At 39.4% G+C, this 121,896-nt stretch overlaps 1 long non-coding RNA gene across 1 annotated transcript; it reads right to left on the bottom strand.

Annotated features, from left to right (window-relative positions):
• Nucleotides 1–1,320: 1,320 nt before the first annotated feature.
• LOC130158832 (uncharacterized) lies at nucleotides 1,321–101,464 on the bottom strand. Its single transcript, XR_008825500.1, has 3 exons — nucleotides 101,404–101,464; nucleotides 76,128–76,186; nucleotides 1,321–1,399 (listed from the first exon to the last, which is right to left on the bottom strand). It is a non-coding gene; the product is annotated as an uncharacterized LOC130158832 (long non-coding RNA).
• Between the last annotated feature and the right edge of the window lie 20,432 nt (nucleotides 101,465–121,896).

The raw sequence follows: 121,896 nt of genomic DNA, 5'->3' as shown, positions 1-121,896 counted from the left end.
GGGGTTGGTACTGAGACTGGCACCGTTTAACAGCTTTGTCAATGACATGGGCAGTAGGATCAAGTGCACACTCAGTGAATTTGCTGACGACACTGAGCTGTGTGGTGCAGTCGACACACCAGAGGGAAGGGCTGCCACCCAGAGGGACCTTGCAGGCTTGAGAGCTGGGCCCGCGCAAACCTCATGAAGTTCAAGAAGGCCAAGTACGAGGTCCTGCACCTGGGTTGGAGCAATCCCAAGCACAAATACAGGCTGGGCGGAGAAAAGATTAAGAGCCACCCTGAGGAGAAGGACTTGCAGGTGTTGGATGAAAAACTCAACAGAACCGGCAATGTGTGTTTGCAGCCCAGAAAGCCAACTGTACCCAGGGCTGCATCAAAAGAAGCATGGCCAGCGGGTCCAGGGAGGTGATTCTCCGCCTCTACTCCACTCTGATGAGACACCACCTGGAGTCCTGTGTTCAGCTTTGCAGCCCCCAACACAAGAAGGATGTGGACATGTTGGAGCAATTGCAGAGGAGGGCCACAAAGATGATCGGAGGGCTGGAACACCTCTCCTGTAAAGACAGGCTGAGAAAGTTGGGGTTGTTCAGCCTGGAGAAAGGAAGACTTCAGGAAGACCTTATAGCAGCCTTCCAGTACCTAAAGGGGCCTACTAGACTATTACGGTTACCAGAAAATGGCAAATTGGTCCAAGTACTTCAAAATCATGCAGTGGTATCAGAAAGAATCCATTTCATTAAAAATTTCTAACACAACAGCTATTTTGAGCTGTTCCTCCAGAGAAAACTATGACAGCAATTTCTCCAAGTAAAACATTTCCACTAAAATAATGATTCTGATTGCTATGAAATAACTGATTTTTTCCTACTGTTTTTACCAATTTTATTAATGAGAAGTTGATAGGAGGTGAAAAAAAACCAACATAAACCCCCTCATTTAATATGGAGATTGGCAATAAATAATCATTCAAGAAAAAGATTAATTAGCTATGGACCAACACAAAACCCACATTGTACATAATGCCTAACAAAACTGAACCTCAAACTTGTATTTATTGTCAGAGGAAGAAGATGATATATGAATTTCACTTGATTTTAGAAAAAGTAAAACAATAGCTTTTAGGATTCTCTTTTTAGGCATGAATTCAGAGAAAAGCAATATTTACATATATGCACCTCACAGATAACAGGATATATTTTAGCTAATTTTTTAGAAAAGTTCCAATGTCTGAGTGGTTAGGCGTTTTTGTTTTAATTTTTGTTGATAGAAATAAAAAATTCACACCGAACATAATTAGCTATGTCTTACTTACTGAGAACTATGGAAACATCTGTTTTACTCCTGAACTCCACAATCCAGCAGCGCTCCAAGATTACCACTTCAGAGGCTTCAGAATTCTGTGAAACATAAAGATGACAAAACATTAAGATTTGGAACCTGACTGGGAAGTCCTTCTGTTTGGCTGTTCACAGCCAGCACAACATGTAGATATAAAGACAACAAAGCATAACAGTGACTAGGCAGATGGATATAGGCATTCTTTAATTACTGATCTGTGTCATCCTACTTCAAGTCAATGAGCTATATAATAGGAATAAACTGTTAGAAAAGACCACACAGGAAACTAAGAAAAAAAGGAACTCGGTAGCTGGATTTCCTCCACACTGTAGATATCCAGAAGTTTAGGTGCCACCTCACTCTTAAGCAAATCAGGCAAGCCCAGTTTATTTCAACTTCCATACCTAGTAATATAGCTGAATCAAATGTCAGATTCTATTCAAAGAGTAGAGTACCTTCAAGTGAACAAAATAACGTGCAATTGTAGAGTAGGCATTTCTTTTCCATTTTTATTTAAAAGGGATTACTTTATCATGACTTGAAACTCTGAATGTTGTCTCTGGCTATGCCATTTGAATGACATTAAGTGATATGCACTATTGCAGAGTGCAATATGATAAGAATTAGCGCTATCATTTTTTGTGAATGCTCTGCAGAGAAGATGCAGACTCCTCTCCCAGTTTAGTAAGTGTGACTCATTTTTCAGAAGAGTGAAACTATCAATCACTCCCTCAGAATTAATCTTTTTTCCCCTAATACTTTTATTATCTGATTTTCATCCCTAACATCTGGTAACGAATAACCCTTAGAGCACACACCCATACACTTCCTCATTGCAGGTTCCCAACATAAATCTCACAGAGCTCGTTCTCTACTTGAGTGAGATTCTGCAGGGATTAATGTAAAATCTTATTTTAACATTCCTTCCTCAGGTACTTTTTTTATACCAAGTGACCTTAAAGATGAAATTTTTTCATATTGTAGACTAATTCTACCAAAAGCCTGAACTTTACTTCCACGTATTTGATACTTAATGAATTACTTCATAAAATGGCTTACATTCATAACACCTGATTAATATACACAAGTCTTCTTTGTCCACTCTTTCTCTGCATTTATACTATTACTTGGCCTGCCAGAATCAAACTCAAAACTTCTTGCCAAGAGTTTCACATTCATTTTTAAATGAATAGTTCGATCCTGCATTTTCTCTCAAAAAGACCCTTTACTTACCCAGTAATACCATTGTCTTTCATGAGCAAAAAAAAGTGAACATTTAATACAGTAAGACTGGTGAATAACAAACAGGTAATATTCCAGAAAGTCCGTGATTTCCTTGAGAAAGCCTGTATTTATTCCCTCCCTCTCACCTTCTACCACTTAATAAATGAACACTCCAAACCCAGTTATCAAAGCACAAGTCAGTATCTAAAGGTGAAAAAAGTTAAAATAAAACAGAGGAGTGGGGTGTGTGTGTGTGTGTGTGAAAAGCACATGATGTTATATTGAAATACGCCAGAATTCAAGACAGGGGTTTTGATGAACAAAGAAAAAGCAATCAGATTTATCTAGAAACTACTTGTACATTGAATTCTTAGAAATATTTTTCAGGCTGGGCTGGGCTAAAAGGGATGTATTGTCCTGTAGACTGAAAAACAGCTGATTGTATTAAAAAAAAAAAAAAAAAAAAGGCAAAAAGGAAGAAAGTAGTGAAATAGTGCAATTGGTTTGGGGAGAAATACGAATGCTACGTTAGGAACTTTTTTATTTATAGAATCCAGCAAGTCAAGCATACATAGTAACCCAGAGGCAATTCTCAGGTGCTATCAAGTGAGGCATTCTTTGAGGTTCTACAAGGGAAAGTAAAATACAAGAAGTCTTTACGAGCAATAGCTGAAGTCAGCTTGGGAAAATTGGCAATAACAGTTCAAAAAAACCAAATAACAGACTAATCAGGAAAAGCTCTGCACTGCAATGATGCTGATAACTATTTTGATTCTTTAGATTTTGAAGCAAGACATCAACACCATATAGTCTCCCAGATAACCCTGACTTGAAAAGTGGATAATGCAGCCCAACTCCTTCGAGAGCTGGCAATCTTTCAGAAAAAGTATGACCAAAAGAAGGCATTTATTTCAAAAGTTAACAAAGATCTGATACAATTTAACACTCAGCTGTGACTACATGAAAGAATCCTGTCCAGTCTCTGTTCAAAAAAATAGTCAATCATCTCTAACAATTCTTCCCTTTTTCATCTCTACAAAAAACGGTTCCTCTGATGATAGTGATGCCCCATAGACGAAACATGCAAGCATGACAACTCCCTAGAATTAACGTTTCCTCCAAAACATGTATCTGTAGTAAGTGGAAGCCTGTCAGTATATGAAGAAAAGCAACATGGCTTTCAAACCAGCCAGGTATTTGGAAAGGCCAGGAATGAACAATCACAGCTTCTATGTAGTTTGCTACAGTTGCCAAGACTTTAAAGCCTTGATATTTGGATTTCTACATGAAAGGCATACGTATAACACAGATAGCAAGTGGTTAGCAAAAGAATAACTATCAAATAATTAACAGGAATTTGTATTAGTAAGTTTTGTCTCACAATGCAATTGATGTACAACAGTAACTGCAAACATAAGAGAGAACAGCTCAGAGTATTTCAAGCTTTCTGCATTCTAAGACAGCAGATGCTGCAGCACAAGAGTCTCTTTAGAGACAAGTTACTCTACTCCCTATACCAGCAGAAGCTGGAATGAAAGAGTGTTGCAACTTCAAATGAATCTGAACATGTTTTCAAACACACAATAAAGTACAGCGATCAGAGGGTAGGCATTTACTTTTTCTGTATGTGAGAGAGAACAAGGTAAATACAAATAAAAGATGAAAGACCATAAGGCTTCTGGAGAAGAAAGTACATGTTGCTGCACAAAATCTCAAATATCCTGACACAAAAGTGAAGAAAAAGACCTTCAGAATTACTATTACTGCAGACTTTTCATCATTTAGATAGCTATGCACTCTATCATACAAAAAGCTAGCAAGAAAATTATTTACAAATGAAATGACAAAATTGTAATCAAGGGAACCATTATGCGTATGATAGAGATCAAAAATTTCTAAGTGCATAATACGAGCTTATTTAGACTAGCTATTATTTTCTTTTTATAGGTTTGATTTTAATAAAAGGGTAACTTCTAATAATCTGGTATTTATGCACAGCAAATACAACCAAAATCAGATCTGTAGTAATGTGTTACAGTCCAACATATTGGCTTTTTTCTTCCTACCACTGGTAATTTTGGGTAAGTTTTATAAAAAAGTTACTGGATCAATCCAAATGCCAAGCAGCAACTAGGCCTTGAACTGTTACACCTTTCTTGAAATACTGACAAAGTCTACAGGCACCCCACAACCCCCCAAGATCAGGAAATTGTTTCAAAACGCTGATTTGAGGAGGAAATGAAATTCTTCATAAATCTAACTTAAATATCCTAGTAAAACTGCTGAAGTAGTAGAGTCCCCAAAACCTAGAACTAGCAGAATCCCTTTCACTTCACTTTGTCAAATGACTGGCCAAGCCTTGCCATCAGTATGCCGTTGTAAATCCAAAGTACTACTGTACTACTAAATCCATGACTCTCTACTGTAACTCTCACAAGTTTCAAATGAAAGTAGTGAAGACAACCCTGTTTCTGTGGAGTTCATGCCTAAAACTGAAGTAAGAGATAGGCATACCAAAATACACGAGCAAGTGTTTTCTAACCGTATATTCATACCTACATAACTATACACAACTCCTTTTAATGTAAAGGAGTTCACTATGATATTAAACTGGCAACCATCATTCAGGTAACTAGCTCCAGATTCACGAGCAATCTGAAGCACACATTGCATAGAGAAGTTTTCTGATAGAGTAAAACATAACATTTTTGCAGTTAGAAAGCATAAAAACCAAAACCACGTTCTACAGCAGTGTGGGAAGCACACAGTACTTGAAGTTACATTGCTGCATTTTTCAGTTGTTTCTATCTACACCAAATTTGTAACTTACATTGTAACTGGAATTTACTAGTAAATTTGTAACTAGTTAGCTGTATCAAGTTGAGGACTAAACTGACAGTTAAAATTAGAAGTGACACTCCAAGCAATTCCTCGTTGTTAAAAAATAAGTAGAAAAGTAAAGCCATAGCATTGCAGGGGAAAGAAAAAAAACCCCAACCAAAAAAACCAAACCACTCCAACCCCTATAGAAAGTAAGAACTCTTCAAGTAACACATTATAAAATGCGCCCACAGTCAACGAGGGACATGGGGGAGGGTGAGGGGTGAGGTGGTGGAGGATGTGTGAATTTCACGGTTTGATTTTTTTAAAAGCTTATTTTTACAAACTTAAAACAATTCAATTGAAAGCCTTATAGAGTAGAGATGCTACATACACCCATCTACTTACCATGCTTTTCAAAACAGTTATTTTCTGCCTGCATTTATAAGTAATCCTATGATAAAAATAAGTTGAAGACAGAAATTTTATGCAAAAATAACAAAACAACTAAAACTGACAAAATTATAGTTACACAGAATTAACACAAAAGACTATGCTAGGGAACAAAAAATATTAAAATAACTTCAAAAGGCAAATGATTATATTGGTGTCGGTTCTTGCTTGCTATTAAAAAAAAAGATACTCGCAATAGAGGAGTTTGCCTGAAAGGACTGCTAGCAGCAGGTAAAGTTTATCACATTATTTTGAACCCATATCATCTCACCCCCAAATTGCAAAGTTAGCACTGTCCACCACTTATCAGAAGATGTATCTAATACCTTAGAAACCTTACAGGAAAAGTTGGTGACTGAGGAAAACCAAAAGACCATTGTATTGCACACCTACAAGGCTGCTTTCAGTGACACACAGGCTAAGAGTCTAACTTGCAAGAATGGAAAGCAAAGTGAAGTGCCTGCTCCTCATTAGTGACTCCTCCATAGTTCCACCACATACCTACATCCTGACTGTTTAAACCTGGCCCAGAAAAACCTCAGTGTCCTCAGACTCCTACTGAAGGCTGGCTTTCCAGGAGGAGAACCAGAAGGCAGTGAACAGGCATGATGATATGGCCACTATCTTGGCATGCCTACAGTGCGACCAAAGGTCTGCAGCCCATAATGGCATTAACAACAGGCTTGTGTTAACTGAGCTAGCTGTGGCACCAATAGCAGCAGCAAAGTCCTGTGAGCATTAAACATGGCACAAGCTGTACAACTTGCCTATAATCCTGATTTTTTACAACTTCACCAGTACTGGCAAATGACTTAGACTGAGACTTGCTCAATCATGTATGCATGTGCTCAGGTTGTGCTTTTGACTATACTAGAAACATTACCACCTATGTTTGGTGTTTCAGTGTTAGCACAGGTAAGATTCATCACTCCACAGGTAAAGCATAGTTTTATATATATATGTGAACAGGAAAAAATTGCCACAATTTGTCAGGGTAATTTCATTTACAAGCAGAAATACATTGAAATAAATCTAAGAATGTTAACTTTTCTACAGCAATGCATCCATTACTAAATAGAGCAAAATACACTGTTCTAATTTAGAGGTATTAAAAGATGACTAGTTAACATAGGCAAGCATATAATTTGCAGAATTAAAAATGCCCCTTTAAATGTTAGCAAGCAGTATTCAACAATCTAAAACCTCCTTTAATATTATGTATTCTTCTGCCATATTAATATTCCCACACTGTGTCTATTAAGTAACACAAAGCCTACAACCCAAGCCCTGTGATAAGGAAAAAATATGCTTCCTGGGCACCTGATGAGGTGCTTCAATTATTCAAGACAGGCTGTAACCTGGTAGTTCATTGCAATCACCTTTACAAACTGGCAGCTCACTGAAAGACACTCAAATAATCCTTTTCAAAAAATGCTCTACCCACTGTGATTAATCCATCATGCAGTGTTATCAGATACCAACTTCAAGCAGACAATATAATACCACTAATCTGCATTCACTCTGGAAAATGTTGATTTACGTCACCGAACAAGTCCTACAGAACAGACAAATACTTTTAATAGACTGTTCCCTTCAAAAATGTGAATACCTCCTATTATTATATATTTTTATATATAGCAATTTTCTTTTCAGTTTCAGAATGCATTAGTAGTAATAATAATAATGTATAAATACACATTCTCTTAAGTCACACCCCACATTCACTTGGTTTATTATCCACCAGCATAATTAAAAAATGAAAATTAAATGCTTTCTACATTCTACACATAGCTTGAAACAATCTCAAACAACCCTTCCTGCCTAAAAAGTTAATTATATACAGTTCAGATATGAATGAGTTAAGTTTTTCAAAGTTATATTACGGTGAAAGGCTCCAGTGCTGTATCACCACACATACCTTGGAAAATATGCTTTCCTAAAAAAATTCTCCCCTTTTGTTCTACAGTTTTTGGCTGTCATTTAAAACACGTGTTATTAACCTCTGGCCCAGTTCCAAACATATTACCTATTTACCTCAAAAATAGCTTAGAAAAAGAATTGGTAACTGTATTTTTAAACTAGGTATGACAGCTTATAGGATCATTTAGATTGGAAAAGACCTTTGAGATCACCAAGTCCAGCTGTTAACCCAGGACTGCCAAGTCCACCATGAAACCACATTGCCCCCAACTGCTACATTTACCTGTCTTTTAAACACCTGCAGGGATGGTGACTCAACCACTTCCCTGGACAGCCTGTTCCAATGTTTGACAACCCTGTCAGGGAAGACATTTTTCCTTAATATCCAGTCTAAACCTCCACTGGTACAATTTAAGCTGTTTCCTCTTGTCCTGTTGCTTGTTACTTGGGAGAGAGACCGACCCCCACCCGCCTACAGCCTCCTGTCAGGCAGTCGCAGAGAGCGATAAGCCCCCCCAGGCTCCTTTTCTCCAGGCTAAACACCCCGGCTCCCTCAGCCGCCCCTCACAACACTTGTGCCCCAGCCCCTTCCCCAGCCCCGCTGCCCGTCTCTGGACACGCTCCAGCCCCTCAGTGTCCCTCCTGCAGCGAGGGCCCCAAACCTGAACACAGGATTCCAGGGGTGGCCTCACCAGTGCCCCGTGCAGGGGGACGGTCACTGCCCTGGTCCCGCTGGCCACACTGCTTCTGATATGAGCCAGGTTGTCATTGGCCTCCTTGGCCACCTGGGCACTGTGCTGGCTCATGTTCAGCCGGCTGTTGACCAGCACCCCCAGGACCTTTTCCAGGAAGCAGCTTCCCAGCCACTCTGCCCCAAGCCCATAGCATTGCATAGGGTTGTTGTGACTCACACGCAGGACTCAAGTGCACTGAGCCTTGTTGAACCTCATGCAATTGGCCCTGGCTGATGGATCCAGCCTGTCCAGACCCCTCTGCAGAGCCTTCCTGCCCTCAAGCAGATCAACACTCCTCCACAGCTTAGTGTCACATGCAAACTTACTGAGGATGCACTCAATCTCCTCATCCAATTCATTGATAAAGATATTAAACAGGACTGTCCCCAATAAAATGCCCTGGGGAACACCACTTGTGACCAGCAACCACCTGGATTTAAGTCCATTCACCACAGCTCTTTAGACCCAGACATCCAGACAAATTTTTATCCAGCACTCTTTTTACTGCCAGAATGCTGCAGGAAATTGTGACAAAGGCTTTACAAAAGTCCTGGTAAACAACATGCACGGCCTTTCCCTTATCCACTAAGTGGGGTACCTTGTCGTAGGAGGAAATCACCTAGTAGTCCTGTAAATGCTGCATATGATGGCGCTCAGGATGACCTGCTCCATAGCCTTCCCCAGCACCAAGGTCAGGCTGACCGGCCTGTAGCTCACTGGATCCTCCTTCCAGCCTTTCTTGTAGATGGCCACCACACTTGCTAACTTCCAGTCAACTGGGACCTCCCCGGTTAGCCAGGATTGCTGGTAAGTGATTGAAAGTGCCTCGGTGAGCACTTCTGCCAGCTCCCCCAGTACCCTTAGGTGGATCCATGTGCTTATCTAAGTGGTATAGCAGGTCACTGATCATTTTCCCCTTGGATTATGGGAGCTTCATTCTGCTCCCTGCCCTGGTCTCCCCTTCAAGAGGCTGGGTACTCATGGAACAACTGGTCTTACTGTTAAAGACTGAAGTTAAGAAGGCATTAACAAACCTTGGCCTTTTCCTTATCCTTTGTCACTATGTTTCCCCCCCTTCCCCCCCCCCTCCAATAAAGGATGAAGATTCTCCTTAGCCCGTCTGTTGTTGCTAATGTATTTGTAGAAACATTTTTTATTGTCTTTCATGGCAGTAGCCAGATTGCATTGTAATTGGACTTTGGCCCTTCTAATTTTCTCCCTGCATAACCTCATGACACCCTTATAGTCATCCTGAGTTGCCGGCCCCTTCTTCCAAAGGTCACTAACTCTCCTTTTTTCCCTGAGTTCCAGCCAAAGCTCTCTGTTCGGCCAGGGTGCTGCTCTTCACGGCTGGCTTGTCCTTTGGCACATGGGGACCGCCTGCTCCTGCGCCTTTAAGATTTCCTTCCGGAAGAGCGCCCAGCCTTCCTGGACTCCTTCGCCCTTCACAGCTGCTTCCCGAGGGACTCTGTCAGCCAGGCTCCTAAACAGGCCCAAAGTCTGTCCTCTGGAAAGCCAAGCTTAATTATGACTCTTAACAGTTTCAGCAGTACCAGGGAAGTAAGCAAGTCTGAACACAAAAATATTACTTCTACAAGTGCTGCGTGTTTGTAAAATGCATTGTCTTTGGATGTTTAATGGTAGACAATGAAGAATGTTTCTTTCAGCTGGTAAGAATTCTACCAATGTTTTACCAATTTATTGCAAGTCTCAGAACATCTGTCATAGGTTTCCGTAAGTCTCAGTTACTGTTCTAAGTTACTAAGTTACTGTTCTACAGTTACTAAGACTCAGTTCCTGGAATCACGATATCACCACCTTTCCAAAGATCTTTCTGTTGCTTTTTAAAAGATGCACATGATTTTTAAGCCAGACTCCTAATTTTTCAGGGTCATAGCTTCTTAAATCTTGAGGTGGCTACACCACCCTTGTGAAAGTGAGACAATCAAAATTTCCTTGCTGAAGTTAAGTCACAAGACCTTACATCTCTCCCATTTAAAAAAAAAAATAAATAAAAGGTTCAGATTAAACAACAGATCATATAAATTACCCCTTTCCCTTCAGGAAGCCCAAGGAGTGAGAATTATAGGAAGACCACCAGCCACTCCTTGGGGACAAATTCTCTGCCAAGTTCATTGTGCCTCATTGATGCAGGGAGGTAAATGTACCTCTGCAGGGTAGGATATAGACTGCAGAAAGATTTCAGAAGATTGCAATTTTATTTTCTGCTAGAGGTAGAAAAAGAGATTTCACTGCTGTGTTTGAGAAAAGAAATGGTTTACTGGTTTTGGTACAGTTGACTAACAACAGATGAGTTTCTCTTGATACTCAGGATGTGTAAAATAAGTTTATTAGTAGCCACCACGTTATGATTTCTTTTTAAGTATTTCCAGTTGTGAGTAAGCTATTAAAATAAATAAATAAATAAATGGCTGTATTCATTACACTCCCCACATGAGAACAAAAGCCTCACCTGAATGGTTAACTAGCTTTATTTGGTCATTTCTATTCAGTACCAATTTCAGTCCAAACAATATTGTGCTGGTGAGACCCAGTTAAAAGGAACATCATATTTAATGCTAGGACAATTCTGGCTATTCAACTTTAACAGGCGAGAAAGTACAAAACCAGAAGCATTTCAAGCATCAGTAGCGAAGCCCAAATTGATCTCAATGGAAATGGGACACATATAAATGTTACTCCTCTGGCAAACTCTGCTGAGCAAGATTTTACCAGCTCTGATTGTCACAGGATTGCAGAACCAGGGTATGAAAATTACTGCACTCTATTGCTATGATATTCCCCTTGTATTGATAAAAACAAATTTAACAGAGGACTCCCAGAATGAGGGCACCAGGGAACCACTGGAATGGGAAAGTCCTGCTTGCAAGGGAGGTGGAGGGAAGACCGCTGTCATAAATATGAGTATATTTCAGTGTACAAGTAAGAAGGAAGTGGACAAAACCCCAAGAGCTGAATAGACAACTGGAAACAACGGTTCCCTGACACAGGATCTGAACATGGGCTGCACAGCCCCTGCAATAAAGGTGAGAAACAAACACATTTTCTGGGTTGCACTGAGTCCCATGTTATTAAATCCATGCTGCAATTAATCGAGCTACAGCAGTGTCCAAAAAAAAAAAAAACCAAAACAAAAAAAACCCAACCACAACACCCTCCTACAAGCAGAAGTGGTTGCTGTTAGCAATTCCCAAAATATGTCAGGCATGGAAGAGTGACAGGGTTCATGAGTAAGGAAGAGAGCAGCGAAAACAGTGCGCGCTGGGTATAATACCTTTAGCTGAGTACAAAACGTTTAGTCTACAACTGTAACAACTTCCTCAACAGCCTAGCAGTTCCAGGTAAATTAAGGTAGCATAAGGTCTTCATGTTTGTGAAACTGCTTACTGAAAACCTACATGATGCTTGCTACTAAACCATTATCGGGGAGGGGACAGAGTCACACCACGTGTCTGACCAATACATCCTGACCCGAAGAAATTCAGAAATCGCAGGGCACGATGATCCCTTTCCACTCTCTTGGGACACATGATTTTCAGCTAAAGGAAACCCTGCACAATGCTCCATGCAAGTTTATGAAAGGGACATTTTGGACACCGTGAGTTCTGAAGATCACGGTTTCCTTTAAATAAGCTAGTTTGTTTTCCTCACAGATTTGAAATCATATTGCAGTTCAGATGTTTAATTCTGATTGAATTCCAAAACAAGGTACCTATTTGTCAGAAAGTGTTTGAACAAGAGATGATCCAAATGGAAAGACAAAATGAAGAAAAAAGAAACTGAGAAGGGGAAATATGTATGTGGAGTATTTTCATTTGGTAACTTATACCCCTGGATTGTAAAGCAATCATCCTTCAATTGCCATAATTTAATTAATTTCCCTAATTAACTAAAGAAAGCAGTTCCTTGAGGTTTTACTACCTGCTCTTTATTCTAATTTGGGTCACATGAATGGTAGACATGCAATGAACTCCATCCAAACTTTCTTACCTCTGTGTTACTTGACTGCTCTTATGTAACAGGAACCTTAAATAAGAACACTTCCGCATAATTCACATTTCAACATATAGACCAAGACTGTTTCTTCTGCCGGTCTCTGACCGATGGTCAAAATATATCAACTGAAAAAAACAATCTAGCTATCTAGAACTTTAAGGCAACATAACATTACAAGTGGCTCAAGCTATGAGCAGCTCTGATGAATGCTCTGTACTTTTCGATAACGTATTACCAATGCACAGAAACACAGTGTTGAATAGAGCAATCATCAACAGCTTTGTATCTCTGTTATTGAAGACAAGTACAAGATTATCATTTTCTTCCACAATGATTCTCCCCATCGGAAAGCCAATTTGCAAACACCCAATCAAAACGATTGGATATAGCCTAATACTTTGCTTATAAACCGTTACAGTTGGCTCCACATTTGGCTGAAGTTCTTCACAGAATGACTGAGGCTGGAAGGGAACACTGGAGGACGCCTGGTCCAACCACCCTGCTCAAGCAGGGCCACCTACAGCCAGCTGCTGAGGACCATGTCCAAACAGCTTTTGAATATCTCCAAGGAGAGAGACTCCACAGCCTCTCTGGGCAACCTGTGCCAGGGCTCCATTACCCATACAGTGAAAAAGTGTTTTCTGATATTCAGAGGGAACTCGCTGTGTTCCAGTGCTTAGGCCCTGCCTTTGGTCCTGACACCAGGCACCACTGAAAGAGCCTGGGTTGGTCTCCTTTGCACTCTCCCCTCAAGTATTTATACACATTAAGATCCCTCCTGCGCCTTTCTCTTTTCCAGGCTGAAGTGTCCCACCTCATTCAGCCTTTCCTCATGTGAAGGATGCTCTAAAACCTTAATCTTTGTGGCCCTTTGTTGGACTCTATGCACTACGTCCCCGTCTCTTGTATTGAGAAGCCCAGCAGTGGACATCAAGCCCAGAACTGGACTTTTCTTATATTGTAACTATTCCATAGTTTAAATTATTTCATGTCTATTATGATTGTAGTGTACTTTATGAAGTAGCTTTCAGTACTGCAAATGATTGACCTGTCAGCAGTGCTGTACATAGTTTCTCTACCTCCTTTGGTTTGTTTTTTTTTTTTTTTTAAGATAGGACACTTAACATTTCAGAATACAGTAAACTGGAATTGCAGTAAAACAGTATTCTTACCAGCATAGTATGATATCACCATTTAACAGCTAAGTCAGTACTCTGAGTTAACACCCTCTTTACTACTATATTGACTATAACAGAGCTACCAACTACTAAGAGACCCCTCAAAACCCCATCACCTCTAGATTTCAGTGTCAAGATGACCTGACCACAGATTTGCCCCCAGACAGATCACAGTAATCCTGTGAATTCTGGTACATCTGACCCACACATACTTGACCTAAACCACATATGCAGTATTTCCAAGAGAACACCTGTATCAGACCAAAGACCCATTATTCTGCCTACAAGTGCCATAAATAAGTGCCCACAGAAAAGGAAAAGCAGGGTAACCACATGCAGTACTCTCTGATCCCCCAGCTGTTTTCACATCAGGCTTTTTTCCTCAGATGCCTGTTCCGTTCACTCTTAATGAGGCTCCTGCTTCTTGAGAGCACCTAGTATTTTTCAAATACATACCTACTTCTAGCATCTACAGCATCTTATGGCAAGCAACTCAGTATTTCCACTACCTGTTCCATGAAAAAACACCTTCTTTTGTTCGTTTGTAATCCAGTTCCTCCTGGCTTCATTTTAGTATCCGGAGCTGTTACACTGGAAGCAGCAATGAACCATTAATCCCTATCCGCTCCTTCAAGCTGATCCCGATTTTGCAGATTACTATCAGAGACCACCTTAGTCATCATCTCTTCTCCAGGCTGAAGAGTTTTACCACCTTCATTTCTTGTCCTGATGACTTTAACAGCCCTTTCTCTGAAACTTTCCCAGCTCCTTTATATCCTGTAAGATGAGGGGAACTGAACTCCATGGTGGATCTTCACAGAGTTCTGTTTGTTCTCTCCTTTTCCCAACTCCTAACATTCAGTTTACTTTTTAACCACAACTGATAATCCACATGATCTTTTCATGCAACTGTCACTCTCTACAGACCTCACTCAGGGGAACAGGTGTGTATGTGCGTGGGAGGAATAAGTGCAAAGCCCACTGTTTCAATGGAAAACGATTATTATTTTTCTTCACATGTGTAATTTCACATTTATCCATGTTGAATTTTATCTGCCACTCTATCACCTAATGATTTAATATCTGCAGTCATTCTACAATTACTCATACTTGACCCCCACATCTTAACCATTCAGTAAGTTATTATCAGACATTGTCGCCTCACTGCAAGAATTCCAACCTCTGAACCGAGAACCAAGTAACGCAAGCCTTTTAATTCTTTTTAAGCTTATTCATTTAAACTTCCTCACTCCTCCTCCAAGCATTTGTTAGTCCTCTCCTCTCTTTTTTGCAGCTAAAGGAATGGCAGCCTTCCAGATCACTCCCAGGATCAGAGGGGCGTAACAAGGTATGCCAGAGTACGGCTCTGCCCTTAACCTGCCCTGGTATCCATGCCAGGATGGGGCACGTCTGTGTTCTTTGTAAAGGCAGCAAAATTAGGCCCTTGGTATTCTGTATGTTTGTCTGCTGTATGTTTGAGGAAAAACAAAACAAAAGCGAAACACTCAAACTACATAAAAACCCAGCCCTGTTACAGCCATGGAAAGAGAGATAAGGGCTTGGTTGGGTTTTTTTCCATCTCAGCAAAACTTTTCTTCTCATATTCCCTTCCAACCAATAAATCAGATATGAAAGACAGGGTGAGCAATTCATGTGTGGGTGCCTAGAGAAAGTCACCTAGGTTATAAGCTCTCAGTTTATAAAGCTTACCTCATACTCTGAAATGAGCAATACCTACTAAACCTCATCAATTTTAGTTTAAAGAAAGAAAAACACCTCCCTTCCCTGCTGACTGACCACATGATTTCAGACATGGTACTGACTTTCTGATCTTCAGGCTTACATCTCAGGAACTCTCTCAGTAAACAGGACCCAGTAAAGTATTCATGTGACAAATTCTAGAAGTTAGATGCTTGGGAATTAGAAGACAAACATTGTAAGCTGCAAGAATAATTTTTAGCCAGCTAAATACCAAAGGCAATGGTGGCCTCTCACAAATATTAAGTTTGTCCCACTTTATTCTCGAAAAGCAAATTTTGTATGTTGATCTCAAAAAACCAAATACCTCAAAAAAACCCCACAACTGTTTCTTGCTTTACTAGAATATCATGTATTCCTATTTTAGAATATGTGTAAGAACATTAACTAAGCGTGAAGAAACTTTTACAAAGAAGGACATTCATGCAGGCAACTGCAGAAGGACACTTCTCATAAAACAGCTGCTTCATCTTTAATCTCTCAGGCCATCCTCAATGGAAACCTACACACCGCTTCTCAAATATGAGCTTTGGAACAGAGGGTGCAGTTTTGCAGGCAACTCAACTGGCATACCAGCTAGAACTCATAACTCTGCTAGATACCAAATACATCTAATGGGCCATAAAATAAAAATTATGGGCTCAGTATGATCTCTCCCTCCACAGCCAACTCCTCGCATTCCACCAGCTATAAACTGTCTGTCTCTGCCCCTCAGGAGGGAACTGCTTTCTCATCTCTTCCTTCCAGCAAGAACACCCTGTCTATTTTACTCCCGCCTCCCCTCCCAGGAGCTACATTTCCATTCTGAGATGGTAAAATTGATCTCCATTTTCAGTATTTAACTGAACTCTGAGCACTGATCTCCATCTTCAGTTTAGCTTTGAATACCAATGTTTTGATTTCAGACCTTAACAAAGGCATTTGTGATCAAGAGCTTGTCACTTCTCAGCTGTGCCACTTCATCTAATAAACTCCAGAGACTGCAAGTACTGATCTTGATTGTGTTCTCGCACCATCACTGATACACCACCACTACCATTCTTCAAGGTAACATGCACAAAAAGAAAATGGGAGTAACGAGCCCACAGAAAGAAGTTTTAGGAAAGGTATTTTTAACAGTTAGGAAAGAAAGATCAATAAGCAAGTACATGTGAGGAAGAAGGCTAACTACTTGTTTGAGCAGGCACACCATAGCGTTTTTAAATTCAATCTAAATTCAGTGACGACATACAGTGCAAATAAAGTTTTCAAAGATACCTATCAAAGAGTAGCACTGGGGTTGCTAACCTATTTACCGGAATTTCTTTTCTTTTCTTTAAGTGATGATTACTCATTACATTAAAGCAAACTTTTATCTGTACTTAGACCTATCCACGTTCTCTCTGCAAATACAATCTTTTCTTTCTACACTTTACAAAAAATCAAAGTATATTTAAAAAGAAAGCCACAAAATTCAGCTCCTGCCCACAACAGCGAACTCCAGCTATGCAATCACTATTTGAAGTCAAAAGCATGAAGAACAAAATAGTCCACCTGCAGAAACTACTATTACTCTTCCAGATTCTCAAATATTTAAGTACACTCAAACTAGAAGCAAAAAATTAATAGAGGCATTATAAGGTTAGTTTATTCAAATGCAATTATCCAGAAACCCTCTGTTGATTACCACATCAACAGCCCTCCTAAATATTTCTTTAATTATATCTAAATACTATTTCAATACATTTTATGTGCCTCAATATAGCAAAGAAACTGGGGTCTACAATATACCACGTGCTGGTTATAAATAGCAAGCATACGATTGGTAAAATTAATGGTATGTGACAAGCTCTAACATGCCTGAAAAGAAATAGCCTTCACAGAATCATAATAAAAATATTCAAACCACTGATTCAACACACAGGTATTCATAAACTTAAACTAAATTACCACTTCCATCTTCTTAAAGCATTCTGATTTAAACATGGAGGCTTTGTTCAAAATGACGTACTAATTAAAGTAATTCAGGTTTTTATAGTCATCGGGAAAAAACAGCTAAACGATTAGTGCTTTTACTTCCAACAGACACACTTAAGTTTGTGGTGTTATAAATGATTTCATTACAAGGTTGTGAAGCAGTTTGAACAGAAAGTTATTTAGTAGTACATTTATAGTGACACAAACAGAGTTAAGTTTCAAGTTGCAAAGTACTATTGCATTTCCTAAACTAACCTTACATGCAGAGTTAGCTTTACCGGAAATCATAGTGACTCCTACAAAAGAAAACCTGCATTTTTTATTTTTTTTAAAAAAAAAGCACCACACAAAAACCCACCACAACCACACTAACAAAAAACCCCACCCAGCAAAAAACCAAACAAAAAGCTCACACACCACTTAGTGAAAGTAAACCAAATTTAGAAAAAAATAATATTTTAAATAGTAAAAAAAAAAAAGAGAGATCCTCCAGAAAATCCAATAGATCAGCTAGTTCAACTCAGAGTTGTCCACATGTTCACACAGAAATTTATCAACTTAAATTCCAGGCTAGAATTCTGAAAGTGTCATTTCTTATGTTCAGAAGGTTCCTTTAAAGTTTATAACGACGATTTTAAAAACACTTTACAGAAAAGAAAAGAAGAAAAAAGAAAAAAGTAGATATATGTTCATACTTGTGTACACTAAGCAGATGTTGGACAATCAATCTGGTCATTTTTACTTCAAATATTAATAATTTAGAATAGTCAGTCCTGCACGTAAGTGGAAACACAGCATCAGTCTCCTCTCTAATCTGTTTTCATCACTCTGTTTAAAGGCCATTTTTACTGAAAACTCTTAAAAAACGTAGTTGATGGAGGTGGAAGATCTTCTGCAGTAAAATATATGAAAAAAAAAACCAAACAGGAAAGGATTCATGAAAGTAAAAGCTAACACATAGACTCAAAAGACAAAGAAATGCTTGCTTTTTGGAAGCAGATGTGACTTTTTAGAAGGTCTCATTAAATTTGTGTTGATTCCTTCAGTATATTATACCTGTCAATATGTTCACTTTTACTTTTTACTACAATTTCCTTAATTTCTTTCTGGCATTACCTTTGATTTTATTTTAAATAAACTTCTACAAAAGCAATTCTAGCTTGCTGTATCCCCATGAAAACCACCAAGGAAAACAAAAATGAAGTCCCCAGGAAAACTGTGGTTGAAAACGCTTGTAAATATGCACAAAGAATACAACACTGATATATTTAATGCATGTGAAAGGACAAATATAGGTGGCTAAAGAGTTCCTACAAAGAAACTACAGAAATCACTTTCATTTTTACATCTGAAAATTTGAACCTGGCTACAAAACACAAACTGAACTATTGCAAGAACCCTATCCTAATTTGTAGTAAAAGTTTTAAATCTGTCACACATTTGCTAAGTAATGCTCTGCAACCTCGTTTGGAGAGACAAATTCTAGCAGACTTTACAGCAGATCATCCTCAAGGAAAACTTAGCTTTATGTGCAATATACTGTTACACAGTCTCAGAAGTCTGTGCATTTGAATAGTCCAAATAAGAGACCACAGTTTGCTCTACAAAACTATATATAAACAGAAATACTCATTGTAAATTCAATGACATATTATGCAGAATCAGATTAAACTTACCTCACCACAAATGAGAATTGTTTTCAAGACTAATCACGAATGCATTTGTTTCTTGGTAAAAAGAAACAAAGCAACTATTTTGACATTGTAATATTTGTTGGAGTTTTGAAAGTTGTTGGTTCATATTGCACTTACTTGTCTCTACATAAAATATTCTAAAAGCTCACTAGCAACCAACAGTGATTTTACTGCATGCTCACTGAGCAAGTATAGCGTATAACCACCTTTATCTTGCCCTTCTGCATTTTCCTTCTTCTTTGGTCATAAAAAGACAGTTTCAAGTTTCAGAAAAAATTATTTCAAATACTCAATTACAGATAACAGTAATTAACTTTCCCCAAAGTATGTTCAGAACAAAATTAAAATGCATTCATTGCTGTTATTAAAGGAAAGGTGCAGCTGAAAGCACTGGATTAAAGATGATAAAGCTGTACAGTGTTTTGGAAATGTCAATGTTTACTGCAACATAACAGCCTAGAAACACTTTTCAGACACAAGTCTGACCTTCATCTGTCAGTTCATTCTGACTTGAAGCTGTAATTACTGGTCTCAGAAAAAGGAGAAAAAAACAATGCCTAGATGTCAGTTTTAGCACTTACCTCAAACAGCAAATCAAAAACTTTCTTGTATGTTATAAATACCTAAGTGCAATTTCAGCCACAGTGCTCCCCCAAAAAAGAAGCCCACGCACCCTGCAAAAGCCACAATACAACACTTTTTTCCTTACATTGAAATAAGCAGTAATACCATTTCAAAAAGTTGCTTCCAAACTATGTATAGCTTTCAAATGCATGCAAACACAAGGAAGTATGTCCACAAAACACTACAACTACACATGTTCACATGCAAAGTAGAGACACTTAGCAAACAGCAAAGTGACACATTCTCAATGTAAAATAAGTTTAATGTTGTTTTCCATGTTTCCACTTACTGGCTTTACTTTTCATCTAGACCAAAATAGAAAAGTGTTTTCCTCCCAAAAACAAACTTTTACAAAGGGTTCTCTCATTTAACAGCCTCATCACTGTGGTGGCATTTAACCACCCTCAAAAGCCATTTATTACTTCATATACCATCTCTCTGTAACTGCTGTGCCTTAAACACTCAGTGAAGTATTAGATATTCCTCAGTAAACTGATCAAAATGGCATAGCATCGGGTACAATAGAGTAACAGAACATTAAAGAATTAGCACAATATACGTAGTTGCACAGAAACCCTGCAAAACTATTTACAACATTGACTTCAGTACACAATATGTCCATCACATTACTACCAATTTAAATGTCGAAGCAGCGAACAGTGACTTTTCAAAGTATTACAGAAGATGTAAGTTTATCATACTAAGACACTGTAATCATATTTTACCAGCTGAACATATAAAACAGTATATACATCATTAAAGAAACCATTTTGTTTTGTCATGTGCACCCCAGGTACATTTCAGGGCATAATGAGCTTGCAGACAGCCTGGTAAAATAATACAGCAGCTATGTTACTGCCCATGCGTTTTCAGTTCTCTCGGTCAAACACCACTGAATCCCCACCAACTAAGACTCAGAGATTAATGTTCTCATGTCTGTACTGTCTGGGGATCAAAGGAATATGATGCCCAACTGTGGTCTGATATTCCTCCTTGGAACTCTGAGTGGGAATACAATCTATATCCTTCTCTTTTGGAATTAAAAAAAAAAAATAGTGTATTTTCTCCCTTTGCTGAAACCTTACAGATCTCTTGCAAATTCCTGTCTTGGGGGAAGCTGGCAACTACCAGCTCTCTCTTTACTCACTGAGCACATTAGCTCTGGAGCTCCGTTTCCATAAATCTTCCCAGGCCACAGGTCCTGGCCCCTCTGCCACCTGCACCTTTCCAGAATTTGGGGAAAAAGGGTGGATAAGGCTGAGCAACACTGACTTCGCCAACGAAGTCCTCAATTCAATGGACTCTGTAGGAAGTAACGAGTTTGACTAAGCTAATTCTTGTCCTTGTCACATTGCTGTGGACTCGAATCCAAGCTAAACCCTCCAGAAGTTTGATAACCATATTTGACATTCAGTAAAAACTTCTAAAAATAAAAAAGGAGTTATCTCGTGTTACTAAATAACACTAATTCTGTTCAGATGCTCTCACCTCTGACAGTCTTCTTCCTGCATGCATCTTGTTATTAGCACTTATCACCTGTAACAAGCAAAAGACTTGATAATCACACGAGTCCTGCTCTGGTCAAACACACAGCAAGTACAAGTCAACGTACCAGTGTTGCAGAAAAATAAGGTGATATGACCATGCAACCAAACTAAGTTTTGACAACCTCAACATACAAGACCCGCAGACAATGATCCTGGGCATAGATGTTCATGAAGAGACCAGGAGGAGGGGAAGGTATGGACATAAAAGCACTAAGGGGAAAGCTCAGTAAAGTATTTTAAGAGCTGAGCACTGGTGCTGTGGCTGACAATCGTATTTGCAGTCGGGGGCAGAGAGAGGGAAGGAGTGTCTGCACATGCCTGTTCACCATTACCCACATCAGCCCGTGTACTTCAAAAAAAAAAAAAACAAAAAAAACCAAAAACCTTCAAGCCAGTAAACATGAAACAATATATAAAAATGGAAAATTATCAAGCAACATGGGATCACGAAACATTTTAACTGCTTACACTTTTACTTTTCACAATCTGAATTAATGACTACTAAATATGTACCTTAAGAGTAATAAAAGAATCCCATGTGAAGAACTAAATTATACAGATTACTTAAAAGATCTGGCTCTAGGGTGTCATTTCCAGAGACAATTAAGCACTTCTGAAGGGCTTTTTTGTTTCATTTTTCTAAAAATATCAATAAACCAAAGAAGAGAAACCAGATTTAGGACTATAAGCATTTTTAAGCCTGTAGCTGTAATTATTCTGTTCTAAGGATCCAATATAACTGCAGTAATTTCTGAGAAAAAAAAAAAATGAAATTAGGCTTTTTCTACCTAATCTTCCTCACTATTGCCAGGGATATGCATGATCAGTCTTTGTTAATTCTTTACCACAGAACATCTCTTGAGAAAAGTTTCTCACACATGCAAGAAGTCGTCAAGTAAAGGAGAAACAGCCTTCCAGAACATCTTATTCCATACAATATATTAAAGATGAGAACTACAGCTAACATTTAACCTCTTTTGCTGCTTTCAAACTGACACACATCAAGCATTTTCTTAAACACAGCTAGAGTTTAATCCAGGCAAGTGGCTAGGAATAGTAACCAGCAGTATCATAAGTTTACACACACACAAAAATAAAACTAAACTTCCAAGGATGACTCTTTTATGTTCTTTTGCCATTAAGAACAGTGTTGGTATCCCAACATTGAAAAAGAACCAGAAAAACCACCAGAACCATGTGTGGTTTATAAGGAACATACATATCTTGAATGTGTTTTGTTGGGGGGGGGTTTATTATTATTTTTAATCATGGTGCTTGAAACTGGGTATTTGTTTTTAGGAGAAAATGCCATATTTCTGTGCTCAAAGCTGATGCATTCTCTTCATCACAGCTGTTGAGCTCTTCTTTCAGGGCACAGACGCCCTACAACAACAGCAGAAAAGACAAAGTACTGCCAGACAAGAACTTTTCCTATTAAGACATCTCTCATTTTCCACAACTAATAATCGCCTATGTAAATAAATTTTTCAATCGTCATGTTTATGTAATGGACTGTAATTTTTTTTAATTGGGCTCTCCAAAACAATAATTTTAGATATGTGTTGCTAGTTTAAGATATTTATTATTTGGTTTAAGATATGTTTAAGGTATGTTTTGCTAGTACTCCCTGGGTATGCCATAATAATAATAACTTGGGATTAATTTGAGGTAATTATGTTTCTTGTGCCAATTTCAAGTTTCTTGCATCAGTTTGTGATGCAATTACAACAACTTGTGATTGAATTAAACTCTGTATTTTGATTCTACCTCACTTTTTTAATATGGGGGGTGTGGGTGTGATTTTTTTATTTTGGTTTTGATTTTTTTATTATTATTTAATTAAAGGGAATGAATAAAACAACATATTTGATTTTTGGGGATTTTGGTTTTGCTATCACAGTGTAGCACCCTGCAAAAGAGCTTCACATAGCTGGTTTATCTTCAGGCACTACCATCCATCATGTCTTTAGACCTTAAAACAGCTGAACTCTGTCAGAGACAATGGTAAAGGCCAACTTGAGTCCAGAATGACAATGATGTTAACAGCTTTCTTTGCATGACTGGACCTTTCAGCCACACATTCTCACATTAACTGATTACCTATCTCACACTTTAACTCAAGGTTGCCAGAAAAGTCTAACAAATGCTATAAATAACTATTTCTACAGACACAAATCACTAACATCAAGTAATGTTAATGCAGTAATATACTAGTTTATGAAGATATAAGGACTAGATTCAAGGTTCCACTGTCTTGCTCTATTTAATTTCCTGTTTGCATTTTCATCTTCTGAAAAGCATACTACATTAGTGAGGGAATATATTGAAACTCTAATTATCGGCAAATTGGTTTTCTCAGCAAGCACACTGTATTAGACAGAAATATGGAAGGGTTCTCCGCCCCCCCCCCCCCCCCCCCCCCCCCCGGCACTGGCACACTAGGGACTGTATGGTAACACAAAGGCACATGGACACAGGAGTACATAAAGCACAGTGGACACAGGAGTACATAAAGCACAGTGGAGAGACCAAGAATTCTCCCACATATTTACAACTCCTATCACAGTTTCAGTTGCTATGCTCTGCTGAAGGAGATGCAATAAAAGCCACAGGAAAGGAAATACATAAGAGAACAAGTTTGCTCTGTGCCGGTCCTTCCCAGCACCTCCCACAAGCAGAGAGGTTGTGGCGTCCTCCTCTCCCTGGGCTGCTACAAAATGCAGGCTGACCTGCAGTAACCAGAAAGCAGCAGAAATCCCGACGGTTCATGTATTCCCCTGCAACTACCTGTTGCTACTTAGTAACAGCCTAGCTTACTATCAAAGCCACCTTCATTTGAGCCTGAAAAACTTCCAAAGCACCAAGCTGGAAAAATGCCCCCAAACCCCACACATTCATTCATACAATATTTAACGTGGGGTCCCTTCATTAAACCACAGATAACAGTTACCTAAGTACTTGCCCCATCTGGCCTTGATGTAAAGTGTCTAACCCAGAATGTAAATGTTACCATCTTGCCATTTGTGAAGGCATCAAAATCACTTGAAAAGTTACCTTAACTGATAGTTCAGTGGATGTTGTGAATGCAATTTCCACACGCAGCTCATCATGAAAACACCCACACACACACATTTTCAATTTTAAATGAAAACATTTCTTACGCAAGTGTAAGAGAGTGAAGGCTGGAGACAGCTGGTTTACCTCTGAGCTGCTTTCGGAGATTTTTGTTTTGAACTGATGAATAATGCAGGCAACAGACTCTTTGGACACAGCTGAAGAATCTCTCATGACAGGCAACCACAATATAATTGCAAGAGTAACCACAAAAGCCACAGCAACTTCACAGCGTGGTGCTAAAACATCATAACTGTGTAACATCAAGAGGAAAACCCTGCCTCCACCTCTGCAAGGACAGCGGGAGTAGCAGCAGCACCATCCTGCCAGGCATCGCCGGCCACGGGTTGCACAGCCTACGCTCAGCAGACAGCACCATCTCGAGCAGCAGCGTCCGAGCAGTGATGGCAGAGCACAGCCAGGGGTGAGTTGGTAATAGGGCATGGCAAAGTCCAAGTACAAACAGCCCCACAGAAGATGCACATTTATGGACATGTCCTAACACAAATGAAAGTGCACATGCTCCAGATCCTCAGCCGAAGTCTTACGTGAGAAGGAACAAACTCCCTCCAGCACCTCACAATAACTTTGTGCTACTAGCTCCACTTCTGAGGAAAAAGTACATGGAGCCGCACCCTTACAGGCAGATGAGGGCAGAAAACACACCATGGGACAAACTGTCTCAGTGCCTTCCCCAAGTTGGGGTCGTTTTTCACAAAGCTCTGGAGCAGCACAGCAGCATTGCAGACAGCTGAATCTAACAAGAATGTGTATGTGTTGTTGTTTTCTATTACACCTACTAGCCAGCATGCCAGCACTAAACACCTGCAATCCTCCCCAGTTTAAATAACCTATGTATTCTAAGTTTCCCCGGTTTTCATTGCAGTGACAGGACTTTGCACCACGACTGAAGACAGGCTGTCACACCCAAGCAACTGCAGACAGCTGTGCTGGACTCCTTCCAGCTGCTCCCTTGGCTCTGCACAAATGCCATTGCTGATAAACCCTCCTGAGAGCGGTGCCAAACACTATTTAAACTTCAAGAGGTCATTCATTACTAATTTGTTGGGTGTACCAGAATTTCAGCCTTTAACTGAAGCTATGCTGACCTACATAAGCTCCACATTTTGACATAATTAAGTTACTTGATACATGGCATATTATGTTTTTATTTTGCCAGGAAAAACTGGTGTTTTACAGAGTAATTGTGAATTGTGAAATTACTTTTCTTCAGTACATGAACAGAAAAAAAACCTGTGCCCAATACACAAGACTTAAATTACTAAAATTATCATCACTGTCATGACTAGAACTAAAATGGTTTTGCTAGTTTGCAAAAGTAATAAAAAGATAGTGTCACTGAAAAATTATTTATTATAGGTAACTATAGTACAAGAAAGTGGTAAGAAAACAATTGTGTATTATCACCTTCTTTAAATTTTATATACCAATAAAAAGCTGTTATGAACAAAAAATCTGAATCAAGGATGCATGATAAAATTTCTGCTGTTAAGCAATTATCAAAGACCAACTATGTAAAAAATGTGAAAAGATTAAGTAAAAGGTCCCTTTTGGTATTTCCAGTCTGGGTTAAACAACCTGATACGACTTGGCAAATATAAAGCCCTGTCATATTGAGAACACTCTGCTTCTGCATCACTGGGTACAAACTCATTTAGGCTCCCTCCATTCTAGGTGTTAATTTTGACCCAGTTCTGGCCTCATTAAATACAAATCTCTGAACACCTTTTTTTTTTTTTTTTTTTTTTTGGGGGGGGGGGGGGGTAGGGGAGAATCTCACACGTAAAACCAAATAAGCTCCATCTAGTTTTCAGATTAGTCAAATATCAGCCACGCTACATTTCAATACAGCAAGGTGACAGATGAACATTTCTAGGATAAGTCTCTTGTTCCCACTCCTGCCCCTTTCTGTTTGCCAAATGGGCTGCAGCAGGAAGCAAAGGCTGTAAAGGCCAACATCCAACCTGTAGGAGATGTTTCCGTTGTGCGGTAACAGTTGAACGCATATCCAGGAGCGACAGCCCTCAAGGATCTGGAGGTTAAACTCAGGCAATTTCCCAGATCAGCCCAGCCTAAACTCTGGCCAGTTTGAAAATGCCTCCATAAAAGCTCATACCGGACAGATCGTTTTCTCTGTCAGGCTGACTTCAGACTTAGCAGCAAGTACACAGTCTGAGGTCCTGATCCCCAAATTGCATGGATCAGAAACATAGCCTTAGCGCACAGACAGTCCTCCAACTCATACACTCCTCCTTCCCACACACAGAAGATGGGGTGATAAAGGAAAGAGCTTTTCTGGGACTTTAAAAACACATTACAAAGTCCACCAGCTTTGCTGCAGCTAAGCAGCAAATTGTGCTGGTTTAGCTTCTACTGAATTATTCTCAGTGAAAACTATTACACAGGGAACTATTTTTTTCATTAAAGGCCAACATTTCTTCCAACATGGAACATGGATCATCAAATGAGGAAAATGCTTCGGTCTTCACAAGAGCCCTCTGAACTACACAAAACTGGGTACAGAGAGCAAGAGGGACAATATCTAGTATGTTATGCTTACAGAAAAAATATTCTATTAAAACAGGTAAGATGCAAAAAAACAGAACTCGAGCTACAGCACATAAAAGTTCTGTGAAGCATAAACACTTGCGCACACACACACTCTTCACAATAATGCAGATTTGTTTCTCCACTTGTTGGCCAACTTTCTGAAAGCGGTAACAACCCCTGAAGCCTTCATTTTCTAAGCTGTTCATTTTTCTACCAAGTAATTTTTGCTTTTCTTTTATTAGTTATTTTACTACAGTACCAAAACCACCCACTACATAACTCTTCCGGGGCTTATACCTGCAAGAGTGCCAAAACTCCTAGCTTTATCTGACAGCATCCAGAGCAGTCCAGGACCATTTTAAAGAAAAAAAAAAAAAAAACAAAACCAAAAAAACCCCACACCAATCCCGCCCCCCCTACATACAAACAAAACCCACATCACACACAAAAACTCACACCCAGCCCAAAAAGCAACACATACACACAACATACAAATACAGAAAAACACAGTTAAATTGTAATTAACACTACCAGCAGCAAGTTTGGTTATTATGCAACCTATTCTGTATTACATGGTCTATTTTCACATTTCATTTCTTCAAAGATCCCACTATTAAATGTCTAAAAGAAGCCCTAGCATGACCTACAGGCTCTTGAACTAGGGGAATCAAAGATCTATTTGGAATGAGGAATTTTGGAGCAGCCAGCCACAAAATCCAAGGTATTTAGGGTGAAGGAAGCAACGTAGCTGGGCCAGTCTGTCTACCATCCATATGCAGGTGTGTCACAGTAGTTTTTCTGTCTTCCCAAATAGCAGTCTCCTCCCCCTGTACTGCCATCTTCCCTGCCACACACTCCTTGTGATTGTTCTGTATGTGCTCTATAAGGCTCTCCATAAGCAGTATCAAGTATTAGCCTGAAGATCACTGATCCAGCCAGACATCAATGCAAATAGTTTTCTGCTCACTTAGTGAACCGAATCAATTCAAGAACCACCAGAAAAAACACAGCGATGGGCACAGAAACATACGCTAAGACCAAGGGAGAATCCAAGGACCATAACGACTCGCCTTTAACAGCAACAGGTTGTGGATCCACTCACCTACACTGCACAGCTCCACCCACAGGTTTAAGCCACTAGTTCAAAAGACCTGAGGATAACTCAAATGAGTATTATTTCAAGCTTACTATAGGGTTAGGGGAAAAAAAAAATTCTTATATTCCCCATTGGTATGTTAATGGTTTTATCACGTGTCTTAGAAATGTCTTTATTTTAAAATGAGCACACAAGTTCAGGAACACGGTTTTTCAGCACAGAAGAAACATGAAGTGGATTCCTTAATGAAAAGGACTGCACAGACACAAAGCATACAGGATTCTCCATTCAATCCCTATCACAGCTTTAATTCTTAATTTTCTGGCTTCTTTCCCAATAAAATTTCAAATTGACATTCCAGTAAAATGTGTATTTTCTACTTAGATACGGTAAGCTTTAAAACTACATATTTCAAGTTCAGTAAAGATCAAAATATCCCATTAAAAGATCACTATCAATTAACTAATGCCCTTGAAGTAGTTTGAGCAAACTTTTCTGAGCAAACAAAATTCTCAAAATAAAAATAAAGATAAAAATAAAAAAGAGAGAGAGAGACAAATAAACAAACCAGAAGCCCGTTAACAGACATAAACCCTTGACCAACACCTTGTGCTCCTGGCTGGAATAACCTCTACCAGTATTCCACCACAGCTGCCAGCAGTTTCTGAATACACAATGCAGTCACAGCTGTTTCAGTGACATTTGAGGCCCTGCAAAAAAAAGTACTTCTTAATCCTGCTGGCTGTGAGATGTCGTCATAAATCCAAATAACATCTGCCTCACTGCTAGCTGAACAGATATACAGTTTCATTTTGGTGCAAGGTAATGTGAGCTTACAATCTGCTTCTGGCTTCACCTGTTTTTCTTCAGGAAAAAATCACCATATTAACATTACAAGTTGCCAAAACATTTGCATAAAACAACAATTAACTTTAAGAGAACACACATGCCAATGCTAAACTTGACAATTATACAGTTCCACCACATTGCAGTGGTAAGACATTGATTGAGACATGAAAAGAGACACATATGATTAAAAAATAAAGATCACAGGGCATTCTTAGTAGTAGGACTAAAACCCAGACAGTACATTCAAATGCTACCTACAGTGGTGAAGCACTTAACTGGTTTTTATGATAACTTAAAAATAAATTTCCATGCAATATTTAGAATGACAATTCTCCAAATCCTGCAAGGCTAACTCTGTTTTACTCCTGTTTAGGAATTCCCCAAAACATAGAAACCAAATTTCTTTAATTTTTATAGGGAAAAAAAACCAAAACAAACACAACACATTTCATTTAATCTTTAGATAGCAGAATAAAACCAGTATCTTCAAATGAAAAAAATCTACAATGCTTTGAATGGTGTAATCAACAGCAAGCACTCAAATCCAAGCTCAGTCTGAAAGAAGGCACTGGTAACTATAACCTCATTACAATTTAGAGATTGCCTTCAGGAACTGTGCCCACGCAACTGATGATGTCCAAAAAAGAAGAGGCAGATTAACAGAGTAGAATTGCAGAGCCCTTACCCAAACCAATACAGAAATAATTCAGGTTATCCTATTATTTCATAAGGACAGTTATTGAGATTATGAACAACCTTTTCTAGAATCTAAGGTGCTAAGCAGATGCTCCGAGTGAATTATTTAAGCAGCAAGGCTCCGCTTTACCAGATAACCAGTTAGAGATGCTGGCTAATTTGCACAATACCTAAAGGTTTTTTTCTTAAATACTTGACAACTTGAGCCCTTGAGACAGCAATCACTACAAGCAATATAATCATCACGGTTCAGGTTAGGTAAGTAGGTAAGTGACAGCAGCATTTCAGCACAGCAACTGCTATAATGATGTTTCAGACCTCATTCAAACAACTACTCACTGGATGTGAAAACACAGCTATGTGTTAGACACTGACTGAAAACACAGAGAGAGATCTCTAAATATTTTCAACTAAGTTCTTTTTCATGTGGTACCTCCCACCTAACAAGCATGCTGCTATAGTGCAGCAAATGCGTAGTATCAACCAGCTGCAAGCTCATCAAGCACTTCTCATCTTCCACAAATCAGCTTCCATAAAGTCATCAAATCTGAGACTGCTAAGGTTTCAGCCATACAGACTTACCAGCAATCTTTCACCCAATTAGCTCAGAGACATTACAGGTCTACATTCCCTTAGTATCCCCTAAAACCTCATTAATTTTTCCATCTAGACTAACACCTGCCTCCCCCTCTGCCTAAGAAAGCTTTATCAACAAAATTAAATACTTTCACTGTTAACTAAGGATGAGATAAATCAAAAAGTTCTTCTGCTTGTTCAAAAATCAGAGCATCAAAAAAACCCAACGACCAATCACACAGTCTCACAAGCTGTTTTCCGTTACTTCATTAATTGAGATTGAGCATGTATCCTTCAACCCTATTATTAAATTCTGTCAGATTAGTCCTTAAAAAAAAAAAACAAGTCACAGGAACAACACAAAGTAACTATTCCAAGTAAAACAGATACAATAGCTAAGCCTGCTTTGCCTCCTGCTAACATCCTCAGCAGCCTTATCAGCTCTGCATCACCGAGTGTTTTGTCTTCTTACCAATTTCTCTGTATGTCCTACCACCTGATGTATGTTGATGACTAACTACTTTCCACTATTCCACTTCTACTTTTTTTAAAAGTGATACAATTACTTTACTATATGACTATTGTGAACTTTTTTAAGTAGACATAATACTCTATTCCCTTGATGATGTGTAATGTAAAGATACTGAATTGCCTGGCACATTTTCAGACTTAGGAGTCAAAGATCAAAAAGAATGACAGCTGTTAACTTCCTTTTTAAATACGCTTTTATAAAAGGTGAGAAATTCAGAATGAAGTCACTTAGTCTGAGGCTAAGATATAAGCTTCAGAAAGACCTATGCCATATACCAAAAAAAAGAAAGAAATCCAACTACAGAAATCCAGATCTGGTTCTTTTTAATTATTATTTTGATAGGTTCACAAGTGGGGGAAATTTCCATGTATAACTCAAGCTCACAGCTGAAAGCAATATTTAGAAAAACAGAACCTCTTTCTAGAATTCAAAAAGTAAGATTTATTTTTCAAATCCAGTTGGTACTTTCAAAAAATTAGTAAACTTTTCTCAGTTTCCTGACACAAGGGCTATTCAACCCAAAGCCAGAAGACCTAATCCTCCCCCAAACTGGGCTGTCTTTTTCCCGTAAGAGGAAGTCTCTTCTATCTCTACAAGCCACTATGGTTTCCACATAATCTACTGACATTTAGGCTGAGAATATGATTATTACTTGCAAATAATGCACAGTTCAAAACAATTCATAGAGCACAGCTATAAAAAGAGCACTCCAAAATACAGAATATTTGAACAAGATAAGACAACGGTAGCTCACAACAAGCGCACAGGAAAGCAAAACTGAACGAACCACAGGCATCTCATTAATTTGCAAATTTTGTTTAGCTTCACTGTGGATATTGTCATCCTCCTCAGGCAGGAAACTGTGCAAAGCTATGGACACTTCTAGTTCTGAATGAGAAGCACGTGCATGACAGTTCACCTTACTTGTGATAAGCAAACAGGGAGAAAAAAGAACAAACAACACTGCTGCTTTTCTTTCTTATACCTGATCTCAGGCTTTCAAATTACTGAAACTGATACCTGTGTGAATTATAGCAAAGAAACAGCTTACACGTCTAATAAAAAGAGAGAAAATCCTTTCCCAGTTTCAGTGTGACCTCAGCCTACATGAAGCATATGGAACCTGATGGTAATACTACTAACAAATCACCACTGAAAGTGGGCCTGAAAAAACAAGTAACTATGACCTACTTTTGTTAATAATTACCTAATGTTTCCCAATGTCCCAGCTTAACAACTCAATAAGATACTTTTGTGCTCAGTACAGTATCAACTGAGAGGCTTCTCTAAAGTATATCCTATAATCCTGAGCAAAACATGTGAAGCCAGCCAATCTGGTTTCTATCTTCCAGGAAGCATGAAGTTTCTCAGCTGAACATGATAATTTGGAAAAAAAGAATAAACGTGGCCGCATTCTGCAATTCAAAATTAAGAAGTCAATCCTAAAACAAACTGGCTGTAAAAACCGAAACCTTCAGACACTCAGTCCTTAGGTCTGCTCTGCCTGTTAGTCCTTCCTGAAGGTTTAGCCAACTTTGTTCATGGTTTTATGTTACAACACTCCACCTTCCAAGACAGAACTTGAGTTTTTCCTCTTCAGAGACATAACTGATGAAAAGTAGTCAAGACGCAAACAATTAACAAATTTTAACTGTAATAAAGAGGAATAGGTAAGTATATGCATTTATCTACAACACAAAGAAGCTAGCTTTGTGTCTTACCAGTAACAGATCTAGTTAGCTCATAATACTACCTTAACTCTTGAGATTTTTCCTTTTGCTGCCTGCTTCATCAGATAAAATGGTGTTTACATTGCTTGGGCATCATAACTTTAAATCCACTATAGCTCTCCTGCCTGCAAAAACTGGTACGAAAGACTGTTAATCTACTGGTGTAAAATATTTCCAGATCCTCCTTTCAATCAAAACACCATGAAAGACCCTAATAGTACTTTTTAGGTTTGAGGAGGGTTGTAGAAGAAATGTTAAACTAGTTTTATGTAACATAATACACAGTTTTCTGTGATACCTAGTCAAACCTTCTCATCTTGCAGGAGAATGAGACAATGAATAGAACAGACATCAAAAGAATAGTTTTGAGAAACTTGCAATCTCTAGATAGACTGACAATTCAGAGACGCTGTACTGATCTAGGACTATACTGAACCGCAGTCACGGATTAACATATGAAATATTAAAGATTTAATCCAACAAAATAGCTAGCAAATCCATCTTAAAAGCATATCAAAATCACGAATTCCTTATGCAAGCAACTATTAATGCACACACCACACCCCCCCAATTAATTCACATTCAACTTGAACAGGAAAACAAGTGACACACACACACACACATTAAAAGTACTGTTCTAGGGCTTTTTTCCTGAAACAGGCTGTGGATGCCCACCTGAAGTAGGTGAACTGTGAAACTATCTTGTTGCTCATCTTAAAAACAAATTAAAAAACCCAACAAAGAAAGAAAAATCTTAAGTAACTTAAGATGGTGGTGTTTTGTTACTAAAAATTGTCATTTTTTCACCATCAGCCAAGGAAGTTCAGGATACCGTGGATAGGAAGTCCCTGAAGAGTCAAACGCTGTGAACTTTAAACTAATCCTGCCACTACCCTGCTATGACACTGTGGCTACCAAGCTTCCTACATAGTTTGAGAAGATGAATGTTACTACTGCCCTCCACTAAAGCAGTTAAGGTTTTTCTGCTACTGTGGACATACTGCAGGGAGACGACACCTTCCTTAGTTCTGCAACCAAAAGAAATTTCAGAACTGCACCACCACCACCATTATCACATTTGGGGATTTGCCACGAGGAATCATACCACTTAGAGAAGCAATTTCAACCTGAAATGTAGGTTACAGGGGAGGCTCTACTGAGCTCTGCTCCTCAGTGGAACCCCGCCTGCTATCGGTCCCCCTGGGCTGAGGCAGGAAGGTTATTCCCTTGCACAGAGGGCAGAAACCCAGGCAATCCAATTCCACCCAAGTTGCTGTATGAGTGCTACAGCTACTTTGTAAAGTCTTGCCTAAATTCTCTGTTATACATGCAGTGCTGGGTCACAGATTTGCTAAGCAGATGACTGCTGTTTGCATATGAAGATACAGGCTTAGAAGCTGTTAATATTCTGTTGGCACCATTTGTAAAAAGAGTTGGAAAAGGTAACACACAAAATACTCCCAAGAATGACACATTGTGCTCACACACAAACAGCCCTTTCTGCCACTCTGGTCCCCCAAAATACCATTGCTCTTAATAAAGAAAAACAGCTTTGTGTCCACAGTATTAACAGTGACATCACATTTCACTATTTTTACTGCATCACACCTCTGCCTCCCTTTACTTTCCTCCATTAGCAACACCTGATTTGTAAATTTCTTTATCATTTCAGGTTAAAAATCTCATCTTTGCAGATAAGCTTACCTTGGGATGCAAAGATAATAATGGACTTGCAAAGCTTTCAGCCCCAAAGTGAAGAAAGTTTGATGGAACTTACAGAAATACTTATTTCATTCATACTCATAAGAAAGCTAATACAGAATACTAGCAGGAGCTCTACTGCCCTTGTAAGAACAAGGCTGAGAACCAAAGCTCAGTGGAAATTTAAGGGATAAGATACATATACCAGAAATATAATTAAATCCAGCTTGAACACATGTAGAAAAACACATCTGAAAGTTAAGTGCCCAAAATGTGAGTGTACTTGGTAAGAACTATTGCTTAAAGATCATGAATGATGACAGAAATTCAAATACAAGTATTAAACATACTGTTTAATTAAGCTGAATGATTTGTGACAGGTAAGGGAGACATTTAGCACCCTTTGGGGTTCTAACAACAGTATAAGTTTCCTTTCTTGCCCTTTAAAACAGTTCTCTGCCCTGGAGAAAACATTTTTAACCATTCATAAAATATTCAGGTTTATTCATTTTACTGCTCTCCTCCTACTGTTAAACAGGATCTTTTCACTTCATCTCTCTCTTCTCCTGGTCCAAAATATACTGTTCTTTCCTTCAAGGGGTACATGTTTTCTCTCAAAAGATCATCAGCTCATCAGAGCCCAGATGGGAATTACCTTGAAAGTCATCACAACTTTCAAGAAGACAACAATAAAGGAGAAGTAAATAGTACATCCATGAGTGAACTGTAGATGATTATCCACTGACTCACAGAACTATGTAAGTCTTTTCAGACAGAAAAGCCAAATTCAAACAATATGAAAGAGAAGTTCCAATCTTTCTGAAGTGTTTGAACTTTACGACCAGGTATTTACTTTAGGGAAAATAATCCATCTGGTCTTGTAATTATAGTCAAGTATTTTACATTGAATTATTATAGAAAGCATACAGAAAAATCTGAAAAGTACATCTAAAATATCCTTGAGCTATTTAACTAGTTTTTCCAGCCTTTTTTTATAGTCTTTTAAGTTATATTAAGAATATATTCTCCATCTTATATGACAAATATAAGCTACTCTTTAAAGATCCTCTTTTCATCTTAAAAAAACCAAAAGAAGTGATAAGTACTCAAAATTTAGTGACATTGGACTATATGAGCCTCCACATTCATCAGAGTATTATTAAATATTTATCGCCACACCAAGCAAATTTCCTTTCCTTTTCTGAAGACATAATTGAAAAATCAGCTCTAAGTTCTAGGTAAGCAGGCTTCCCCTCCTTCCCTTCACAAGTGGAAAATAATCAGACCCACTGAAATATACAGCACGACACTTTGGAAAAAAATCCAATGGAAGGTAAAGTACTTGTGCTAAAACATGCTTGGCACACATACAAAAGAATCCAATGATTAAGAACAAGAAACTAAAAGGGAAAGAACATATTTGACTGGAAGACTCAAGTTTTTTAATTCTCTCTTAGTTAAAAATAAATAAATCATAATCTGCATGCGAAGTACTAACTGATGAAAAGAATTGTTCCAGCAGCAGGTACAGTTCACTATACGGTTCCAAAAAGCTTCGAACTCCTAGCGCCACGCCACTGCTGTCAGATTGTAATACAAGAGCCGGCTTTGCAACAGCAACAACAAAGCAGAAAACCTTTGAAATCTATAAATACTAAAGAGGTGTGACTGCAGATAAATGAGCCACCTTGAAATCTTCTTCACTTTTTTTAGGATGGCAACATCTCGCTCCTGGCCCTAGGTCTTGATTTCACTAGACTGAAATGATACCCATTAAAAAGCTTCAAAAGCTACTTTGAGAAACAAGCCTAAAAAGAGAAATAACCATTTTGAACTTTCAAGTCTTCTTCCCAGATGCCTCTAACTCTGGAAAAGCTGCATGCCTGCTTCCCTACTTAAATGCATTGGCTGGACTCCCACACAACTCTGCTGCAGTTAACAAAAATAGGAAATCAAACCTTCATTTTTCATCACTTTCATGAAGGCTGCATTCAGAGAGACAAGAAAAAGGGAATTAAAAATAAGAAAATCAGTTTCAACACTTCCGTAATGATTTGTTCCAAAACATGTATTTAGACTACATTTGCTTGAGAATATAAATTACTTTTTTTGAGCATTAAAAGTTGCATTTATACAGTTATATTGCTTATAAACTCAATGATGAAATGATAAAGAGCGCCTACTTGGCCTAATTTTACACTGACACTGAGCTTCAAAAACTCTTTAAAAATAAAAATAAAAAATCCAAGGAGGGTGCATTAAGGAGCACAGAACCTTAAGATATACTTGAGAAATGCCTTCCTCAACCTAGCCAGGTTTTTCAGACCAGTATATTGTATACAAACATCTGTGGATCAAGTACAGCCCTTGCAATTCTTCAGTGGCTCAGGAATTACAGCAAGAGTGAATTCAATTTCAGAGTTCACATTTTGGAATAAGTTACAATCTGTACATTCAGTAGAATCACTGTTACAACACAGGCTGCTATCTTGTTATAAAAATTCTTCTAGAATGGAGATAGAAAGACAAGATAATCTTATAATACCATTAGCTATTCTACACTGCACAATACATAAAACAATTTTCTTCCTTTTATAACTTCAGTTGAAATAAAAGCATAGGTATTAACAGAGCCCCTTCTTGCCAATAAAGTTTTCTAGCAGACTTGCGTGAAAGTCACTAAGCGCTAAAAACTAAGCCAGTAAAGTTTTTTAAGGCTATGTATGCCACTTATCAAAAAAAGCTACTCCACCTCACTAAGATGCCTGTAATATATATCCCTTCTTACAGGGTTACTGTCACCCCGTCTGGCAAGACACGAGCACAATGTTTTCATCTTTCCAGCTATGTAATGGTGAGGGAGCCAATATGAATCCACCAAATTTGACAGTATCAGTATCAAATGAAGGCCATTTTGCTGCTTTGTGTTTTCCACATACCGTATCCGATTTGTCCCTGTACGGTCACAAGCAGCCAGTGTAAAGCAGGCCCACGGACCCTCTGCTGCCTTTTCCTAGAGAAAGTTGCGATGTCTGGCTTTACCCATCAAGACAAAAAATCATTATCCAATTAAATTTACACAGAGCCATTAAATACAGAATACCTTCATTTTCCTCACATAGTCACATTAAAAAAAAATATCTCCAACATTAAAACAGGAAAATAAGTGGTTTCTTAGAATTATCAAAAACTGATAGAAAGAGGAAATAAAACAGTTGAAAAAGTTGACTTGACATAAGATTTCTGTCTCTATGTCAACTAACTCTAGAAGAAAAAGCACACACACACAAAGAAAGGTTGTTATACAGGAAGTCTCTCTGTTCTTCATAAAGCCCTGCATTTTAAATCATATTCATGAACAGGAGGCAAGCCATAATTCCTCTAGAGGTCTGAAGAGCAGTTCTGGCAAGATTTACATAATTTAGGCTCCCTTTGGCTATGACTTCACATCTAAATAGAACATTTCAGAAATGCGACAATACAGCACAGTACAAGCTGGCACCATAATAAAGCTAACAACTTCCACTGGTTGAACAGATGAATCTGAGCAATCAACAAGCTTCAGGGAAGGCTTTTTGTTGGGGGGACGGGGGCTGTTGTTGGTTGTTGTTCTTAAAGAAATTTTAATTAAGTCACTACCATAAGGTTTCAAAACCAGGTTTGCACTAATACATAATTTTCCAGTAGGGGTTGTTTACTGGAAGTCTTAAAATGGATCTGAAATCCTCAAGCCTCATTATAAACTGTAGCCAAATCTAAAAGGCTATTGTATTGACTTGCCTTAAAAGAAAGTTTCCATTTCTGAAATCTAAGCTGAAATCCTGATAAAAGAATTAGAGCAACCCTACCTCATGCATGCAGTTTTTAGTCTCCATACTGTCTCATCTCCTGTATCCAATTCTGAATGGCACACGGGGGTCCGCTTTTCATTCCCAGAGCCAACAACCAAAAACCAAACCACAGAGCAGCAACAAAGTATAAAACACACTTATTCCTTGCAATAATTCTGTCATCCAAGCAAACAGCAGCAATGAAGAGAAGACATTTCATAGGCCTCAATGAAGTCAAATAGTAGGTGGCAAAAAATTATCCACACATAGACAGCTCCAGCTTTTCATCCTTCTATGTCACTACAAGCAGCACCACCAAAACCTTCACTAACCACTAATATTTCACCAGCATGACCAGTCACCAGCAGATCAGACGTATCACAGATGTAAACTGTGGTATCTCAGATTAATCACAGAAGGCAATTGCTAACGTTAGCCGATTCAAAACGTCTGTAAATTCCAAAGATTCATCTTAGCTTTGAAACCTTCCCCAGAATTGAGAAAGGTGACCAAGAAGTAACTCTATGTTACATTTAGTGTAGACTTACCACTTTATCAACAAAACAGATATGCAGTTCACCAAGCTGTATGTAGATATGTAGGGTTTGCATACTCTTAACCCAAAAGGTGCAATAGTATACGAAGCCAAGACACCAAATTACAAAAATACAGGTAAACGTGTTGAAAATTTGAAGCTTACAGCATGTCACTTGTTTTGACACAATTTTATGTCACGCTTTCCAAAAAGATAAAGAGGGGAAATAAGAAACTCAGCCTGCTTTCTAGTAGGCATTATTTTCATTTAATGTTGGGAATCTATTCCCACTGTTTTGCATGAGAATACCCTACATTACATCACAGTCCAAATACTTGTGTTTTGGGGGATTTTTATTAATAAAATCAACGAATGCAGCTCTGACGTACTATTTTGGTTTTTCTGAATAATTTCTCCTTAAAGATGTCTCACATTCATTCACATATACAACAGTATTTCAGTACTTTTCAACAAGAATGGCTTAACTTGGCTCCTAAACAGCTGGCCAACCCTGCCACACGGAGGCAACAACCACTTCATTCACCTCATTACAAGAATTCTAAATTCATGCAGTTGCAAATTCTATGGTCATTTTACCTTCACTAATCATGTTACAGTCAACAAAAAACCTACAACCCATTAATGAAGGGTTAATAGCAAAATTAAGAACTGCAAGTTAAGCATTTCAATTTTAATACCCAAGCAAATAAATACAACAAGAAGCGGATTTGTTTCATTTAAATATTTTAAAACTGATGCAGCTTAAAGGACATACTACTTGAATGTGGGCTGTTGCCGACAGTGCAGAGGAATCTGCAATCAAAGCTGAATCAACAGCTTCAGAAAAACGATTTCCAAAGCATGCATTGATACTATACATACTGCATTTCAAAAGCCATCACGGTACTCATTCACACTCAACATAATTCAGCTTCTGCCTTTGTGGAAGTTGAGGGCAGATAAGCAGAATGCTAGTTACTGCCAAATGAACAGGTTATTGACCAGTATTGCCTTTTGTGAATCAGCAAGGTCCCTGTGTACCATTTCACAGTGAACTTGAGGTTACGTAGCAACGGAAAAGACTCATTTCTCTCACAGCCTCTGCAACTGCTTCTAATGATTTAATCTCACACTTGATTAGCTCATGCAAAGTCTGTCTTAGGAACTGCCTGGTGACAGAGCAAAGCAGAGCAAGACCTGGTCTAAATCGATGGCCACAATTTCTTGCCAAGCTTCTGCTTTGCATTAGCTCACCATCTCTGGTAAGTCCAAGAAAATTACTGTACTAGCTATACCTACACTGTTGGTGGAGCACGGATTCAAGTACATGTCTGACACCCCAAAATTCAAACTTTCCATATTCGTGTGGCAGCACAGTCAAGCTTTTTCTCCCCTGCCACATTCTGTTCTGGAGCTTCCTCTAAATCTACACTTCAGTCTATTTGGAATCCCAACCGACTGAAGCCAGGTGATTTGCACAAAATGGAGCAGACACACAGATGGGCTAAATCAACAGTTGCCTCTGCCAACAGAAACCTTGCTTAGAGTTTTTTAAGACTCTAACTGAAGGGTTTGATCTTCAAAACTAGAGCCCCAGGAGAACAAAAGGACTTGAAATAGTAGTTTCACTGTAGTCAGAAACCTGAAATGCATTCAACCAGTAACATCCCTAAAACCACTCATGATACAAAAAAGCTACAAGCAATTTGGCATCATTCCACAATTAAATAATTTAAATTACTTATCTCTTTTGGAATATCATATTCCTACTGTGTTTAATGAATGAAATTTCTCAGAAGCAGTGACTGCCTGTCTTTTAAAGCTCTCAGACAGCTGAAGCTCTTCTTTCTAGTCATCTATTTTGTAACTTTGATCTGGGAAATAAAAACCGTAACATAAATGTAGCTCTACAGACTACAGAAATGTTCTTAAGTAAATTTCAGTCATTTGGCATGTGGTGTTGAAGAGCTTGGGGCAGGGAGGGGGGTTAATAGTTTTTTAGTAACAGGAAAGTTGACATTATCGAGTACTTTATGTTTTGCTCTCTTCTGTATAGCAATTCTAATTTTCATCTGCTATTTCATTTCCACTATAATTTTCAAGTGTTGCACAAAATGGCGTTACAGAAAAGCTGAAATTGCCAATATCATTGTCTGGCATCAACATACTGTTTAGATCATAGGAAGTCACATATACATTCCCAAAAGCAATACTTAAGATACACTGGACAACTACATTTTTATTTAGCCAAGAGGTTGAAAACAAAGACTTTCAGTAAGCAACCCCATATACTAACTGACTTGAAAATTACCATGTGCTACACTGATTTTAAAACAAATAACGCAATTTAAAATAATAACTACAATGAAAAGACCACAGTCTGTGACAACAATCTAATGCATCACTGGTGTTTAAATCGTACTAGAGACCCTTGAGTATGATCAGAAAAGTCTCAATGATTCCTGGCCCCAGCAGCAAGCCACATATATACTGTTCAAGACTCAACCTGTTTCAAGTCTCTAACTCAGATGCACAGTAGATACACATCAGAAAGTTAAAACATTAATTAAATACAGTTTCTTCTTGAGAGAAGCCTCAGTGTCCCAAACTATTTTTCAGGGCTCAACAAGGTAAGTTAGAAATCCTCTACTTCTGTTTCTCTTGATGTTAAACATGGTTTTGTGAACAACATTGAAAGCATCATCTAGTTTGTTCTTTTCAGCCTAAGACGATCAGTGGGATACATATGTAAAGTGACATCCATCCAAAGTTAACAGGACAGTTTCACCACTTACCGCTACGATAAATATATCAGAACTTTTGAAGATAACAAGGAAGCTATCAAAGCTTCTTTGTTCTGGAGTTAGTTTTTTGAACTCTCCACTAACAAAGGTCAAAACACAGTATTTTATAAAAAGGGAATCCTTTCTTTAAAATAGAAGCACACACTTAAACTGCAAGAAATTAACCATTTCTGAAAGAAAATCTCTTGTGAAGAACTGTGAATTGCACAGGTGAGAACACTTCTCTGGCCCAGGTCAGAAAAATTAAACAGACTTACTGTAATGGTTCCCATTTGGGAAGCCTACCAAAGACAAGAGGGAAAACACTATTTTGGGACTGCATACAGTGAAAAAGTATTTTCATATTCACAGAAGTTATACAAAATAAACTGAAGCTAATTTATTTCACTCAGACTCCCCTTCAGGCCCAGTGCTGCTGAATGCAATAAAACTACCTTTTAAATTTCCCTTCTATACAGAGGAGAAAATAGAAAAAAAAATACAAAAAAAACCCCAAACCCCAAAACACACCTCACTTCCATCTACTCTCCTGAAACAGGCTGTCTTCCAGCCATGCCCACCCCTCCCTCTTCTGGAGACAGTCTTTGCTCATGAGGTACCAACTCTGCATATGCTGAAAGAACATCACCCTTGTCTTCAAATTGTTGCTCTTAGATATATAAACCTGAATTTTGAACTAATTGCTTTGATCAATTTGATTAAAGTTTCCATTTGCTAGCTCCAAGAACCAACCCTATCCTAAATGATAAAACTCAATAAAAAAAGTCCCATATGAATTTTGAAAATGATTCTACAAGAGAACATTATAAATATACACTATTTAAAGACAGCCTGCGGAGTCTGCACCCCTGGGCAAATTACTGACACTAATTAGGAGAAGCTCCAAGTTCTCCACCTAACAAGCAACACACAAACAAAGCCACCCAGGGTGATGACACTGGTAGGGAAGAACCTTACAGAATGGGCCAGTGTGTGTAATCTTACAGCAAAAATTAAGGACATCTTCCAGCTGCAGACTCCGAGACAGACAGTGTGGTGACAGAATGTGATTCCTCCCACTTGCTCTGCTCAGTCTAACTCCAGATCTGCTCAGACAGCTGTTTCCCAATCTTCCAGCTTGGACGAAGTCTTTTTCAAAGCTCACAGCCCCACATACTATGTTTACATGGAAAATTGAGGAAAAAAAATTTTCAAAAGTTACAGTTTTGGATTTTAGAAAGTTCTCAGTTGATGAATGCAAGATTGTCAAATGCAAGGCAGATCAGCAGTTTGCCCTTGAAAGCAGAACTTGTGATGTAATTTAAGATAAAACAAAAGTTTGCACTATCTTAAAGGAGAAACCCCTATATTCTTCTCTGTCCTGAACTTGCAACAAAGTGCAGTTCATACCACTGATAAACAAGTAATTTTGAAACATGGCATTTTTTCTACTAGAATATAGTTTTCATTCCATTCAAATTATTTATTCTCTCACTTTAGCAGAGGCGTAATTAGAGAAATAGAAGAAAGGGATATTTGCAGGTTTTTGAGGACTTAATTAAAAACATCAAGTACATAGCAGACAGCAAAATCATTCATAATTACTGCATATACTGGTGACTTGGTTGGGATGTATCACAAAAATTAGGGCTACCACGTATTTTCATTACATTTAGAATTATTAGTCTTACTTATCCACAAAAGGAAGAGGAGGGGCACAGCTAGCTGAGTGCCACAGGGAGGGGGGTGGGGGTGGGGAGGAAAGGACTGCTATTACATTGGGGCACACATTCAGCACATTCAGGCAGAAGTCTTTTCAGTGCACCAGGTTTTGCTGGTTTATTATTAAATCTGAAAGAAATGGCCCTGGGATCAGCAACTCATTTCTATGTGCCAGTGTATTATTTGATTTGTATATATAGATTTCCAGGGGTGATCTCCCAGCTATTGTCAAGGCCATTAGAAACCATCTTTCCTCACTACAGTGTAGGTTTATTAGCATAGCAATATTCTTATGAACACAGACAGCCAAATCATGTGGAGAGCCGATTCCTAACACTAGCTATATTATTTCTATTATCCCTTTACAAAGAAAAAAAATATCTTAATGCATCCTAGCTAAATCTGCAACTACTGGGACTGCTCTCCCTTTTTTTTTTTTTTTTTTTATAATGTAGCCATCCATTTTTCACATGCAAAGCACACAGATGTAATTATATATATTATACAAAAAAAACCTTTTGAAATGTCGTGAAGTAAACAGGCCTGCTTGCACATTGAGAACTTCACCATAATGAATGAAAGCAGACCATCCCTCTTTTAATATTCTGGTGTTATCTGAAAGTTTAGAGAATAATTCCCCCAAGAACAGATTGGCATACCCAACCTGTGCCTGGGATGCTGCTACCTGTGCAATTTTTTCCATTTCCATCTGGTAATTTTTACAATCTCCCTTTCATTCTAAAAGAGATTGCCTCCAGAAGAAGAAAGGGAAACAAAAAAAAAGAAAGAAAACAATAATGTCTGAAGGTAAAGTTTACAAGGCTTGAAAATAACCAAACTACTATAAAATTCTTGGCTAATACTTTTCCATTTTACAGTCCAGTGAACATTACAGAAAACATACACGTACACACACGTATTTGCAGAATCCTTAACCACCTCTCCTCAATTCTTCCTACAGCGCTCACAAACAGGCCGATTCTTCACTCGACACATATTCTTCTCTTCTGTTTACCTACTCTACTGTAAGGAAAAGGATATGACTCTGAAAAAATACAGAACCCCATCATCACATACTTGCATTTTAAAACAAAACTCATTATCTTCACTGAAGTCATAGAAGTTACTTTGATACCGTACCTGTATAGCACAGAAAGTATTCGGGCATAGAGGAACACTAGGAACAATATACTTCCCATCCATCAGCTCTGTATAGCAGAGAGCTGATAGCATCTTCTTGATCTGAGCCTACGCAGCTCCACAGAGAGTTAAACATTGCTATATAAAACAGGTCAGAGGGCTGGTGGGAGACATACCCAAGTAAAGCCCTACCCCGACATAAATCACTCCTTCGCTCCCAAGTATATCACCTCATTTACCTGGACTAGGAAAGGCTGATACAGCGGGTTGTTTTATGAGAAGTGAACTTCTTTATAGCCAGAAGAATTCTCTGTAGTGCAAGGGAAACACTGCTGCTGTGATACAGCTAGAAACCAAATGTCCTCGATCAGAAGGCAAAGGACAATCCCACAATGGTCAGGGTTGGGTGGCACCTCTGGAGACCTCCCAGCCCAACCCCTGCCAAAGCAGGGTCACCCAGAGCGGGCTGCACGGGATCACGTCCAGGCGGGTTCTGAGTGTCTCCAGAGAAGGAGACCCCCCGGCCCCTCTGGGCAGCCTGCCCCAGTGCTCTGCCACCCTCACGGTGAAGAAGTTCTTCCTCACGTTCAGAGGGAGCTGCCTGTGCCTCAGCGTGTGCCCGTTGCCCCTCGCCCTGTCGCTGGGCACCGCTGAAAGAGCCTGGCCCCGTCCTCCTGCCGCTGGCCCTGAAGATGTCTGCAGCCATCGATCAGAGCCCTCTCAGCCCTCCCTTCCCCAGGCTGAGCAGCCGCGGGTGTCCCAGCCTGCCCTCCCCCGGGAGGTGCCCAGGCCCCTCACCCCCTGCGCAGCCCCCGCCGGGCCCTCCCCAGCAGCTCCCTGTCTCTGGAACTGGGGAGCCCAGCGCTGGGCACAGCACTCCCGGGGCGGCCTCCCGAGGGCCGAGCCGAGGGGCAGGATCCCCTCCCTGCGCCTGCTGGCCACGCTCCTCCTCACGCCCCCCAGGGCGCCACCGGCCTCCTGGGCCACCGGGGCTGGCTGCCGGCCCAGGGGCAGCTGCTGTGCCCCGGCACTGCCCGGCCCTTCCCCGCAGAGCTGCCTCCCCGCAGGCAGCCCCCAGCCCCTGCTGGTGCGTGGGGCTGTGCCCCCCCAGGGCAGGGCCTGGCACCGGCCTCTGCTGGGCTCCATCAGGTCCCTCCTGCCCAGCTCTCCAGCCTGCCCAGCTCTCGCTGGATGGCAGCGCAGCCTCTGGGGCATCAAGTAAGGACTATTATTTCAGGAAATGAATAATGACTTTAACCACATTCAGCGCTGGTATTCATCATAACCCAAAGCATTTATATATTTTGTTTCGATAAATACATCAGTTTAGAGGGGGAAATATTGATGTTAAAATGTACACTTAGCAGCATAAATTTGACAATTTCAGTTAACTGTCAGTACTAAGGAGAAAGAGGCAGGATAACTATTAGGGTTAAAGAAATTAATTTGCCAGTAAATTATGAGAGTGCACCAAGAAATACGGCAAACTAAAAATGCTTTAAAAAAAAAAAAATCACTGTCAAAAAATCAGTCAATTACAAATGACAGATTTTTTTAAAAAACTGTCTCTAAGCAGCACTTGCCATCATCATTCAGAAGCCTCAGCAGAACACAGAACCCCCTATTCACAATGCCCTGAAAAGGGCGATGGCTGCGGTTTATCTGCACAGCACCTGAAGGAACATGCAAACAACAAACTAAAAATTTCATACTGGGATGTAAAAACGCTCACAGCTTGTAGCACATACTAACATCCTTGACCTTAGCCAGATTATATTAAGCCCTTTTATGAACTTGGAGTAAAGAAGAAAAGAAATAGTAAATTAGTTTATAGAATATGTTTGGAAAATAGTAAAATACTGGCTGGCGTAGGATTCAACACGTGCGGGACTAGCATGCTTTTCAACCATTCCCGCAAGATTACATGCTCGATCACAGTTCTGTCACTCAGACAGAAAATAGTAAGTGGGGAACTCTGTGACATTTCTCACATATCTAAAGAGAAGAACAGAAACAACTGCACGCTATGCATTGTGCACCATATATTGCTCGCCTGTAGCAATAATTTTGGAAGTTTGAACATGCGGCTTGTGATGCATTCTCAAGTGTTTGCCACTGCTTTCGTCGTATCATGTCCTTTTTGGTATACACACGCATGCACTTGCATACATACACACATAAATTCAAATACCTAACTTGAAAAAGCAACACATTGAGATGCCACATTTATTTTCTCAGGCAACTATTTAGCACATAGAGTGAAAGCAGACTGCTGCATGCTTACAGAACCTCATCGGCTAGCTGATCTATGGAAAATAATCTCAGATCACTTAGAGCAAAGATAACGGTTCTCTCTCTAATGTAATCAGCGTGCTGCTTAGAGCACAAATTTACTGCAGTAGTTGCAGCAGAACCGACAAACCTCATCCAGAGTCGTATATAGCCAAATCACCATTTCAAAATAAAACAAAGATTTCTCACAACAAAATGACCGAGTTCTGAGAAGACTGTCCAAATTACTTTTTGCAGATTTTGGGGATGTTATACACTGATTTTTCCATTTCTAAAATATAGTTACCATGAAGATTAAACTTGAGATTCATTTATATTAAGCATGAGATGTAGACCTAAGACATGGCTTAATCAGATATCTAGAGATTTTCCATGTTTTCAATCTCTACATCCTGCTTCTTTGCAGATGTACAGCTCTGTGCAATGGGGCAGAGGGGAACAATACCACAGGCTAATGACAGGGTAGGCCTAGAGCAATTCTTTGGGGTTATGAAATTAGAAGGTACACACAGCAGAACAGAAACTGTGTGAAATTGTAAGGTTGGTTTGACTTGCTCGTGATACTAAGGATACCACAAATGATAATAAAAGTAATGAAAATTATAATAGAAAAGCTATTTTTTTTATATTCCCACTTCTGTGCTGCACAAAACAGCTGTATACCAAACCTTGAGACTATTAGCTCAAAAAGTGCTCAAAGAAAACAAATTAACAACCTCACTTATCCCCACCACCACAAGCCTAATTAAAGTTCTTTCTCCTCTCTTGTACAACTGCCCAAATTAGAAACATGTGTAAATGACAAATTTCAAAGAGGAGAGATGGGGAAATTGTCAACAGAGTAGGAACTGAAATGATTAAGAGAGAAAGCTGATACACTTTCCTGTCAGTCTCTGAAGACTTTACATATTACAGTTACAACATCAGTGGCCCTTGCCTATTATGCCAGAGCCTCATGTGGCATTAACGGATGCAGATCTGCTGGCTGAAATCAAACTGAACTAATTTAAAACCAGTCAAGGTTCAGCTGCTTTTTTGTCCACTGACACTTTCTGAGCATTTAAACCTTTTGGATGATGGTGCTTAAAACAAGACAGAGAGCATCATTCTATTACTGCTAAGAGTACAAAATAGCAAAACTAAAAAAAAAAACCACCTAAACTAATGAAGCTCAAGATATTAGAAAATTTTTTTGGAACCCATAGCAAAAGAAAGAAATCCATTTATTAAAAATACTATCACTACTAAAAGTGTCACCTGAGCAAGCAATTTGCAGCTGGCATAGCAGCTGACCTTCAATAAAAACCCTAGCTGTCATATCAATGTATTTGCGCAAAATCTGCTTTTCAATACAACTGTACAAAACACCGCTGGCAATGCAGGAGGCGACCTTTTGCTTTAATCTTTCACTATTATTTTTCTATATAGAATATGCTACATCCAAATCTTTTTTTTCCCTGTGTTCATAAACAGCAGCATGTTTTGTTTATTAGGTTTTCCTCCCAATCTTCATATTCGTTCACATCCATACGTATATAAACTACATACTAATTAATAAAGCTTGTTTTATTTATCAGTAACAAATTTATGTATAACAAACCTAATTATTCATGGTCATATTCACCAAGTAAGAATTTGGCTTCCTACAGAAGATTCCCAAATTACTTTGTACATCAAATTAGACGACAAAACCAAAAACAAGTACAGTTGAAGAGACCTAAAGCTATGAAATTATTATTGAAAGCAGTTGCCAAATCTTTCCGTATTGCAAACAACTAATACTTCTGTCCTAGATGGATCAAAGACAAAATACAGAAAGTGGCTTTCAAAAAACAACAAAAAAATCCCCACTCATGAACAGAAGGGGAAGTTGGGTAACAGATGGCAACAGCATTTCTTCATTCATTAAATTTGTACACAATTCCTAATAACAGAATTGGTGGAGGAAATGGTTTTGGTTTTCCTGGAGTTTCTTCTGCAACATTTAGCTCATCTGGTGAAGTTGCAGCGTGTTACCTTCCTAGCCATCCCTGGCTATATACTATCTTCCAGTTCCCAAAACAGATCAAATTTATGACTTTGATTCATGTTTTCGTAAGCAGTTGTAGGGGGGGTTGTAACCAATTTATTATTTTGACAGGTATTTACATGACAGCTGATTTGTATCATGATATTTCTAATGCTTAGCTGGAAAGAAAAACTTATTTACTGTATTTCTTTCAAAGAGTACTGAAAAAGAGAACTGATCAAGACAAGAAAACTCATGCTTCAGCAGAGGCATAAACCCTGGAGGGAACAAGTTAGTCTCAGGGTAATCTTTGAAAAAAAAGGGCAACATGGAGCCTTCACGTAACTAAAAGTTTGCTATTCCATAAGCTTCCTGCTTTAGGGAAACAGCACCAGGCTCCAGAGCAAGGACGGGCAAGGGCAGGTCTTCCAGAAACACTGGGGTGGGCTGAAGGCAGCCTCCCACCTGCCCCACACACACTCAACCCTGCCCCAGCCCAGGGGAACCTGGGGCAACCAGAGCACAACGCAACTCACGGGATGACCCCAAAGCAAACGTTTGCCTTTCTCCCAGACAGCAAAAGCCAAACGATACTCCTGCATTGCCTGTTTGGCTTAGTCTTCGTTCAAAAAGACCATTTAAGTAACACTTCTCCCACTGTAAATTACAGGACTAAGATGGGCAAGTCTGGTACTACATACATCTTTAAATTTTTGGTTCACGGAGACAGCAAGGGTTGGGGGGAAGAAAAGAAAAATCCCACATTTTCTCTCTGCAGTCCTTGCCTTCTGTTCATAAACAAATCATAATCATACCCTTCTTCTATGATTTTCAGCCAGCCTTCACACAAGTAAAACAAATTAGCACAACAGAGGACAAATATAATGCAATTACATTTATACTGCAGAAGACTTCAGCACCTTGAATTTTGTGGCACATATGAGCAGAATTTTAATACATGCTGTGTTACAATGCTGTGATTTGTTTTGATATAGCAATAGCTTTAAATTTTTGAACAATTTTCCTTCATTGAAAATTAAATTTAGGAGCCCACTAAATTTAATGTCCATCAGCTTTTCAGTTATTATTGAGAACACAGATTTAACTCCATACCCTGTATTTAAACTGAAGGGAACTCAAGAGCTTACTGTCAGTAATTCAACACAAGTCACAGCAAGTTTTAGCAGTAAGGTCACTGTCAACAAACATGGAATTACATGCGACAAATTCTCATTCTTTTAGCAGCAAGAAAAACTGCAGTAGTCTTGCAGCTGTAGCCCAATATATCTTCAATGCCAAATATTAAGAAATGCTCTACTTAGAGGTGAAAATTGGATGGCATTATAAGATAGGCTACTGATTTAGCTGGTTTACTGAAAAATAATTAGGCTCAAAAGGTTAAACGGGTGTTAAATTGGGAGCAGATTGTTAAAATTTGATTTAAGAGGCACCGTATCTCTTATTGCATGGTGAATGATAAGTGGGTGTTGAAGTCATTCAACCTCTTGAACAATGAGTCTTCAGTAGATGGAAAAAGCAATCAGTTTATTAACTGAACCATTTTAATGTTTTCTGTCCTTACAACATCCTAACACAGTTAAAATATTCCCCACATAAAGTAAATAATTTACCTTGATAATGTGGCAAAGAATTAGATTGTTATATTAGTTACTAGTCTTTCTACCTTGATTAATAGCGAGGCATAATTTTTATAGCATACGATAGTAACAGTCATAAAGTAATGTCAAGTCTAATGGCTTCTTAAAAATTGCAACACAATATTGATATGCCTAGTAACATTGAAGTTACGTAGCATCTGAAACATGGATTGCATGAAAAATAAGAAAAAACATCAGTAAAAAATGAAAAAAGAAGATAGCCAATACAGAAAAGGATGTTGGGGTGAAAGTACAGAAACTTGTCAGAACAGGAGGACAAAAAAGAGCTATTGCAAAAAATAAAACTCAGAGGCAGATGGAGAACTGGGGATTTCACACAAAACTGGAAGAACACAGAACCTCTCTCAAGAAACAGGGATAGAAAATCAACCCAGAGATAAAAAGAATTAAAATGGAAGCAACAGAGCTGACTATACTGAACTACTTCAAGTCACAGATGAGGCAACTAGATTAAAAGAACAGCTGAAACAGGTAACTTCCCTGCAACAACTTGACAAGAATGAAGCTGAAGAAAGGGGCCTCCTACCCTTCCAGGATAGAAAAATCCAGTTTGAACCATTCAGGAAACAAACCACCCTGGCACGTGAAAAAAAGAAACATCAGTCCAACACTGCATATATGGCCACATGCTTCATGTGCTTACCACACGGAACACACACTCCCTTAGCAGCTCTTCAGGCTTAGCACCTTAGACACAATATAAAATATCAGCCAGAAATTTAAAATATATATTTTTTAATGAACAGGCAATACAAATTAATGCTACAATGAGGAAACAGTACAGCAGCCGTTGCTCTAAATATCCGATTATCAAATTCTGGGCAGCGGTATCAAACTGCTGCAGAGACTGTGACCCATTTGCTGAAGCAGACCCAATTCAACAGCAATTTCTGCAGTTCCTTAAGAACAAAAGGTCACTCACTTCTCCTGAGAAAAGTCAGCATGCAGAGGGCAACACTATTACAAGAGACAGCAGGCTGCCCTGCTACCAGTGAGGAAAAAGAACCACAGAAGGTAAAGCGTATTCTGTACATTTTGAAGAAGTACCCCTTAAAACATAATTCCATGTATATTCAAATTCTTAATCAGCAAGGAAAGAATCCATATAAAAGGATTTAAATATTTTCTTTTATATTCATCACCTTTAAAGTTGCTGTTTTTCTAGGTGCCTTTCTTCACTGAACACCTTACTGATCCTCTTACATTAACCAACATTATTCCATTCATGTTCCTACCCATAAAACAAAATATTTTCTAAGATTCCCAACAGTCATGACTGTTGGAGTGTAATTTATCCCGTTGGGGAATCAGCCACTGAAGGAGCACTTTCTCATCAATTGCTTCTACTGTGGCAGATACTGTCTCTGTACCATCCTATGAAAAACATGGAAGAGGGATGAATATCAGCATTCGGTTACTGGTAAACAAACCTATTCTGTCATTTAGTTTTCAGTCAGTTGCAACAGCAACGTACACATAGCACAGCTGAGTCTATTAGTAAGAAGGAAGAACAAGAAGAACAAAGCAATTTCAACATTTGAAAAGGCTTAGTCCAGTTCCTACCTTCCTGAGGTCTGCAAAGCACATACCAAAACCTGCTACAGAACAGTATTACATTCCTGTCCTGTGGCAATCCTTATTTAACCCACAACCAATATCTGTGCAGAAACAAGTATCTGAAACACTACTTATGTTAGTATTGTTGTAACCATCACAATTACGCAGTTCTAAGGTATCTATGATCTATTTTACATTTGTTCCTTCTGAAAGGTGATTGCCTACCTTGCTATTGACAGACTGCAATGAAAGATCTTTTTTCAAACTTGTGAGATAAAGTAGGATTTTCAGTGCTTTTATAAATGTTTTCCCCACCAAAAAAACCCACCACCTCCCAAAAAAACCCCAAAACCCAAACAAACAAAAAAAACCCAAACCACACACCACAGAATTTACTGGTAATATCATTAATAAGCCTAAAAACCTGTCCTGAGAATTTTCATGAATAGTCCTTTGAGATGATACTAATCTATCCAGCCAGAGTTACCAGATTCCTAGCTTCAGACACAAAAAAAAAAATAAATGTATTTTTAATAGTTTCAATATTTATGTTCTTCTTGGCTTATTTTGATTAGCCATCTTTCTCATTTATCCTTGATACACTTAATGTAATAAAGCACACTAAATTTTATCCTTCTGTTCAGTACGTTTTTAATCTTTATAAATATATGCAGCACATACATTATTTTCCATTTTCCACTGCATTATAATTTAGTCTTAACCCTCAAAAAAAAAATCAATTATTTTATCATTTTTATGATATTTGAAAACAAGTGTATTAATGATGTGTGAAACTGTCTTTCATCCAGCTAGTTCATTCTGTAGCTTTAATACGTTTTGTACTATTTGGACATTTTTCTCACTGGAGAGGATATTTAATATAATTAGTTTGCATAAAGTGTGTGCACAACTTATCTAAGAAATCAATGTAACACTTACACAGCAATGTTGAGTTTAAATCTAAATGATCTCATCTCAAATGTTTCATATACTAAGGGCATAACCCTAAAAACCACAAGCCCACAGTACTCTCAGTGAAATCAAAATGAACAACATATGGGAACAGTTTGGAGAGCCTTATACTTTTATCCACCTCTAAGTTATTGTAACCTCTATTATTACCAGCAGAAAAACACAAAATTACACACAAAGTGTAAGCTGATATATTGCTGACATCAAGTTATTAAAGAAAAAACAACGTATTTTCTTTGGTATAGAATTTTAACTAATAAAGCATGGGGGACTGTAATACAAAACCTTCATCTTAAGTAAGACTACAAGCAAACATGCCTGCACATTAATATACATCTCAACCACAAATTCTAACGTCACCAGAAAGAACACTAGACAGTCTGAAGAACGTAATCTCTAACAACATGAAGGAATGTTATTTTTGGCACCACGCACTATTCCAAATAAAGTTCATGGGTTACATTTGCTGAACTTGGTTATCATTCAGCTCTGTAATCTGAAAGAATGACAGTAGCATGCACTATTCCTTTTAAAATTTTCAAAGAAAAAAGGTATATTGACACTGATTGCAAGATAAAGATGCCTCAATTATGCCTTTGGAGAACTTTGCTGAAACACAAACATTTGCTCAATGGAAAGTTAAACAGAACTAAACTTGGAAAATTCAAAGTTTGTTTAACCTACATTAAACTTTAGATGAGAATATAATACACTCTTTTGTATAATACAGCCTACCAAGACAGTCGGTATTACAGAATTCCAAATATACGCTAATTCCTTAAATAAGGAATTTTAAAAAGCATATGCTTTTTTTAAAAAAAGGTAAGTCTCGTGTGAAGTGTACCAAAGGATACTTTTAGAAATAGCGTTCAGTTACTACAGAAAAATTCCTTTTATTTATACCTCTGGACTTTTGAATCTCACTCCACCTACTTTCAGCATCTAAGGATTAAGGGTTATACCAATTACACAGAAGTTTCAAAATCCTGTTCTCAGCCAGCTTTTAGAGGCATCCTGACCAACAGAGTAATAAAAATCTCAAATACTGATTATTGAATTGGAAGTGCATGTCATGGGGACAATTGAATTAGAGGGGCATTTCATGGGGGAAGTGTCACAAGTAAAGGGGCACCCTTAACTAGACCTGTCAGACTAACCTCAGTTCCTGGTAAAATTATGGAGAATATACTGGCTACTTACTGTTGAAAGGTATTTAAAAGAAAAATGCAATTACCAGGCACAGTCAACATGGGTTCACAAAGAGAAAGTCCTGTTCAACTAATCTGATATCTTTCAATGGTAAGGGCACCCAGCCAGTGGATGGAGGGAAGGCATTGAATGTCGGTTTTTTCGATTTTAGTAAGGCTTTTGATACCGTCCCTCACATCATCTTTCTGGGCAAGTTGTCCAGTGTGGGATGAGCAGGTTCATGGTGCTCCAGGTAAAGAACTGGCTGAAGGGCAGAGCTCAAGGGGGTTTAAGTGAGTGGGATTACATCTGGTTGGTGACTGATCAGCAGTGGAGTTCCTCAGGGTTCGATTCTTCGGCCAGTTCAGTCCAACATATTTATCAAGGATCTGGATGCAGGAGTTGAATGCACCATGAGCGAGCCTGCTGATGCTAACCAAGCTGGGAGGTGCTGCTGACTCTCCTGAGGGCGAAGAGTTCTAGATAGATTGGAACATTGCGCTATGATCAATGGGATGAAATTTAACAAGCCTATATGACAGATTCTGCACCTAAGGACAGAGTAATGCAGGGCACAAATATAAATTGGGAGAGGAGTGGCTGGCAAGCAGAAATGGATCTGGGGGGTGCTGGCTGACAACAGGCTCAGGATGAGTCACCAATGTGCCCTGGCAGCCAAGAGGGCAAACCACATCCTTGGGGGGCATCAAACCCAGTATAACCAGCCTGTCAAAAAAGGTGATTATCCCACCATATTCAGCATTGCTACAGTCTCACCTTGAGTACTGTGTGCAGTTCTAGGACCCACAATTTAAGAAGAATGTAAATGTGCCTGAATGATTCCAGAGGGCAACAAAACTGGTGAAAGGGCTGGAAGGAATGTCCTATGAGGAGCAGCCTTTGGGTTTGTGTAGTTTGGAGAAGAGGAGGCTGAAGGGTGATCTACTTGCTCTCTACAGCTTTCTGAGGAGGAGAAATGGAGAGGGAGGTGTTGATCTCTTCTCCCTGATATACAGTGATAGAACACACGGGAATGGTTCAAAGCTGCACCAGGGGAGGTTTAAACTGGACGTTAGGAAGCATTTCTTTACAGAGAGGGTGGTCAAACACTGGAACAGGCTTCCTAGAGTGGCAGTCGATGCCCCATGCCTGTCAGTGTTTATGAGGCATTTGGACAAAGCCCTTAATAACATGCTGTGACTTTTGGTCAGCCGTGAAGTGGTCAGGCTGTTGGACTAGGTGATCATTGCAGGTCATTCCAAGTGAGATAGTCTATTCTGGTTGTGTCATAACAGAGTAATATGAGTAATATTAGTTAGTGGTAATATTTTAAAACAATTAATACATTATATCCATCTTTTCTTTTTTTACGTTTCTCTGTGCATCTTTGCACAATTACAAACTGATATTCAGCATCAGTGCAGAGTTAAGGTACTAAAATATTGCAGAATGAGCACTGCTGTCCTTCAGGTGAAATTAAAAATCGCAATCTCTTATGATCAGCTCGTTACTCTAAAGACATCAGCATTCATACAGCATTTCCACATGAAAGATGACCAGGTCTGCAACCACTTATCTGATGCACAAAGCTCTTCTCAAAAATTCAGTAATTGTCACCACCAAAGCCAGCTGTATATAGTATCAACATCACCCTTTGCCCTGGGTGACATCATTTAGACTTCCTTTGGTTTTACCCTCTTTTTAAAAAATAATAAAATGGAAGAATCCAGATGCCAATGATCTCACCACAATGGGAAATCATGTAGAACTGTTGAGAGAACAGTCTCAACCTTCCTTCCAATCTCTCATTTGTGTGTACCTAGATGCACACAAACACAGAGTGAAACAGCCATCACACTGCTCACTTTTTACACTGGCATGTTGAGGCAGTTGGGAATTGTTAGAAAGCAGATCACCTTCATGTCTTTCTATAAGTACAAGCGTGTTAGGCTACACTTAGCAGAGCTAATCACAATTAAGGCTTTGTTACAACCTGCTGATCTGGGGAAAGCAAAATACCTCATAAAGACAGTCTGGTAAGTTCTAGCTACAGTTCATGGCTTCCATGGGTCTTGAAAGGTGGCCTGGCTTAAGGCCACCAGTATCTATGGCATTCAGATCTCACAGTCCAAAAAGCAGGCAGTAATGTGGAAAAAGCTGCCCAGAGAAGACAAAAAAAAAAAAACAAGGCAGAAAAACCTCCACAAAACACAAACTGCAAAACACACACACCCTCACCACAAACACCACCTACACACACCCCGAAATCCTTCCAGAAAAGAAAAAAAACTATGCACTTTTTTTCTTCTGTTACCAGTTAATAAAAAATTCTGTGTTTACTTCACTCTAAAATTCTACTCCATCCCCATTTGTAAATGTTTGCTTACTTACTGGACTAGAAAGTGTTCCCATTCCAGCATGGGAGAAAGAAAAAAAAAAAAGAAAAAACCTTACCTCCTTAATTTCAGTCTTTTTTTTTATATTTGAAATGGAAAAGGTCATTCACAACACAAAATACTGGGGATATATTAATGCAAGGGAATGAATCAAAATCGGAACATCTGACTCTGAACATTTCTAAAGTTAAATATATTATAAACCACTGCCAAAAAGTAACATTTTTTCCCTTGACATTATTCTCCAATTCATACTTAAGTATGTCTTTTATAATTCTGAAAAGCATAACAGCCAGCAATACATCAAAATGAAAGCTGCAGTTTCAGATACTCCATTTCCCCGTTTTACAAGCCACAATAATATTACTTAATAGGCAAGAGCTGGCTTCCTTCAATAGCCTTCTATTCACTTTGGATAGGAAAATATATATTCCTGCACAAGTAGAACATTTTAATATTTACAGGTTTGGAACTTCTGCATGACTGGAAAGAAAAGAGAAGGAACCAGAAGTGTTTTAGAAGAATACTTTGTCAAGGAGATATTTGACACTATTCCATATGTCACTGGTTGTTCTCAGGACAAAAAAAAAACCAACAAAAAACCTAACAAATAACACACAAACAAACCAACCAACCACCTGCTTTTTCGAAAAACATAAATACTTAGAGATTCCCCTTGAGGGAAACTTTAAGCAATAAGCAAAGATCACATACAAGACTCAATACTAGCCTTTTTTTTTTTTTCCTCCTTAGCTGCAAAGCTCTAAACCTTGCTTCCAGCTTTAACAGAATATGTTCCTGTCTTCCAACAGGCATAGTTTTAATATATCTTAAAAGTGGATGGTGTATTTTTTTTTTTAGCTTTCCCATGAAAATGGGAATAGACGTAGAAAAATTTAGAGATATTAAGCTGCCATCAGCAAGATTCCATCATTCCACCAAAAGGGTATTTTGCTATTATTGGCAAGTTTCAGTGTGTGTCTTCAGGACTGCCCTAGAAGACAGCAGTCACAATTTAGGTAGTGTCTAGCACCAGGAAAGAACTTTACAACATTCTTTCAGGTATGGGAACTTCTTGCTGACAAGAAGCAAGGAGGGCTCAGGCAGGAAAAACAACCTTAAAGGGGTGAAAAGCAGAATTCAGTGCAAAACTGCCTTGTCTTTAGTGGCTTCTTCCACTCAAGTGAGGCAGGGAGACAATGGAGGAGACACATGAGGCAATAAACCCATTATAGCAGGATCACCTGGAACAATACTGATTCATAGTAAGCAGGGAGAAATGAAGACCAGAAAGCATCTACTAGAAGATCACGGAAGCACAGTTCACTTTTCCTTCATCAGAATTTCTAGAATACATAAGCTCACGTCTGTTGGTAACTTACTGTACCTGGTAATGTTTATATACAAATCATATTGTTTTCTTCACAAGAGGCAAGACCTTACTTTCTGGTTATATTTTTTCTACATAGTGAGCAGGGAAGATTTTTTTTTTACTGTACAACTACAAATGTCTGGTTTAGGAATACAGCTGAACAGTGAAATGATCACTATAAAGATTCTCTCCGCTTTGAGCCTTACACTCAAAAATAAGCACCTTCCAAAAGGAAGATGGTGAATAAGGCATATAACCAAAAAACAGAGTAAGCAATTTTTTTAAAAAAAAATAAAAGTAACAAATTAATTACAGTTTCACCTCATCCTCAATCTATCTACTTCGTATTAATTAAAACATGTACTCAAAAACTCTATTGAAAAAGAATTAGAAGAATATTCCTCCACTTAATAGAAAAGTATGTATACAATTACTGTAGAATGGGGGTGAAAACTTTCACATTAGCTTGTATGTATGCAAAGAAGATTTGGATTCCCTATTTTTTAAGTGACAGCTAAAGAAACCACTCTGAAGAATATTCCCAGATTATTTCGAGTTTTGGAAGATGACAAAATTGCATTAGCAGGTCAGACACATATCCAACTTATTTCCAACACCAAGCAGAAAGAAACTGAAGACATTTCTCTCTTATCAGCAGTCTGAACTAATTTTTCAAATGCAACAATAGTGACGTGGAGTCTAAAAGCATAGATGGTTCGCAGATTTAGACAGAAGATATTTATATATGCTATGGATTTGGCATGTGGGGAAGCACAGACAAATTCAGAGGTTCCATGAACGAAATAAAAAATAAAAGGCAAACAGAGCATTCCTGTCCATGGCACTTTTGTTCCTGGTCTCATGCTGCTTAAAGAATAAAACTACCAATATGGCAAGAAATACAATACACCAGTGGACCAGAATGGCAACAGGTGCAAATAAAATGCACCTTTATGGGATAAACGCCCAGTTTGGGTGCTCACTGCCATGTCCAGAAAGCTTTACTCAACTGCATGGATCAAATGCAGCCAGACCATATAAAACATGAGTTGTGGAAAACCAGCTCTGCACATGTTATAGAGGTATTACATGCAAGCTTTCTAAAGCTTAACATTCTGTCAATGTATGTAATAGTCTACAGCAAGCAAACAGGTTGGTAGCTACCTGTATCATCACATCAAGGGAAATTATTTCAGGTGAAATACAAAGCTCTTGTGTCTGTCTTGGAGAAACACATGTTTCAATCTAAAGCAGATTTTAGATGTTTTCTTGTGCCATTTCTGGCACTGCTAGTTAATCAATAGGTTTTGTTAAAGTTTTTGGAATAAATAAAACAGGTATGCATTCCTTTTATTAACAGTATGCACAAATAATGTCTCAATGAGTTTTTTCCCCCAGTTTTTCTCTGTTAGGACTGAAAAATCTTTCTTCTTTTATTCTAGAAAATAAAATATTAGTGGTAAAAATGGTAGTACATTTATCTGAACAGTTTGCAAAAAAAAAGTCAACGGATAAGTATTGTTTTTTTAAAACAACGGAAGAGTAGTAGCTCAACTTTAATTTTAAGTAGAATTAGTTACAGTGAAGCAGTTTATGAGTGTGCAAAGTGTGAATGAGCATCAGGCTGAAACTCAAAGGGAAGTCTTTTATATCAGGAAACAGCAATAAACTGTTGCCCAGACTGAATCAAAGACTACCAGGTAAATCCATGAGCTCTGGCTGCAGCCATGGGAGTCTAGGCCATGAAGGGAACCTGCCAAAAACAACTAGCAAATTAGAGCACAACTATGCATGAAGATTTTTGCTCTACCACTTGTCACCATGAACACTAAAATAAAGAAGTTGTAAATAAAAACAAACAGTAACACTGACTGCCCCTCCCAAAAAAACAAACAAAACAAACAAAAACAACCCCAAAACCAAACAAACCAAAACCAGCAAAGCCCTGCATCTCTGCAGATTCCCAGAGATAGAAATCTGTCACAGATGCTTTTCTCTCCTCCCCCAACTTCCGTTTCCAGAAGTCATAGAAACCTATACTGACATAACTCGTGTTAGAGTAGAGAGGGCAGAGGACTGGGTTCCATACCACCAAAGGAAGAGAAATTCTGAACTTTCTCTTCCAGGTCTTGTATTTCTGAGCCTGGGACACTATTTGGGTATTTCTTGTCATTTCAAGATGATCAATTTTAAAATCAGTAGGATTTTGCCAATCAAAATCCTATATCCACTATTTGGGTGGGGTGGATAAAGAAATAAACCTGAAAAAAACCCAAAATTGAAAAACAAGCAAAAGCTTTACACTTTATTAGGAAGCTGAAATAAGGGGAGAAACTGTATTTTCTTCCTGGTTTAAAATCTGCCAGATAGAACTTAGCATATTTATTTCTTTTGCCTTTCCTTAGAATAATCCTTCTTTCTCTGCAGAGAAGAGTATAACGAAAATCATTTCTATTTCAGAACCAAGCAACATGTCAAATAAAAACAAAAGAAATTCTTAAAGATTGCTTCTCTTTAGGCCACAGACCGCATAACTTTTCTAGCAGAGGCTATCAAGCTTTGTTATAAAGGTCAAACTGCAGTGGTATTTAGACCCTCTGATTATTATTAATAGCCTATGACCTAGCCCACAGCGCCTTTTCTATAAACATAGAATAACAGGTTGGAAGGGATCCCAAGGACCACCTGGTCCAACCCTTCTTGGCAAAAGCACAGTCTAGACAAGATGACCCAGTACCCTGTCCAGCTGAATCCTAAGTCTCCAATGTTGGGGAATCCTCCACTTCCCTGGGAAGATTATTTTAATGGCTGATCGTTCTTATTATGAAAAATTTTCTTCTTGTGTCCAGTCAGAAACTCCCCAAGAGTAACTTGTACTCATTACCCGTCATCTTTTCCACGTGACTCTTTGTAAAAAAGAGGAGCCTCCACCTTCATAGTAGATGTCCTTTAAATACTGGAACATGGTGATAAGGTCTCCACTTCGCTGCCTTTTCTCAAGGCTGAACATGTAATATAACAGCCTTGCACAGCATTCACTCAGTGCCACACAGAACTCATCTATGCGGCCGTGCAGATGGAGGGCTCAGCTGGATTCCCACTAAGAGCCCACAAGCTTGCCCAGGACCCTGGGTGAACATCTGGTAGCTGAAGACCAGGCTGCTACCGCTATGCTGCCACCATGTCAAGCCAGTCGGCTATAATGATGTTCACACAAGACAAATGTATACACCTTTGGATTGCAGCATGGATAAAGTATCACATTTTTTCACGCTTTTGACACATAGAAACATAGAATCATTTAGGTTGGAATAGACCTGCAAGATCAAGTCCAACTGTCAACCTAGTATTAACAAGTCCACCACTAAACCACGTCCCTAAATACCACATCTACGCACCTTTTAAATACCTCCAGGGATGGTGACTCAACCACTTCCCTGAGCAGCCTATTCAATGCTTGATAACCCCTCTGGTGAAAAAATTTTTCCTAATATCTAATCTAAGCCTCCCCTGGTACAACTTGAGGCCATTTCCTCTTGTCCTATTCGTTCCCACCTGCAATTCTCCCCACTCTAGATTAAATAATTATTTGAAATGCTGGATAAAGTTTTTTAGTGTTAGTGCATATAAAAACATACTCTTCTTCCTTCAATTCACATCTTTTTGAACAGGCTAAACACCTAGGTTTTAATAGGGGCTGTTCAAGCAGTAATTATTTTTTCACCACAGGAATTCTGTTTCTGGCCTAGTTTCTCGGCACAGTTCTCAACACTAAAATTACTTCAAAACATTAATATTGTGACTTACAAAACAGAGTTGATTTTTTTTTTCCATATTCAAGTTAACTGAAACTGTGAGAAGGAAGTGCAGCACAGCTTGTTTCAACCAGCACCAGAGAAAATTCTTGGATTCTGCCTTTTTAACACAATCATATTGTGATCACTGGTGACTGCAAAAAGAAAGATTCCAAGACAAAACATAACAAGCACCAACACCTTAAAACCATTTTTAAAAGGTAAGATGGGTCTTTAAAGTGTTCAATAAAATTTGCAGGATGGATTAGAAGACTAACCTCCATGTATGTCCACACCATGAATCAGAAAAGAATGACTGGCATTAACAAAAAAAAGGGCAACACAATAAGAAACTCAGGAAACACGGAAGTACCTCCCATGAACCGACAAGAGTTGCCATGTTCATTAAAGAGAAATGCAGAGGAAGTCAGAAATATTCTAAACAATAACTTGGCTTCTGGTAGCTGCCATGTGTCATGCATTCCAGACATAAGCCCTAACTCCTTAAAGTCTGTATAAAATTTCCCAAAAGAAGAAAACAACAGGGTCAATACATATAAAAAGAGGAAGGACACATCCAGAAAAATCTATACCACCCTAATGCTTCTTCCTCCCCATTTTATTGTGTCTCTTCAGCTTTCCTCACTTTAAAAAAAAAGAGAAAAAATTGCATTTCCTCACTGCTGTATATACCTAAAAGTTAATCAACTTGATAATAAACTTATAGGTTGCTCAAGATGGCCATACGTGGCTATTACAATAATATTGAGCGGAGCAGAATTTATCAAAGTTTTGATAAAACCCAGACCAAGTAACACTGATTACTTACCAGACCAGTGATAAAAAAAAAAAAAAGTGTTGCTCCTCAAACACTGAGAATCTCATCAGTAAAACTGATCACACACTGTATTTATTTCTCTAGAACCTATTCTAAAACGCAAAACATGTTGGCCTCTTACTGAATCCCATGAAGCCCTCTGACTACATTGACATTAATCCTCAAAATGTCCCATTAGAGTTTAGGTCTGTTTATTTAACCTTTCTATGTATCTAGGAGATAACCATTAAATCAAAGACTATGTCAGATAAAAGCAGTTCTACCTACTGATTTTGAAATGGTGGTGTGTTCCTGGCTATTTTGGGAAGGGGGGGATGGGGCACGTGGATTTCTGTATTTCTTTTTAAAGAAGAAATAATTAATTCTTTTCTCCTTCCACCTCACCTTTGTAGAACATCAACAAGCCACCATCATCAAAATAACTCCCACACAAAAGGAGACCAAGTGAACAGCTGCAGATTCTTCGTAATCGCTAGTAAATCTGCTCAACAAAGCAGTAGTGCTGCATCCTATAATCCCCACTCTAATGAAATCAAACCACCTGGAACTGGTAGGGCATAGGAGCTTGTCACTCAGGTACCATGCTGCAGTAGTATCTGCAATGCACTTAACAGAAATAGAATTAATTGTCATCCTCTCAAAAGTTGATCCATTAACACTACCGTGTTAGGCTGTGATAAAAAGGAGACATGATTGGTAATGCTGAGGCTTAGCTTCTCTCATGGGAATATTTCCGAATGTTCTTAAATTAGGAAAGCTTTTATACCCTTCTGAAACAGTACATAGATTACCATTTTTGTTTCACAAGCTTTTGTGTTCCACATTTGTTCAATTCTTTATAAATATTGCTCTAAAGGAAAGGTCAATGGCAAAAGTCTACAGATACATTCAATATCAAGCAGACTTTCCAAATAGCCAAGTTGAGCCAACGTCTAAGAAATTGAGTAAGCCTAGAGCAAACTAAAGGCCAGGTGCACGTGATTAAAAACACAAAACAAAACACACAAAAATACACCACCAAAAAAACCACCAAGGTGTTAACTCCCAATATAAATCCCAGCTAACAAAAAAAAATTAAGAATAGAAAAAACACCACCCACCCACAACACCACACAACCAAACTCTCCCAAACCTACAAGTATTTTTAATGTATTAGATCTGCTATTGTTTCCTCTTTTCTACGAAAGGAAATGGAGTATGTAGTATTTCAGCTACGGACTGTTTTCCCCACCTTTCACGTCTTCCTAACTTTTTTTAGGTAGCTACAACAAAGCTTTAAGTATCAAGTGCAATTTTTTTATTGATCCAGGTAACATTTCCAGTTTAAAAAAGTGTTTCACTTACCCTAAAAAACTAATGTTAGGTTAATATCCTGACCAATCCTTGCCTTTAAGTAGTATTACCAATCTTCTACAAGCAGGTATATAATACTAGATTTCAAATCTTTCTATTGAAGAACTCCTCTGCAATGAACAAATCAGTAGAAATGATGATACAGAATAAAATAAGAGAAAGTTACAAAAATAAAATATTAGTAATAGGAAGGTAAATAGTTGACAGGTTTTGTAGAAGTCACGCGTCACAAACATTTTAGAGTTACCAGAAGCATTGGTATAGCATACATTAACTTGGGGGGGAAAAAGTTTTACGAGGTCCTTCACCCATTGCTTGGGGCGGGGGGGGGCAGGGAGGAATCACACTGTAAATTCATAAAGGGCAAATGTCTTGCATTAATAGATGCCCAGGAACAAGGATGAGTATAGTGAGGTGGTAACACTTGCTAATGACAAAAGACTCAAACCTAAAACCGAAGGCAAAGCTATAGGCTTTCAATACCCCCACCAACGAAGTGATAAAACATCAAATAAAATTCCATGCTGATAAGTGCAAACTGTGCACATTTAGCAAAACACATAGCCACTTTTATAACATTGGACTTAAAATTAGCTATCATTACTCAGCAAATAAGTTCTGGCAGCACTATGGAGAATTCAGAGAATTGAGCTCAGTTCTCAGGGTTAGTCAGGAAAAAAAAAAAGGAATAGTAAATTGTAATGCTTAGTGAAGATACTGAAGGAGGAGGTACCATTTTGTCCTTAACAGTCATTAGTAGCTGCTGACAAACAAAATGTGAGGCTAGAATAGCACTAGTCTTTCTTATAAATCAGAGGCAATCGACTTATTTAGGGAAAAAGAAACTCATTAAATCTCAGAGTGAGAGATGGGTATAAAAAACCCAGCGTTTTTCTCCTTGGCACAGCCAGAAGCCTGTGGAAGCATGGCCACCCTTCACTGCTATCTAGCTGACCTCCTCCTTCCCAGCCCTTCCCACCACTGTCCTAAAAACACCTTCTGGGCTCAGTGTGACCGCGACCTTGTCCCCACCGGGCTCACTCCCAAACTGGTAACAAGGGGGCACACAGAAGTCACCCCTCATCCCTACCACAACCAACTCACGGCACCTGGGTTACAGTTAGGCCCTCAAGAGGAGGAAAACCTTCCCTCCCTGAAGCGCTTCTCAGTAGCCATGGCACGTCCTCCTAAGCCAACCCCAGCTCAGAAGGGCAGAAAGGACGTGTGCAGAACAAAACAACCCTTGATGCTTTGCTTCCCAAAGGGGCAGAGAGTACAGCATACATCAGGCTGCTCTCAAATTTGAGACCCACTGTAGTAGCAAGCACTAAGGGTGGGGGGAAAAGAAAGAAAAAGGGAAAAAAAAAAAAAAAAGACAAACCAACACACTATTTAGGATCACACAGGATGCAATTTCAAGAGCAGCACCCCGATGTATGCATAGACACGCTCAGCTCCTCTCCTCCCTTCTGCGAAATACAGCCTTCACTAATGAGCATATGGTGGGGCAAGCACAGACTAGCCAGACAATCTTCTTCGATGGTACAGGGAGCTCTACCTACAAATTCCTTGGGCTGGCTGACATAAATCACTTTGCAGCTGCAAGATGACTCTAGCTGTACGTACACTCCTCTGGCTTCCCTTCTTCTCTTATCATACTGCTCATAAAAGCCTAAACCGAGGTTAGACAGCAGCACCTGGCTTCAAAAACCTACTTCAGGCCAAAAATAAAAGCAAGTTCTGCCCTCGGTGTATTATTTCAGTAGAGTATTTTTTCTTAGGATTAGTTAACGTTAGCATAAGTTGTTCATTTGGCTGGTAACCTAAAACTATTATCTGAAGAGATTGCTGCTGCCATCTACCGACAACTTCCATTACAAACAAAACATAAAGCGACTTTTAACAGGTTATTTCTAAAACGAGACCAACCGATTGAATAAAAAAGCCCAGCATGCACAAACTGGCAGCCAGGCGACATTATCTATCCAACAGGATAATGAAGCATGAATAATACATCATATGAGGCACAGACCCCTCTCAGCGAAGGAAGAGTTTAGCAGCAGTATCCTGACAAAATTATTTACTGCCTCGTACAGGACAATAATGCAACCCATTGTTTTCTGGAGTAAGGGGTTTTTGTTTGTTTTTTTAAATAAAAGGAGGGGGGTTCTTTCAACTACTACTCACATAACGCTAAAGAAATGTAGGTGTACTACTTCAAAGATCAACCTTTTAACTGTCTTTCGCATTGTCTTTTAGGAGTAATATCTCAGCTCAAATTAACATAATCAATAGTGTCAGCTCCGTGCTTGATTTTAAACAGTTTTTCTCTTCCTAAGGGGTTCTTCACTGGAACGTGCTGTGAAGTGAAACAGTCTCATAGGCCCAGCAGTTCTTCCAGCTATAGTTGATATCGACTTCAAAACATAAACCAAAACATTTCCATGATTCCCTTCAGCGCAGATTCACAGAATGCAGCAGGAGTTGTCTCATTGTAGCATATTAATCCACTAGTTATTAGTCTTCCCCTCTCCCTAGGTTTCTTTCACACACTAAGAGCTGATACCCAGTGAGACAACTGCCAAGTAATTGCAGTCTGCTCAGCCAGAGACCGCTGCTACATATTGTCCACTTAGCACCTGTACGCAGAGTTGCAAAGCCTTTCTCGTTTCCAATGTAACTATCAGGTCTTCTCCAAAACCAGACAACTGTACAATTCATCAATAAAAACCGTGGCTGTATCACAAAATTTGTTACCCAAGTCTCCCAAAATAGCTATGGAAGCTAACAGAGTCCTGATCTTGCAAAACTTACCTCAAATAGTGAATGTCTGCTCAGCCCCAGGACTCTCTGCAGCCATGCGTGAAGCTGCTCAACAGAAACATCTGCCAGACCCCGCACTCTTTGAGAGCCACCACAGGGCTCACTGCAGCACCAAACAGAGCAAGAGCCAGTGAACCCAGACAGAACCACATTTTGTTCAACGCTGTTATCTATACAATTACCTATTCTGAACAAGACTGGTGCTTGATTACTGCCAATTATGTAATTTTAACATATACAATTCCATATATTATGCAATTATAACACACCAATTGCTGCAGGAATAGTGGACAACACAGCTATAAAAAAACCCCCACACCACCTAGCTAATTACATTAGATAACACAAATTCAGTGGCTCTCTCAGATTAAGTGTTTATATACATCACTAGAGCATTTATAAATGCAGACCAAGCACCACAGGACCCTACAATATTATCCTCCGTATAGATACAGAACATAGACATTCAACCACAAGAAAGCTGGAGACTTTATACATCACAGACATGCTAGCCCATGTCAGCCTACACAAGCCAATGACCATCAAAAATATAGGATTATCATTGCGAACTTCTTGTAAACATCATAGCAAAGAAGATTTGTAAAGGCAGAACTTTTATTATTTGCGAAGGTGATTAGTTTACACTTTTTACCATCTTCCTTGTTGGTTTCACAGACCTGTGAAAGCAGGCACTGCGTGCTAGACACAGCTCAAGAGTCAGAAGAATTTTAAATCAAGAACAGGTAGGGTATTGGAGCCTGGGGAAAATCTTCAAGCTGAAAACAAAGAGCTTACCAAAGGAAGGACATAACAGTCAGATGCAAGGGACAGAGTAACACTATTAAAAAAAAAAAAAAAAAAACCACAAAAAACAAATGACAAAACCCTAGGAAAGTTATTTTTGCAAGAGCTCTCATGGATATAATCAAATTTCATCTTTCTCAAGATCAGGAGAAGGGTATTTCAGTAAATGAAAATGCAAAATAAGATTATCCCAGTCCAGAGTTTTAGGTGATAGAGAGATAGAAACAGTGGTCTATCTTAAAACGGATCTGCAAAACAGACACAGCCAGAACATTAATACTTTGAAACACATTCCTGTTGAAAGCAATCCTAAAAATGGTATGAGTAGCAGGAAGAGAAGTGATGTTTGCTTCAGCCATCAAAAGCTATGGGAGGAAGAACTTGACAGGAAAGATTAAGCAGCTGTTTGATTCCTGCTGAAATTGAATTTATGGCTAAATGCACAGGAAGAGGTCTCTGAAAGGCAAGATGAAAGTGTAGTTTGGACAAACAGGTATTGAGGCAGATCTATATGCAATTCTGTACTGAAGAATACACAGGTTTAAGTTACAATTTTCTTACATATGCTTCAACTCTAGGTACAGCACATTACGAAACCCCAAAAAGAATAAAGTTGAAGGAAGAAGTTAAGAATGACCAGGAAAAAATGGAGACACAGTCAGAGGGTGAGCTAGCATTGGAAGTGGCAGACAGTTGCATGAACAGGAGAGATCCTTCTTAGCTCTTGTTTGGAAGAGGTTATTCAAGACATTAGTAAAAGCCTGTTCCGTAGAGCACAAGGGATAACAACAGGACCAGGGAGGATACTGGGATGGAAATGCAATGGGTGACACTGTAAACAGAGTAGTAATAGACTTCAGGTATCAAAGACAGTCATGGGCACAAGTGGGAAGCAGCAGGTCAAGGACAGGCACACACAAAAAAAGGAAGGATTAAAGTATGCTTATGCCATGAAAAATCTACAGGAAAGGCAGACATCATGGAACAAGTTAAGCAAGAGATGAAAGCAGACACAGAAGAAAACCGGGAGACAGAATGGAATTACCAAAGCAAGCACAGGTTATAAAAAAAGTCTGCCTCTGACAGCAGTAGAAGGGAAGGGAGGACTTCATTATCTCCAGAGCAAGTTAGTAACATCTGGAGGCAGGAAGGAGAAGCAGCAAGATAAGCAAGGGAATCAAAGATGGCAAAAAGGCAGTAGGGCTTGCCAGGATCCTGTCAAGCTGGAAAGAGCGAGCTACAAAGTCTTTCAGTTCATAGTAAAAATACGAGCAAATAATTATTCTCATTACTTGATGGTCATAAATTGCATTTTCAGGTACTGTTGGAAAGTAGACTGCAACAATGGTCAGCACATATACCTCAGTGGTACTGCACAGACTCTCGGTAACAGAAGCGCAGCGTGCCCCTGCTACCCCATGGCATTCTGGTGTCGCTGGGCTTGCAGTGGTCTGCAGGACTTCTCAAATATACATGGCTGGGTCAACACTACAACAGCTTTGGAGGAACAGCTACTAAGGAAACCAAGGGTTATGTTTGCCTTCTTACTGTTCTGCCCCAGCTATTCCAGACAACTTTGCACTCCCCACATTATCTCTTCATGAGCAGCACGAAGACACCAGCTTCCTTCCTCCTGCCACCACACTGGCATGATGTATGTACCTCATGCTTAGTAGGGGTCTACAGCTAGAGTTTACAGCATTCAGCTAGCATAGATTTCTCTGCATAGCATTCTTCCAAACCAAAATGGCTAAAAACATCAAGAAATCTTGAAAAAATCTACTATTTAAATTAAGGCATGCAAAAAAATAAACATTATAAAATGCCTTTACAGTATAACAGATGGGGCAACACAACTGGTTATTAAATACAGGCCCAGCATAAGTAAGTGACCTTAAACATACACAAGATCTCTCACAGACTCAAATGCACGACTACACAAATAGGCCGTAATATCTTACTAAGGGAGGTTAAAAAGCCCACGTGGCAACATCCTTTCTCTTAATCCAACCAAATTCATTTGAGTTCTTAACACTGCCTGATACTTCATTTATGTGTGTATTGTTACATACATATAAAAAACCTTGTTCCAGCAGTAAGACAACAACCCACATCTCAGTTGAGTGCAGGCAGAAGTACACACAAGGCTGGGGTTGAGAATGATCAGAAACACACTAAGACTTTTGAGCCATGTAAGAGGCAATAGGGCTTCCAGATCCGCCTATGCCACTGTTTTGCCAGTTTCCACTTCCTTCTCTATTTAGCACCTTCCTACTTTAAATTAAAATCTTAATAACACAGCAACAACGTATTTCACTGAAACTTACTGAAGGGATATTGTATTACAGACATAGATGCACTTAACTGGTTCCTCAGCTTACAGTCATTGCAAAACACAGCCACAACCAGTATCATACATGTAGTATTTAGCCAAAAAAACCCACATCAGCAGTGACATTCAATCCCAAAGCAATGCTACACAGTGCAGCAAAACTTCCTCTGGCTGCTCAGACCTTAACACTTAAACTGATACAGAGCATGCTCTAGAAAATTGAAATCACTGCTGAAAAATGGTTTATAAGTAGTACATCCTTAGCCAGAAGAGGCACTTACTTCAAGATGCCCTGGAGAGATCACTGACTTACAGAATGCTAAACCACACACACAGTCCAACAGACCAGAAAATGCTCCACAGCTTCAATATAAAGTAATCTCACTCTGTGAGAATATTTAAGATATCAAATTGGAAGGAAAAATACAAAAGCTCTACAGCTATGCTGAAACGCTGAAAGTACATTGTGTATGCCTGCCTAACTGCAGAAAAGATTCATTGATATACTCTCACATTTTTATGGCAGAACTTACATACAACTATGCCGTGAAAACCTTAATAACATTTTCACAGCTGCATTACAATGTAATTCACATCAGAACCTCAGAAGTATGTAATTATTCTATTATTTCTACCTTGCATGTCATTCTCTGGTTATTGATTTATGAGTCAATCTGAAATCTTACTTTGAGGCTTTTTTGCCAACTGTTAATAATACATTACACTTGTGATAAATGCTGTAACAACATAATTTACATTAAGCTTTTACAAACACTGCAAGAAAGCTTGTGATTATTGACAGCACAGCCATTTAGATCTGCTCATTAATCTTGTCTACAAAATCCTAAGCCCAACAACGCATTTGGTTTAAGGAAAGGTAATTTATTACAAAAGAAGTTTCAAAATATTCACCACCTTTTACTTTATTCTCTGGGGCATTAGGTATACTGTAGCCCTCCCATTTACACCTGTGTAGTTAAGTCTGTCATTTCTTCAATACAAATCCCTTGTTTTCAGAGGATTGGGAAACAAGTGTATAGATTAACTACAGTAAAAACGTGCCGTGTAAGTTTGCTATCACACTATTGTTCAGATTAGAGAAAAATAAAAGACAGGTTTATATTTTGTGTGTGAAGTATGACTGCTAATTTAAGATACTTTCAACCCTAGTAACAACCTTTATTTTAAATACAGTCATCCGTATAACTAAACTTCTTCTACATGATAATTTTAAAAAAATCAATACATCATAAAAATCATAAAAGGCAACATTTCACACACAGAAGTAGCATGAGTCTATTGAGCCAGTCCATAGGCAAACTAATTGGAATGGTTACCTCCACAGGATCATTAAACCACAAACCAATAAAGATTTACACAACAGTTGCTAATGACTCTCCTACAGAATCCACTACAGACTATTGATCAAAAATCCATTTTAAAATAAATTCCTAAATACATATTCAAAAATAAGTAGGGATGTCAAAATGTTTACTCAATAAAACATAAAGGGCCCTCTGGAGCTATTACTGAGATGCAAAAATATAATTGTACTTTTTAGTGTATCTTTTTATGTGTAGATTGCAAAGTAGTTTACAAAACGGGCTAAGTATCAGCATTACCATTTGGGAATACTGGTATATGGGAAAATGAACCATAGATGGGTTAGGTACGTTCTTTCTTTACTTCAGTAGCAATCACCCCAAATTCACACATATAGAGCAAACAACAGTTTAGGATTTTCAACCACAGGTGTGAAGTGGCAGAGGGAGGAGGAGAAATCCAGCCCCAAATTGGCATGAAGATTGAAAGAGATTGAGAAAGATTAATCTGTTTACTTCTTTCTTTGGGGATGGGGTGGGGACAGACACCAGAAAATTATTCTGAAGGACCTATGAAGAGAAAATAGCAAGGAAATGACACAGCATGACATTTGATACAAAAATACGCACTGGTCTTTAAAAAAAAACTACTTCTAATCAAAAGCTCCCTCCTATGCCAATGAAAAAAGGCACGTAAGTTTACAATATTTATTAGACAAATTAGCAACTGTTGCCCAGCAATCTTCTTCCCCATGTCCCACTCTCATGAGTTCTGGAAAAAAAGTACCTCCTAGCTGGAACTGGGTAGAATCTAAGTAAATAACCCGTATACCACATACTTTAGGTGAGGCACATAATGCTTTCTAGTTCCAGATCTTAACTGTTTTGAAAACACTATCTATTAATACTGTTTTTACAGATTTTGGACTAGGAACCATAAGAATTGCACCAAGATTAGCATGATGCCAAACTTTTCTTTGGAGGCCCTGTCACACACGAGGCTCCCCAGCCTAGTCACACTGCTAACCACAGCTTTAGGGAACAGTTTCAGAGCTACTGCCTTAAAAGCATTGTATACCGACTGCATTTCATTGGATGGAAAGGCACACATGCCACTTCCTGAGAAGTGGACAGAAAGCCTACCCACATGAACAACATACAGTTCCCACAGGAGATCATACCTGGTTGGTTGACTTTGGCAGGCTGCCAGCCACCTACCCAGCTGCTCTCTTATTCTCCCTTCTTAACAGGACTGGTGGAGAAAAAATTCAAAAGCTTGCGGGTCAAGATGTAGACCAAGAGATCACTTATCAATTAGCATCACTGGCAAAACAGACTCAACACAGGAAAAATCAGTTTATTGCCCATTAAAACTGACCTGGATAGGGAGAAACAGAGACAAGAACTACAGCAGCTTCCTCCCAACCTCTTTTTCCCCAGGCTCAACTTCAGTCATTCGTTCTCAACTCCTCTACCTCCTCCTCCCCACCCTCCAAGTAGCACAGAGGCCACGGGATTATGGTCAGTCCATAACAGTTCCTCTCTGCCACTCTTTCCTCCTCACTCTTGTCCTCTGCTCCAACATAGGGTCCCTCCTATGGGCTGCAGGCACTGAAGACCTGCTGCAGCACGAGTCCTCTGCATGGCCTACAGCTCCTTCCAGTAGAACCCACTCCAGCATGGGCTGCGGATGATTCAGGGCATATCCACATGCTCCAGTATGGTCCCCTCCACAGGCTGCAGGGGAATATCTGCTCCTGCAGCTGGAGCAGATCCTTCCTTTCCTTCTCTGAGCTTGCTGTTTGCAGGGCTATTTTTCACAGTTCCTCACTGCTGTACAGCATTTTGCCCTTTCTTAAATACATTTTCCCAGCGGCACCACTTGCTTGGTCACAGCTGTGTCCTGTGGTAGGTCTGTTGCAGAGCCCGTGACCTTTTCTCACAGAGATCACTCCTGCAGACCCCTTGCCACCATAACTCTGCCACTTGCAACCAATATAATAAGGTAGGAAATCCATCTGGGGGAAGCAAATGCCCACCACTGACAAAAAAAAAAAACAAAAAACAAAAAAAAAAATCAAAGCCACCCACCTACCCAATCAAAACCACCCACCTACCCACGCCACACTGAAGTCTACCAAGTAAAATTTTCACTAACGCCAGCAGATGCTGGATCATGCCTCAGGCCTACAAGTAGGTCTACTTCTTAGGCCACTTAAAGTCCAAAATAATCAACTCCACTGCTAGACCAGGGAAAATAAATGTCCTTAAGATGCCCACTAGGTTATTCTGCTGCATCCAAAACATGACAAAGCAGAAGAATAAACCACATTTTTTTCCCTACAATGAAAATGTACTACTACACTACTTAAGATTTACAGCACAGATAAGTGGGGAGGCATCCTTTGCAATTTGATAGAGAAGATTCTTCTTACACAAGTAGCATAATTTATGTACATTTGAACGAGAATGAGAGTCTGTCATTAAACTATAAGAATTTGTATAGGCAGACATGCACATGCCTCTGACAGCAGTTAATGAATAGCAGCAAATCAGTCTTCAATTCATGACAGTGACTTCTGGAGTTAACTGTTCAGCATTCAGATGAGTTTCTAAAACAGGAGACTTACTTTCCTTCTGTGTCAAGCCATAAGCCATGCCAGGTTCCAGCAACAAAAATAGGAACATGGCTTCATCAGCACTGTTCTGGGCACATCTTTCATATACTACATGACTTGAATTAGCAAAGGTTTCAGTAAGATATTAAAAAGCAGAAAATTGGCAACTATGCTTATTAAGATGCTTAACAACTTTTACGATAAGACGATTTTCGGTTATACTGGCAAACTACACTCCCAAAACTCAAACTATGATTTCCTGTGTCAAGAATCTGCTTCAGATGGGATGCCTGTTCATTTCTAGAATGAGAAAAGGAAAAAAAGAAATACAGGGTACACTCCCTTCTGTCCTCACAGCACACAAATTGCTTTGGTTTTACTTAGTATGCCTATAAATTGCATCCTTTGAAACGGGGATTTGAGATTCAAGAGATCTGTCTTTGTCAAAGAAGCTATCCTTTACAGTACCCAACAGATGAAGCCTCTGAAAATGACTGTTTTACAAATTCCTAGGATATAAGCTGACTAGCAAGCGCTACATCATTTAGTTTGATCTATTGTAAGACGCTGCCCTTTAATCACTCAGTGGTCTTGGTACTCAGCCTAGTAAGTTGTGACATTTTAAAACTCAGCACCCGCTCTATCTCACCACACTAGGGTTTCAGTGGCCAATCATCCTGCGCTCATTTGCATTTGTCTAACTTGAATTTCAAAGTTTTTCTCTTATTGTGTGACCTCCCTAATTAAAGGAAGTACCTAATAAAATCACCTTTTGAAAATACTCTAGCCATTAACCAAGTCATCAGTCTTTTTAATAAGCTAAATTTGTCAAATCTCCTGGTTCCTTCCATAACTTCTGCAAATTTTGAAAACTTCTTTAAACAAGGAAATCAGAATGAGATGCAGTTTTCAAGCACTCGCCTAGAAATAGAAATAAAAATCCCCCAACTATTTAATTGATTCAGGCAAACCAGAGCATTTCAAGAGGAATTCCCATTTATTTATTGCAAGCCTAAATCATTTCAGTAACAAGCCATTAATTTGCACCTCATCCTCCAAGTTCATCAAAACACACAGCTTTGCATTAGAACAGCCTGATTGGACCTAGTGGGTTCATTGATTTGCTGTTCCAACTGAGATTGCCTCATTCCATCCATTTGCACCACAGTTACACATTTGAAAAAAACAAAAAAAAAGTGGCCCATCACACACCATATGAACCTAAGTACCAATCCACACTAGACCATCGCCCCTATAGTAACATTAATTCTGTAAATTTTCAGAGCCAAACTGATAGCTACATTTGATTTTAGCAAAACTCTCCTACTCCCCTCTTCACAGCTGCAAAGTTGATCAAAATATTTCCTGAGCCTGTTTTACAAAATGCTAGAAGCTCCCATGAAAATAGGACACTTGGAAGAACATGGAGTAGAAGAAAGTAATTTGAAACTTAAAGCCCTTTACTAAAAATACTTTCTGCAAGTCATACAGCAGAACGATAATGTATGAGGGTGCAACAAAGGGGTGGCCATGAGCTTGTCTTCACCTACATAAAACTTTTTGGTCCTTTTACCACACAGGGGAATGCGGCCTTATGAAACTTGAGCCAGAAAAGCCTTTACATCATACCGTCTCATTTTGTTTGCATACATACAGAAATCTATCACATACGCTCGAACGGTGCTTTAAAAGCAAATACTGCTTTAAAAGTATACCATATGTGTTCATTCCTCACTATATTAAAATAAACCACTATAAAACACTGAAAAAATCTTTCAAATGGAATATAGAATCTGTCAAGCAGTACTATAGTTTCTGTCCAAATGCTGGTCTATACAGTATAAAAATATCCTAGAAGCCAATTATAAAATACTTACTGTTAACAGGTAAGCGTCTCAAGTTTCATACTACTCCTTAATTCTTTACAATCCAGTGCTATTTTCAGGCAAGTACAGAAGCAGTGCTCATAGTACCAGACAGAAAGGGTAAGAAAAAGAGCAATTCCACACTTAGTGCTTGCTCTTCCCAGAGGATGAGTGGCCTCAACTCCTAATAAAGCCAACAGCAAATGAGGGCACTCAGCAGCTCCTGCAAGACTTCCATTGCATGTCAGGGTCAGACATGCATATTAATATATCCTTCATTTTAGGTATATAATTGCTTTTTACAGCAAAGGAAGGGAAGATACCACCAGTCTTCATAACTAGTTTGGTTTAAAAACAAACAAACAAACAAAAAAAACCCCAAAAAAACAAACGTACCACTCTAAAAATTCATAGTAGGGGTTTGAAATTGCATCTTGAACATTACCCACAATCCCTCATTTAGGTGTGAGATTTTGCTTTCGTTATTCCAATGGATTTGGTGGAGTAATTCTGGATTTAGACCTGTGTATGTTATGAGCAGAATGTGGCCATAGACTATTTACGATTCAGCTAAAGAATATTGATATCATGAAGAATACCTAGTGTTATAGAAGGCAAACAATGGATATTTTTTTCATCTCCACTATTCTAATAATAGTGATATATTTTTTTGTACCTAAAAGCACAATGCCAATAGCTATCAAGAAAAAGGATTACTCAAGTTCTCAGAGATCAGACTAACACATCAAGAAAAGCACTAGGAAAATGAATTACCTTATTTTTCATTAGAAAAAGCAGATTTCCTTTCAGTCGGCACCATCTCTCTCTCGGTTCTGTATGCAAAGAAGTAAGAGATTAATAAAAACAACCTTTTGTCTTCACACATTAAATGCTTCTTAAAGAAGATGCATTAGTTATAAAGGTCAGAAAAGAAAATCATTAACAACCAAAAAAAAGCCAGCTTCACTCAGCAGCTGCCTATGTACAACATGCTGTTAAATGCCACATAACTTCCCAGAAGGTTTCTTCTACTCTGCAGCTGAGAGAATTGGTGACTGCGGCATACACTCAACAGTGTTGTCTCTGCTTTTCTCCCTTTTCCTCATATAGGAGCAGAAACAGCCATTTTAGCATGGAACAGCTTTTGCTTCCATTATTTCAAGAGATGAAATATAACCCTTGCTAAGACACAAAAACATTTATTATTCCCCTTAGATTAGAACACACTAATCTAAATTTACAATTTTCAGGGAAAAAAAAAAAAAAAGGCAAATCAGTCCTAAATATTTACAGTAACTTTTCTATTACTATTTTACTACACATTTAAAAAGTGCTTAACCAATGAGAATAACAACATTTATGTTTATACACACATGTAATCAAACTTCTAAGAACAGGGAACATTTCAGAACTTGAGGGTCAGTGAGTGAGTCAGAAAGCTTTAAAGTTATCCTTCCCAAACTAGCCATTTTTAAAATTGCATCTTTTTTCTTTTATGAAGAACACTTGTGTATATATATCTGTAGGTACAGATACATATACCTATTATGGGCATTACACATCCAGATCTTACAGTCAAACATGAACTCTTCAGACAAACCCTACAACACTTCAGATAGAAGGAACGTTTTTTACGCAAGACTTCCTCTTTTTTTTTTATTTTTGATAGGGCATATGAAACCCCATGTCACCAGACAGCAGCCAGCCTCAAATTGCTAAGAAACTGGAAGAACAGCTGTATCCTGAGGTCATGTTCCACAGCTGCCTCTGTGCAGCTCTTACTTCTCTCAAAGCTGGCTGTGACTAGAGACATAATATAGACCAGAGGGATGTCTTGTTACAGTAAATAAATAAAATTATCTTTTCTTCTTGATAATTTTAATTAAGATGTTTCAATAGGCCATGTTTGAAAATCAGAATAGCTTTCTCCCCCCCAGAAGAAAGTGGAAGGTTTAGACCCACAGGCACTGGGACTTACAATAACTACAACCTGGGATTATTTTTTTTTTTAGAAAATGAATTGAAGTTCCTGGATCTTTCCAGACCTACTGAAGTGCAAGAACAATACAGAAAAGAAGGTAATATAATTTTATGCATATCTACCAACTAAGAACGTAAACATAGTTATCAGATCCGAGCACGTTATTTCACAGTACAAGTACAGGACTCTGCTAAAACTAAATTCCATCCTCCAGAACCCTGCAGGCATCAGAAGTAAGGAATCCTGTTGCATTCGCACTGCATCTTTTGCTAATAAAAGATATTTTTATGTAGGATTGGGAAAGTCACTACCTTATACGTGAGAAAAATAAGCAGGTCCAAAGATCAGTCAGACTAATGATGGAAAATCTATCAGTGGATAGCATATACAGTGACCAAAATCCCTCAAAGAGAAATGACCCTGAAGCCTCAAGGAGTCATAATCTGACTACTGGGAGCTAGAAGGATTTACTGAGCAACACAAACATCCTATAATTGCATAGTTTCTTAAATGCTTCCCTAGAATCTACCACCACTGACCATAGCACAGACGGCCCACGATACTGGGTTAAATGAACGTTTGGCCTGTCTGTGGTCAACCTAAGCCTTCTAGCAGCACTATTAGCACTCAGCATATTTGTAAGCCAAGAAAGATCTAAAACATCCTCATAAACAACAGATATTTACTGGACAGGGCTTGGTAGGCTGCCTATGACGAGAACAGGGAGAGAATCCTGTTGAGAAACCCCAAAGCAGCCAGAAGTGGACGCTTGCTGGTACTCTGTCCAGGAATTTTGCTGCATCCTCCACAGGAAACACTGGCTATTTCCTATAAGAAAGTGTATAAAATATTCTGAAAGCGTGGCACTGAATTTTCTCAGCCCCTTATCATAACTGAGTCTGTGATGGTTTTGTGGTTTGTATTTTTTTCTAACAGAACAAAAGTAAATATCATCAAAATGAAAATCAACTGGTACAAGTGAAAATGAAACAGTCGCTGTTACTGAAATTATTTTATTAGGACTGATTTTACAGCCAAACAGGAGCCAATTCCTAGCAGCTACTGAGGGAAGAGACATTTATGCAAGCTTACTGGAAATTGAAAGACATTTAAAATATGATCATAAAAGCCTGAAGAAACCTGCAAAGGAAGTGGCAAGTGAGCCATGGAAAAACTACGATAAAAACACAGTTTTGGGGTTTGGGAGGGGCAAGTCCTGAGGAACTAGATATATAAACTTTAAACCATGGCAACTAATGACTGGTGACTAGCAACCCCTAGTAGTAAAAAAAAATAAAAAATCTTTCTTTACAGGAAAAAACAATAATAATAACGCTATGTACTGGGTCTGGCTGAGCCCCATAGCAGCCCTCATAGTGCTGTGCTTTGTATTGGTAGTAGAAAGGTGTCGGTAACACACCAGTGTGTTAGCTACTGCTGAGTAGTGCTCACACAGCTTCAGAACTGTCTCTCCAACATTTCCACCACCACCACCAGTAGGCTGGGGGCAGGCAAGATCTTGGGAGGGGACACAGCAAGGACAGCTGATCCAAACTAACCAACAGGGCGTTCCATACTGTATGAAGTGTGCTTAGATAAAAAGAACTAAGAGAAAGGAGGTAGCGGGGGCATTCCTTAATTCCAATGTCTTCCTGAGCAACTGCTACACATATTGAAGCCCTGCTTCCTGGGAAGTGGCCAAACATCACCTGCTGATGGGAAGTAGAAAATAACATCATTTGTTGTCCTTTGCTTTCACACACACCTTTTGCTACTGCTTTCATTAAATTGTCTTTATCTTGAGCCTCAATGGTTTTTTCATCCTATTTTCTCCCCCTGCCCCCCCATTCTGCTGAGGAGGGGAGTGACAGAGCGGCTTGGTGGGCACCTGGCATCCAGCCAATGTCAACCCACCACATAACACTAAGGACTGAATACTGTTTCTCAGGTACACGACAAAGGAAATTTGAAAACCTGAGCACACTGAAGAGCTGGCTTTATAATTTTTTCTTTAGAAAGGTATTTAGCACCACTCAAGCATCAGTAATGAGGGAAAACAAAAAGTCTGAAGTGTGTGTGACTAGTGAAACTGTAAGCTGACAGCTGCAGAGAACAAGCGTATCAACTACTGGCAGTTTTCAGTGCAAGTCATTTTTACCTATTAATTTTTCATCCCCGACCACTCTGGAAATCTTCAGTTTTCCTTCTTTGTCAAAACAACCTGATGGTCGCCTGGCCAGCAAAGCCAGATCTTTAGCATTGAATCTCATGGGGTTGCCAGGGAAGAGGATGAAGATGAGTAAGAGATGGAGGGCAATGATGATACTAGTGAGTTTGTTGAAGCTGAGCAAAATCTAGGCAGCAACTGAAATATTAAAAACAAAAAGAAAACAAAAGATGCTGCTGTTTATTGCGATTTCCACTGTATTGCGATACTCCGAACACTGCACTTTCTTTCCATATTATGGGAGCAGTATAAGGAATAGGGAAAAAACCCAAAGTTACACAGGTGACATCTTTTCCACACACACTTTTTAGGAAAGAAAAGTTTAGTTTTACTTTCCAGTATCTCTATAACCCCATGTAGAAGCTGTAATTTTATGAAGTATTTCCACAGTTCATCAGTACTGCTAAAAATGTATTTTGGCTACAGGCATATAAACCACCAGAAAGCATGGGGCAGAGGGAGAGGGGGGGAAAGATTGCCTTGTACCTCCACCTCCTTCACAGGAACAATAATAAAATACAAAGTGTTAGCTGTAAAAGTTCACCACACACTCAAGTATTCCTGTTTTGCTACACTGACGCTGATTAGGACACTAAGTGCTCCCGCTCTGTTCATGGTATATTCTCCAAAAGTTTTCAGTTCTTCTGGAAGATTTTCTTCTGTGTTTTCAGGAAATAAGTTGTGTGGTCTTAATATTCACCCTTCTGTAAAGGCCTCTCTCTCAAAAAAGAATTCTTGGTATCACCCTTATACAATCAAGTAACAGAAGTTTGTCAGATGGCTTTTAATACTCCTATACATTTTAAAAATAAAGCAATTTAAAATAAAGCATTTAAAAAAAAAAAAAAGCCCAGTCTTCAGCACATGGGCTTCAGAAGCCAGCTTCTGTCTCTAAATTACAGACCTTTGTTCCTCAGAGGACAGCACTGACACCTTGACCTGGTGGAGAGCTACAACTCTTAGCAATTCCTGAACAAGTTCCTCTCAGCTGTTGAGCTGAAGGACAAGTTACACCTTCTGCACTGAATCTTTCTGCGGGCCCTTTCATTCCTACTTTTCCCTTTATAGTCACTTTCTTTGCTCAACTTTACCCCTCAGTCAATGACTGCTGCTGTGTCCTTTAATTTCCAGTCACCAGACCACAGCTAATTCCAATAGTACTACAACAGTGATGGCAGACCAAGCTTAACTGTTTACTTTGTACATATGAAACATGACCAAGCCATGAATATGTGCCATGAAATAAATTTATAAGACAAATCTCCAAGTATTTGTTTCCTCCTAGGAAGGTTCTACAACTCTGTGGAGAACTAAAATAAAGCTGAAAGGCCTTTTAAGTTTCCCTTTTGTTATCAAATACCCTTGCAAGCAAGAAAGAGAGTAGTCCCAACCCATATGAAGCAGAAGGTTGCAGTTTCAATTTGTCCATTCATTCCCACATATACACACCTTCTTGGTTTTTTTCCCTTTAGCATCAGCAGCTATACTTCAATTTTTTAAGACCATCTTCATGCCTTTTGACTCCATAATCTTGTTGAAATTATAATCTTATGGTCATCACAGAACCTGACCTGCAATAAGGATGCTGCTGTGACCAAAATGAGCTACTGACTCTGATGGAATCTCCATGCAGGTGCAGCTGGCCACCAATGTTTTGTAAATTGATAGACTACAGCTGTGGAAAGACAAGTCATACAGCACTAACAAAACAGACACTTATACACTGTAATTAATACTACCAGCATATTCAGCACTGAAGACCAAATCTGTCAGGGCCAGGGAAGGGGAAGATACTGGCCTGTCCACAAAACATGAAACCCAGCCACGATAACCCTTACAAAAGTCTTACTGGGGCATACAGGGACTTTGGGACTGTCAACATGTATATTCCTACTATATGCTCTGTATGCTGAGTGGGATAATTGTTAGGTTTGTTTTACAGCCACAGACTGCATTTTTAACAACACAGTGTGTGCGCATTGCATTGTGCAATGCGTGCAATAAGCCTATTTGCTAAAGAAAAATAAACTTGGCAAGGAAAATAATTTTTGTTATCTCCGACTGTGCACTGTTTTGTTATCAGCTGGTCCTCTCAGGCACATATCTTGCATACTGTTCACAAAGCTTGTTGGTAGCCTTCTTGTTTTAGAGAACAACATTCTAGAAATTCAACTACAACCTACTTGGTTATTAGTTTGTGAACAAATGAGTTCCAGTCCATTTTATAAACACCTTCTAAATCTACTCTAAACAGCATCCTCAGCTACGTACAGTGACTTTAGATTGCTTTGATGCTTTTAAGTAGGATGGAGGAAGTCAGACCCTATGAGTCTGTTCCAGACAGAAGAGTCATTGAAAACCACCAATAACTGAATAATACCTATGCTATCAAAGCAACCAAGGTTACTGGCTAAACTCTAGTTATGCTTAAATGCAGCAATTACTGTAATGCATGGACACCTGTACTCCACAAAGAAATGCAAAACACAGAAGTTGTCAACTGCTATTTAAGAAAGATTTTCCTTTCCAGCAAAGGGGAAAAACAGGGCCAGGTAAATGGAATGTTTTGGATTTCTGGAAAGGCTATTAAAAGGAATAACAAAACTGCGGGAGGAGGTGTGCATATTGATTTTGTTATTTTTCTCCCCCAGGGAGATGGTGTATCTCTTGCACTCATCTACCAGTAAAGTGATAATGGTCTAGAAATACCTTTTATCACATCTGTGCATCACTTGCTCTGCATATAAGCCACAGCATGTAAATCATGTGGGACAGTACAAGTGGCACACTGCAGTTAAAACCCTTGAGACAGCGTGCTTCTGTATCAGCCTTGAAATGCAAGGCAGCTGGACCAGCAGAGTTCCACAGTGATGATAATCAAGGTGCCTGTTCTCTGGAAGTTTGCCAGAGAAGCTCAACTCATCTGACAGTGTCTGAATATTATTCAGACCTAAAAGGCATATGAGATTGCAGGATTCATACTTGGGTTTAACTTTAGAAATTTGACGACCATCCAAAAGCACTCCCAGTTAGTGTTGACACAACAACAAAATTAAAGGTAAAAAAAACCACGATAGAATTTATCTATCTTCAGCTGCAGCACTGGGTCTCCTTGAAGGAGCAGAAAGACTTTTTAGCTCAATAATCCACTTCTGTCTCCATTTCAGAATAAAGCTGTCAGTCCAGGAAACGACTTAGTCATACAGTGCCTTTAAATGTTTCTCCTAGCTAATCTCTTTCCTAGCATAAACTCAGATAGGAAAGATATTATCTTCAGTTATTTAATACTGCTGGTTCAAGAGACAGGCATTATTTAATACTTGTGGTGAGAGAGAGAGAGACTTGCTGAATCTAAAATCCCTCTCAACATTTTTCCCTACACGATCAGCACAACCATAATTCATAAGGAAACCAGACCGGTCAATTACTTCTGCGAGTGGCCAAGAGAGAAAAAGGTGGAAGAGTCTGCATCCTTGGAAGCAGTAATTTTAGAACAGGTGACAGTTTTGACAGTTCATGGACCACAAAATTTTTTAAGTCTCTGTTGGATGTCCCCTGTCCCCACAGCATTTGCAATTACAGTTTGCATGAACACAGAAACTACAGATGTAACAATTAGAACTACTTGATTTACAGACAGAAAAAGAGCTGAGATGTGTTGTAACTGTTAAGTAGCAGCCATAGAGTTGCACATTTTATTATCACAATAAGAGAAACGTACACTTTTGATCCCTTGCAGAGATGCAAACTCACCTTTTAGCCTATACGTAAACGTTAGGAGTCAATCAAAATTAGTTGCATGTCTGAGTAATCTTAAATTACAAGGAAGTTTTATTATGCAAAACCTACACAAAATTGACTTCAGCACATAACACTAGCATGAAAAAAGCTACACATTGAAACAATTTGCAATCGACCTCCAACTCTTGCACCCTGCAGGACAGCTAGTAAGATGTATTCTACTAGTTTCAGATAACCACCAAGCTGTAGCTGTTCAAAGCAGTAAGTGCAGGAGGTCGCTCGTGCCAACACGAAAGAGTAACCATCTTCCTGGCTGCGTACACTACCCTGAAACAACACTTTCAGCACTATCTTCCAGGTTTCAGTTTTTCTTATGTATCTTAAGTGCAGGCTCAACATTAAAGAAATTAGCGCATAACACCTTGCAGCTTTCAGTAGCACTGTATTTAATTCTAGATATTTTGGTAAAGTGCTAAAACACAGGCTTTCTAATGACACAGTCTCCTAAATCTCTAAAACAAAGTCAATAAAATTGACTGCCTAAATTCACTAGTTTAGCAATTTTCAAAAGAAAAACACCAGAACTCATGTCTGCATGTCCTCAGAGACTCTGCCAAATACATTCTAAATTTCCCTTCTCTTCCTTTGAAAAAGTACAGTATTTTTAGGGCACATCATTTTGTATTAAGAACTTCTTTAATCTTTGGAACACACACAGTGCGGGAAACAGCCTTCAAAAGGAAAGGTGCAAAATTAGTCCACAATTTTGTCTTCAAGAATTGTATTCTTCTTAAGCAAAGAGTTATTGCTAAATCCACATACTGACTCTATTTCACCCACAAAGTAATTATTAGGCCATGAAATATAAATAAGACACATTATGCCCCCTGATTCTATTACTGATCTCAGCACGGACACTCTTTATTGAGCTCTCCTAGTTCACACAAAACAGCAACCTAGAAAAACAATTTTGAATTATTCGTGTGTGTGTATATATAGAGGGAAGGTAACAAACATTAAACTGTTGTCTTTTTTTCCCCCAATAGTATCAGTGGTCAGTACAGTTTTATTTTATGCTGAAACACACACATACTATATTGCAGTAACTCTTATGCCTTTACCCTTCCAGATTTCTTGGATCTATCACCCTTACCCTACAGTGTCCTAAAAAAAAAAACAACCAAAAAAACCAAAACCAGGAGCTCCAGGCAGCAAGACTGTCCCTAACCAGAGCCAGCCTTCTTCCAAGGGAGGCAATGACCTTGCAGATCTTGCAGTGGCATAATACAGCATCACATAAAGCAACCAGCACCCTTGTCTCGGTATCACTACTGTCTGCAAGTCCCTTTTAAAGTCTTAAAACTAACAAGACTTTAAAAGCAAAGTATCCATTGAAAAAAAGCTGCAAGAGGTGAGCTATTCTATTTGGAGGCAGATAATGAAAAATAAAATGCTGGCTTGGCTTGAAGGTATTCCCTTCAGCTGAATAAGAAAAAAAAAAAAAAAAAAAAAGAAAGCAAGGCCACAGTACAGCTTTGTCTTCCCTGCAGCTGACAAGACTCCCCAGTCAAGCAAATTCCTAAATGATTCATGCAGTTACCCGGAGTTCAGATGTGAACTTTCAGGGAAAAAAAATAATTAAGAAAAAAATTAAAAAAATATATTCTTGCCTTTTGCTTCCCCTAAAAAGGGTAATACAAGTAAACTGTTACTGCAAACAGGTATAAACTGGCACACCCACTAAACAATGTCCATCTAGCTACGTGAAAACCATCTCTGTGAAAAAGAAGGCATTTATCAGTTGTGGGAGTTGCTCCATGTGGTTCGTGGCCTACCAAACTGTACTACGCAAGGCAGGGGACTGAACAAGAATGAGACTGCTGCTTACTCTGACTCGTTGCACCTTCTCACAGGCTGTGCTTGAGCAGCCACTGACAACACAGGTGCAGGCTCCTGGCGAAAGGGACCCCTTTTCCACGGCAGCACTAGTGCTGATGTAGCCACACAGCCAGCTTAAGGTACAGATCTTGATGAAAACCAACCTAATCAAGCTGTTCCCGGGGCAGACTGGCTACCTGACTGCAGAAGTGCCAGTGCCGGCCCAAGACAGAGGACAAAAGCGTGTACTCGCTTGCAATCTTTCTGCGGGTGATGACAGGTGTGTCAGCCTCATATGATGGTACAACTGCAGCCTTAGGAAAAAGTTAATGTATAAGGGACTTCAAACATAGTCCTTACTCAATAAGATTTCTGGCAAATCCAAATTAATGCATGAGCTTTTCTCAAATCTCCAACTACACTTTTGAGCAACACCGCCTTAAATTCCTTTCTGCCACGTCGGCTCAGGTGACGCCTGCCCAGCCACACTGCCTGCCTTCCACTGCTGAAGAGCACAAACGCACTAGCTAGAGCTTTCTCTGGAGCCATCAAGAAAGCTGGAATATGGAAGTTATCCACTTTAAAACCAACACTTGAAAACAAATACCAGCAGATTATGTCAGTCTTCCAAAACCCTATTCAAAGGTGACTACACCAATTAACATTTCAAAGGCATCAGCTGCACACAAATGACTCTGTTAATATGAGTTCAGCCACTGTTATGACACTGCGGTTTCAGAGCAGGTGGTCTCCAGCTAAATATTAGCATTTCATTCACTACTGAGTGACAAATATATTTGCACAGCAGATTCCCTTCTCTAGTCTCCAGGAGTGTAAATACACAACCCTTTTGTAACCTGCCATTTCAAACAAAACCCCGAAGCAATTTACTTGGGTATAGTATAGCTCAACTCACTAGGAGCTCCCATACGCATAACGGTGGCAAACCAGTCTGGAGGAGGTAGTGTGCTGGGACCACTGATCCCATAAAGAAAGGACAAGGGGAGGACACAGTAACCACTTCCAAAAAAACATTGCAGTATGTTAAAAATGGCAGCATGCTCCATTCTGCAAAATACAGTATTTTAGTGGCAATAACTGGAACCTTTGCCTCTAGAAGATTTATTTCCTCTCCCTTCCAATATCTATAAAGATGCAAAAGGTAGAGGCAAACTTTAAACCCAACATCGCTATGACATCAATTCTATCAGTCATTTTTAGTGTAACAGACAAATTACTGTACTAAGACTGCAGCTTGTACTTTTTAAGACACAGTATTTATTAATATTCTTTTTAATCTTAAAAAATTGCAGTCCCCAACCAACTACGAATTTCTTAACATGTTTTGCTTTGCATAGTATCTCAGAACCAAACAACTTCAACAGTCTCAGCATCTATACTGACGGGGGAAAAAAAATACCACATTGCTGAGAAAACAGCGATGAGAGTTTCTTTCTACTCCCCATCCCCCAGATTTGTGACATCTGGGGTTTATCTAAGCTATAAATACTAAAAAGATTCTAGCAGCAGATTTGAAAGATTTGAGGTTCATTTGAGCTCCAAAAAGATTTTAGCTAGAAGACAATGGAGTCAAGTCACCCACATAGTAAAACAAAACATAACATATTTTAAGATTAGAGATATAAAGTACTTGGAACAAAATCCCTTCATGAAGTTTCAGACAGCTCTGGAATTCAACACCATTTTTCTTTTGGTATTAACAGGAAGGAACACCTCCTCCTTTTCTTAACACTGTCAATTCTGATTTGGCTGTGTTTTCCTCACACAGCCTTGCAAGAAAACAAGTGGTTTTCCTTACAGAAACCCTTTTAGCACACCTGTCCCACAGTTAGGGAGAGACCATGAGCTCTCCTTGCTCCTACGCTTTCCAAGGGAAAAAGCTTACTGCGTTTCCCTCAGTTACCTCTAAACTGACAGAAGGAAAGCATGAAAGTAGTAAGGGTGTTAGTATTTGATGATGATTTTTCACTTGAATAATTAAAGGTCAACCAAGGTACCAGAAAAAATAAAAATCTTTTTATATAAAGTACATTCCCTACTATACAGCTCCTGAAAGTTCACAAATATCTGGTTAACTTTTCTAATTAAAAAGGTAGTACCACTGTTAAGAATGTAATTGCTGAAAAAATAAATCTAGGAAATGGTGACTTAGTGCTGTTACATTAAGGAAGAGCAATAAATCATTTTAACTGTGTCTCAATAATAATGACTTAATTTCTATATGCAGTGAAAGTCTCAGCTGAGCAGAAACTATTATGTCATCTGGGGAAAAGCTATTCAGGGATAGATGCAAAATTTACAGGGGGAAGAAATGCAACAAAACTCACAAAACGTGAAAATCACTAAGGACATTCCTGCTTTAAACTGATCTGGCAGCTACAGCTATAACAGGTCATTTATTGACCTTTTGCCTTAAGATCAATGACATATCCTCAATTAGCAGATAGGAAAAAAGTTTATGTATTTTAATGAACAAATAAGACATCTCAAGAAGACTTACAGGATTCATGATTTTTTTTTAAAGCAAGCTGCTGCTGAAATCTCCCTGAATTTCAGTCTCTTCTCACTTTGGAAAAAGTAAGAGGTGATACTTTAGAACCACAACTTGAATTCAAGGCCAAAGGGCGATACAGAAGATGATCAAGCTCTCCCCACATACCTATATCAGTTATAGGTATTACCAGAATAGCGCTGCTCAACCTGCGCGTTTCAAAGTATAAAACGTCTCGTCCTTGGCTTACTCCACAATGACCTGTGTGACTGCTGGTTTTGTGGCTGCAGAATTCGTCGCTATTACAAACTGTAAGAAACACAAAGACCACGTGTGGAAAGTCAAAATCTACTAACACCTTCCCTCACAGACAGGCAATTCAGGAAACATAACTTCACTCAAGTATACTTAAATTTCCTTTTCTTGAATATCCATCATTACGCTATCTCTTTTTGCTACTATGCAACTTTTCACTAGCTGGAAACATTGAGGAAGTAAGATTTATTTCCCAGAATTATTTTTTTTTTGTGATTTTATACGTTATTCATCGGGCAATAGAGCCATATATTTAACTGGACTTCTGCATACAGTTACCTACTCTGTAACATATGACACACACTACTCTTTTCAGCTGTAAGGGGTCATAAGAAAATGCTTTGCAACTATTTTTTCAAGCAACCTTACTCTAACAAGTTGGAACTTGCAAACAGCTCAGCTACATAAAACCTACCAAAAATACATGTTTTTCAGATTAAAAACCTCAAGCAAAGATAAAAAGTTCACAGTGATAACTTAAAGAAAAATAAGGCTGTCACAGTTAAACACAAAATACAAATTTCGAGAGGTGGTTTCATAAAATATTCATGCTTCCTAAGTACAGGATTATTGGGGTAAAGCACCCATGACTTCCATGGTACAATACAATTATTACAAAACAGGTATGCATAAATTAATCGAATGGCTTTGTATTAAACATGAAAAATAACTATGGTTTTCACTAGAGGTGGGCCAGGGCTGAATGTTTCTGTGCTAAAAACCGAAGGTGCACAGCAGTACACACCAAGCCCCTTGACACAGAAACAGAGCTTGCCTCTGGATACGAATGGTTGGTAACAACCTCTTTTCCACCCCTTGTAAAATCTCAACTGATTGCCAAGCCTGGAAAAGCTGCTCAACACTGAACTGAAGGATTATCACCTGTATTTTAATCAGACCTACATACTTTGAAGGACTGTCAGCTTCTGAAAGACTCTCTGGGCAAGAATAAATGGGGAAAACAGCCTGAAGCAGAGAAACAGACCTTAGAAGGGGACCAGCAAACCCAAAGCACCAAAATAATCTGATTCTAAAAAGGCCAAGAAGAAAAAGAAAAAAAAAAAATCAAAAAAAGGACTGTCCCTCAGAGCTTCAGCCTGCAAAGCTCTGCAGTGGTGGTTACAAACAGGCTGTACCTGCGTTCTTTCCTTTCCTGTCACCCTGACACACAGGCAAAGCAGAACACCTACAGCCTGGCCAGAGCTCTGAGTAAGCTCCTCTCACCAATCCCGGTAATAGTAAGCTGTTGAGATGTGTTTGCAGCAAGCGGTGATGCAGCGGTTAGGTCTCAGCCTATGGGGAGGGCCTTCACACCATAAGCACAGCCTGAGGAAGATGCCGTTCAAGTAAAAATAGTGGCTGGACTAAACTCAATCCCTGTCAGTGCTGGAGCAGTTAATGCTCTACTTACTCACAATTAATGCTTACTAGTGACATACAACCAGATAGTGAAGAAGAATATACCTATATAGATAGAGTGACTATATAACAGTACAATTAATTCAGCATAAAAATAAATTTGAATAATACCATACTGAACTACCTTCCTCCTCCTCACTGTATCATTCCAATACAATTTCATTGCATCACTGAAGACTTGCAGTTATTTTGATCTTAATTACATTTGCATACATTAACAGATGTGAACCTCTTCAGATTCAGATTTTTCAGAATTAATGCTTTCTTTTGTATTAAATAATCAGGAATATTAGGTAACTTAAGAAACAAAAATGTTTCTCAGGAAAGCAAGGCAAAAGCATTTTCTAAGAAACACAGTTCAAGAACATACTCCTCAGAGTCTGCTTGTCTGCAGACTTTGTGGAAAGTGCCACCTGACAGTACAAATGGACTATGACACCACTAAGAGAAGGACTGTTTGGAGAAAGAAAAAAAGGACCAAATATGCCAACACACTTCAAAGGTGACAAGCAGGAGAAGTGTCAGGGTCGACGTTTAGAGCTGAAATAGTGACTGGGTCTGGTCTGGGAAGAGTAATTAGATTTGGTAGGAACAGGAAGGAAAGAACACAGGCAAGAGAGCTGCGGGCACACCTAAAAGGGTAACAGAGAAGAAAGAAAGCAACACACTCAAGCCTCAGGGTCAAGGCCAGAAGAGAGTCAATTTTATGGTCTATCCACAGCTCCTTCCAACTCTAAACAAACCCAGGTAAGGCAGGTGCTCCGTGGACTGACAGCTATGCTGCAGCTGGTGGAGGGGAGTACTTTCTGCAACTGATGCATAACAGCCTTAAAACTGTTATTTCAAGTAGAACATCAATGGCTTCAGGATTTTTTTCCCCCCTGTTCTTGAATTCTCAGACATTAGTCTGAAGTCTTTCATCCACCTTGCTCCAAAGGCAGAAAAGCAACTTGTGTGGGAGTTCAGATAAAGAAGTTTAAGAAACTTAAATTCTGCTCGTAAATAGCTATTGCCTTTGCCTGAGAACAACTTCAGATTTGTAGATTGCAAGTGCACGCACAGGAACAGTATTTTACAGAAGTGTTCCACTCAATTTACCCAGCGTGGGTTGTTGTGGTTCCCCCCTGCCACACACATACACCACTTCACTATGGTGCATCAGTACCTTACAAGGGAAACAAAAGCTGATTTCTTCCTTAATTTCCTCAAGGCAGCCAGGCAATTAGGAGTATGTTAGTTGGAGGATATGTGGTATGCGAAGTTTCTCTGGTTGTTTCTTAGACTTAACTGTCTGCTTCCCTTCCCAGCATATAGATTTTTTAAATAAATAAATAAAAAGGAAGACTAAAATTTTGTATTTTGTTTGGAATGCCACTAAGTCAGCACTTTGTACATTGTAGGTAAATATGACCAAAGCTTCAACTTCTGCCCAACATTTATCTTCAGTTTTAAAATACTATTTGTCCCCTGCCCAAGCAGTCCACACAGACCCACAAGACTTAAGCCATTTACTGTTTATTGGCTTCCCCAAAAAGCACTTCAACAAATGATATTAGTCTATGGATACATCAACCAATTTCTCTTGCTCTACCAAAACACAAAGATTCAACCTACATTTGCTCTAGCAAAACAGTATAACAAAATAACTATATAGGGAGATGCATAGGCATCTCCCTTGCTAGTAGCCCAAGCATCAAAACCACCAGACTCTTTCTGCAGGTGGACACAAAAGGTGTGAAGTCTAGAGGGGAAGTAGCTGAAGGAGGGATATTATTGTTATTATTGGGGGTTTTTGTGTGTTTTTTGGCTTGGGGGTGGGGTGGTGTTTGTTTGGGGGTTGGGGTTTTGTTTGGAGGGGGGGGGGGGGGCACTGCTGCTTTTGAAATGTGTGAGAATGACTGTTCCTATGATTGCCTTTCAAGCCAAAAAAATTACCAAGGGTCAGAAACATGTCAGTTATAATATCATCTGTTTTAAAGACCTGAAGTCCTATAAAACATTTCTCTTGACTCAGAAATGAAAGGTCTAAAGCAACTCTTCTCCTAAATTTTGCAGTGCCATTTCAACTTCATTGGATTTAATCCTCAAAAGAAACTGTAACAAAAAGGTACTCCTTGTAAAGCTTGTAGAGATAATCCGAAGAGACAAACTAACCCACTAGAACCAGTTACTGTTTCTAACAGACAGGAGTCAATGGAATCCAGAGAGCATACACTGGGCACACAGGATTAGTCCAACCACATTAAAAACCAAACAGAAAGAGATCTCTGAGCTACCGAGCCTACTACTAAATCTTTTTCACAACATAAATTATTGAGCTCAAACCTAAATGCAGCTAGATAGCTTTGTCTCCATATCCCCAAAGGAATGTTTTTCCAGCACCTGCCTGGTCTAATGGCAAGAATCTTCCGTAATTTCCAGACTACATGTCTTCATGTCCAAATTATCCACATTATTATGCCATCACTGACCTTTACCTTACATTTATGTTCTCGTCTTTCCCTTACTGGAAGTGTCAACTTAAAAGCAAGCCAAGTTTTCATTGTTGTTGCGTCGGGATTTTTAAATACTTCCCCCGTAGGGAACGCTTTCCAGTCCTCGTAATGCTTCCCTTGAATCCATCTCTCAGGAATACATACAGGACCAGAAATATAGAAATACTCAAGATACACAAAGTCCGAATTAAAAGTGCAGTACTCAAAACTAACTTCACCTGTTCCTGGCCCCATGATTTATTTTCAAATTTGATAATTGTTAGACCTCTCAACCATGACATCTTGGCCCCACCTACCATGATCAGAAACACTGGTCCTCCAGTTACCATGCATGAAGGTAGCCTCTCACAATGTGTCCAGTAATTTAAATCTTTATACCATTGCAATTACTTGTTTCCAGATCCAGCCCTGCATCTACTTCAGAAATCTACCAACACCCCTGTAGAGTCTCTCACCACCTTTCTCTAAGATGACACCAATCTAAGTGGCTTCTGTTTCACTTATATTGTCTCTAAACTATTAGAGCAACACCTCATGCATTATACTCCTATTCAATGACTCCTATTTCTAGCTTTCCCAAAAAGGTCCTTCAATATTCATGTTCTGTCATGACCGCTATGCTACTATCATATGGCTGTGATACCCAGTTTAATATTCTGCAACTCAAATAACTCTGTTTTATACCCCAGGTTCCTGGTATTTGCACAGAAGTGTTTCAACCTTGTTTGCACTTCAGGTAATACCACCTTAACTGCATTCAAAGCTGGTATAGTCATAACCACTAGTATCTGACTACAGTTCTCAGAAGTGTTGATTGCACTTAACTTCTATTCTAATAATTTTCCACTGTTCCGTATAGTTATTCTGCTTAATCTGCTGTGCTATCCTGGGCTTCCTACCTCTTTTCATGTATACTTTAAAGAAAAAACAAATCATAGGCATTATGCAAATCTATCACATTTCTCAGTTTGAAGTTCTTCTTCAGCAGTGGCAAGTTCTCGATGCCAGCAAGCTGTTTCTCTGGGGATTACAGTTTGAGCTCGTGTTTTAAAAAAGACCTCTCTTCCAGCAGATGAATTTTAAATGGCCAAATTTTCTAAATCCTTTCTGTAGGACCAGGTCTTCAGTAATCCATGACTTCATTATCCTGCTGCATCTCTTTCTTCCAATGCCTCGCAGAATTCTCTTCAGTGCCAAGTAAGCCTCCATGTGGCCATGGGGTTTCTCCAGCCCACTGGAGTCTTCCAAAAAGAGACCTTCAATATTTCTACTGTCTGCATAGTCACAAACATATATCTCTAATTACCCTTCATAGTCAGATTTATCTTCTATCTTGATTTTTAGAGCCACAAGCTTCCACTGGTATACCGAATAGATATGTTATATTGAACTGGATTTACCATTTTGTCCAGCACATCTGTAAACATCTTTCCATTCCTCCAATATGTCAAAGTCTTGCATGACCTCCAGCCAGTATGCTTTTGGTCTACTCATGACGAAGCAGCACATTAAACAAAACAGGTTATCAGGCTTGGAAAAGAGGCTTATTGCAACTTAACAGTTCTTTCACCTTCCTTTCCCTTCCCACCCCCCACCCCTCAAAGTAAAATAGATTATTACCTTTACCACATGGTAATCCACATGGGTTACCTGGAGCTTCCAGTGACTCATTTTCTAACCATTAATAAGGGGGCGGGGAAGTCTCACAGGAAAATACAGAGCAGGTTTGTTTCTGAATACTCTTTCTTTTTAAAAGCCACTAAACATACTCCTTTAGATACCAAAAAACTAAGTATCCTACTAGAAACTGAAGCTAGAAAACTTTCGAACTGGAAATGTGCTTCAGTCACTGAAAAATATGAGACAGTTTAGTTTTATATTCACAGCAAAACAATGCAGTTTTAACTTACAGATCTACAAAGGACAGAGGTACATAGTAAGAAAGTGCTGAATCTCAAATGGTGGGTTGTCACTTTTCTTAAGCAACAATAAAGAAAATCATGACAAAGCGTGAAAACAGCAGCCACAAATCTGTACGTCCATGCTCCCCACATGAAAAACAAAGTCAGACGCAATTTAGAATAAGAAACAATAGACAGAACTATCTCTGTCACTAGAAGATATTGATAGAAAAACAAGCTCTAGTTGCTAAGAGAGAATGTGAAATGAAAGAATGCACAGAATATAAGCAGCAAAGACAAGAAGTTGCAGTTTCTTATGGCATAGAAATAAAAAGTTAATACAACAACTCTGTTCTGGAACCTTAAAATAGATTTCTAACCAGCCCATGTAATACTAAAAATTCTTTGTTATTATACTATTTACAAGCTGCTTTGCTTAAAATCCAGAAAATTATGATGGAAAACTAATTTTGAATTTTGAAAGATATGAAATTATGAAAGTAATATATGAAATATTACTTTCGTCTTTCAAAAGAACAGAAACCTTTCAATCAGGTATTTTCTGAAGATATTTGGTCTTCATATTTTCATTAGCAAGAACAAGTATAATTCAAACATACCTGAAGTAAATATTAACATTTTTGTTCATTTCACATGGCCTTCAATCTCAGTTAACACAGTTTGTAATAACATTATATGACTTTTAAAGAAAAAGTCTATCATTCCTTGGAATCTTTTCCCTTAAACTCCTTAATGTATTAGCACCATAGAAGAACAGACAGTGGAGTAGCTGGTATACTGCTTTCTACTACCATATGATTTTTTAAAAAAATGGGGGAGGGCCAGTAAAGAAGAGGTTGCATATAACCATAACAGTACAAGTTTGGTTTTGCCAGCACTTGGCTTTATATACACAGAAGATACAGACAGGAACACTACCAAAACACTGTATGGATTCAATACCAAATCTATTTGGGCACTGAATCCAAAGTTTAGGGACACTCAGTTACTTGAGCATTCCCCCAGGTAAAGCCCCATATTCCTGCTGGAAAGCCAAATGTATGCAGATACCTTTATCAAAAAGCTTTGAGCCAGGTTATTTAAAACACTGAGCCTGCTCTCTGGATCCAGACTGTATCCCTGAAGCTTAAAACCTTAAAACCAAAGTTACAATTGCATCTTTTCAAGTACTAAAAATGACAGTTTCCATTACCTCCATAGCATCTAAGAGCTATCAGTTTCTTCACAGAAAGAATCTCACCTATTTTACAAAAAGAAAAACAAAAGCCAGTCATCTTCATTAATTTGCAATGCAACTCTGTCACCACTTCACTCCTCAGCAATACAGAAACGAATTAACTGCTACAAACACCAGAGGGAACACAGCTTCTGAAAGGGCAGAACAGAAATTCTCCCTGGGCATCAACTCCCTCCTTGAAGGAAGTTTGGCCCTACTGCAAACACTAACCTAACCCCTTTTCTTGTCTACTCAGCGTCACTTTTCTAGCCGGTATTTAATTTCAGGCCCAACATAAGCCACAGGTACTTCACCCTGCCGAAGTCTGAATAACTGGCCAGTAACATATAATCAGACAAGTCTAGTAAAACAAGAAATGCTGCTTTGACACACACTCGACTTCTTTAGAAGCTAAAATAATAATTCTCCTGTAAGTAATTCACATTTGGCTTCCAAATTATTTTTCAGCACATGGCAGAGCTTGGTTAGGCTTACCACATCACACACACACACACTTAACTTTGTACTAGCAACCTTGCTTCTTGTAATTTTAAGCATCATTTTAAATGCAGCTTAGTGTCCCACACACTGGCTATGTTCATAATGTACAGCTCAGCCAACTTCTGGTCTGTCTTTGACTACCTTTTCTTTACTATTAATTCCATATTTTTTTTCCCCTCAATATTCAATCACCTTTTTTTTCTTCCCAAAGTCTTCCCAAAGTTGCAACTAGATTAGAATACAAACTTGGCAGTATGTATTTCACAAAACCAATAAAAATAATGAAGTTCCACCCAGACATTCTGCTTAAACTGCTACTAGTTCTCTAACCAGAACCGTTACATACTCAGATCTAGTTCACTGGGGCAGGTACAACACAGTCAAATGACAGCCAGTAAAGAAGCTGCAAGTATGAATTGATGGAGTTAAAGGAAAAATGATTTACTGAAAACCTAAAGTAGGATTGATCATATAAAGGATTAGGGGGATATATAAAGACATGTGATACCTAAATTAATCCATCTGGGATTAAGAGACCAACTCACTGATAGGGTAATATTAGATGAATGACTGAAAAATCATTCTGGATTAAGCCAGAGATTAGACAGCAGGTAACTCTCAGCCTGATTGCATCTGCATTTTTTTCAGACACAATAGGAATGAACTTGTACCATTGTAAAACTTGTTTATTATGACTTTTATAAATTAAAAAAAAAACAACCAAAAACCCCCCCAAAAAAAACCCAAACCAACACTGAACAACCTATTCAACTGCAAATGGCCCTTGTGCCAAAGGAAGAAAGTGTGAAGTCTAGATGTGTATCCTTAAATGGAAACTAATGAGGATTACTGGTAAAACCTCAAGACTTCCTAATCACTTTAGCAGTTTTTGTATGTATTACAGCAATTTTTACCACAGCCTATAGAGAATAAGAAAATAGTATATCCTCAGAGGAGAAGAAACACTAAGGCATCAAGTTCTGCAGTTGAAGAAGAAAAAGACAAGCTAGCGCCAAAATAAAATAGATATGGAAAGATATTAATTCAGTGCTCTCATAGGGACACAAAACCAAAGAGCTCCTAGGAAAAATAAAAGAATGGAGATAATGGAGGAGTTATTTACAAATATACGAAGTACAAACCCGTACATTCCTATGAGACTTATCAACAAGTAAGGTATAGATAGCTCAAGATTTCCTTTACAGCAGATCCCTGTAGATGCAGATAGGACCAAAATCATATCATGGGTTTTATTGTTGTTGGGCTTTTTGTGTGGAGTAAAAAAAAGAAAAGAAAAGAAAAAGGCACAGAGGAAACACAAAGCTGCCAGGCACTGTGCACTGTGTGACCAGAAACATCTAACAAATAAATTTAGTATGACGCTGCAATGGACACCTACAGTTACTTTCAAAGGATTTGTATTGATGAAGAGTTAACACTAACACTATTAGCAGTCTTTTTAGAGCTAGCTTCAACTAAACCAGCAGTTTTTTCATGCAATAGGAGACCACACTGTTATCACAGACAGCACATATTTGTCACAGTTCTCTTTGGGCTGGTACATAACAAAGTTTATACTCCAGTGATGATTGTTCCGTAAGGTGAGACAGCTTTTAGATACCTCTCAAAGGTTCCCCTTTACAAGCCAGGAGCAGCCTAAGCATAGAAAGAAAGAGAGCAGTGTGACTATACATAGCAATCAAGAATTACTTTTAAATAAAAAACAATGACACTCAACTACCTTACCTGAGCATAGTGTGTCAAGACACTGACTTCAAGAAACTAGTGTTGATTGTTTCTGCTTTTTGCCCCCCTCTTCCCTGAACTTTTATTTTCTGCAAAGCTTACTCTCTCCTTCTCAAACAGGCTTTGTTGAATTCAGCAGTAATTGTTAAATGGTAGTACTCCTAGTTACCACTCGTCCATACTTGCAGAAGGTACCACCCCCACAGCAAGGAGGACAAAAAAGATTTGCTGATCCTCAGCATTTGCTATTTAACAGAAATGAGCACTGGTATCAACACAAACATCTGGCTGAGACCAGCAACAGCTGAAAAGCCAGAACATCATTTGCACTAACACCACAACAAATCAGCCAGGACAGTCACTTCCTCAGCCCCTTCATCAAGACACAGCAGGGCTCATCATCTGCTTTCTACTCTTATTTCCCATTCCCCTGTGCTAAGCCAGAGGGCAGGATCTCAGGATGTTCAATAATAAAACTTGGTTTTAATGCCTGAATGTTCCTTTTAAACATGGATGAATCATAATCCTTGAAGTTTATGGTTTTCCATACTTGCAAGACCACACCTGGTGGGATTAATTCTTTGTAATAGCAAAGCTGACAACCACCATTAAGCAAATAAAAAAAAAAAAATATCACATAATCAAGCAGATAAATGTATGCAAATAAACAATTTCCTAAAACATGAAAGTACTCAGTGCTATGTCTAGAGGATGGCACAGTTTTATTTCTTAGCCTAAAGTTTAAGCAAAGCATTCAGAAACAAACAAATCTCTCTGACCACCTGGAGTACTGATTATTTAAGTCCAGCTGCTTCAGCATCTGTGTTTTCTCCTGCCAATCTTCTCCAGTCATGTTCTCTTTCACAAGAGTACCTAATCTGCCCCATTGAGTCTGATTACAGACTAGACATGACTAACTATAGACTGGTGTCATCCTGTTGGCAATAAAACAAATGATTCCTCAGCAGAGGTGTTTACAAGGTAGCTCTATATCAAGCTCCTCAAGACCTTGGTAGATAAAACAGACACTGGAAATCACAGCTAGATGGACGTTAGTGCTGTGATCCTGCAAATGCTTTGCCTTTCAATGACTGATCACTTAATCAATGGCTGTACAACTTCAGTTCACTTTTCCTTCTCTTACACCACAGTTCACCACACACATTTTAGTTAACTAGGAAAAGAAAGAAAAAAACCTAATCAGCCAATGCATGGTATATTTGTGGAGCAAATGTTTCAGACTTATTAGAAAGGTTGATGACATACTGCATGAATTGTGAAACGGTGACCTCTGCTTACTCACAGGACTTTGATTTCAAAGGGACAAAATTCTGGTTCTACACGTTGAGCCTTGGAAGAACCACAGAAGTCTTGGACAGAGATTAGAGGCCTGACAGCCTGATTTATTCATTTTCCTAAAGAGCTGCAAAGACATTAGATGTGTCTGAATGCTCGTGCCTTCCAGAGGAAAAGTAATTTTCCATTTCCAGAATGAAAATGGCACTATAAGTGCCATGTTCTCTCACTTTGATGAAGAAATTCATTTCTGTACAGACTGCCCTGACTGGAAGGATAAGAACGGAATAGCTAACTAACAAACGCTTCTGGTCAGGAGACATGCAGAACCAGCAATTTATTTTCCTGCTCCTTACATTTCATTGCTGCTACCAACACAAATCAAACTGAGCTGAATGGATAATGGAGCAGAAAGCAACAACTGATCAACTTGCTCAAATTTTCTTCAGAAAACAAAAAGCTTATATCTAAGTATTATTGATAGAGAACACAAAAACACACCGGAGACTCAATCAAGTTTTATTAAAAGATTCCACCTAAAGAAAAAATGGAAGTTTAATTTTTAGAACATTTCTTAGTTAATTTAACGTTCTCAATAGAACATTCATACTGAGGTGAGCTACAATTTCACTTATATTGAAAAAATAATTAAAACTAAAATTGTGAGTTAAGTATCCTTCCACTGCTGCAGCGGAATCTGGTGAGTGTATTGAATTGTGCAGTATGTATTCTTAGCAGTAAGGACATCAAAAATACATACAGACAATGTAAGCTGTCTAAGAGCTTTCATGGACTCATCACTGTGGCAAGAAAGAAAGGGTTCTGGGTACCTACAGTTCAAAAGAAAAGGTGAAAAACTGTTAGTTTCACAGTGGCACAGCACCCTCTGAGGCTGGGATGAACATATGCATGACCGCTGGTGTTAAGAGGCTAAGAAATGAAGACTTGCCTCTCTTTAAGGGCATTAATTATGGCATCCTGGGCAAAAAATCTAACTCCAAGACAAATGCCTAGAATTTCCCATGTGGCTTCAGACAGATACTGTTCTTCCTCCCTTTGTCCTTAATGGTGGCTACTTAGTTCTGTTAAATGGCTGCTGCTTTTCACCCCAACATAGTAAAGATAAATAAAGTAATAAAAATCTAGCAACAGAAAAACTGACATCTACCAATGTATAGTTCAAATATCTGGTTGCACAGTGCTTGGAAGCATTTTGAAGAGAAGGGGAAAGGAGAGGAATAGTAGCTAAATTAAATATTTCACTTCTCTGTTCTGAGCTAATCCTTAAAAGAAGCCATAATGTGGCTGGTAGTAAACTAAACCCTTATCTTCTCAGCAACAAAATGGTCCTATATCCCCCTTCACCCCAGGGAGAGAGGTGCTGGAAGCCAATCTGAGCCTGAGAGAAGCAATTTACCCAAAGCACCTTATGCCTGGACTAATCTGACAGCACTGAGACTGTGAGGCATCAGCTCGAAACTGACATAAATTAGAACAATCCCAATTAAGCCTGAAGAGAGAAATGTAATAATTTAATCTTCTACTGTCCCAAAATCCAGTACCGTACTTCAGATCTTGCACTCTGGAGATGATGATCAGTGCTAGGACATCTATTTAGTTAACAGAAAAAGAGCGCTGAAGACAAAACACACCAGGTTTCTCAGTAACGCTGCTCTGCCTGCAGCAGTGCCAAACCGACTTGTCACAGAAGACAGCTGTGTCACCAGCTAGCATTTATCAGAGGGGGGGGACACTGTTCTAGGACACTTCATTTGTCTTAAGACACATTACCAGCATTTATGAAGTCTATTTACTCTAAACCAGAGCATTTAAAATTCAGAAAGGATACCTTACCTTCTAATACCTACTTTGCAGCAAGCATGTTCTACTACAATTTTTGCCATACCTGGCCAGAGCTGAGGTTGTCTCCTTTAGGTCTAATACTGTCTGGCAGTCAGTTTGCTGTTTTTATTACATGGCAGGCATCACTCAAGATGATTTTACTGAATGCTTTGTTCATTTATTTTGTTTGCATTTCTAAGTCTTCAGGTTAAGTGAAAGGCTAAGTACTGATTCAAACACACAGTCCGTATCTATTTAAATATATGTCAAAATTTTGAAATGCTATCATACCAAAATGCTTCATTCAAATCCCTTATCCATAGGAAAGGAAATAAAAGGAAGCCTAGCTTGAGGTCAAATTTTACAGTCATTAAATGAGCACAGCTCCCACTGACAGCTGCATTGTCTCTCATTTTTCATTTCCATGGATGCTGATAAAACAATTAATAGATTTGACTGGTACTTTGCATATTAGAATTAAAGGAAGACAACCACAGTAAGAAGCAGTTAGAAAAAATACAACAGGAAGTTTTGACCCCTAGATCGTTGGCCCAGAAAAGTATAGTTTGCCTCATTTTATGTCATTACAGCACACAATGCCATGGTACCAATTCTGCCCCCTTCCTTTATCGGATCTGCTAAACTGTGCTTTAAGGAGTGAAGAGCACCAGTTCATCAGCTGTTGCTGGAAGATACATACAGATTCCAACTCAGCACTGCACCTGATACAATTTTTTTTTTGTTAGTAAATCATGCATTTTAGTTACAGCATTCGAGAACAAATACACCGCTGTCCTGAATCCACTGATCACAGAATACACTTATTGCTCTTTTATTTCATATGGTGGAACTCAATACTTCCTGGAAAGGCTTTGCATGCTCTTCTGCCTTTCTTTTTCTGTCAGTGGCAAGAAGTGACAAAAGAAGATCAACTATTACAAACAAGAACTTGTTATCACCTTCTCAAGGCACTGGCCCCAGACTAGGTGGATCCAGTATGGTCTGCCTTCTAGTACAGTCCACATCTAACTATTTCTCTACATCTAACAAATTATATACTACTAAACGTTACTAATATCCAAATGCCTTGCAACCACTCATCCTGTCCCAGTAGGACAAGAAATAAGTCTTAGTTTTACGGATTCAGGTTGCTTAATAATATTACTTAATTTCAATCCTGTGTTGGATCAAAAAATTACCCCATTCTCTTCAATTGAAAAGGGTGCCCGATTTATTTTAATTACCATTTTTATTATGGCTTGCTCAAGATTTTTGTTAATAACAAGGCAATTTACTTGTAACTATCCAAAATAAACTGCATCTTATTGATAACCTATATAAAAATTTTAAAGCATTTAATATTTGAACGCCCTGTCTACATAGGACTACTTTTGACATGCAATTGAGAAAGGGTTTTGTTTGGGCTTTTCTTTTAAAAACAGACAACAGCTATTTGTCATGGCCTCAAAGAAGTAGCACTTAAGTTCTACAAAGAAAAACAAAGGCAAAAAGTAGGGTAAATATAGAAATGTCTTTTTTTCCCTTGTTCTCGCAGCTTTTCTGTCATTTTTCTGGTCTAAGAGTTTCTCAAACTGTCAAAAAGCTTGTGCAATCAACTTATTAGCAGCTGGCCTGCTTTCACCACCAAAACCAGGAGACAAGACATATAAAGAGGTAGTTTAGATAAACTTTGTTACTTTTGATTTGATTTCCTTAGTCTAAAACACACAACCACACTTCAAATTCTCATCATCTTTCTCTCATCGCTGAATTAATAGGATTTCAGGAAAACAGCCTCAAAAAAAGAGGAAGAAACCAACAGAGACAGCAAAATGAACAAAAGAACTGTCACTTCACCTCCAGCTCTTCAGACTACCAGTGCCCGTCCTTTTCATCCTTACTAAAATATTCTCATCCTGATCCTTCATAACTACCCCCTGCCTCAATCATCCCTGGCTCTCATTAAAGGAACTACCTAATCTTTCTTCTCACAAAGCTAGATTTCCACCATTTCCAACAGAACCTTTCTCCAGAAAAAATTCTCTCTCCAAATCTTTCCCAGATAAACATGGTATTTTTTTCCAGAGGTATAAACTCTCTACAAGTCTAAAATACTCTTAAATAAGTTTATGTATTCCACAAAAAAAAAAAAAAATCCTAAACCATCCTCTAGCCAGCCACTCTATACTTTTGTATTGAAAAGAATTACACCTCCTTGCATTCAGTGTGAAGAACAGCATTACATTCTAGATTAAGACAGAACACTATCACTTTTAAGACACAAAGAGAAGAAATGTTGAACATATCATCTCAGCATATGGCAATATATAGTTCTAATCAGATCATTAAATAATTCTTAATGATAGTGTACTACAACTAAGCCAAAGAATAGGAAACTGGGCTGGTAAGCAGCTAGGCACACAAACAAAAGTGCCCCTGCGTGTCAGGGGTGGAGGCACAGGAGAACCAGAAGAAATCTCGCAAAAAAATCTTAAAAAAAAAGATATTCAAACCATAACTCACAGCAAGGCTTCTAATAAATCCACCAATGTATTCTGTTTTGAATACAGATGCAGATTTAAAACAGAAGACTAATTGAAGTTAATTCCTTGGTCTGATCTGAACCTTCTGTTCCAGTTAAGTCATCAACTATGACCAGCAAACTGCCCTGCAGAGTTAATTTCTTACAAGCATACATCTAAAGAGACAACTTTTCCACTATGTCCTACTTCTACTTACACACTTCTGTGAATGAAGAATAGAGCTGTAAAATATCAAGTGCCAGGGACAGACCAGCACAGAAGTATGAACTATGTCAATCCACAGAGTCTACTGTAGTGCTGACACAGATGAGAAATTTCAGCTTTGGTTTTCAGGATTAAGGTAATTTATAAATCTACAAATATGGATCTTCCTCTCTATTCATTCCAACATGATGTTTATTTAGATCCAATGTAATCTAACTTCTGGCAGACACATACAAAGGAAGATTTTATGCCTTATCCCTTAAGCAAAGGGTGATTAATAAGCACCAAAATTCCAAAGGAACTATGAGAGAGATCTTATCATCTCATCTGCAAAAATGACTGTAAGCTATTTCTTATGACACTGAATTAAACATTAATTTTCCTTAATATTACTCTTAACATTAAGAATCCTCACGTTTTAAATATTAAATCTACAACTAAAAGTAAGATCAGAAAATTACTTGAAAAAAAAATGTGTTAGATAACTATGCCCTGGAATAATATGAATTTGAAGTTGAATCTAGTTGACATTGTCAAGAATCACTGCCCCACTGAGCTAGAAGAGAGACACATGCACATGCTCCGACCCAAAACACTTCCAATGTTATGTCAGAGAGGCACAGGGTAGTAGTACAACTAGATACAACAGGAAAACTTGTTGTATACTGTTAAATTACTGTAAGCACAAGAGCAGAAGCTTCTTATGAGAATGCAGATTTCTTCCTTTTGGTTTCACAGGCACCTCTGGTACACCTGTTTTCTCCCTTGCTGCTCTTCTGGCACTGACCTTTACATATGTTCATTCAAACGTAAGCACTCAGTTCTAGCTTCTTCCCCAACTACAGTAAAACAGTCAGTGACCAATAAATCTACACAGACCAGTAAAAATGCCAGTAATTTATGAAGTATTGCTGCTATTTGCAAATACCACATCACATATTCTGTAACGATTTAGGAAACCAAGTACAAGTAAAAACGTTCTTTCAAACTGAAGGCTAAAAGCATTACATTGATTCATTCTGAATTTTCAGGTTAACGGTGATTTTAAAGTTTTAGATTTGGCAGCTCTAGTTACAGTCCAGCCTCAAGCTCACACAAACACTTCAGCAATTGAGTGCTTCCCTGGGCAACCCAGCCATTACCGTTTCCATACACTTCCCATGTGCTAATGAGTATGTTCAGCTGGTAATGGTTGTTGCAGCCACAACGGTGCAATAACAGACAAGACAAGGCTTGCAGGCCAAGACAGCATCCACACCACTGTCAACTGCATAACCTGCAAATAGTGCTCACTTGATTGTACAAATGATGTACTGCTCCAGCTCACTCGGAGAAGAGTGATGATTGGGCAGACAAAAAAAAAAATTAATATTTTTTCTATTAATTTCTTTGAGTATTTTGAAAACACTGAAGTCCTGGACCTAGGATCATACCTACCGATACTAACCTCTGTATACAGAGCTTCAAGATCTCATCTGCCTCTTCTCCCTGATCATCTTTCTTGCCCTTAAAAAAAACATATGAGCAGCAAATTTCCCAACTGATGCTCTTATCCACTCACTTCTTATTCCTCAGCCTTATTTATTTTGAATAGTAAATTACAGGAGGAGGATGTCTGGTTTGATACTAATACCCCAACCACATATAGTATTATTTTATCCGGTGATGACATGCAGACTGGTAGGGACAGGGATGACAGACAATTAACTGGCCATACTGAATCCTCTAGGCAAATCCCTGGATAAATGGTAGAATAAAAATCATAGTAATGTTCTCCAGGTTCATTTGTCTGCTGATTAAAGCTATTCCCAGTGGAGTTGTGAGAAGATTGGATACTACAGGAGTTAGCAGGAAAAAAACAGATTCCCACTAATTTTGTAATACTTTCACCTTTGGTGAAACACAATAACCAAGAGGAAACGTGGCAAAAGATATTCTCAGATTTTTGTATTGTAGATTAAAAAAACTCTCTACGTTCCCCCCCTTCAAAAAAAACATTGGTCTTTTCCTTCTCACATTGTTCAATATTGCCTAGCTATTCATTCCAGATCACATGCAATACAAACCAGGGCTTCTTCAAGCTACAAAATTCTCAGCTTCACAGTTGTATAAATTCATCCCTTACTCCATCACAGTGCTGTAGCTTACATAATGCTTCTTGAACAACAGCACATTGTCCATGTGATTTGGGATTTTTTCTCCAGCATGCTAGTATAAGTTAACCTAGTGAGTCTCAAATGTCTATTTGCCTTTACTCTGTCAATTGTAAAGGTCTTCGTATCTTTACTATGGACCAACGCTTTTTTAAAAATACTTTTCCAGACTGTATGTTGGCTGGTTTACTATTCATTCCTTCTTAGCCCCATTAAAAAACAATCAAAAAATCTCCACTGGCTGTCATAACTAGATAAAGAAATTAATACTAAAGAGTTTGTGTTGGGTTTGGTTTTTTCCTTTAATTTTTAAATACCTGAGCATATTTTCTAATAGTCAATATCGCATTAAAATTACCATTACCCATAAATGAGAGAAAATACTTATTTCTCAAAGAAAAAGCCTTATCAGACTCATTGGTAGAAGTGAGAAAAAACAAACTTTAATTAGCTAATGTATCATCAAGGACAATTATGAGGTAGCTTTATACCAGTGGAGTACACAGTAAACACTAATAGAAAGGTCATAAGGTATTTATAGAATCAAAGAATGGTTTGGGCAGGGCCACCCCCCACCAGCCCAGGCTGCTCCCAGCCCCATCCAGCCTGGCCTTGAGCACTGCCAGGGATGGGGCACCCACAGCTGCTCTGGGCAGCCTGGGACAGTGTCTCACCACCCTCATAGTGAAGAATTTCTTCCTAATATCTAATCTAGATCTACCCTCTTTCAGTTTTAAGGCATTGCCCCTTGTCCTACCAATATATGCCCTTGTAGAAAGCCCTTTCCCAGCTTTCCTGTAGGCCCCTTTAGGTACTGGAAGGCTGCTATATGGTGTCCCTGTAGCCTTCCCTTCTCCAGGCTGAACGACCCTAACTTTCTCAGCCTGTCTTCACAGGAGAGGTGCTCCAACCCTCTGACCCATCTCCATGGCCCTCCTCTGGACTCACTCCAACATGACCATGTCCTTCTTACGCTGGGGGCCGCAAAGCTGAACACGGGACTCCAGGTGGGGTCTTAAGAAAGCAGAGTAGAGGGCGAGAATCACCTCCCTGGACCCGCTGGCCACACTTCTTTTGATGCAGCCCTGGGTACAGTTGGCTTTCTGGGCTGCAAACACACATTGCTGGGTTGTGTTGAGCTTCTCATCAACCAACACCTGCAAGTCCTTCTCCTCAGGGTGGCTCTCAATCTATTCTCTGCCCCACCTGTATTTGTGCCATTCAAGGTCCCTCCTGGATGGCAACCCTTTCCTCCAGCATCTTGACCACACCGCACAGCTTGGTGTCATCAGCAAACTCGCTAAGCGTGCACTCAATCCCAATGTCTATGTCACCAACAAAGATGCTAAAGAGAACCAGTCCCAGTACAAACCCCTGAGGAATACCACTTGTCACTGGTATCCACTTAGACATCGAGCCATTGACTACAACTCTTTGACTGCAACCATGCAGCCAATTCCTTATCCACCAAGTGGTCCATCCATCAAATCCATGTCTCTCCAGTTTAGAGACAACGATGTTGTGCAGGTCAGTGTCAAATACTCGGCACAAGTCCAGGTACATGACTTCAGTTGCTCTTCCCTCATCCACCCTTGCTGTAACCCTTTCATAGAAGGCCATCAAATTTGTCAGGCACAATTTGCCCTTAGTGAAGCCATGTTGGCTGTCACCAATCACCACCTCATTTTCCATGCGCCTTAGCATAGTTTCCAGGAGAATCTGCTCCCTGATCTTGCTGGGCACAGAGGTGAGACGGACTGGCCTGTAGCTCCCCAGGTCTTCCTTATTTCGGTATTTCAAAATGGGGGTTACGTTTCCCCTTTTCCAGTCAGTGGGAACTTCATGTGACTGCCGTGACTTCTCAAATATGATGGAAAGTGGCTTAGCAACTGCATCTGCCAGTTCCCTCAGGACTTGCGGATGCATCTCAGAAGGTCCCCTAGGCTTGTGCACCTTCAGGTTCCTTATATGATCTCAAACCTGATCTTCTCCTTCAGCAGACAGTTCTTTGTTCTCCCAGTTCCTCCCTTTGCCTTCTACAACTTGGGCAGTGTGGCTTGACCCCTTGCTGGTGATGACCGAGGTGACAGAGTCATTAAGTACCTCAGCCTTCTCCATATCCCAGGTAACCAGTCTTCCATTTCCTCCCAGAGAAGGCCCATGTTTTCCCTGGTCTTCCTTTTATCACCGAAATACCTATAGCGGCTTTTCTTGTTGCCCTTGATGTCCCTGGCCAGATTTAATTCTATCAGGGCTTTAGCTTTCCTAACTGATCCCTGGCTACTCGGACAATTTCTTTGCATTTCTCACAGGCTATCCATCCTTGCTTCCCCCCTCTGTAGGCTTCTTTTTTGTGTTTGACTTTGTCCAGGAGTTCCTAGTTCATCCAGCAGGCCTCCTGGCACTTTTGCCTGACTTCCCTCTCTTGGAGGAGGTCATCCTTGAATATTAACCAACTTTCTTGGGCCCTTCATCCCTCCAGGGCTCTACCCCATGGTGCTCTACCAAGCATATCCCCGAAGAGGCCAAAGTGTGTTCTCCTGAACTCCAGGGTAGTAAGCTTGCTGTGCACCCTCCTCACTGCCCTAAGGATCTTCCAATAAACAGAATAAAATGCAACTCCTACAGATCTCAGCTTTCCTCTTATTTAGAAAAGGAAAAACATGTATTTTATGATGAGAAGAAAGAAATGTTTTAATCCTGACTACCTGATACTTCAAACACAAAACCAAACAGCTTTTGCACACCACACCATCTGTATGTTTTTAAAGTAATGCCAAAGAAATTTTAGAAAGTTCCCTTTCTAAAATGTTGCACTTACAAAGTGTTAATGTCTGCAGAAAGACTAATGGTTTTCCAACATATTTCTTTAATAAATGGGTTAACTAAATTAGATGATTTTTTTTTTTAATTAAGTTGGTCCCTTGCCTGGAGCAGCCAGAGTTGTTTACCCGCAATGGCCGCGAAATTCCTTGTGTTTGATGGTTTAATTATCTTCTCCTTGCCTGGTAATTCTTTTAAAGCATTTCTTTTTTGTGTGTGTGGCATATCAAACGAGAGTTATCCTTCTGGCTTTCTCTGCTTAATCTCATAAACTTACATACACTTTGTGTACCCTTTTTCACATAGGATGACTTTTAAGTGATGGACTAAGGCGGTGTTTATTTAGAGTATAAATTATTTCATTTATTTTCAGTTACCTGAGCCACTGCAGTCCATGACTTATACAGACACCTGCTACCTACAGATATGACAAGATCCAAATTTTGTTTACTCATTTGATTGCATCATCTGTCAGATGCAGAAAATTCTACTGAGAAGAGCATGGCAAGTTACATGCACCTCACCTTAGTGCTGGGTCCTGGCTTACACGGTCTGATTCTGTTAGTAGTCTGGGTATGATAAGAACTAGGTCTGAAAGCTATGAATATCCTTCACTGGACTAGAAAGGGAACACCACTATTTGGACATAAACAGAACAACCTCAAAGATAACCACATATGAAAAGAGCAAAAACCAGTATCGCTGACTGTACTAAGAGGATAAATTAACTGTAGTATGTGAGAGACTTTACAAGTTTTCTTTACTAATCAACACAGGCATACTGAACACTTCTCATTAGGTGCCAAAAAATATATGCATCTTTCATTAAAGAACAAAAAAATGAGTGCTTAACATTATATGAGGATAGAATTTACTTCAGCTCAAGGTCAGTACGGCCAACAGTAGTTCTGCATATAAATTTGTTAAGGATTGAAACAAACTAAACTTGATATTATGAACAGATTAAAACAAATGCAAATCTTTTTACCTCCCGAATAACTATTAAGACTAAAGCTATGGGACAGTTTGAAAGGCAAACCCTGATCATCGAATTACCAAATGGTTTGGGTTGAAAGGGATCTTTAAAGATCATTTATTTCCAAACCCCCTGTCATGAGCAGGGACATCTTTCACTAGATCAGGTTGCTCAAAGTGCTGTCCAACCTGACCTCAAACACTTCCAATGATAGGGCATGCACACAACTTCCCTGGACAACCTGTTCTAGTGTCTCACCACCCTCATTGTAAACAATGTCTTCCTTATGTCCAATCTAAATCCACCCTCTTTCAGGTTAAAACCATTACCCCTTGTCCTGTCACTACAGGCCCTAGTAAAATTTGTTCTCCATCTTTGTTATAAGCCCCCTTCTTCCACGTGGTGAAAGGTTGCAGTAAGGTCTCCCTGGAGCCTTCTATGCTGAACTATCTCAGCCTTTCTTTAGAGGAGAGATGTTCCAGCCCCTTGATAATTTCTGTGGCCCTTCTCTGGACCTACTCAAACAGGCCCATGTCTTTCCTGTGTTGAGGACTCCAGAGCTGGATGCAGTACTCCAGGTAGGGTCTCACAAGAGTAGAGTAGAGTAGAGGGAGAGAATCACCTCCCTTGCCCTGCTGGCCATGCTTCTTTTTATGCGGATCAGAATACAATCTGCTGTCTGGGCTGCAAGCACACATTCCCAGCTCATTTCTGATTTTTCACCCACCAGTATCCCCAAGTCCTTCTCAGCAGGTCTGCTCTCAATCCGTTCATCACTCAGTCCATACTGACGTTGGTGACTGCCCTGACTCGGGTGCAGGACCTCGCACTTGGTCCTTTTGAAGTCCATGAGGTTCACATTGGCCCACTTTTCTCAAGCTTGACAAGGTACCTCTGGATGGTAAAAGCTTACTATAGGACGTCTAGATCTGAAGCTTACCACAAGATGCCTAGAAAGGAAGTATTAGTGACCTCGCAAGGCCAGGACATCACACTAGGCAGCCAAAAGAAAAAGGAAACCAAGAAATAGAAAAGTCTGATTTCTGTGCTTTGTGTTATATGAACAACACAAAAGACAAAGAACAGAGCACACTATCATGGCTAATACAAATAGTAAAAAGAACCAAAAATGTTTCACCAAGATGCTCACAAATCCAAATTAAAGGCACCAAAGATTCTGATGCTCTCTGTGACCCAAATGCACCTCGTCACGTTCCTGCCTCATAAAGGGAATCAGTCTCACATGTGAACATTAAGGAGGCAGCCGGCTCATCATCTCCTCATATACACAGATGTTCTCGAAACATAAAGAGGGACAACACAACCTCTAAAGTAAGATGGAAAGTAGCCAAGCACACAATGACTTAACATCATTGTTAAAGATTCAGGAAAGCTGCAACACTGAGACTGTTCATGACATATTCTTCCATATCTCATCTGATAAGGTAATTTCTACTATTCCTGATGTTTTTATGACTCCCCAGAAGTTCCTGCTCCGCAGACACTAGTTCTCCTTCAGTTTCTCACCACCACTCTAACAGAGGCACATCTTACCTTGCCTGTTCAAGGTATGAGTACATTTGTCTGAAATGAGAGTCTGAGCCTCAGCCCAATGAGCATTTTCAAGATGGGACCTATACTGCCTTTCAAGATAACCAGCACTTTTGCATCTCTCTGACAATCCTGTCCCTTCTGTGCATTTCCAGAATCAACACAAGAAGGGCTAGACTACTAATATTTTTTTAAAATTTACTTTGTAATTTAAGCTAAGGAATTTTTTTTAGAACACAGAAACCAAAAGCCAAGATCTTCCAGAGTGCTTCCTTGAGCTTCAGTAAACCTACAGCACTTCAAATGGGGTCAGAACCTGCTCCCATCACTTTGGGGAGACGAGAGATGTGCGACATTGCTGACTATATAACAAAGGCTCTTTTGAATTATTTACTACAGCAGAACTAACAAATCATGTGGATGTAAAGCTGCAACACTGCTCCAAATACAGAAATGAAAAGCTAGGGTTATAACTGATGGGCCAGTACTATCTTTTAAAATTGCTTAAAAATACATCTTTTGCTATGTTTTCAGTATTCTTGCACTTCATAATTCAATTTTCATGAAAATATTTCTACCTTAACCTTCAAACTACAGTGGGAGACACTGCTCTTTCAGAACACAAAAATAGATTCTCAAAGCTGATGTTTTTCAGAACTTAGGAAGTATCTGACAAGAATACAAATGACTACAGACGTGGGCTAGATCTTCATCAGTATTTTGTCTAAGATAGGCAGGAGGCATTTATGTTTTGGGGTGTTCTGCTTTTGTTTCTTCCCTGAACTGGAACAGTTCATGAAAACAAAGCTATTAATTGTTTTTGTATTTGCAAGAAGACTAGCCACACACCTCTGATTGCTGCTTCAGGCAAAATGCCCAAGCCTGTCATTCTATAGTAACATACCAAAATTGACTGTTAAGGTAGTTTCAGCACAGAAAAAATGAATAACCACAATTTTTCTTTTGAAAAAAGATTACATTTTTTCCATATTCTCTTGTTGATAGAAATCTTAATAAATATTTATAGATAACTCTAGGACACCTCATTAGCAAGCTGTTCAACAAGTTGAGCAAGTGCTGAATTAGGTATTTTAAATAATTGTTATAAATGTATCTTCTCACAGTAACATGGAAACAACTGTAGCATGTTTCTTAGTGGAACATCAGATTTATTTGAAAATGATAGCCAACAAATGTGACCACCTGGAAGAAGACTGCAAGGTTTGGCTGTACTAGAAGAATAAGCAGATGACTCCACATGGGTCACCTTCCCTTTGACCCCACTGCTTATGTAAGAAGCAATTTGTTTCCAGGAGCTTCAGAGGGTCTGCTTGCGTTCCTTAATCTGGGACTCATCACCTTGTTGCCAAGATCAGCATCAATAATTCCTCCAACTTGCACCCATGCCCACGTAACAGACAAGAAAGCTGTATCTGCAACTGGCAGCTGAACCATCAGTGGTTACAGAAACAGGAATTTTCTCCTACACACGCAAAAAAAATTAGAATAAATAAAAAGTTTTTTACCTTTCATGCGATACCATACTACCAAGAACAGTAAGTTTACAGGGTTACTTTGGTAGTCCAATGCACCTTTCATCACACAGCATGCCTTGGGCATGATACACTCAGTAGCACCCCAAACACTTAAGACCTATTTTCAGGAGTAATATTTTAAAGAACAAGTCAGAGAACCTCAAACAATAACCAAGTGCTAGCCCAGAACAAAAATATCAGGAAACTGGGTGAAAAACCTCCAGGCTGAGGAGGGAGGGGAGAATAGGACTGACACCATCACACCTGCACAGATCAAGCCTCCTCAGCCTTTATGAAATGCAATACCAAACCAGACAAAGGGATTTCACAGAACCACAGAATGTTTGGGGTTGGGTGGCACCTCTGGAGACCTCCCAGCCCAACCCCTGCCAAAGCAGGGTCACCCAGAGCGGGCTGCACAGGATCACGTCCAGGCAGGTTCTGAGTGTCTCCAGAGAAGGAGACCCCCCGGCCCCTCTGGGCAGCCTGCCCCAGTGCTCTGCCACCCTCAAAGTGAAGAAATACTCCCTCATGTTCTGAAGGAACTTTTCCGTTTCCCCCTGATCGTGGTTGGAAGTGAGAGCGCTGGACACCAAATCACAGAGTTTATTTCTGGAATACTTTCCATACAGGCCTAAAATAAACTGCCATTTAATCTCACTTCAGTGTCTGTATTCCTTTCACCCCGAGTCAGTCAGTGACTGTCACAGTATGCTTTTGTCACTGTTCAGGTTCCTATGCATCTTTAGATCGGTCTTCAGCTACAAATTGTAGGACAACTCCTATTCACATCAATATGGGCATCCACAACCTTTTTTTGAAATAAACGGATGTTTAACATGCTTTTTCTTTTGTGCAAGGTTACCACAGTCTGCCATTCAATTAAGACAACCCATCAAAACAAAAGAAACAAAAACTTATCTGTGAATGCCAAACAAAAACGATCTTAACTGAGGCGTGGTATCTCAATTTACACTTGGAGTTCAAGAAACAACTAAGATTCCAAGCTGCCAAGGAGAATTTACACAAGGTTTCCCATGCTGCAATCTATGAATGAAAAAAGTTAAAGCTGAGTTTTCAAAAGACTACATAAATGTAGAGGAACACTACTTACTGCGTCCCTCAGACTCACATACACACTGTGCAATAAGTCTCAAACCATAGATTTACTGGAACATCTATGTTTTCTGCTGCTAAGTCTTTCAGATGATTTTCAAAATACTGACGTTACAGTATCAATGGTACCTAACAGGTTTTTTTCTGTTAAAAGCACTATAGTGGCAGAAAAGCTAAGAAAAGAGAACTGCTTTTTCCTCATTAAACACTCCTGTTTTATAGTACTTTTCTATCTTCTACTTAAAAGGAGTCATTATCAGAAACTGGTGGTTTTTTCTCAAACACACTCAGCATGTCATGACTTGTATCTTAAGCATGTATAGTCTTCTTAATTTACCACCAGATTGATTACTGATCAATGTTAGTGCAAAGTACTACATTTACATGTACATTTTTGACAGCCTGAGTACATTTCATAATCCCAGCATGTAGATAGCTTTACTTTTTCCAATACGCAGTTCCAAAGAAGCTATTGTGACCAGGCTTTTAATTTTTGTCAGAGGAAGAAAATCCAATTTTATAAAAACGTAAAGCTTTCACAGTGTTACATCAAACTGCTTTCTAATTTCACTTGCAAATATATAATGAAGCAGTTCAACAACAATGCACACAACCTTTATAGGCTGGGTCCTCTAATCCCACTCACTTTTTATGCTTTAGCAGGGAAATCTATCTTGAGGCTATCACATCTTGATAGTACAGAAACTGATTTAAAGGTTTCTTGTAGATGTTATTTTCTCCACCTTGATCAGAATTTTTGTATAATCAGACACTACTGAGGGAAATCTCTGAAAGCACTCCAAGGTATACCAACAAAGGATGTACTTGCTCACAAACAACTCCTATTGTCAGTAAAGCCCCTTTGCAATACTTGAATACTGTTGAAATGCATTTAGGCTTTTTGAGACTTATACATCGTACCATTTTTAAAAAGACTAACATCACACAAACTGGTTTTATATATATCACTTCACACAATTTTCCCTGGAGATTACGTACAATTTAATTTCTTTTATTAAAAAAAAAAAAAAAAATCAAAACCCAACAACATACACATACCAGATCATCTAGGTAAATTATAAATGGCCATAATACAGTTATAAAATATTAAGTCTCACTCATTATCAGCTGATAGCTTTTGTCCCACAGTTTTAAAATACACATCTTGAGTAACATTTTTAAAAATACATATGGTTTTCCTAACCAATAAGTAACTACAAACATAAGCCAGCTAACCAAGATTCAACTGTAGACTGAATTTACAGTATGCCAGCTACCTTATAGTAGCTGCCCAAACATAAATTCTCTTACTCAAACAAGATAAATTCAAGACAAATTTAAACCAATAGAAAAATAAGTGACCTCATATATAACAGGAGTACATGCAGTAAAAATATGCCTCTCTTTGAACCGAGCCGTAAGTGTGGCAGCTTCTACTGGGTTTGTTAAGAGTTCCAAATGTCTTAAAGGCTTCTTCATATTTCACACTGCCATCTAGTGTAGGCTGTATTCACACATGCCAAGCTTCCGACTATCAGCACCTGAGGTACCGAGACCCAAGACTGCTTCCCTAAAAACAGCAACCACTGGTTTTGTTTATATTACCTGGAAACTATCAATTCCTAGAAGGAAATGACTATGCCAGCCAGCTGAAACAAAATACTAGAACTTAAAGCTATCTGACACCGACACTAGGAAAGCAAAAAAAAAAAAAAAAAAATTAATAATCCTAGAAATAAAATTAAGAATGATATACATATATTTTTTAACTCAGTGGCTAAACAGTCATCAAATATGATTCATTTGGAAAAGCGTTTAATGTAGATTAACCAAGTGAAAACTTAATTAGTGAAGGTTAAGCATCTGTGCTTGTATAGAAACTACAGATCAAATTAAACAGTATTTCTCAAACAGCAGGTCTAAACTGAGAACACTTATTTCAATGTTTGTTGGTTATTTTTTTTTTAAACTAGGTGCTTCTTCATCATTTACATCATCTGTCTTTATTCCAAGCCTTAATCACTGGATCACCACCTGATGGGCCTGATCACACTGCGCCTTCGGAAAGAGCTGTTACGCAGGACTGCAGGGAAGTTTGCTTTATGATCAACTTACCCCACAGGGGCAACATTGCCATCTTTATCATTTCCAGCTAACACAGAGAGGCTATGCCACGTGGCCATTCTACAAAAGCGACACGAATTCTGTGTCATGACAGACAGAAACGCAGAAATTCCAGATATAGTGTAGCTTTATAGCTGCCTTTGGGAGGGGGGGGCATGCAGGGAAACATACCCAGCCCACACACTTACTTGGCTAAAGCAAAAAGGCACTTTACATACACACTCCAACTTTCAGCTAACCGATTTGAAAAACTAAACATCTTCTCATCAATTGAAAGTATATTTTTATAACTATAAAAATAGCAGACTGACATTATTCTGAATGTCAAATGCAGTATCTCCTACTCTACATACCAAATTCTGTTCTCATTCACAGTATAAACTGGAATAACCCATTAAAGAAATTTATTCCAAAATTACATCACTAGAGCAGAGAAAGGAATTTCATCCCACAAAACTCAGTTCTACTGATACCTGTTTTCTTTATACATTTACGCATACACAAAGCAAACAAAATCCAGGCAGAGCAGTGATGTTACTGTTGCAATAGAAACACCATACAATAGCACAGTGTTAATGCACTCCACTTAATGCTTAAATGCACAGCAGTAAATACACAAGATACCAAGTCACACTTAGCGCCTAGAATTTTATAACCATTTTCATGTTTGAGTCATTTTTGTAACAGAAATATGCACCCTTGGTTCAGTGCATCTTACTACCATTGCTATAACAAGCTAAAATCATAGTTTATAAATAAACAAACAATACAAAAACCTGATGGTATATGAAAAACTGTTAAAATACAATAAAAGCTTATTTCCCACAAGACTTTCTCCTTCCTAATTGTCCATTACACATCCACCTCTTACAATAAAAACCAGAGTCTTTTTAGTGCCTCGTATTAAGAAATTTCACTCTATTTGCCAAATCAGTGGGTTTGCAGCAAGCAAGAAACTCTTACTGACAAGTGTACAGCTAACAAAATTAAAGAAATTAATACAAGTGAAAGTGGTTTAGTCATACATATATGGTAAGTTTAAGAGAAAATGCTCCCCGACAGACTTAGCCCAGACTGACTCTACTACTGTACTCAGGATAAATTTTCAATGAGGTCACAGCATAGGGTAAAATTTCATAGAAACAGGATATACAACAAAATGAAAAACATCCACCAAAACCACACAGATGGATTTGATTTTTAACGCCATGGCACATAGTAACAGAGAACAAAGTCAGCCTGCCAAAGAAAAGAACAGCAGCAACGTTTGACACCATACAACGTCAAGCCAGCACCTTCAGCTTGTGTTGTCTTCCGCATTTTCATTAAACAGAGCCTTCTTCAACACTGCAAACAATCTAATCACTGACAAACAGGAAGAAGATAGCTTAGTTTGTCAGGCTGAAGCAAAGAGCCTATTAGCACTCTAACCTATGGAAAGCAACATTAAACCTCTGTCACAGCTACAGAGCTGAAACTACTGTAAACACAACTGCCCTGCCCAGTCTCTTCTGGATTCAGAAGGGTGGTATGTTCTATAGAACTTGGATCTAAAACCCTTAGAAGCATAAGTAAATCCACATTTTTAAAATAGTCCCACTACAGATCCTGACATCAAGCAATTTAAAACCCATTGCTGAAACATGTAAGCACACTTTAACATTGTAAACCTGAAAAAAACCCTGCAGAATAAGCAAATGCAATTTGTTTTATTCACTCCTAAAAGATAAATTAATAAACGTGGCATGTACAGCATAAGATGCCCACTTCACTTTTCAGTATGTTATCTCAGTATAACTTGCCAAAAAGGTACACAGGACTTCGAAGATAGAGAACATATCCTGTCTAACAGCAATTTTTATAGTATAACACATTGTATGAATCCAATTTGCTGTTTGGGAACCTGCCCATGTTTAGTTAACTTATGATGACAGAAGAAATGGGAGAAAATCTCTTCCCTGAGATGACCTGCTAACCTGCTACTGACCTGGCCAAATTAACTGAATTCACCTTTGAACATTATGGGGAAAATAAACTAAAGAATCCTCAATCATTAATTTATCAATTTTTTTTTCTCTTATTAATATTCAGCTGGCAAGCAGTTAACATAGTTTTCCAACACCAGGAAACTGAAATTCACAAACCTCAACTCCTTTTTAGAATTGCTAGCTTGGATTTTGTATCAAGACAAGCAAGTTTCTTTAATTAAAATCCTCTATCACCATGAAGACATCTATGACATGAAGTCCAGCACAGCACTCAAATCTCGCACAGTGCAGCCACCCTTTCAAGGTTTGTCTCTGGTTTTCTGTAACAGATCAGTTATCCACCACAGGAGAGCCTGATAAGCTAACTGACCAGATTCTTATCTTGTCAAGTTAAGGAAAAATTAGGCATTTCTTTTAGGAAACAAACAAAAAAGAAAAACCCAAACAACCACCACACAAAAAAACTTAAGGGCTGCAAAAGCAGTATCAACTGTGACTGCTCCTAAAGAATGAGATGCAGAATCTGGGACAAAATTGTAGCAAGAATGCCAGGTTTGTAGGTAAAATCAGAAAGTGTGGAGAGGCTTCCTAAACCCATTGTAAGTAGTAGGCAAGACCAAAGGCTTGGTGAGGCCAGGACTGCCACCTCTCCCCAAATAACGTTTCATCCTTCCATCCACCTTGCGTTTTGACATGTGAAGTTAGATTTCCAAGTTGTTTTAAGAAGCCAAGGAAAAGTCCTTCACAGAATTTGATTCCTATCACTCCAGATTCCTTTGGAAGAAGGAATCCTTTTTCAAAAGTCTCATAAATAACATTTGCCATTCATCAATGGTAACAATAAAATATTAATATAATGCAAAAGATGTAATAAGCCAAACAAAACTAGCCCTTTCCAAAAATTTCCATCAGTCAGAGCATCTGGCACACAGGCAAGGTTACGAAAACATAAATTAGGGAGAGAAACATAGCTAACTACAGTTTCTAACTGTAACTAAGTGTTTCAGAATGCTAGTTCAAATTGTGATAAAATTTGAAGAAACGTTAAGTGTTGGGAGTAACTGCCTTTCAGTTTGTCTCTCTTAGCAAGCTACCTCTCTCCTGTAAATCTGTTACATAAATCCAAAAAGTATTGTTTTCATACTTCTCTGCAGAAGTCATATGCTAAAAATACGTATTCATAACAAACTAAATAATTCAGCAGACATATCCATCCTGCTACTTTTCCTCAAAAGTCATAGTGAATTTAGGCCTAGGCCTGTTCAAACAATTACTTCACCTGCAGACTATCTTGCAACCTCCACTCCTTACTGTCAACTAGCAGTGCTGTCCTCTACAGACCTGACTTGGATGCTATTCCTGGGCTTTTTGGGAGGGGGTGTTGTGGTTTGGGGGGGGTTATTTATTCTTGCAGCACAGTAGACTTTCAGGTACTAAGCACAGTATTACTCATGCATTTTGACTCACAAAACCTTCCGCTAATTTTATGAAATCTTCCAAGTCAGATCAGAAGATAAGGAGATGGTCATAAAGGAGGATCTGTAGGAGGCACCTGGATACACCTGCTCAGACTGATACACCTTAGCCTGAGGAAGACAGAATCCTTCGATAAAAAAGAACTAACATAGCCTCACAGGTAAGTCTCTCCAGAGAAACCAGAGCGAAAGAGCTATCAGCAACACTTGCAAGGTTTCAGGAACCCATGGAGAACTGGAACTTGAAGCTTTAGGTAGTCCAAGAGAGCCAGTAAAAGAAAAGCTGTATTTTAAAGAAAGGTTTCATCTTATCTTGAGCACTGTAGAAACTCCATCAGAAAGCAGAGGTAAAAAAGCAAAACCAGGGCTCTGAAGTAGTAACACTGCCACATGCTCCACTAACGTCATCAGAGCTGTAAAAATCTCACAGGACTAATTTCTGGTCATATTCATCTTGTGACTTGCACCTTAATTTTAGTGGAATTATCAGAACGTGTGAAGCAAAGAGCATTCAGTCCTGCACGGATAGTTACAGTAGTGAGGGCTTACATACACAAACCCCATCCAAATACACAGGTTCACAGGACAAAAAAATTAAGATACCACGGGGCTTTAAAGCTAGTACCAATTTAATCCAGTAAAATAAAAATAACATTTAAAAAAGAAAAAAAATCAATTGACCACAACATTGGCTTTTCAAGGATTGCTAGCACACTTGTAAATATGTATCTGAATGTAAGAAGTTTTGTTAGTAACCAATTATTTACGTAAACTCTCCCTTTGATACAGACCGAGAAACAGACATTTTCCCCCATCATTCTTGCTACGCAGACATCCTTTAAACATAGACAGAGGGTGTCTGCCAACCAGTGAAGACTGAAAATTAATCTCATTTTTTGAGATCCAAAGCCAGATTTAAATGGCATATATATAGCCAGATTTTAGTATACCTATTTTAACACATCATTAATGGGTAAATAAACAAGGAAATTTCTTCTGGCAAGGAAGAGAAATGGAAACATAATTGCCCAACAGATGAAAACATAGCTCTACAGAGACTTCATCCTACTCCTGTTATTTCAGATAAGGCACCGGGTTAGCTGTGGGGACCGGGCAAACAGGTAGCACCAGAGCTGCCACCCATGCTTCAAAATCCGTTTGTCATTTGGGGGAAAAGAAAATCGAGCTCCACTTGCTCACAGTTCGGCAATTAAACGTCATCCCCCATCCCCGCCTTTTCTGCCTGATACCATTTCAAGTTACAACTCTGCCCAACTTACCTACGCGCCATACCTTTCCCGTGGTTTCCATCGCATTTCAGCGGGCGCTGTTATGTGCAAGATGGGGAACCTACAGCTCAATTACTCCACCAATTAACCCCTTCGCGGCACCCACCGAGCCCTGCCACCCGCCTCACCAGCCGAGGACCCCCAACTTTGAAACGTGGCGGGGAACCGTTGCAGATCAGGTCCCTCAAGCCCCCCCAACGCCCCTTCGGAGCAGCCGCGGCCGGCCACGGCGCCACCGCCACGGCAGCACCGAGGCTCCTCGGCGGGCAGCGCCGCCGCCGCCGCCGGGAGAAAGTAGCAGAAATCCCCGGCGGGTCTCGGCTGGAAGTTGCCCCCGGCTCCTCGGTTTCCCCCGCGCCCCCGGAGGGCGGCGGCGGGCCGGGCGGCGGGCCCTGGGGCGGCCGGGCCGCCTCCCTTCCCTCAGCCCCGGCGCTGAGGGGGCGCGACGCCCGCCCCGGCGACAGGAGAGCGGCGGCCGGCCTCAGCGCACCCCCGGTCGGATCGCCGGGCTGCGGCGGGCCCCGACGAGCGCGCCTTCGCCTTCTGCCGGGGCTGCGCACGCCTCGCGGGCTGTAACCTTACGAAACTTGATAAGGGAATAAAAGGGAGGGACTTTGGCGGAACGGATTCCCGGCTTTTAATCTCTCCCGACGCGCCGGAGCCAGCGGGGAAACGAGGAAACAAAACCCCGGCAGCGGAACGCGCCCCGCCCGCCCCGGCGCCCCCCGAGCGGCGGTTACCTGCCCGGCAGCGGGGCGGCCGCCCGGCGGGGCGACCGGCGCGGCACTTTCCCCCGGTGCGTGCGTGCGCGGCCGGCGAGCCTGCTATTTATAGTCCGGAGCCTTCAGCAGCGCCACGCCGAGAGGAAACGAAGGGCTGAGCACCCCGGCAGCCGCGCCGGGCAGCCCGAGCCGAGCCTGCCCGCCCGCCGCCCCGCTCCCCGCCGCCACCGGGAGGGCGAGTGGCGGCTGGCGCTCGCCGCGGGCACAGGCGCTCCCGCCCGCCGGCGCCGCCCTCGGATGAGTCTCCTCCCAATGTCACCGCAGCCCGGCGGCGGCCCCGCAGGTAGCGCCCCCGAGCCCGCCGCGCCGAGGGGAGCCGCCAGCTGCCTCCGCCTCCCCGGCAGCCCTGCGGCCGGCAGGCAGCGCGGCGCGGCTCGGTTCAGCCGCGCAGAGGTGACCCGCTACTGCTGCTGCTGGAGGAGGCGAGACCGACTCTGGGGTGTGGGAGGGAGAAGCCGCCGCTTGCCATTCACCTCCTGCCGCCCAGAGGGAGCCCGGCCTCCGCGGCCGCTTCTGCCGACTGCCGGGGCTGAGGGCCGGCGGCAGGAGCCCGGCCGGCCCGAGGGGACGGTCGGCCGAGGCTGGGGTCCCTCCCGGGAGGCTGGCGCCAGCGCTGGGCCCGGGCTGACGAGCTGCTGCCCGGTGGCGCCTCCCCCGGGCCGGGGAGCCTAGGGCACGGCCCCTCCGGGGAGCGCAGCCGGAGCGGGGGGGCGCGCTAGCCGCCTCCCCCTCCCACAGCTGCGATAGGGGCTCCCCAGGAGGCAGGCGAGCGGCTTCGCGGAGCCGCCGGGCTGGCTCCCTTTGAGCGTCAGAAGTTTGTGGGGGGTGCGCGAGGATGGAAGCCCCTTTCTGCCAGCGAGGGAGGTGGGAAGGCTTCTCCTCGCCTCCGGCTG

This window comes from Falco biarmicus, chromosome 1, assembly GCF_023638135.1.
Source record: "Falco biarmicus isolate bFalBia1 chromosome 1, bFalBia1.pri, whole genome shotgun sequence".
Classification (NCBI taxonomy): Eukaryota; Metazoa; Chordata; class Aves; order Falconiformes; family Falconidae; genus Falco; species Falco biarmicus.
This window is presented reverse-complemented; position numbering and strand designations above follow the sequence as displayed.